General features: G+C 48.0%; 1 protein-coding gene and 2 non-coding genes across 4 annotated transcripts; 2 read left to right on the top strand and 1 right to left on the bottom strand.

The window, feature by feature from the left end:
- Window positions 1–17,935: 17,935 nt before the first annotated feature.
- SPTLC1 (serine palmitoyltransferase long chain base subunit 1) lies at window positions 17,936–71,915 on the top strand. Of its 2 annotated transcripts, XM_042912221.1 has the most exons (15): window positions 17,936–18,040; window positions 20,626–20,733; window positions 22,428–22,522; window positions 33,128–33,221; window positions 33,792–33,864; window positions 41,797–41,929; window positions 49,973–50,102; window positions 54,224–54,313; window positions 58,717–58,824; window positions 60,770–60,865; window positions 61,508–61,604; window positions 62,636–62,690; window positions 66,003–66,120; window positions 69,236–69,309; window positions 70,750–71,915. In XM_042912221.1, the coding sequence occupies exons 1-15, from the start codon at window positions 17,984–17,986 to the stop codon at window positions 70,841–70,843; spliced, it is 1,422 nt and encodes a 473-aa protein (XP_042768155.1). In that variant the 5' UTR covers window positions 17,936–17,983; the 3' UTR covers window positions 70,844–71,915. The 2 variants fall into 2 exon arrangements, with proteins under 2 accessions (XP_042768155.1, XP_042768156.1); XM_042912222.1 differs by lacking the exons at window positions 54,224–54,313; window positions 58,717–58,824; window positions 60,770–60,865; ... (3 more) ...; window positions 69,236–69,309; window positions 70,750–71,915 and adding an exon at window positions 50,480–51,360.
- LOC122205693 lies at window positions 46,211–46,317 on the top strand. The gene has a single exon (XR_006196201.1). It is a non-coding gene; the product is annotated as a U6 spliceosomal RNA (small nuclear RNA).
- Window positions 71,916–78,342: 6,427 nt separating the features above from the next.
- Window positions 78,343–78,445, bottom strand: LOC122205697. Its single transcript, XR_006196205.1, has one exon. It is a non-coding gene; the product is annotated as a U6 spliceosomal RNA (small nuclear RNA).
- Between the last annotated feature and the right edge of the window lie 40,937 nt (window positions 78,446–119,382).

Raw genomic sequence — 119,382 nt, 5'->3', positions numbered from 1 at the left:
ACAGCTTATCAGATTTCCCTTTTCCATGATGAAGGAAGGATTGTTATAACACAAATGGCGAGAAGTCTTGTCCCACAAAGTGGTATTTTCCAAGGGCCCACTGCCCACCCCCCAGGCAGGCTTGAGTTTCCTTAACAGAATCCCAAGCCGTTACCAGTGTGGCTGCGGCCACATGCACGATAGCCCTGGCCTCTGGCCTCCGGTCCCCAGCATCCCACAGGCCCCCGACGCACACGTCTGTCCAGTCTCCCCTCCTCCTGTGGCCTTGTCCCAGCCCACCCATTTGCCGGGGTCCGTCACCTTCCATTTTATTTGCCCCTTTTCGCACCCTAGTGTCTGTAGCCTTGCCCTACCCTGGCCCTCCAGTCCCTGCTGCTCCTCCCCATCCCCCCTGCTCCCTTTCCACGGAGTTCTCCATGGTCCTTTCCCCTCTCAACAATTCTTTTCTGTTCCCCTGGTCCCCCCGACTCACCCGTTTGCTGACAGAAGAGTATTTATTGAGAGAGATAATAACAAGTGTTGACAAGGATGTGGGGACATTGGGACACTCCTGTGCTGCCGGTGGGAGCGCACAAGGCTGCGGTTGCTGTAGAAAAAGGCCTGGCGGGAGAGGTCTCTGGGAAGGCCGTGGGGCAGGAAGCACCAGAAGTCTGTCTCCCCACCTGGACGACGGTTGCCCTGGCAGAGTCTGTCTGATGTAACGGGAATCTGGTGTCTATTGAAGGCTTGCAACTTCCAGGAGAAGGCTTGGATGGTAAATTGCATTCAATCACGAGCAATTTCTGCTCTTAGCACAGTAGCAGCTACCCACTCCCTTCCCCCAGCCATGTGGCAGGCAGCTGTGCGTGTATTTCTGAAGCAGCTCACACATGGCTTGCAGGACGTAGAGTAGGCAGGAAGGACGCTGTCCTCCAAATACTGGGTCTCTGTGCTGTGATCCGTGTTTGCTGCTTCTGATCACAGAGGCACAGACAAAGCAGTGGGTGGCCATTATGACTGCTCTTGCCCTAGTGTTGCAAACCGTTCCTCTCTGGCTCAAGGGACATCCAGGAGATTTCAAGGGCCAGTTCCATTTCATTCCCCCTTTGTGTTTTTGCTTTTCCCCTTCAGGAGTCAGACATTAAAGACTAGGATATTCAAAAGCAACAGCATATTCAGGGAACACTAGAAAGTGACAGTGCATTCCCGAGGAAAGACTTAGAAAACACATAAGAAGACATGTTTACCCTGCAAAGCTAATCCTTGGCACAGAGAGGCTACAATTTAAAAAAATAAAATAAAAATAGCAAGCCCTAGGGAAAGAGGAGACTCTAATTTCCACAGTTACCACATTATTAAATTCAAATGTCCTATGTTCAACAACAACAAAAAAATCCCAGGCATACAAAAAAACAGGAAATTATGGCCATTCTAGGGAAAAAAGAAATTCAACAGAATCTGTCCCTGAAAAGACTTAACAGAATAGACAAAGACTTCAAAATAATGCTTTTAATGTTGCTCAAAGAACTAAAAGGGGCATTCAGGAAGTCTAGGGAACTGTGTAAACAAAATGGAAACACCAATAAAGAGACAGAAAACATGCACAGAAACTATGTAGCTGAAAAGTACACTAACTGAAATGGAAACCGTGTGAGAAACATTCAAAGACAGTGCTAGGCAGGCAGAAGAAAGAATCCGTGAACTTGAAGACAACACTGGACACGATCAAGGCCGAGAAACAGAAGGAGAAGAGATTGAAGAAAAGCGAGCAGAGCCCAGAAGAACTTTGGCACCTTCAGAAGGACCAACACACACATCGTGGGATCCCAGAAACAGAAGAGAGAGAGAAAGGGGCAGAGAGAATCCTTGAAGAAATAATGGCTGAGAACTTCCTAAATTTGAAGAAAGACGTGAGTATAAACATCAGAGAAGCTCAGTGAACTCCAAGTAAGATGAACGCAAAGAAACCTGCACAAGACACGTTACATTCCAACTTTCAAGAGCCAGCGACAAAACGTGAATCTTCACAGCGGCAAGAAGGAAGTAATCAACACAGGGCAAGGGCTCACCAGTAAGATTGTAGGCAGATTTCTCATCGGAAACTTGGAAGACATTGGGCTGACATGTCCAAAGTGCTACAAGGAAACTGCCACCAAGAAATCCTGTATCTGGCTAAACAGTTCTCCGTAAGTAAGGGAGAAATCAAGATATTCTGAAAGAAACAAAAGCCGGGGCAGCTTGTGACAACGAGACCTGCCCTACAGAAAAGTAAAGGTCAAGGTAGTCCACAAGGCACAATGAAAGGTCAAAGACTAACTCAGAGCCACATGGAGAAATAAAGATTTCAATAAAGGTAAATACATGGACAATTCTACAAGCTGGTGAAGTTCATAATCTAGGGACATAAGCTCAGCAAAAGATTGGGACCTAGCCTCACAGGGCTGGAGAATGCCTCCCCTCCCCCACACCTCACCACCACATTCCTAAAAGCTGTTTCCAGGAGTTTCTTCCATCCCGGTGCATCATGCCTGGCTATCTAGAAAACAATCACAAGCCATACCAAAAGGCAAACCGTACAGTCTGAAGGGACAGAGCAGGCATCAGAACCAGACTCAGATATGGTGGTACTGTTGGGAATTATCAGACCAGGGAATTGAAAACAACCATGATTAATATGCTAAGGACTTTAATGGAAAAAGTAGACAATATGAGGATTGTAAGCGGAGAGATGGAAATTGTAAGAAAGGTTAAAAAGATCAAAAACAGAGGTCAAAAACATTTTAACGAAAATGAAGCATGCCTTTTGATGGGCTCAGGAGACTGGACATGGCTGAGGAAAGAATCTCTGAGCTGGGGAGATGACCATAGAAGTTCCAAAACTGAAAATCAAAGATAAAAAAGGCTGAAAAAAAAAATACAAAAGAATATCAAGGGGGGGCTAGCTGGCTCATTAGGTAGAACTTACAACTCTTGATCTTGGGGTAGTGAGTTCAAGTCCCGTGTTGGGCATGGAGCCTACTTTAAAAAAAATTACAAGGAAATAGTAGCATGTGCTGCTATACAAAAGAATATCCCAGGACTGGGACAAAGTTGTAACATATGTGTAATGGGAACACCAGGAGGAAAAGAAAGAGACAAAGGAACAGGCGCCATATTTGAAGCGATCATGACGGAAATTTCCCCACGTTAATGTCAGGCTCCAAACCACAGATCCAGGAAGCTCAGAAATCACCAGGAGGATAAGTGTCCAAAAAAACTACACTTAGGCATATCAAAATGAGGCAGAAATAAAGACTTTCTCAACAAAAATTGAGGGGGTTTATTGTAAGTAGACCTGCCTTGTAAGAAACGTTAAAGAAGTTTTTCAGGGAGAAGGAAAATGAAATAGGTCAGGAACTCAGATCCACATAAAGAAAGGAAGAGCATCAAAGAAGGAATAAGTGAAGGTAATATAAAAACCTTTATTTTTCTGGGGCACCTGGGTGGCTCAGTCGGTTAGGCACCTGACTTCAACCCATGTCATGATCTCAAGGTTCGTGAGTGGGAGCCCCACATCCGGCTCTCTGCTCTCAGCGCAGAGCCCGCGTGGGATTCTCCGTTCCCTCTCTCTCTGCCCCTCCCTAGCTTGTGCACTCTGTCTCTCTCTCAAAAATAAATAAACATTAAAAGAATTTGTTTTTACTTTTATTTTTCTTATCCTTAATTGATCTAACAGATAACAGTTCAAAATAATAATAGCCACAATGTATTTGATTATGTTGTTTATGTATGGGTGTATAATCGAGATATTCTTCCCATACAATCCAAGAATCCTGCTCCTTGATAGTCACTCAAATGAACTGAAAATTTATGACCACACAGAAACCTGCATATGGATGTTTATAGCAGTTTTATTCATAATTATTAAAACTTGGAGTCAACCAAGTTGGTGCATGGATGAATAAGCTACGGTCCATCCAAACAAGGGAATATTACTCAGCATTAAAGAGAAATGAGCTACTGAGCCATGAAAAGACATGCAGGAAACCTACATGCCTACCACTAAGTGAGAGAAGCCAGTCTGAAAGGTTACACACCGTATGATTCCAGCCCTATGACATTCTGGAAAAGGCAACACTAGGGAGACAGTAAAAAGATAGTGGTTGTCAGGAGGCGTCTTGGTGAGGGGGATGAAGAGCAGGGCACAGAGAATTTTTAGGGCAGTGAAACTATTCTGCACAGTACTACAGGGGCGGAAACCTGTCGTCATACATTTGTCCAAATTCATAGGTTGTATAATACTTCAGGTAAACTATGGACTTTGGGTGATTGTGATGTATCCGTGTAGATTCACCAGATGTAATGAATGTACCATCGTGATGGGAGAGGTGTAGAGTGGGGGAGGTTGGGGAACGCAGGGGTAGATGGGGAATATCTGTACATTCTGCCCAATTTCGCTGTGAACCTAAAACACAAAAAAATAGAGTTTATTAATTTAAAAATATACATGGGGCGCCTGGGTGACTCAGTTGAGCATCCGACTTCAGGTCAAGTCATGATCTCACGGCTCATGAGTTCGAGCCCTGCATTGGGCTCTGGGCTGACGGCTCAGAGCCTGGAGCCTGCTTCGGATTCTGTGTCTCCCTCTCTCTCTGCCCCTCCCCTGCTCATGCTCTGTCTCTCTCTCTCTCTCAAAAATAAATAAACATTCAAAAATTAAAAAGTATATATATACATAACGACGAGTAACAAAGACATGAGCAACATTGTTCTGTAATTATTGTTGTGGTGATTCCATTTTCAATTTTCTCTTCAGGGAGTGAGGAAATGTTTCAGGCAGGCTAGTCAGTAAATTCCTAACCACCTTCTCATTTCCTCCGGAATTCCGAGAGGTGTTAGAACTCGTGTGTTGACAACAATGGTTTAGATTGGGAAAACCAAATGCAGCTCCAGGATTTAAATCCACTTTTAATCAGAGGAATAACCAGGGAAGACAGCATTAAAACAGGTAGCCTTGTAAGCACTTTAAATGCTGTTATGCAAACCTGCTATTGAGAAATCCAGCTCAAAGGAATCTAACACATGGGGAACATGATCTTGTCAAACTTGTCTTGTTCCTGTGGATCCTGAATGTTCGACTCTAGAAATGCTGCACTTAATTCTAATCAAGATATTCAGGAAGACACAGGACACTCCCACCTTCCTTGGCTCCTTCACCCTTTCGCATCCAAGCAAGATGCATTCTGGACTCAGAATCGCATTGCCACACACCTGAACACACACATGTTTGGAATGAAGAGTGGTTATTAATTTCCTCCAGTCTGTGACATTAAAAAAAAATTTAACTCTGTGTGAGACCTTGAGGTTGCAGGAAAACACAATCGAGTTTTCACATGAAAAACCTAATTGAACCCAACTCAGTCCAGATTTTGGATGAAGGGGTGACTTCCAGGCTCCACCTGGAAGGGGCTGGGCCTCGAATTTGTAGGGCACTTTGTACAAGATGGAGAACAAGCCGAGTTTCCAAATCAAGCCAATGTGGGGAGTGGAGAGGGGTACTACCGATAGGGGCCATGAGGAGTTCAGAGCCCCCCTCGGACTCCCTGCAAGTATTGCCCTGGTTCCACCACCACTTCTTTGAGCTCCTCTCTCAGCTCATACATATGAATGCTTTCTTCACCCTAGATGAACTAGATGAAGCCACTGGCGTGTGTGTCTGATTTGATCTTGGCAGGAGATCCTATCAGGCCACCTGGTCTCTCCCTGAACTGGCTCTGGGCACGTCCTCCAGTGTCCTGATGAAGGCTCCCTGCCCTTTGTCCTCAGTGAATCTAGAACTTTTCTTTTTTTTTTTTTTAATTTTTTTTTTAACGTTTATTTATTTTTGAGACAGAGAGAGACAGAGAATGAATGGGGGAGGGGCAGAGAGAGAGGGAGACACAGAATCGGAAGCAGGCTCCAGGCTCTGAGCCATCAGCCCAGAGCCTGATGCGGGGCTCAAACCCACAGACCGCGAGATCGTGACCTGAGCTGAAGTCGGACGCTTAACTGACTGAGCCACCCAGGCGCCCCTAGAACTTTTCTAATGACAACAACTTCCAGTTACTACTGCCTATTACTATGCTATGTGCTTCATGTCTATTAAACCAGTCACGATAACCCAAGAGGGCATTCCCATTCCCATAGGACAGATGAGGAAAAGAAAAACGAGCAGGCAGAGGGATTTTTAAAAATCTGCTGAGAGGCGCCTGTGTGGCTCAGTCAGTTAAGCGTCCAACTTCAGCCCAGATCATGATCTCATGGTTCGTGAGTTCGAGCCCCGCGTCGGGCTCTGTGCTGACAGCTCAGAGTCTGGAGCCTGCCTCAGATTCTGTGTCTCCCTGTCTCTGCCCCTCCTCCACCCCTGCTCACACTCTGTCTCTCTCTCTCAAAAATAAACAAACAGACAAACAAACAAATAAATAAAAATCTGCTGAGAGGCGCCTGGGTGGCTCAGTCTGTTGAGTGTTCAACACTTGATATCTGCCCAAGTTGTGATCTCACAGCTGTGAGATGGTGCCCCACGTCAGGCTCCAAGCTAAGCTTGGAGACTGCTTAGGATTCTCTCTCTCTCCCTCTCTCTCTCCCTGTCTTTTTCTCTCTCAAAATAAATAAGTAAACATTCAAAATTATTTTAGGGGCACCTGGGTGGTGCAGTCGATCTTGACCTCAGCTCAGGTCCTGATCTCAGAGTTCATAAGTTCAAGGCCCACGTCGGGCTTCTCTCTCTCTCTCTCTCTCTCTCAAAATAAATAAATAAACTTAAAAAAAATTTTTTTTTAATTATTTTAAAAAATAAAAAATAAAAATCTACCGAGACCCTAAAAGCCAGGACTGGAGGTTAGACCCATCCAGGTGGACTTCTTCTGCTCTGGGAGGGAGAAAGATAGTGGGGCAAAACCTCTTTATATCAGGGTTACCGTTGTGTCTGTAGTAGTGTGTAATCGTGCGTCAGTACCCGCGCACACGCACGAATGTGTGAGCACACGCAGGGGTGTGTAGGCGTGTGAATGTATATGTAATGTGTACATTTCACTCTAATGTCTAAAAACTGGTGAGATTCCTGGGGAACCTGATTGGGTTGTTTTTTGTTTTTTTTTTTTTTTAATTTTTAATTGTAATTCCCGTTAGTTAACGCGCCAGGTGAGAGGAGTTTCAGGTGTACGATAGAGCGACTCAGCCCATCCGCACAGCACCCGGTGCTCCTCACGACAGGTGCACTCCTTGAGTGTGAGTCATTTTGAAATGGGTGGAAATGCTAAATTTCAAAAGCTGTTTTCTCAATGACAAATGCCAGTTGCCCATCTCAACCGGTGGAGCAGGACCGGTTGACACACGGGCCTCCGGTGATCTCCAGACATGTCCGTGTGACGGAAGCGTCCCCGGGGCTCCCCTCCAGAACAGTCTGCCTGCACAGGGACATAGCCCCGGACGGACGGACACACGCAATCCCCAGGCCTTTCTCTTGGGCTCGCTCACTGCAGCTGTTTTTTTTGCAGTGCATTTATGCAGTTTTCCGTGAGCAATTTCTTTATTCCCTTTGACTCCTCTGACCTCGTGTCAACTCTTCATTTTCAACTTTCCTAGGACATCGGATTCTGTCTTGTTTTGGAAATGCCACTGTGACTACATTCTGTCCCCTTTGGAAGAACCGAGCAGCGTCCACACTGGAAAAGCAGGTACGATTCTGTTCTTGCAGGAGGTGATGCCGGACCCGGGTCGGCCTGATTCAGAAGCAGCCCCCCTGGACCCCACTTCACATGCAGGAGGAGAATCCTAGTCCTGCCACCTCGGTGAGCCCCCCATCACCCCAGCTTGTCAGGGCCCAGCGCTCAGGCCTGGAGCTCCCTCCGATGCCATGGCCAGCGCATTCACAGGCCACACCGGGGTCACTCGGAACCCCATTTGGCTCAGGGAACCTTCGAGAGGGATTAGGCACTGGGATTCTTTTCCACATTCCAGATACTTATTTGATACAGCCTGGAGCCCTTTGTAGGTAACTCATTAGGCGCACAATGGCAGTATTTAAAGGTCACTGATTAAAAGAAGACTTTCAGTGAAAAGCAATGCTCTCATTTGAGGGAACAATTATATTCTGCCCATTGCAGGGAAGAGAGATAGAGATTTGCCAAGGACCCGGGACTTCTGGCCCGGGGACAGCACAGGGGTCTCGGAACCAGGCCGGCCTCCGCCCCAGGGTCCCCCAGAGCTGCCCTGTCCATCAGTCCCTCCTCTGCGGAGGACCGGAGAAAACCCATCGTCTGTGACAGGGCCCCCAGAGCAGTGACAGGGTAGGGGGGCTGGCTCACAGGGCTAATTTCTCACTGCTTCTCTGTGCCTCGCTGGGTCACAGCAGAACCTCAGGACCAGCAACCCCTAGAAGGAAAGGCGATTGCATAACAGCACCATGTAAACCCAGTGAAACAAAACCTCTCTTCGTAAAACCCAGAGCGGCACTCTCTCACAACAGGGTTGTGCTCTCTTTCTCTCTCTCCCTCTCTCCCCAGCTGGGTGACTTTCAGCAAGTCACTTTATCCCTGTCCTTCTGGGGCTGAGTTGTTTCTTCTGACAAATGACTGACCCGGAACTCGAATGCCCTTCACGCCCTGAAGTCTCAGGTGCAGTCGGGGCCCCGGGCGAGAGCAGTACCGTATGCTAGGTGCTTGTGGACACACTTGACCTAGTTCAACCCTATTTCGTGAGGTGGATATTAGGACCCCCATTACACAGATGAGAACACAGAGGTTTAGAGGGGTTACATAAGTTAACAAGGGTCCTAGAGCTGGTGAAGCGATGGGGCGTGGGTCCAAACCTTGAAACCCATGCTTTTGATGAGTCTATGCTGAGAGCCGGTGGCTGTGCCAGATGAGTAACAGGCATGGCTGGACAGTCCCTGTCGGGGCCTGGCCACCGTTGTCAGCACTTGGCGTGTGCCGGCCTGCCTGACTCTCACAACGGCTCGGCCCCTTTTGCAATTGAGGGAACTGGGGCCCAGAGTGGTTAAGCAACCCGCCCAAGGTCACAGAGCCAGTACGTGTAGGAGGGATATCCATAAGATATCCCTAGAGCCGTGTTTCCCCTTCTTTATGATAAACTATGAGCACAGAGCACTGCAGGTCAGGTTTATTAGTAAAACATGCTGGTTTCTAGAACTATCAGTTTAGGCCTTCTTTAAGGGGAGTCTCTTAGTCATGTTAATCTGGACTTTTTTTTAAATGTTTCCTTAGTTTTGAGAATGAGAGAGACATAGTGCAAATGGGGGAGGGGCAGAGAGAGAGGGAGACCCAGAATCCGAAGCAGGCTCCAGGCTCCGAGCCGTCAGCACAGAGCCCGACGCGGGGCTCGAACTCACGAACTGGGAGATCGTGACCTGAGCTGAAGTTGGACGCTCAACCGACTGAGCCCCCCAGGCCCCCCAACCCCTGGACTTTTTAAAAATGGGTAACTGCTGTTATCCCAAACTTCGAAAGATGAAAAGGATTCTGGGTCCTTATGAATGGCTTCTTTGTAGTATCCTGAGCTGAAACTTACAAAGTTCGCCGAGCATAAAATAAACTCCTGTTTAAGCAAAACAGAACTTACCGTATGGGCAATTTAAGATCACCCTGTTGAAGTTTTTCGGGATTGAGATACAGAATAACTTTTTAAAAATGCCTTCACTGTAGGCAGAGCACCAGCGTAAGGAGGTATGGGCGAAGTTGAGGGAGCAAACCCACCGTTTGGCTATTTACTAACTATTGAGTGTCTGTTATTAGATGCCTGTGGATATGGTGACAAAGGTCCTGTCCCAGCTCACCACTTTGGAGTGTGGAGGGGACAGACAGTGTCCCACACGTGCACACACAACACTGCAGTTTTACTACACGAAACCGAGAGGGGCCGAGTTCTAAGCATGTAACTCGGAGCGGGCAGCTCCCTGAGAAAACGGTGTCTGAGCTGATATCTGAAGTGTGCGTATTTCAGATGTCGGCTGGGAGAAGAGAGGATTCTGGATACAGAGTGTACCTCCCCAGTACATGTGCCAAGATGCACAGACAGGAGGAAAGGAGACGAGAGGCTGGTGGGGTTGGGGCTCAGGGCACAGGCGTAGTTAAGGACTTGGCCTGATCTCATGGGGCCGCAGACGCTACGGTGCATCCAATTCCAGCCCCGCCCCCTTTCCTGAAAACAGAACTCCAGCGAATTCAGGCAGTGGGCAGAGACCCCTTGATCACAGTGAGGACAGACCCAGCCCACAGGCCCACAAGATGAATGGTCATCGGTTGGCTAATTCTAGTAACTAGTAATTTCCTAGTAACGGGTCAGGGGTGGGCATATGGCCGGTGCTGGCCAGTAAAGTATAAAGGGAAGGATGTTGGAGAAGTCCCGGGAAAAAGCAGGTTTCCAGACAAAACCTCAGACCTCAAGAGAAGAGGACTTTTTGCCCTGCCTCGCTCGTCCGGACTGCACGTGATTGCGTGGCATTGTGGCCATCGGGAATTGGGGACGGTCCTCATGACGCAAGGCCACCGTGCTGAGGATGGCCTAGCGGAAACTAGAAAGAGTCTGGGTCCTAGACATGGCCGAGCCGCTGATCGAATTCCGGAACTGCCTCCGCCAGCTTCCTGGTGTGTGGGGTCACTGAGCACGTCCGTAGAAGTCACGTGTAGTCTCTTACAGCCGAGGCAAGCCAGACTGACTTACACGGGAAGGCTTTGTCCCGGCTCGCGTTGTGAACCCCCCGCACCCTCTCCACCGGCTCCCCCAGCTTCTCCGTGTTGCCCGATTTGGTAAGCTCCTTCTGAGTGTTTTCATGGCCAAATGACTTTCAATGTCGCTCACCGCTAAGCCAAACAATGATTTCTTTCTGTAACGTTTTGCTTCTGGGGTTAATTGCCTCTTTTTTCTTACTTTGCTTGGTGGTGGGCCCAACCCAGGCCCTTCCCCCTGATCCAGCGTGACCCGGTCACACAGCCGGCCTGTGTCCAGGCTGCTGCCCCGCACCTTCCCCTTCTTGCCCGAGGGAGCCGTCCCACGCCGGCCTCGTTCCTGTTTGCTCCTTCCTTGGGGGGCTGCGTGTCACCGGGAGCGTCTCGAGGACGCCTGCCTCAGCAGATCGGGGTGCTGCGGGGCACAGGCTTTGTACCCCTCCCCGCGTCTACACCCATTCCCTCCGGCTTTGGAATCTCTTCTGGCCACTAGACCGTCAGCTTTACATCTCTGTTCCCGGCCTCTCCTCCGAACATCCACCTGCCCCTGGCACATCTCCGCGTGGCTGTCCGACGTCCACCTCCCAGCTCGCTTTTTTTCCATCCTCCCCGTCATAGAAAACGGGATGCCATTCACTCCGTGGTTCGGGCGAAAGACCTCGGGGCGTCCCTGATCCCCCTTCTGTCCTCCCACAGCGGCGAACCCCGACAGCTCTACCTTCCAGTGGCGTGTCCGGCAGGGCGGCTCCCCTCCTCGCTGCCCCCCTGCTGCCTGGGGACGAGCAGCCGCCGCCCTCGCCCCACATCAGCCACACTCCGGGGTTTCCTGAACCCTCCAGGCATTTGCCCTCACTCTGTCCTCCCTTGGCCTCCCTCACTCACAAAACACTCACGGGTTTCATTCCCTGCCTTCATTGAGTTCTGTCCAAATGCTACATCTTCAGAGAGGCCTGCCCTGTCCACCCTCTCTAATGCATGATCTCCATTTCCCTCCATACTTCTCTTTTCTACATAGCGTTTCTGACATTAAGCCACATCTCTAGTTGTGTCCGTTCATTGTCTGTCCACCTGCTACAGCGAATGCTCTAGGAGGCCAGGGATGTCACTGTTGTTGGTAGTTCTGTATCTCCAGTGCCCGAGGGAGGGCTCAGTGAGTATCTGTTGATGAAGGGATGGATGGATGGATGGATGGATGGATGGATGGATGGATAGATGGATGGGGGGAATTCTACGTCTAGAATTTAAAATAATTAACGTTCCTAGACATGATCACTGAAATTCAAGTGGACACCACTGGTCTGATGGGCTGCATTAGCACAGATAAAATTAGCGGACTAGAACACCAACATCAGAAATTTTACCAAAAAACAGGGCGCCTGGGTGGCTCAGTCGGTTGGGCGTCTTACTTGATTTCGGTCATGATCCCATGGTGGTGAGATCGAGCCCCATGTCGGGCTCCGTGCTGAGTTGGAGCCTGCTTGGGATTCTCTTTAACTCCCTCCCCCTCTCTCTGCCTCTCCGCCCCGTCTCTTTCAAAATAAAGAAATACAGACTTTAAAACGAAAGAAATTTTACCAAAATGAATCATGAAAGAACAAAAATCAGAAATTTTGAAAACAATTTATATAAAAGAAAAATGTATACCTATAAAGAAAAAGCAGGGCTTTTTTTTTTTTTTACTGTGGTAAAACACACCTTCATAACAAAATTTACTATTTTAACCACATTTGAGTTTATGATTCAGATCCTTCCATGTGCTTTTGACTATTTGTGTATTTTCTTTGGAAAAATGTCTATTCAAATCCTTTGCCCATTTTTTATGTGGATTGTTTGGGCTTCTGTTATTGAGTTGCCGGATTTCTTTACGTATCCTGGATATTAAGTTCTTATCGGGTGTATAGTTTGCAAATATTTTCGACCAGAAATGGGAGCTTTTGAAAGAGAGATCATAAATAATGTGGAAGAAATAGTCGAAGAAATAATCAAGAAATTGTTCTAGGACTGAAGAAAGACACAATGCCTCAGCTCGAGAGGACCCACCTAGTGCCCGCAGAAGAATTGAAAAATGTTTCACGTTACTACATATAATACCTAAGTCTGTGTGCTGTGTCTGCTCCAGACTGTGGGTAGTGATGCCCTCAGCAGAGACTGCCTGGGATACTCACCTGAGCCCTCCCCCCAGACATTTCCCTGAGCAGAGCCAATGTTGTGGCTCGTGCTGCCCTTGTGGTTTTTATTATGATTGCAGGATGCCCCTCAGTGACATCCATCAGGAAACTTCAGGGAACAAGATTTATTACTCACAGGTCAGGAAGGGTAGAGATCACAAGTAGAGAGAGAGAGAGAGAGGACAGGGGTGGGGAGCAGAGAGAGAGAAAGAGAGAGAACCCCAAGCAGGCTCCATGCTGTCAGCACAGACCCCCACGCAGGGCTTGATCCCACAAACAGATCAGGACCTGAGCCGAAATCCAAAATCAGACACTCCACTGACTGAGCCACTCAGGCGCCCCTGGAATGGGTATCTTTTGAAATGGACGCCTCGGCAATCAAAAGCTTAATGTTAGGCACTTTCATGATACTATGTGCAGAGGTACATACTAGAGTATACAGCTATATAATATTGGGTATATAACTCTATTATACAATATCGGATACAATATTATACAATAATTATATAATATTATGCAATACTGATTTGGTAGTCGAATCAGGAAGGAAAGGTGGTGGTTGTGTAACGAAGGATCCCAAGACGAGATCATCCTGGATTATCCAGATGGGCCCTAAATCCAATGGCAAGTGTCCTTATAAGAAGCACGGAGGAGACACGTGGAAAGAGGAGAAGGTCACGTGAAAGTGGAGGCAGAGACTGGAGCAAAGCAGCCACCAGCCAAGGGACACAGGGAGCCACCAGAAGTAGCAGGAGCAAGGAAGGCTTCTCCCCTAGAGCTTTCCGAGGGAGTGCAGTCCTACCGACCCTTGACTTTGCACTTCTGACCTCCAGGACTGTAAGAGAATACGTTTCTCTCATTTTAAGCAGCCCAGTTTATGGTAATCTGTTACGGCCGTCCTAGAAAACTAATACAGATTTTGGTCCTGGGAAGCCGAGTGCTGCTGTGCCAAATACCTCCAAGTGTGGACGTGGCTTTGGAATTAGGCGAGGGTAGAAGTTGGAAGAATTTTGAGCTGCATGAGAGATACAGCCTAGACTCCCCTGAAGAGACCATTAGTAAAAATAGAGACTTTAAAGGCGATCGGGTGAGGGCTCCGAAGGAAATGAAGAGCGTGGGGAGAGAAGGTTTCTGTCACCTCCGAGAAGGCGTAGCTCGTCATTAGCAGAATGGTGGTAAACACGGACGTTACGGGCATGTCTGCTGAAGTCTCAGAAGGAAATGACGAGCATGGGATTGGAAGCTGGAGGAAAGGTGAGCCTCTCCTCGCGGTAGGCCGGCAAAGAACTTGGCTGACTCTTGTCCTGGAGTCGTGTGGAAAGCAGACCTTGTAAGTGACGCACCTGAACAATTAGCGGAGGTTTCTCAGCAAAGCGTTGAAGGTGCGGACTGGTCCCTCCTTGCCGATTATAAGAAAATGGGAGAGGAAAGAGGTAAGTCGAGGAAGGCACCGTTAAGCAAAAACAAAACCAGTGCCTGATGATTCAGGAGATTCTTGGCTTATCCACATTGCAAAGGATGAAAAATGAGTTGCTTCACTGTTTTTTGTCTTTCAATTTTTTTTAATGTTTATTTATTTTTTGGGGGGGGGGGAGAGAGAGAGAGAGAGACAGAGTGCGAGCAGGGGAGGGGCAGAGAGAGAGGGAGACACAGAATCCGGAGCAGGTTCCAGGCTCCGAACCGTCAGCACAGAGCCTGACGCGGGGCTCGAACGCATGAACCGCGAGATCGTAACCTGAGCCAAAGTTGGACACTTAACCAACTGAGCCACCCAGGCGCCCCAAGAGTAGCTTTCCTGTTGGGGAAGTGTGCTCAAGAGAGAGGGCCAGGGATGAGGCCGGACAACCTTTTGCTGAAGAGGTAAGCAGGGGACTCACGGATCCACTCAATCATCTCAGCAGAGCCAGGAACAGACGTGGGGTTTGCCAGAAGGATCTGTGGGGGACCCTCTTGCCTACTGGCATGAATCCTCATGACAGACCTGGGAGACCCACAAAGTTTTTGAGAACATGTCAGCGGGGCACTGCCAGCTTGGCCTGAGGGACAGAGATGGGACAAAGTAAAAGAGGGCTGTCAGATTTCCAGAATTCTGTAGCCAGAAAGTGGGCTGATCGAGCCACTCAGTTCTATGCTGCCTTTTCAGAGAAAGCAAGAATGACTCTGGGGGCAGAGCCGTGAAGCTGGAGGTAGGAGGGGGTGGGAGCAGAGGCTCAGCGAGCTGCCGGGGCACAGAGGCCGGAGCTGTGGGCCCAGACAGTGCAGCTTCAAGCCACGGAGACCGTTCTCAGACCTTGAAACCAAATGTAACTGGTTCTGCTGCAGCATTCTTAACCTGCTTGGGACTGGTGACCTCTTTGCTCCTTCCATTTTCTCCCTTTTGGAATGGGAATACCTATCCCACACCTGTCTCACCATTGCATTTTGTACGTGATCTTCGAGTTTCATTGGCCAATACATCGAGAAGAACTTTGTCCCTGGATGCATTGGCCCGGCACTCACCCATCTCTGATTCTGATGATTAAGATGATGATATTTGGGACTTTCTGAGATCGTGATATGTAAATGTGAGTTAAGGTTTTGAAACCGTTGGATGGGGTGAATGTATTTTGCATGTGGGACAGACGTGAATTGGGTGGCCAGAGGTTAGACTATAGTGGGTTGAGTGGTGCCCCCCACCCCGAAAAAGACATGTCCACATCCTAAATCCTGGGACCTGTGAGTATGGCCTTATTTAGAAAAAGTTTCCTTGCAGATGTGACTACGTTAAGACCCTTGAGATGAGATCATCGTGGGTCATCACGGTTGGTCCTTAGTCCAATGACAGATGTCTGTTACCAGGTACATGGAGGACAGACAGAGAAGAGAAGGCCATGCGAAGACAGAGGCAGATTGTGGTTATGCAGCCATGAGCTAAGGGAGAGCCACAGAAGCCGGATGAGACGGGGAAGGATTCTTCCTGTTGTAGCAGCTAACTCCCACATAACAAACACTCCCAAAGCAGCGGCTTGCAACCGAGGGGGTGGGAGAAGTTCGGGGTCCCTCGGCCGTCTCTTTCTATCTCTATGTGGTCCCCACGTGATCTCTCTACATGCCAGCTGAATCCCACTGTGGAAGCCACCACAAAGATCTGCCCAGCCTCACGGGAGGAATCGTAGACTCTCCCTCTTAATGGGTGTATCCAAGAATTTGCAAATGGCACTACCAACTCAATCCAGCAGAGACGGTGAAGTCGACCGCTCAGCGCTCAGCATTACCTTGCTACTGGGGACAAGGAAGCTGCAACGTGTACATCCCAGCCACCGCGAATCATCTACCCAGTTAAGGGCTGGCTGCCTGGGAAAATCTATGTTCCCGGATCCTTCCAGTTTTCCATGAGAGCAGGAAACCGGAGGACCTCCACATGTCAGCAGGGTTTCGGTAGCCTGAGGGTGCAGGTGCTGGCTGTTGGGAATAAAAGCCCCTGCGGAGGCAGCGGGCACATGTACAGTACTGGGTCCCAGGGGATGTTGGCAGAGCACCTCCATCATCAGGCACGTAGTGCCCATTCCACGTGGAAATGTGGTGCACGGGGCTGGTGCCAGCTCACGGTATTGGGGAGAGTCAGGATTACTCAAATAAGTGGCCTTGGGGAAATCTGCTATTCCTTTAGGAAAGAAGAATTACAAGACCCGTACCTCTCGTCATACAAAAATACAATTTTCAGAGGAATCAAAGAGCTAACTGCCAACAACAACAAACGGATGCAAGCATGGGAGGAAAGCATAGGTGTGGTGGAGATGGCCCTTCTAAGCGAGATCCAAAGCCAGAGGCAATAGAGGAACAGACTGCCACATTACATAAAACCTAAAATGTAGCTATAACAGAGGACAGCATAAACAGCTGGAAAGAAACGGGGCAAAAATGTCACATATGAAAGAGGAAGATAGAAGATGCTCAGAATGTAGAAAGAGCTCTTGTAAATCCGTAAGAACCTGAAAGATACCCTATAAAAAAAAAGTGGGCAAAGAATATGAATTGGTGACTGAGAGGCTACAAATGTCAATAAAAAGTTGTTCAACCTCATGAATAACCAGAAGCATAAACAATAAAACTCAGTGAGGTACCATTTTATCTCCATTAAATGGGCAAAAGTTTTAAAAAGATTGATTATAGCCATCATGAGCTAGAGTGTGACTACACTTGCAAACAGTTTAAATTGGTTGAGCCATCCCGGACAACAGCTTGGTGGTAGTCACCAGAGTTAATACTGTTGCGCACTCTAAAATTCCACTTTGAGAAAGCGCTTCAGGAATATTCCCACAGAAACAGGAAGATGTAGACTGCAGCATTGTTGGTAAGAGAGGGAAAAGTGGAAAACAACCTAAGTGCTTACCAACAGGAAAATATTTAAATAAAATGGAACAAGAAATATGTATATACAACACGTTATGCCAAGAGATAGTCTTCTTCATTAACAATATAAGATGTATAGACACATGGAAAAAACATTACAAGAAAAAAAGAAGAGAAAAAAAGCAACAGCAAGCTGTAGATCAATATTGTCCCCAGGGTCCCAGTGACGTTTAAGAAATCCAAACCGAGTAAGTATACGCACACCATGTTTGCAGGTGCCTACGAAGGTTCTAGATTTCACACCAAACTGCTGTAGGGCTTAATACACGCCAAGCGTTTCGTCTATGCAGGACACATGGTAAGGGCTGTGTTAGAGGTGGCCATTTGCATTTATATTTCTGTAAATATATAATAATGCATTCCTGGGTTACGTGTGTAATTTATAAGAGGACTTCTGTGATTGCCTAACACTGCCTGCCCAGGGCAAGACCATTTATTATTAATCCCTCCCTCCAGAGAGCCCCGGCACGGGGTGTGCCACCTCACAGCCACAGGGGAACACCTGTCACAAAAGCCATCCCGCTGTTCCCACCCGTCTAGGCCGCCAGGCGAGACCCCAAGGTCTCCACCCACCGCCTTAAGCCCCGACCTCTCTCTTTCCTGCAGTGCGCAAGCGCCAGGAGGCGGGCCCAGCGCTCGCCAGCCCCGCCCCCAGGAGCGAAACGTCACTGAGCTGCGCCGCGCTCTGTTTGACGTACCTGAGACCCGCCTTCCGGAAGGAGGCCCCAGCGGCTGACTATGGCGACCGCCGCGGAGCAGTGGGTACTGGTGGAGATGGTCCAGGCGCTCTACGAGGTGAGCTTGGCGGCCCGAGCGGCCCAGGACCACACCCGGCCCTGGAGGGGTGGGACGGCCCCTGTGGGTTTGTGGTCTGAGTCCCGGGCAGGGTTGGCTGGGTCACGCCCGGACCTTCGTCGTCCCTCGCTGGAGAGGCTCGCGGGGGAGGCACGGGCGGGAGCGGGAACCGAGGGTCTCCGTCCGGGCACGGGAAAGGAACAGGTGGGAGGGGGCGCAGGAGCGAGGCTGGTCCTCAGAAACCAGAGTTGGGACTGATGGTGAAACAGGGTGGTGAAAATGGAGTGGAAGATCTCAGCCTGGGAAGGTCGTAGGGGTTTCAAGTCCTCGGGACTGTGGATCAGGTAAGAGGGGAACGAATCGCAGTAGAAAAGAGTTCGTTTTTGTCGGGGCGAGGGTTTAGGAAAGCCGAATGATTTAGGAATGAGGAATATGAAATAGTTTGTCATTCTTCCACAGGCGTCTCATTTTCTGTCTTGTAAAGATAGAACACTTTTTAGAGATTTTTAAAGGCGGAACAATTACGAGTGCTTTCAAAGGCTGTCTGTTTCACGTGTGTCAGGTGACAGCTATGATAGCAGAACTTAAGTCTTAGAGAATGTTCATTCAGTTGACATGTGTTTAGTGAGCTTCGATACCCCATCCGGTAGAACTTTCTGCATGTCGTGTATCTGAGCTATTCAGTGTAGCAGCCACTAACCACAGGTGGCAGTTAGGCATTTGGAATGTGCCTAGTGCAAGTGAGGAACTAAGTATTTCATTTCATTTCATTTAGATGTATATTTACATAGTTACGTGGTGACTAGAGGCCAAGGTATTGGGACGGCACACATCTAGACACTAGGGATAGTGCAGTGAACAAACATGCAAAAATGCCTGTGCTTATAGAGCTCGTATTTGTTTAAAGCAAATACCAATTTTCTTTTGATGATTTGTTAAAAACTTAACATAGCTGCCTACTGCCAGGGGAGACCATGGTGTCTTCCCCAAAGAACTTACCAGGGCTTCCTGAAAAACAGTTGACAGAACAGGTGTGGCGTAAGTGATGGCTAATACTAAGCTAATTACGGTAACTAAGAGAAGAGCCACTGAAATTGAATTTTTTAAAAAATGAATAATTTTCTGTTGTATGTTGTTGCTTGTTTTTTGAAGGGTGCTTAACTGACCAAGACTCAGGTGTCCTCTTGGATGTAACATTTCCAGGAAAAGAAGCTGCATTTGTGATTTTGATTAATTCACTAGACAATTGGTATCTCAGTTTTTCTTAGGATGGTTTCTTTCTGGAGTGGGATGCTTCGTGATTTAGGCAGATGTTTGCCTACTGGAATATAATTATTGAGAAAAGCAAAAGAAAGAAGTAATCGTGTATGTAACCTTTGTACGTAGTCAGAAAGACATTTGCACATTGACTTAGGAGTTCATCTCTGAATCTGCAGTTTTCCTGTTTCCATATTCTGAATTTTTTTAAACTATGGTAAATCATCTTCACTTCCTTTCTGTCTGATGTTTCAAAATAGTTTGTATTTACATTTCTGACTGTCTCTTTTAAGTGGTTTTTCCAATGACGGCCTGTTGGAGTAGATCACTCTGTAACTGACTGAGGTTTAGTTGCTATCTGGAGTCTTCCACATGTACTTACCATGTCCAGTTGTGCAAAACACAAAAGTCAGCTGTACATCTTGGAAATGTGCGCTTGAAGACGTGGCATGGATAATTTCAGTAAGGTGTCTGTGTGCCTATTGACATGAAACACACTGCATACTTGTGGGGAACTACTGCAGAAAAAAGACCTGACGTTCCTTTATTCATTTATACAGTCTTGTTTTTGTTTGTTTTTTTCCCCAGCCATGTTCCCAGAAGGATTTAAGGAGGCTTATTAGAGGCTTATCAGATAGAATAGAGTGAGATGTGCAGAACTCTTAAGAATTGTGGAAACTGATTTCCACGTAACTCTTTTAACTGACCTGGGGTAGACGAGGGTGGTAGCAGGCGGGTGAAGCTATGAAGCGTTCATTACTGTCCTTTCCCACCAATAGGAAGGTACATCGTCTGACGGATCTGATAGTTGATATTGTTTGACCTGTTGGGATTCTGCATAAGCTTTTATTTTAAAAAGTAAATTCCTTTCCTACAGAGGTTTTAAAGCTGCACTATTAAAGATTTATCATGTGAAGGAGAAATTACCAACTGTTAGAAGTGGGGATGGGGTGCCTGGGTGGCTCAGTCGGTTGAGCGTCTGACTTCGGCTCAGGTCATGATCTCATAGTTTGTGGGTTCGAGCCCCATGTCAGGCTCTGTGCTGACAGCTCAGAGCCTGGAGCCTGCTTCAGATTCTGTGTTTCCTTCTCTCTCTGCCCCTCCCCCACTCACACTCTCTCTCTCAGTCTTAAAAAATAAAATAAAAGATTTAAAAAAAAAAAAAAAGAAATGGGGAAAGGAATGAGTGGAAATGAAAGGAGTTTGAAAATAACTCTTAAGAAATAATAGGTTAAAGGTCATGGGAGGTGATACATACAGGTGCATTACATTTTATGTGCAGATTTTGGAAGGGTTCACTTCTTTTTTGGTTTTTGACTCACTCTTAGGCTCCTGCTTACCATCTTATTTTGGAAGGAATTCTAATTCTCTGGATAATCAGACTTCTCTTCTCTAAAACTTACAAGTTGCAAGAACGATCTGATCTCACAGTCAAGGTAAGAAATTAAATTTCTTTTATTATTCACTGTATGATTACAGTGGCTACATCTTTCCAAAAAGTACTTGTGGCGACTGAACTAGGTATGTTAAAATGTTTTCTGTTATGTAAGCAAATCAAAGACAGTGAAACCTCAGGATACCAAAATACAGGGAAGCCAGGAACAAAGTCGACACCGAGAGGAATACCACGTCAGAGACCTCTGCACGTGGCTAGAGGCCAGCAGCAGTCTTAGGAATAGATGGTGGAAGGGAAGCTTCTGGATTTCGATTGTCGATGTGCAGGATTACATGAGTTGCTCAGGAAAACCACCATGGTTTCTGAAACCCGAATGAAAGTTTTCCCTGTGTTCTTCCTAAAGGAAATTCGGGGTTGAAAAGAATCTTCCCACCTCCCTACCCCAAACCCAGTTTTGATGCCTTCTCTGGTACGGGGCCCAGCCCAAGGCCTACCTGGGTGAACCTTAGGAAACAGAAGCGTCTAGAGGCCACGAGGAGTTCCGTGCGCCGGAGGGATGAGGGCGCTTGTGAACAGGAAGTGCATCCTGGTCACTCAGTAGGAGCACTCAGGAACTGTGCCCCAGTGCAAGAGGGAAGAGCGGTTGTGACTGTGGTGTGGTCTCTGTCGCTCCGACTGTTTCCCCGCCCGGCCCCTGTAGCACCGTGCCCGAATGCTTATAAAAAGCCCAACAGCTTGGGCTCACCCGGCAGCACTGAGTACAGCACGGAGACCGAGCCGTCCCAGGAACAAGTGCTGGGGAACAGAATGAACGCAGCGGCGTGGCCTTCGCTTCCCCGGTTGCACTCCCTGGCTGCGGTCGTCCTGGTCGTTAATATTAATCGTGGGGGAGGTGTCAGGCCGTGTCCCCCCGGGGACGTGCAGCAGATGGTCCCCGGGCCATCGGAACGTTTTGTTCTGAGGGCAAAAGCGTTTTGGAGGCCTGACTAAAGCAGAGTAGGAGAGATCTCATTGCGTGATTTTGCATAACCTTTTCCAGGCCAATGGATCTTTGAACCTGTGTTTGGAGACGTATGCTAACCTTGACCGGAGATGCCCGCCCTCCCCCCCTCTTATCCTGACTACCTGTGGGATTAGCATGCCAGGGAACGCTCTGGACAGCATTGCAGGAAGACTGGGCCATCCAGGGCAGAGGTCCTTGGCGTTTCAGAACTCCTCGAGAGTGATCGGGTGGCCGTGCAGCTGGTTTCTAGCTCGGCTTTTTAAGGAGTGGATCATTCCCAGTCTTTTGAGTTTTCATTTCTACACATGGCAATCCACGCACATAGACATTTTTTTAAAGAATGACCAACCGTGATTTTAGGGCGGTCCTCTGAAAGCCAAACTCAGCAAGATCCGGTAACCGTGGCCATCTTCCCCTGAAAGCCAGGGAAGAACACAAACTGTGACCATGGCAGTGGTGCTTGTAAAGCTTCCCTTCTGGCATCACAGACGCAGTGCCCGGGTCTGGGCTCTGTAGACCTGCAGTCTCTCGCACACGAGGGGATCGCTGGCCGCTTCTAACACCCGTCTCCATGGCCGCAGGTGGCCTCGGGGCCGCCGCTCTCTGCTGCGCGGTCGTCGGCAGAAGCAGATGAGGACTTTATTGGTTGATTTGTAGCAGAAATCTGGGGACAGAACTGTCGCCGTCCCGTGACTAGACCCTGCTGTATTTTAACTCCTTTCCTCCCGTAGGAAAAGGAGGAGCTGATTGAAGAGTGGCAGCCGGAACCTCTTGTCCCTCCCGTCTCCGGAGACCATCCTGCTCTCAACTACAACGTCGTTTCAGGGTAAGTTGGTTCACTCCTCCACGGACTTGCACTTGGTCTCCCGTGGGTATACTCGCCAAAGCACACACTGGTTTGTGTAGTGTTTCTTTTTTAACAGAAATAAAACATTCGGAAATTTCCGGAGATCGGAAACGCTCTGCTTTAGATCCCAGTATATAACTCTGTTCTAAGGACGGTGTGGCCGTTGTGTATAGTCTCCGATTTGGGCATTGCAGTTCGTCCTTTCTTCTGTTAAAAAAAAAAAAAAAAATGCTTTTTTGGGAACAATACATGCTCACAACAATACGTCCAATAGCGAGACACCCTTAAAATGAAAAGCAGCGCTCCTGCTTTCCTCACCGTGGTCGTTTCTGAGTCTAGATCTGCGTGGGTACCTTCGTGAGCGGGTGTTAGCGGCGTGCGCTCACTGCCGTTGACTCGTCAGCTGCGGGCGACGCCGACTCCCAATCCCAGCTCTGACCCTTGAGCCTGTTTGCGCCGCCTCCCTCCCCGCTTCCAGGGTCTTTTCCAGCTTTGACTCGGCTTCCCCTGTTGCGTATCTTTCTTGCCGTATCTGCTTTCTTCAGCTCAGAAGTGTTTTAAGTTTACGGAAAATACCTGACACAAGCGTACCCACCGCCCAGAATCAATAGGCGTGAACATTTTGCTGTCTTCGAATCCACCTTAAAAAAGAAAGAAAACGTTGCAGTTACTGCGAAAGAACCCCTTCCCATCTACCACTTTCTCGTAGCTCCCACACAGGATAACCGTTACCTTGAAGTTGGTGGATGCCTCTCCTTTGCTTATCTTTGTACTTTTGACACGTCTGCCTGACGCCAGGAGATGGTTCAGTACTTTGTCTATAAAACTGTGATGCAGGCTGTCTCCTGAGTGTGTATCCTTCCACTTCTGGTCTGATCTTAGGGAGTCTTGTATTCTTCACGTCGTGGTTTCTTTGGTCCTACGGAATTTTTACGTGTTCTCGCCTCGCACTTACTGGTCGTTAATGCTGTGGTGGAGTCCTTCCCCCACCCCAGAGGCCGAATTCGCCTGTTTCTGTATGGTGGTCAGCTATCCCAGCATTCCTAAGTTGAATTGTCCACTTTCTGCCGCTGAGTAGAGATTTCCCTTCTTTTGTGTCCACGTCCTTCTAGCAGGTCTGATTCTGGCTTTATTTCTATTCTTTTGGTATATTTGTCTCTCCTTATGCCAGAACTCCATATAAATAGCACAGCTTAAGAATAGGCTCTGGGACACCTGGGAGGCTCGGTTGGTTGAGCGTCTGACTCTTGATCTCAGCTCAGGTCCTGATCTCCTGGTTAGCGGGATCGAACCCCGCATCAGGCTCTGCACTGACAGCGTGGGGCCTGCTTGGCCTTCTGTCTCTTCCTCTCTCTGCTCCTCCCCTGCTCGTGTTTGTGCATGCACTCTCTCTCTCTTTCTCTCAAAATACACATTTTAAAAAAGAACAGGCCTTGACTAGAGTGAGTCCTGCACCTCCTTGTTCTTCAGAATTGCTTGGACTGCTCACAACTGTCTCCTTCGGTGTATCAGTGTGACTGATCACATTTGACCAAAAACGGAGCTTGGGTTTGCGGCCAGGCAGTGCACCGATTTGGATTAATTGGAATCTTGCTGATAATGAATCTTGTCACCACGTGCCCGGGGTGTCACTCATATACTTAGGTCTCTTATGTCCTGCAGTAAATTTACATAGCTTTCTTCATAAAGACTGCTTATCTTTTTTTTTTCTACTTTTTATTTTGAAATAAGAGATTCACATGCGGTTGTGAGAAATAACCCAGGGACATCCCGCGTGTACCCTTCATCGGTTTCCACCCATGGTAACGCCTGCTTAACAACCAGGACGTGGATGTTGTGTATCTTTTAATAGATTCGTCTCTAGGTACCAGAGCGTATTCATTTCTGTCGGGAGGAGCATCTTTTTCTTTCTGTTCCCGTGTTACTGCACACCTCCCAGTGCGGTGTCGGATGGGGGTGGTGACAGGGGCCTCAGTGTCTCGGTGGCTTCTCAGAGATCATCTGGATCAAGTTACGGTCTTCCTTTCTCTTCTCCAACTGCTAAGGGAACTTCTTCGTTAGTTTTTTAAAATCAGAATATTAACTGTTATCCCAAGTTTTCCTGTGTCTGTTGAGATGACAGATGGCTTTTCTGCCCCAAGCAGTTACCGTGTCAGATTATACCGATAGGGTCTTTAAGTTATGCACACGCGTAAGTTTGTGTGAGAAAAACTGCCATCCGCCGTGCCGTCCGTCCTCACGGATCATCCAGATCCCGACTGTCTAGAAGCGATCACGGTGTTTCTTTAGCCTCTCTTTTTTTCTTCTGCGATTTTCCTGTATTTTTCTAAGGAACTTGCTTATGCTGTTATTTCTTGATTATATTCGTTCTTTTCCGGTTTTCATTTTGTCCGTGAATTGCAGGAGGTAAAGGCCGGCTCTCCGAGAACACGCACACCCGCCCTCCCCAGGCCGCAGTCGCCCCTCTGCCACCTTTGTGTGGCCGAGAAAGGCGGCCGCAGAAGGTCGGCGGCCTGTGCGGCCCTGGCTGTGGTGCGGCCTCCTGGGCACCTGCCACGAGCACCCGCGGGCCTTTCCGCCCTCCTCCTGGCAGGTTTGTGGCCGCACCGCGTGTCCCTGGATTACTTGGTGCTTACAGTTTTGTGGCCGCGTCAGTATCATTCATTGGTGGAGCTCGGCATCCTTTGTTTTCGGCATCGGGGTTACGTTTTCCTCATTCGTTGGCCCGCTTGCTCGCTTCCCCACGTCGGTGCGACTCGTCCTGCCGTCTGCATTCCGAACGGTCACACGTACCCGCTGCCCGTAGCGGCCCGACTGCTGCCCAGAGCCGCCTTCCCTGGCCCCCCACCTGCAGTCAGGACGTCCGCAGAGCCTCCCGAGGAAGCTCTGTGGAACTCGTTTTTGGAGACCTTACGCATCCTAAAATGGCTTCGTATTCTCTTTGGCCCTGGTGTGCTCGTGTTACCGGTTCTTACTGGTCTGTCAGACACCTCAGCGTCTGGTGACCCACAGCATCCATATTTGTGTCACCGTGTGCAACATTTTCACTGTCGTCGCGAGCGGTGTGTAAACAGTCGTAAAAACCACAGAGAATCTTGAAGGCCGTTTTGCTGTGGTTGATGATCTTGGTTACTTTTCAATTCACGCAGGAGGGCTTTTCGTTCAGTGCCAAGTTGACGCAAGAGAAAGTGAAGTTACTTAGCCTGGAGAGATTTTTTTCTTTAAAACCCAGCCTTATTGGCGTATCATCCGCGGACCGTAAAAGCCACCCTTTTAATTCACCACAGTTAAGTGGGTTTTAGTATGTTGGCAGAGCTGTGCAGCCATGGACATCATCTTATGTCAGAATGTTTTTATCACCCCAGAAAGAAATCCTACAGCCACTCTTGTTCTGTCCCCTTCCCCCAGCCCCTGACGCCCCCTCATCTGCTTTCCCTGCATTTGACTCTTGTGGACATTTCGCCCCAAAGGAGTCCCGCAGTTTGCGGCCCTTCACTTAGCGGCATCTTTTCCAGGTTCGTCCTGTGTCATAGCTTGTGTCAGTGCTTTATTCAGCTTTATGGCGGAATAATAAAATAATTTCACTCTAAACACGTCACACTCTGGTTGTATATTTGTCAGCCGTTGGGCGTTTGGATTGTTTCCACTCGAAAGAAGAAAAAGTATGTCCGTATGTGAACTCCTATGAATGGCTGCGTGTGCGGGCACGGGTGTTTGTTTCTCCTGAGTGTGTACCTGAGAATGGGGTTCGTTGAGTTATACGGGAGCTTACTCTGAGGAACCACCAGTCCGTTTTACAAAGCGGCTGCATCGTTTTCCGTTCCCACCAGCAGGACGTGAGAGTTGTGATTCTCCACCTCTTGGCCTACGCTTACCGTCTTTCATCACAGCCCCCCGGGGGGCGGGAGGTGGGAGGTGGGACCCCACTGCATTTCCCTGATGACTGATGAAGATGAGCGTCTTTTCATGTGCTACTTGGCACTTATATATCTTCTCCGGAGAATTACCCGCTTAAGCCCTTTTGCGGGGGGGTGGGGGGGGGTGGCTGTCTTTTATCATTGAATCGTAAGAGTTCTTTATATTTTTTGGATGCCATTCCCTTATCAAATATATGACAGGCAGATATTTCCCCCATTCTGTTTGTCACTTCCCTGATCCTGTGCTTCGAAGCACAAATGTTTTTAATTTTAATGAAGTCCAGTCTGTCTCTTTTGTCCGTTTGTTTCTTGCGCTTTTGTGTTAGATCTTAAAATCTTCCTTCCTGTAATCCGGGATTACCAAGATTTACTCCTTTGTTTTCAAAGAGGAGGGCTCAGTGTCCCATTTTTCATTCTGTAGACTTATATCTGATTTCTGGTTTCAGCAGGGCCCCCTCCCTCCAGTTGTCCTTCGGACTTTGAGTTTATAGTCATGCCTTATCAGAGAGTCAGTCTCCTATCTTTCTACAGAGCGGGAAGGGGATCTGTGTGAATGACTGCTTCTCCTAAGAAGGTTTTCAGGCTGCCCTGTAGCCCGCCCGCCTGGCCCCACGTGCACAGGCAGCCTTGTCCCCAGCGTGGGAGCATTTTCCAGGAGTTGGGGCCCGGCTCCTCACTGCCCGCCCACACGCAGCTTTCTCTCTGCTTTGACCTCTCACACACAACGCGTCCTCTCTCCTTGGGTCCTGGTCTTCCGAGCATCAGATACACAGACCTTGGAGGCATTTTATGTGCCATCGAAGAGGCCACAGGTTGAAAGGGGTTTTTCCCTTCCTTCTGTTTTGTTTACCGGAAGTCACCGCTAGGTCTTTGCATTAATACGAAATCCTCCCGTTCCTGGAATAAACTCTATCTAAGCAGGGCCGTTTGGTTAGTTTGTGTACGTTGCTGCATTTGTTTCGCTGATGTTTGGGATTTTTAACACGTGTGTGGAAAAATGAGTTTCTTCTCTTGCTTTCCCTTCCCGTGCCTGGTCCGGTTCTGGTATCAGATGTAACGAGTCTTACCGCTTCCTTAGCCACAGTGCCGTGGCAGTGCTCACAACACTGGCACCATCTTCAGCCCGTGCAGTGTGCCCTCCCTCGGGGCTGCGTGTTCCGGGCCCGGGGACTTCACGTGTGCCCTGACCGCAGTGGGGAAGGCTGCTCCGATCTTCCTTGAAGAAGGCGCGCTTTAGGTAGCGGGTGGGGATCACGGGCGCACGGAAGGCTCTGGTTTGGAGAACTACCCTGTGACCTCACCACTGTGGCCCAGCTCCATAAAGCTGGGGATTAGGGTCGTCTGGCTTTGGGGGGGGGTGGGGCAGAGAGTGGCTGCATGCCGCCTGGACTGTCCACCGGCCTCAACCCCCGTCAGTAAGTTGCCCTGAGGAAACTCTGTCAGCAGTGTCATCATTTTTTGATCTTAAAGGCCTTCTCAGTCTGGAAGGTACTTTACTGACCCTCCTCCACCTTCTAACAAGTATGTATTTGTTGTGGTGTGTGTTCTGTTGATCCTAGGTTTTTAATCCTGGATTTAACGTCTTCAGTGAGTTTGTTGTTTGTTTTTTTTTTTTCTTCAATGTTTTTATTTATTTTTGAGACAGAGAGAGACAGAGCATGAGCAGGGGAGGGGCAGAGGGAGAGGGAGATGCAGAATCCAAAGCAGACTCCAGGCTCCGAGCTGGCAGCACAGAGCCCGACGCAGGGCTCGAACTCACAGACTGTGAGATCATGACCTGAGCCGAAGTCGGACGCTCAACCGACTGAGCCACCCAGGTGCCCCTTCAGTGAGTTTTTAAAGCTGTTTAAAGTTTTTAAAGGAAGTTTTGGCTACAGTCATTTAGTAATTGTCCGTTTCTTAATGTTTTCCAATGTATCGGCAGGAAGCAGTTGATAGGATTATGTTGAGCGTGCAGATGTAAAGCACACACAGTCCTTTGCATGCGGATGAGTACAGGGGCACATCTGTGGGGTCACGTTTCCCTTGTTTGTGTGCCTTTCTCAGCCAGATGTGCCAGGAGCTTGTCTTCTGGTTCATTTGAGGCCCTGTGTTATTTTTCTCCACGAGGGGCCTCTTGTAGACACAGGTGCTAACCCTCTCCTCTCCGGTCAGCGCCCACACAGGGCAGTTCTGTGCACCTCCTCTCTGGTTTCCTTCCGTCCCTTCTCCTCCCCACTGTAATACTTCCATTGAGCCGTCACTCGTCACTTGATGTTACGCATTGTATGTTATTAAAATGATGCATTTTATTATTATGCATGTATCGTTGATCTTAAAAATAGTTATTTTGCCAGTAAAAATGGGTTTGTTTGGGAATAAAAGAAGATTGCAATTTCGGACCAGCAAGCTATGGCTAAACCACAGGCAAGTGCAGCAAAGAAGGGAGAAGAATGTTATTTCTCGGAGGAGGAGGAAGTCGAGAGGGGTTGTTTTAATGAAAGTCCACTGGAGGAAAGCGAAAGTCCAGGGAGGGTCAGTTTTTTATAGGAGATGCTATGTCCATCTCTCCTGTTGGGGCCTGTAATTGGTGGTTTATTCTCTCAGGGTCTGTAGTCAACAGTCCTTCCCGTGATTGACATTGAGTGGTGCCGCTCCCCTCCCAGCCTCACCTCCTGGCATCCGGGGTCCACTTGGGGTTTGCCTTTGTTAATTTCACAGTGCCTTTGGAACCACATCTTAACGGTTTGTGAATGTATGTTTTTAATTTTGTGCTGCAGACTTCACTCTGATTTTTTATTCACACTTGCTTTTTGAACATGCATTTGAGTGCCTGCTATGTTCTAGGAATGTGCTGAGCACATGCGATAAATCAAAATCTTGCTTCTTTTGGGACAGACAGCCCAACAGTCAAGTAAAAAGGATGTTAGCTGGTGTTAAGTGACAACGGGGAAACCTCAGAGCAGGGCAGACAGACGCCGCGGGGACTCCCGATGTACTTCTTGTTCAGTTCCTCTGACTGCTGCGTGCCATTCGGTTGTGTATTCGCTGTTTCCGTCACGATGGGCATCTCAGCTCTCCCCACTCCCCACTGCCACAAAAAATCTGGCGATTATCCCTGTGTGGGGACTTTCTGGAACCAGGAGTGGGGGGCTGACACATGCCTGTCTCATTTCCCTGGGGGACTTCTCTACATGGTGATGCACCCATCCACTCCCCCGAGTTAGTCTATGGGGTCCAGTTTCCCCATAGCCCTGTTGGCTAACATTGTTTTATTTTGTATTTTTCTGATTATCGCAGCCTTTGAGTATCATTTCATCCACTGACTAGCTGCCGGGGTCTTCCCCTTGTGTGAGTGTCCCTTCATATGTCTCACCTCTTCTTTTACCACATTCTTCGCCTGTATTTGATTAGCACGAATCCCGTGTACCATGTAGACTTTAATCTGTGGTCACTTGTTGAGGTAGTATTCTATTACGTTGACTTCAAGACGCACGTTCTTTTTCCTTTTCCTGTTTCACAGCCTCTGAAGTGGGGATGAATCCTGCAGCTGAGAACCGTCGTCAGCAGTGACGGGGGCGGGGGGGGGGGTGTCCCCACCTGTGTATCGAGCACTTGCTCACGGCTGTGCCCACTGCCAGCACTTCGGTTGTTACAAACACTGCTGGCAGGTAAATCAGCGGTTGGCGGGGGAAGGGGCCCGACCCCTCCAAGCCGGAGACGAGAGACTGTACTGACGAAGGCTTTGAACGTCCCTTTGTCAGACTTCTGCCTGTGGGTGATCCCGGCTCGCTTTTAGAATTGTCATTCGGTCAGGGGAAAGATGAGTTGAGTCCAGTAGGGAAGTCCCGGCGTCAGAATTTGGAGCGTGGGGGACACTAACCTGCCAGGTAACCTCAGAGATGGTGGGGGGGCATCCTAGACAACACAGGGTCCTCCCGGTGGCGGGGGGAACGTGTTGTCTGAACACCCGTGAAATCCACGACTTAGGGGAGGACGAACAGTGGAGACTTGGGCGAAGAGGTTAGGACTGTGTTGATGGACTTACCCTGCTTATGTTTTCCTTTTCATAAGTACAGACGTACTGGGACAAATCTGTGTGGAAGCGCACCTAGTAGAACTGTTCATTAAACGTAGACTACAAAACTCTAACACGACAGAACATTACATTTTAGTTGGCACTGGTTTTCTTTCTTGGCGGTAGGTAAAAACCTACCATTGGCATTTTAGATTCACTGAAGCACAGTAAATCTCTTTATCACCGGCTGTTGACTGTGTGGTGTCTTCATCGAACCAAAATTCTTCATTTTGACTCAGATTCATCCATTTTGGTCTCACTGTGTTTGGGGACTTAACCAGCAACGGTTTCTACTCCAAGGTCACAAGGACATCCTTCTACATTTTCATCTGTTATGTCTTCCAAAACATCTTTTATGGTTTTAATATGTCTAGAATTAATCTGGGTACGTGTTTATCCGAGTTGATTTTTCTCCATGGGGAAGAGGGGTGTGTAATTTGGTAGTTTGTGGGGCAGCTGCTGTCACTCACAGGTATTTGTGTGCACAGTTCTCTTGAGTTCTAGTCTTTCCTCGCTCTGGGTGCCTGTTCTGGCACTGCTACCCGACCCATCGTTTTTGTTTGTTTGGTTTCTTTAATGTTTATTTCTTTTGAGAGACAGTGAGTGAGCAGGGGAGGAGCAGAGGGAGGCGGAGAACCCCAGGCAGGCTCCTCGCGATCAGCACGGAGCCCACAAACCGTGAGATCACGACCTGAGCCGAAATCAAGAGTCAGGGTGCTTAACCGACTGAGCCACCCGGGCGCCCCCTCAACCCATTGTTAATGGGGTTCTGGAATACTAGTTTCCTTCTGGTAAAGCATCATCCTGTTTCTAAATTCACTTGAAATTACCGACTCTCACTAATAGTGAGGTTGTGAGTTTGGATTGGAAAGGGTTTTATTTTTCCTGCAGCTAGTCCTCTGAGGCCTTGATTATGGAGATGTCTTTCTAGATTGGCTTTATTTGCTCCTGGGAGAGACCCCGAAGGCTCTCATACTCCCGCGTTCCTTGTTACGTGCCCAGCGTGACGTTCCTGCTAGCCTGCGTGGAGCACAGGCGTGAGCTTCCGTTTCTTGCTGGAGACTGGTTTCCCTCCCCGCTCCCAGTGCCGGACAGAAGCAAGATCCTCGCGTCCCTATGCCGCGGTGCCTCTCGGCGGCTTGCCGGCTGTGGTTAGGGGCTTTGGGCGTACTTCGTTTTGACGGTTTGATTTCTCTGCGTGTTAGTTTTTGTACAGCGGCCGTGACTTTTCCAGCAGCAGCCTTAGTACAGACTTGTCCACGCAGGTGTTTTGGTTTTCCATGTCTGTGTGAGCGCCAGCACCTCCACGCGGGGACCGTCGGGAAGCTCAAGGGCGAGAAGCAGGAGGCCGAATGGACGCTGGATTCAGAGGCAGAGTGGGTGGCTTGAAGGAGAAGCCCCTGAGGCCAAAGGGAAGAGGGAGGGAGATATTTAGAGAGCACCTTATCTAGCAATGGCCCCGGGAGGTGGGTTCCTTCCGTACTTTAGAGATGAAGAAGCCGACACCCCCAGCGGCCGAGGAGCGTCCCCGAGGAGCGTCCCCGAGCTCCTGGAGCCGCCGGGAGCCAAGAGGCAGAGGGCGTCTGTCTGGCTGACCGCAGCCCTTCCCTGCGTCCTCCTGCCTCTTGTACAGGTTCACCTACTTCTGTGAATTTACTTCGAGTGCCCGTTCTCTTCCTTCCCTGCGTTCCCACATCTTCTGTTTCTCGCATAAGAAACCGGTTCCGATCGCACGTCCCGAGAGCCGTGTTTCCAGTCTTTTCTGACGGCAGCGCGTCTTCCAGAGCACCGCGTGTGCACAGCGGTGCACGTGTACAACTGAGGCAGGCTCGCGCCGCAGTCCTTGTCCTGGGCCTGTGCTCTGACGGCCTCCGTCCAGCTCTGCTCGCGGCTTCCTTCGGCCCCGAGAGCCTGGTCGAGACCACGTTGGCTTCACTAGCTCGTGACCCCCGGTTTGGCCCCGTGTTTTTGAAGCGTGGCCTTGAGGAGTGTTGTCAGCAGGGGACGTGGCAGGTGGCCTCAGTAGCTGTCTCCTGTCCCGTCCCAACTCCGGTCCACACCCCCAGGCTGCTGGCCGCCCTGTCTGCCCCACACCCTACCTCTTGAGCAGTAATCCAGCACCAACTTCAGAACCCCTGCATACTTTTTTCGGTGGCTTTCCAGAGTTAACGTGTATTTTTGAGCCACTTAACTGCAAGGCCTGAGCTTGTTCTGCCTGTTCTTGCTTTTGATGGTGATGTTTTTAGATTTCCTTCCTATTTGTCTTATTCCAGAGTTTTTTCTGAGGTACTTCATGTACTTGTTTCTTCATGAGTTTTAAAATCAAAATGAAGATTTACCACTAATCTGTGTTGGAATTATCACTCACTTTTTTTTTTTACTTGAGTGGAACAAAGTAGCCTAATATGAATAGAGCTAATGGCCGATTTTTAACGTACCATTTGCTAACTGTACACGTTAGAACTAACGAAAAGAGCTGGAAGACGAGGATGCAGGTCGGGTAGAGTGACAACACTTGTGTGTCTCGTGAGCCACCAGGGCGGGTGGTGCCGCGTCCCTGTAACGTGAACGTCGTCTGGTCACACGTACCTCTCTCCTCTCTTTCCCCAGCCCTCCGAGCCACAACATTGTGGTGAATGGAAAAAAGTGTGTAAACTTCGCCTCGTTTAATTTTCTTGGATTGCTGGATGACCCTCGGGTCAAGGTAAGTGGCCCCCGCGCTGGAGGCAGCAGGATTCCCTGCGAAACTGGGCCTGAAATAGACAAACGGAGGGCGTCGGGAAGGGCTCTCTCTGCTGCTGGTTGCTGTCACAGTGTCGCCCGGCAGAGCCGGAACCTGGTCTCGACAGAGGGTGGGCGATACGGGCGTCTGACATGGCTCCGTGGCGGTGACACGCAGAGAGCCGCGGGAGGCGGCCCAGGTAGTCGTGGGAGGCACGTCTGGGAACCCAGTCCATCTCCCGTTGGGAGTACGGGCCAGGAAGCTGTTTGGAGGACAGACTTTTGCCCGGAAACGCCACGAAGTATAAAGGCATTGAGTTAACCAAGTTTGGATAGGTTAAAACACAACTCTTCCTCGTTTTAAGTTCTGTCCCTAAATCTTTACATGTGTCTGCTCTTTATATCCTGTTGTTAGAATGGCCACAGTTCTAAGAAAGGAAGCAAAGTTGGGGGGGGGGGGTTGGGTTGCCATGTGGGTTGAAGAACAGGATATGTCAGTTTTGAACTCTGAAAGATACGTTATTAAAACCTGATTTTTCTTACATGCACGAAGGCAGCGGCTTTGGTGTCCTTGAGGAAGTACGGCGTGGGGACCTGCGGGCCTAGAGGGTTTTACGGCACATTCGGTATGTTTCTGCCCTCTCTTCCAAACTACTGCTTTTTTTTTTTTTTTTTTTTTTTTTTTATGTTTATGTTTATTTTTGAGAGAGAGTGCATGTGAGCAGGGGAGGGGCAAAGAGAGAAGGAGACAGAAGATCTGAAGCAGGCTTTGTGCTGACAGAGAGCCTGACGCGGGGCTCGAACTCATGAACCGCGAGATCATGACCCGAGCAGAAGTTGGATGCTTAACCAACTGAGCCACCCAGGCACCTCCAAACTGCTGCTTTTAAGAATTGACTCGATCTGATTTCAAAGCTCCTTGGGAAAGATATCCTGGATTCGTTGTGACATTGGGTGGGTGAGTGCTGTCCGTGTTCGGCATCGTGGCGGGAGGGGCCCTGGTCTGAGACTGAGCGTCGCTCACCGAGAAAAGACACAGGTGCCTTAGGTGCACCGTCTCCCGGAGGGCGAGACCCACGCTGCTGCTGCTGCTGCTGCTGGGTGTGCCCCGAGAGACCCAGTTTGTGTCTGTGTGTGTGACATAGTCGTGCAGGAACCTGGTTCTTCCTCGTCGTCTTCTTCCAGTGCCAGGGGGCACCGAGCTCGTCCGCCTGGCTGAAGTCGCGCCACGGGTGTGGGGGACGGGGTGTGTGCAGCGGTCCCTTCGAGGCAGGTGGGGCGTCGCGTGTCACTGCCACACTCCAGTGTGGCACAGAACCTAGGTGAGGCCTCGCCGTGGAGGGGCTGGGACACGCCTCCAGCCGGGCAGCCTCCTCGTTACATAATTGTTCAAATGAAGATGTTACTGGAAATAATTTCCTGGCGTAGCAGCGTCAGCGTGTGGGGAAGACAGCCGGGAAATCTCTTCCGTCTTCTATTTGTACTTCCATTTCTAGGCCTTCGTGTGGTTTTTTTTCACTTAAACAATTAGGTGTTTTTATTTAAGGGAACACCTTTATTCCTTAGCTAGCTTAGAAGTTAAATGATTTTTATTGGAAACAGACAACAGAGCTGGTGTCCGAGCATCTGAAGCTGGAAAAGATCTGCAAAATCTTTTATTCCAGCATTGCGGCCATTTAGAAGCAGCACACAAAGTTCAGAGAGGCTGCCTGACTTCCTGACAGTCACACAGCTCGTTAATTTCAGCCTATGGCCAGAAACCCAAGTATCCTGACTACGAGTCCTTATGGGAAGATCAGAGACATCAAGAGCGCAGATCAGCCTCCCTCTTTGCCCCAGTCTAGTGCAAACACGGTTGGTTTGCTTGGTTTTTATTGGTAGGGAATTACTTCCTAGAGATATAGTATTAGAAAACTAGAAAAGGCATTTTTTATGGGGTTGTTTGCTGTTATCTGATCAACAGTATTTTCTATGATTTGCTTGCTGGGGTAAAAAAAAAAAATAGTTTTCTTACAAGCTTCTCTTTCTTGTGGATTTTATTTGCACGTGTGGCCTTGGCCCCTGCTTCGGAGTTCATTTCAGAGGATAGATAGCAGATTTAATGCCAAATCAAGTCACGAAAAAAAAATGTTTCAGCTTTTCCAAACCAGTTTTTCCAGAGCTGGTAGAATAGCCCAGTCAGCTTTCTGTTTGGATCACCTAGTAGGTTGTCACGTGCTCCCAAACGTGAGGTCTGTAGTGGATGGTTTGTAAGTTAATATTCTTGATTGAATAATTCAGCCCATGCTATAAACTTCAGAAGGTTTATGTAGAGAGTCAAAGGCTTCTCCCCGCCATTGTCTCTACCCCACAGAAGACAGCTGCTGTCAGTAGTTAGCTGCTTGTTCATTCTTCCAGAGACCTGTTTCGGCAAATGCAAACCCCTTCCGTACACACATTTCCCCAAACAAATGGTGGCATAACCCGCACGTGCTCCGTGCCTCGCAGTTGGAGTGATTTTGTTGGAACTTTAAACTGGATTTGGATTTTCAGGGGTCTGAGTGGGTCCCCAGGGGCAGAGTAATGAGCACATCTGTGTGTCACCCCCTCTGTACTGTGCGTCCTCGGCCGGGTCTCCCGGGTCGTAACTAGCGGAAGGTTTGGACGGACGGCGGCGTCAGTGCGGAGGCTGGAGGCGGGCTGGCAGGGCTTGCGGTGTGATGGCCTTGTGACAGGACCCGGGTCCTAGCACGCTGTCCTTCTGGTAAGCTGATGTCGTTCCTCCTTCACAGGCGCCCGCGCCTGTCACCTCTGTTCTTTCTCGTGTGGCTATTGTCCACGTTTTCACGTTCTGGTTTTCCGACAGGATAGTTTGTATGTCATTATTATTTTTTTAAATTTTATTTTAGAGAGAGAGCATGAGTGGGAGAGTGGGGGAGAGAGAGAGATTGAGAATCCCCAGCCACATGCTCAGCATGGAGCCCGACACGGGGCTTGATCCCATGGCCCTGGGATCGTGACCTAAGCCGAAATCAAGAGTTGGACACTTACCTGAATGAGCCACCCAGATGTCCCTGACAGTATGTTTTTTATATTTTTCCTTATTCTGGAAGGGGTTGCTTATATTACAGTTATATTAAATTACCTTGAAATTTCAGTGTTGGGTAAGATCAGAGAAGGTACTTAAGGTAAGTGAAGGCTAAATTTTAAATCTCTAGAATAAACCTCCACAATTAAGTTATTCTGAATATTTATGGTATATTTGCCCTTTGCTCTGACCAACAAAGCAAACTGAGGACCCCTTTCCTCTCATTTGAAGTTGCTTGTGCGCCCCTGCGGCCGAAGGCCTCTTTCCCTGGGCCCCCAGAAAGTTATTTTTAATTTCATCCTTTTTTTTCCCCCTGGAAATAACACATTCAGATGTCTGTTTTTAAAGATGAAAATACTTCTTTGTTGAGCTCTTTTCTCAGTTTTTCAAAAATAAACGTAAATCACTTGTAAATCTCCTTTATGTTATAAATTATAATTTTCTTTTTAATGTTATATTCTTTTTAATTATTATATCATAGTAACATATTAGATGATTAATACAGAAAAAAAATCAACAACAGAAAAAATCAAACATACAAATCAAACATCATCTAGTTTTTTAGGCTGGATGTTGTCCTGCCTCTGGCAAGTGGTACTCAGCAAGTTCTTATCATCCTAAGGACCAGTGATGACAAGCCTCCCCACCTTCCCCTTTATTGTTTGAATGTGTGTTTGAGAACAGAGCCAGTGGATTTGTCAGGTTGTAGAGTGTACATCCCTTCCTCTAGGGCTGATGAGGTCCCCTGCACTCTACTGCTTTCTCTTATCCAACTTCTCTGTTTGTTTTCTTTGAATAGGCTCAGATCTCATTGGCCTGAGGTTTATCGCTGGTTTCCCAGAATCTGCTTTGCATATACAATGCCTGCTTGGCTCTTTGCTCTTCAACTAAATCAAAACACAATTAGTGGCAGCGTTTCATGGCGAGGGATAATTGTGTTCTAGAGCCAATCGTAAACAAGTAAATCGTTCGTTTATTTTTCAAAATATTTTCTTGCTTTGTTTCAAAGCCGTCAGCTGAACCCTGACTGCATGTTTTATCGGGAAGAAGACTTGGTCATAAAATTCCTACATCTGCCACTTCTTTTTAGCAGCCGGTCTGGGATTGATTGTTTTTGCAGTGTAGGAGGGGAACAATCCTTGTTTGCACAGCTTAGAACATTTTGGTAAGAATCACAGAAGATACTGCATGTGAAAACATTGTGGAAAACGTTCAGCACTGTATTTATGTTGTAATGAGTGCATAACTGATATTATTTGTACTTTTAAGAAAAGTCCAAGTCTCGAGGGATTTAAAAAAAAAAACAAAACAGTGTGAAGCACAAAAGTATAGAAGCCTTAAGAAAAAATGTAGTTGTTTTTAAACTGTTCTAAAGTTGACTGTTTTATAGTCTTTCCTTTGGAAAACAACCCAGAAAGCTGTTCTAGCTCTTATTAGAATAAAACGGGATCCTGTATAATTGGAAAACAGAAAAGTGCCTGTAACGTGATAGTTCTTAAACATCCGGGGTTTGAACAACTCAAGTAGAAGAGTGTAACTGCTTTTTTCTTTTTAAAAGGAAACCTCTTTTTATTCTACGAATACTGGTTTACCTGTACAAGCGCTTAAACGGCTTATCGGTTTTTGCATGCCAGGCCTTCTCCTGAGTGTTCACGGGCCGTGACTCGTGGTTCTGGTAACGATCCTTTGAGGCAGGTCCGACTGTGACCTGTTTGACAGAGGAGGGCTGGAGAGGCACGGGGCAGTGTCAGGCCTGCCCTGGGTCCCCACCTGGGGAGAGGCGGGAGGCCAGAGCCGGAGCCCCCTGGGAGGACTGCTGCGGCCAGGCCCCACCCTGGGTGCCAGGCATCCTGTCCCGGCCCTGCGTCCCATCTCTAGGTTTCTGGTTCCAGGGCAGGTGCTAGAAAGGGCAGCAGACGCGGGGAGGGCCCACGGGCTCTCTGGGCACCCGCCTCCATGGTCTTCCCCACTGTGCTGGTTCCTAGCAGCGAAGCAGAGGATGTGCGCCTCGTCGCGCTCCGTGCAAACTGGTGGCACCAGCGGGTGGACTGGATCGTCCGCACGGAGGACAGACGTCGGGAGCGGGAGAGCACGGCCCTTTTCCTGTTTGCTGCCTCCCCTCCCTGTGTCTCACGGCGTAGCTGTCACACATCAAGGGCAGCTGTCCGTACCCACCTGTCACAAAACCTGCTTTGCAAGGCTGCCGGCGGCAAAAACCCAGTGTCTTTAGGTACCCAGAGGAAAAGGCCGGTCTTTTTCAAACTTTTGGGAAAGACGAGAATCAGTTAGTCATTGACTTCTTGTGGAAAATTTTCTTAACCACGTTACGGCAGTGACATAAAAACGGTCATGAGTATACACAGCGTTTTCTACCATACAGTTTTCATCAGCTGGGGTAACTAACTCTTAGAGCCCTGAAAGTAAGCCAAGATTGTTTTACTTTCTCGTCGCTAATCGGTGAAAAAAAATGAGCCATTAAAAGTGGAGTCTACAGAATGATTTATGGTCCTTTTTGTAGTTGGCAAAAACGTTTGTGTCCATAGCATGTTTTTTCCCTTTGAAATGGACCTGGTGGGTGAGAGCAGTTCACTGTGGCTCGGCTTATCCATCTGCTAAATGGGGACGATGTGGGGCAGACTTGGGATTCGTCGGAGGCCTCCTGCGGGGACCCGCCCTGTTCTGATCAGAAGTGGGGGTGGCGGGGACTTGCCTGCAGGGCAGGAGCCACAGCTCTAGGGATGAGGGAGGCGCCCACGCTCCGCGTGGGGGAGGGGGGGTTGGGGGCCTGTTCTCGAGCGTTTGGCCGCCTGCCTCTCTCTTGTCCGATTGAGAGATCCCACTGGCAGCGTCTTGTCGCGGGCGGTGCCAGGGTCAGGGTCGTGTCCTCGGACCCTGGTGTGGACGTCACAGACCTTGTGCTTGAAGAGCTCAGCACCCTGTCGATACCATTTCGATCAAATGGGAGGTGGTCTTCTTAATGTTACTGTAAGATTCCACGCTGACTGGCTGAACGTTCGTGTCGTGGAATGTCTGCTCTATCGAATGGCGGTAACCTTTTGGTAATGGAAACCAGACGGCCCTTCGTGTGCTTTTTGTGACAGGCCCTGTCACAAAAAGGGGGTACGTTTTACCTGCAAATAGGAAGAAGCGGGTTTCGTTTTTTTGTCATCACTTGAGTGGAGCAGGAGAGACCGTTCGTGTTCACAGTTCGGTAGCATCGTCTAAGAAGCACGTGCATCCGGGGGCTTCAATTTATTTTCTTCTCTGGGTACTGCTCCATTCTCGAATTCCTCACTCTGCGTCTCTGGCCGTCAAATTGGGGTTTGGTGGGGGGCACCTGTGTCCTGCCATCCCCTCACTCAGTAGCTGGCTCCCACCCCATCCCTCATCCCCAGCCCAGCGTTCTTGGTCTTCAGTCCGAAATCACGGCGCGTGTGTGGTACTGGTGAGTACAGAGGGGGCTGAGGGCACGAACCTTCTGCCCCGGGCGTGGAGCTCCCCTGTGCCAGCCGCACCCTGCCTCTCCTGGAGGTGTCGCTTTGTCAGGTGCCAGAAACCCTGTATTTCTCCCCGATCCTGTGCTCGTCAGACCACCTGTCTTTATGTGATAGTCACTGCATTTTTTTTTTTTAACGTTTATTTATTTTTGAGACAGAGAGAGACAGAGCATGAACAGGGGAGGGTCAGAGAGAGAGGGAGACACAGAAACAGAAGCAGGCTCCAGGCTCCAAGCTGTCAGCACAGAGCCTGACGCGGGGCTCGAACTCACAGACCGCGAGATCATGACCTGAGCCGAAGTCGGATGCTTAACCGACTGAGCCACCCAGGCGCCCCAGTCACTGCATGTTTGATAAACGAATGAGAAGATTATTGGACACCCCCCGTCTTTTAAAAATATAACCCGTTGTGAAGTTGAAACTTCTTTCATTCTTAATTTTCTTTGACTAATTAAAAAGCATCACAATAAGGTTAGTGTGTCCCTAATCGACCAGTGAGTGGGTTTACAGATTTGAGACACTTTATTCAGATGTGCCAAGAAGTTGATTCCGTATTTCTTATAGCTACACTAACTTAGCTCACTTATTCCTGTCTGGAAGGTGGTGGAAGCCTTACCCTGACCATTGACTGTGTGTCTTATCCCTTACGGTGGGAGTATTCAGTCCGGTCAGGCTTGAACCAGCTAGGGTAAATCCTGTCTGGCGGGTCTCAGTCGCTCAGGCTTCGTGTCTCCCTGCTTCTCACCTGTCTCTGTGGGGCACCCCTCCTACTCCCTGCTCTCCGGGAGACCCGTGGTCGGTGGAGGGCAGGCCCCTGGAGTGATGCTCCCCGCACGTGGCCTTGACATGGTCTGGGATAGCTCTGTCGGGCCATCCGCCCTCTGCGGCACCCTTGCCGGGACCCGTCTGGATCCCCTGCCACTGCCCGGAGTGCCAGGTCCCCTGAGCCATGTGCCAGTGTTCCCCTTCGTGGCCTCTCAGTCTGCCTTTACTACCTCCAATTTCCCTTTCTCCCCTGAAGCTCCGGGGCTGGCGGGCCTGGCCGCATGCTTCCTGTAGCACTCCTGTGCTTGCACGGGGCACGCGGCGGGACTGATTCCTTCTCCAGACCTGGGTCCTGCTGTAGTTAAAAGAGCTAAAGGAAGTTTGAAAAGTCCTCTTGTCTCCCAGCTAATGCCTCATTTGGGGGCCCCAGGGCAAAGCTGGTCAGTGCACTGTTGCTTCTAGACCTCGCTGGGCCCTCCACGCCGGGGCCTTCAGCCTCGTGGCAGGGCCAGGGAAGGTGAGCGGCCATAAGAAGCAGGGCAGGGAGGAGAGAGGTACCAGTGTAGCGAGCACAGTGTGTTCCCACCTTAACCAACATCTTCTCTAGCGGCTCCTATAGAACACCGCGTTTCTCTTTGTGCCATACGTTTGAAGTCCCCGGTCCGCTTAAATAGAAATCCAAACAGAAAAGTCAGTGCTGCGGAGTGATAGCAGGTGCACAGGGAAGTCCCAATAAGCTAGTAGACGAGGGGGCACCGCCTTGATTGGAGTACGTGGGTTCTTTGACGTTTCCTTTTTGAAGCTGGCTAACGCTTGTCCTGATGTCCGGCGTGTACCTTCTGCTAACATGCAAAAAAGGCTTTCGTAGATTCACGTGTCGCACATTGGTGAAGCCTCGGTGCGGTTGGCTGAGAGAAGTCAGAGCAGGTGGTCGCTGGGCCTCGAATCCCCGCGCTGGCTGACGCAGAAGCGAAACCCGGTGCCGGAGCTGCCCCCCAGCACGCTTCGGGGACAGAGGCGTAGCTGATCCCATTCCGATTTCAGAAATCGTTTCGGCCCAGAGTTATCTAAACGGATCTCCCATCATTTGTAACTCAGAAGCAGTTTCGTTTTGCCCGTAAGGTGACGGTATCGTTAACGAGACTTAATAAACTGAACTTACTTTCTCTCCCTTCTGCTTAAAGAAGAGGAATTAGAAGGTGTCTTAACCATTTAACGTCTTGCTGTAGATGTGCACTTGGACCTGGAAGACCGCCTGGCAAAGTTCATGCAGACGGAAGAAGCCATTATCTACTCGTACGGATTTGCCACCATCGCCAGTGCCATTCCTGCGTACTCCAAGAGAGGGGACATTGTGTTTGTGTGAGTAACTTTTTTTTTTTTTTAATTTTTTTTTTAAACGTTTTTATTTATTTTTGAGACAGAGAGAGACAGAGCATGAATGGGGGAGGGGCAGAGAGAGGGAGACACAGAATCGGAAGCAGGCTCCAGGCTCTGAGCCATCAGCCCAGAGCCCAACGCGGGGCTCGAACTCACAGACTGTGAGATCGTGACCTGAGCCAAAGTCGGACGCTTAACCGACTGAGCCACCCAGGCGCCCCTGTGTGAGTAACTTTTACCCACGTTTCTGGCAGACTTCCTTTGGGAATGACGGTGATCCTCCCGGAGGATGCCTTTGTTGGAGGTTTTCTGCCTGAGATAATCCTGACTTTTTATTGGGTAAAGAAATATATAGTAACTTCAGCGAGGTGATTGTACGCAATTGACGAGACTGTCCCTGTAAGGATGCCTAAAGCGTTTTTAATTATTGATTTTATTTATTGACGTCCACAAGGCCAAGCTTGCCACGGGTGAGGCCAGCGATCTCTCTTCTCTCTGCGGTTCGGTGACAGGACGGTAGTGTTCTTGAAGGGTCCGTGATCACCACCCACCTGGTTGCTCAAACTACTACTGCATTCAAGATTACCTTTCCAGGCTCATTTTGTACACTTTTCCTCAGGCATTCGTGCTGTAGCCTTGTCAGCCTCCCGTGCTAGTGTCCTCTCACCACGGGGCCTTTGCACACGCCAGTCCTGTGCCTAGAACGTTGCCGCTCCTCTCTGCTCCTGCTCACCCTGCACATGCCTCGCCTCTGCGGGGAAGCCCTCCCCAGCCTCTCAGACCAGGCCGAGGCCTCCCGCCGCATGGGAGAAGATCCTGGAGCCAGAGGAGTCTGGTGTTTGTGTGATCCATGATCACGTGGGTACTCACACCGCCCCTCAGAGTCCCTGTGCTTCTCCGGCCCCCCCCCGCACGCACACGTGGGCACCCGCACCGCGCCCCCCGCCCCTCTTCCCCGTGGCCCTTCCAGTGGGGTGTACGAGTGCGTCGCCTCCCCTGGCGTTTGCCGTTCGTCGTGCTCGGTGAGCACCAGCTCGGTAAGCGAACGAACAGAGGTCGGAGCTTAGAAGAGGGGTCCGAGTGACGAGGCTTCGGGGCCCAGCCTCCTGTGGCGCCCGCACCGCCCCGCGGCCGCTCCCTGGGGGGACTCACGCGGCGGCACTGGCCCTGCCCGGGCTCCCGGACAAGTGTGCCTTTCCTCCCCACAGCCTGCGGCAGCCGGGGCACCGGCCTGTGGCCGCGTCAGGGTGAGGGTTTCCCGACCTGACTGTGGAAGCAGGGGATTTATGAACGTCGTATCCGTAGTGAGAGAGTCAGACTCCTCACAACTTGAGAGCTGCCGATTTAAACCGTAGCCCTAGGTTTCTAGTAAAAGCCTAGGTGTGGCAAGGACGGTGTCATCCAGCCTCACTTTGAATCCTTTTGTGAATCCTAAGCCCCAAAAAAGCTGCAGCTGAACTTGTGGGATTCCTCCGTCAGGTCCCAAATCCTGTGCTTTTCACGGCCGCCAAACCCAGGCTGCGTTCACGTCCAGCTGCCCTGCCCAGTGGCTTAGAGCTTCAGTTTCTAGTCAGTGAGGCAACTTAATGATTCTCCCATACGTGAGGTCCAGTGTCTCTGTCTTCGAGTATTTCATAATTTCAAGTATTCTGCCCGGAATTCACTCGGAAGCAGGAACACTAGAGGCGGTGTTCAGTAAATTATTCGACAAATTGTTTTTGATAAATTCTTACGCGTAGATCGTATGTCCAGGGCTGTATTTCTTCTTTTTAGTAAACGCTAATAAAGCTTCACCGGTAGTAGGCTCAGCACGGTGGCTGTTCACGTACTTAGGTCTGTGCCCGTCACTCTGCTGAGTCTGTGTGCACATTACTTCGTGTATCCGTTTTTTGTATATCTAAATGTTTTATTTTAGACAGAGAGAGAGTGTGTGCACATGAGCAGGAGAGAGGGGCGGAGGGGGGGAGGGAGGGAGAGGGAGAGAGAGACAGAGACAGAGAGAGAGACAGAGAGAGAGAACCCCAAGCAGGCCGATGTGGGGCTCTATCCCTTGACCCTAGAGTCATGACCTGAGTTGAACTCTTCGAGTTGGACGCTCACTGACTGAGCCACCCAGGCTCCTCTCATGTACCCTGACGTAATCGTAGATTCACAGACACTTACGACAAATAATACGGAGATTCTGTGTGCCCTTTACTCGGTCTCCCCCAGTGGTTACTTCACAGCTGGGATGTTGGCATTGAAAAAGTCAAGATACAGAGCATTTCCACCACCACAAGGGTCCCTCATGTCACCACACCCCTGCCCCCCCACCCCTCACCCCCCACTTCTTGCCCCCTGGCAACCACTAATCTCTTCTCCCTTTCTGTAACGTTGTCTTTTCAAGACTGTTGTACAAGTGCGGTCATACGGTAGGTAGCGTTTGGGGATCGGCTTTTTTCACTCAGCGTTAATTCTCCAGAGACCCACCCACATCGCGTGGATCAGGAATTCATTCCTTTTGGTCACAGGGTCGTATCCTGTGGTACAGAGGCGCCGTAGTCGGCTGAACCACTCGCCTATTAGGACATCTCAGTTTCCAGTTTGGGGCTCTAACAGATAACGCTACTATGAACATTTCTGTACAGGTTTTTCTGGGAAAATAGGTTTCATTTCCCTGGGCTCTATGCCGCCCAGTTCAGCTGCTGGGTCACGTGGTATTGCAGATTTAGTTTTTTAGGAAATTGCCAAACTTGTTTTCCAGGGTGGCCGTACCATTTTACATTCCCATAGATAGTATATAAATGGTCAGGTTTCTCCACATCCTCAGAAGCATTTGGTATTGTCACTATTTTTTTTTTTTTTTATTTTAGCCATTCTGACAAGTGTGTAGAGATACCTTACTGTGGTTTTAGTTTACATTTCCTTCCTTGATGGCTAGTGATGTTTACTTTTTTCAGACTTTAGTCTTGGCATCAGGAGACCACTTCATAAAATCTATTGGGAAGTATTCCCTCTTGTATTTTCTGGAGGCATTATATAAGGTTGTTGTTAATTCCTTATTTGGTAGAATTCTCCAGTAAAACCAACTGGGCCCGGAGATTTAATTTTTGGAAGTATTTTAAATATGAAATCAATTGTTTAGTACTTACAAAGCTGGTCAAATTATCAGTGTCCCTTTGGTGAGTTGGGGTGGTTTGTGTTTTTCAAGGAATTGGTACATTTCTTCTCAGTCCTCAAACATATGTATGTTGCATTCTTCTTAATATATCCTTATTCTTCTAACGTCTGCAGAGCCTGAAGTGATGACCCATTTCATTCCTGTCTGGTCATCTGTCTACTCTCTTCCTAGGCAGTTTTGCTAGAGATGGTCCATTTTATTTATCTTTTCAAAGAATCAGCTCTTTGTCTTACTGACTTTTCTCTGTTGTGTTGTTCGTTTCAGCCCTATCGATTTCTTGCATTACTTCCTGCCTTCTGCTCTCTTGGTTTCCTTTGCTCATCATCTAGGTTCTTCAGTTGGGAATTTTGATTGTTGACTTGAATCTTCCCTCTTTTCTGATACATTAGTGCTCTGCATTTCCCTCTCCAGTACTACTCTGGTCTTGCCCCACACGTTTTGATGTGTTTATTTTCATTTTCATTGAGTTCAACGTATTTTATTTTACCTTAGACTCTCTGACCCACAAATTATTTAGAAGCTGTGTTTAGCTTCCAAGTGTTTGGAGATTTGAAATTGTTGCAGTTTGTGTTATGACTCGTGATGTGGTCTATATAGGAATATGTTCCCCGGTCACTTGAGAATATTCTGCCGTTGCTCGGTGGACTATTTTATAAATAAATGCCAGTTAGATCCCATTAGTTGACGACGTTGTTGAGATCGGATCTAACCTTACCCGTGGTTTTCTGTATGGTAGTTCTACGGTTTTTGTGGTTGTGATTTGTCTATTTTTCCTTTCACTTTTATCACTGTTTGCTTCTCATCTTTTGTAGCTGTCGTTCGGCACGTATTCAAGATAAGTTTTCTTGGGTAATTGATCCTGGTTATCATTGTATAATGTTCTTCTTGGTCTCTGATCATTTTCCTCGTTCCAAAGTCTGATTTGAAAGATATTAACATAGACACTTCTGCTTTCTCTGGTGAATGTTTGCGTGGTGTATTTATCGTATGTGATATGTATACTTTCACTACGACATTATTATTGTATATTCTTTTATAGGCGGGATATTGTTGGGTCATGTTTAATAACACCCTGCCAGTCTCTCTTTAAATTGTGTATTTTGGTGCTCGCTTCGGCAGCACATGTACTGAAGTTGGAACGATACAGAGAGGATTAGCCCGGCCCCTGTGCTCGGAGGACACACACAGTCGTGAAGCGTTCTGTGTTTTTTATTAACGAGGGCACTTGTGATGTGCACCAGGCGTTATATGTAAGTGATGGATCACAAAATTCTGTTCCTGAAGCCAATAGCACACTATATGTTAATTAACTTGAAGTTTTTTTAAATCTTGTAAAGAAAAAAAAATTGTGTATTTTGGCCATTTACATTTAAAATCATTATTGCATTTCTTATGGCGTTTTATTTTTTGTTTCTTATTTGTTATCTTTTTTTTTTGTCCGTTTTCTTTTTCCTTCTTTTCTGGGAGTTAAGTGAACGTGTTTTATTTAGAATTCCATTTTTACTTACCCATGGTGTTTTTGAGTGTTTCGCTCTGCATAGTTTTTGTTTGTTTGTTTTTAGTCATTGCTCTGAATATGACATTATGTACACACATAAGTTATCACATTGCCAGTCTCATCATTTTACCAGTTCAAGTAGAGAAACCGGTACCTTCCTTTACATTTCTCTGCTCCTTGTTTATAATATAATTGTTCTATTTTTTTAATGTTATTTTTTTACTTATTTAGGGATAGAAAAAGAGAGGCAGAATCCCAAGCAGGCTCCACACTGTCAGTGCAGAGCCCAGTGTGGGGCTCGAACTCACGAATTGTGAGATCATGACCTGAGCCGAAATCAGGAGTCGGATCCTTAACTGACTGAGCCACCCAGGCGTCCCTTTAATGTAATTGCTAAAGTATTTCTGGTATATACATTGAAAGCCATATCAGACAGTGTTGTAGTTTTTTTTATGTTTGTTTATTTATTTTGAGAGAGAGAGAGAAGGAGAGAACTCGTGGGAGAGGGGCAGAGAATGAGGGAGAGAGAGAATCCCAAGCAGGCTCCGCATTGTCAGCACAGAGCCCGACTTGGGGCTCCATCTCTCTGTCTGAGAAATCATAACCTGAGCTGAAGTCAGGAGCCAGACAGACACGCAACCCAACTGAGCCACCTAGGTGCCTCTGGACAGTGTTGTAATTTTTACTTAAATCATCCAAAATAATTTAGAAAACTTCAGGAGGGTGACAAAACCCTAGTGTGCTTGTTCATACTTTTTACTTAGTGTTCTTTCTTGCTTCCTGATAATCTAAGATTCTTCCTTTTGTTTTCTTTACTTATTTTTTCTAGGTAGAGAACTTGCGTTAGCCATTCCTTTAGGGGAGGTCCGCTGGGGGCAGATTCTCTTAGTTGTCCTTCAACTGAGAAAGCCTTGATTTCCCCTTCAGTCCTGAAGGATATCTGTGCTTGTTACAGAGTTCTTGGTTGACAGCTCTCTTCTTCCAAGTATTTGGAATATATTTTGGCACTTTTTTCTGGTCTCCATGGTTTCTGATGAGAAATCTGTCGCTCTGTTATTTTTCTCTTCTATGTAAAGTGTCATTTTAGGGGGCTGCGTTCAAGACTTTTTCTTGGTCATCAGTTTTCAGAAGCTTTACTATAATCTTGGCGTTTATTTCTTTGGGTTTACCCATATGAATTTCGCTCAGCTTTTTTTATTTTAAATTTTTTTTTCATGTTTATTCATTTTTGAGAGAGAGACAGAGCAGAGACAGGGCATGAGTGGGGGAGGGTCAGAGAGGGAGACACAGAATCCGAAGCAGGCTCCAGGCTCCGGCTGTCAGCACGGAGCCCGACGCGGGGCTCGAACTCCTGGACCGCGAGTTCATGACCTGAGCCGAAGTCGGACGCTTCACCGACTGAGCCCCCCAGGCGCCCCGCGCTCATCTTTTCCATAGGGTTCAGCTTCTTGCCAAATCTGCGTCCTTTGGGCCTCCCCTGACGCAGTGTGGCGTCTTTTGTCGTGGCCCCACGGGTCCCTGAGGCTTGCCCTCTCTCGTCCGTTTTCTCTGCGGGTAGGTTTACACGGCTAGCTTCGGTTGTTACATCTGTCAGTTCTCTGATTCTTTCCTCCACCCCCGCCGCCAGTCTGCGGCTGAGCCCACCCACTGTGCTCTTCTTGAGGTTGCCGTGTTTTTCAGTTCTAGTATCTCTGCAGGACTCCGCCTCCTGTTTCTTTGCTCAGGTTTCTGTTTTTCACTTGTTCCGAGCATGTTCGTGAGTGCTCATTGAAGCATTTTTGTCCTGACTGCTCTAAAATCGTCATCCCTGACATCTGTCCTCTCCGGATTGACGTTTGTTGATTGTTTTCTTTCGTTCTGTTTGAGATCTCCTGGTTCTTGGTACGGCAAGTGATACTTGAAACCAGGACGATTTCATATTATGCTGTTACAGCCTGTGCTTTATTTAAACCTCATGTTGTAACGGGCTTTCTCTTCGTCAGTCTTCCGGTCGGGGCAGGGGGGCACTGCTGCCTCATCGCTGCCGGGTCCAAGTCCACGGTCCCCTTTCTGCCTCCATGGATGCCACAGTGGGGGCGTTTTCGTTTCTGCTGGTGTTGGTGAGAGTCCTGCTTTCCCTCAGGCCTCCTCTGACACGGCCGCCACGGCAGGAGTCCCCACCCGCTCTCGCTTGGTACCACCTCGCAGGGATAAAAGTCCCGGCTCCCTTCTCCGATACCACCATGGCCATTGTTGGGGTGCCTTTTAGCTCCGTGAGGATCAGACTTTCGGGGCCCAGCTTTCCTGGGGTCCGGCTGCCGTCATTTCTACCTACCCGGCCGCCCCCTGTCCTGCCCTTTGGCTACAGAGCAGGCTTCTGTGAGCGCTTTTCGCCCGTGGCCCCGGCACCTGCGTGTGGCCGGCCTTGTCGGTTCCAGATGAGGGAGGGCCCCAGAGTCCTGTCGCGTCATCCTCGGGTCCTCGGCCTGTCTGCCATCTCTCTCCATCTTCCAGAGTCTCCTTGTGTTTGTTTTATACGTAATATCCGGTGTGGGGGTTGTACTTGGAAAGATAGGGAAGATAGGACTGTCCCATCTTGGCAGAACAAGTGTTATGTATATTTTTATTTTATTTATTTATTTTTTTTTTAATTTTATTTTTTTTTAACGTTTATTTATTTTTGAGACAGAGAGAGACAGAGCATGAACGGGGGAGGGTCAGAGAGAGGGAGACACAGAATCTGAAACAGGCTCCAGGCTCTGAGCTGTCAGCACAGAGCCCGACGCGGGGCTCCAACTCATGGACCTTGAGATCATCACCTGAGCCGAAGTCGGCTGCTTAACCGACTGAGCCACCCAGGCGCCCCTATATTTTTAAATACTATACCTTAATTTCAAAAGTGATTCCCTCCCTGATTAACTCCGTTTAGGAGATCTTACCGAAGTTTAATCTGCAGGACCCAGAGTTCTGCACTGAGTGGGATAGAGTCCACGATCCAGTATTACTTCTTGCAGCAGAGTCTGTGCCACTCAAACCAGAGACGCCACTGGGGTGGGGGGGACCACCAGTGTTTCCTGTGTTTCTCAGAAAGAGAAAATTGCTGAGTAAACTGACGTGCCCCCCACAGTGGGCCGCACAGGAGGCTGGTTCTGGAGCGGTTACAGTGTGGCCAGGGCGCACTTGGTGGAGTAGAGGTAGCGAGGCCGTTCCGAGAGAAGGACCCACGGAGATGGGCGCAGAGCGCGTGCGTCCAGGGCCCAGCGTGTTCTGTTCATCGGCCGTGCTCAGGCCGACGGGTAGGTGCTGGTCGGCCCAGAGCAGGCTCTCCTTTCCCGAGAATGGTGACGAGGCTGTTAAACCCCGGTTTGTGGGTCTCTCTTCCTTGCAGGGACAGAGCCGCGTGCTTTGCTATTCAGAAAGGATTACAGGCGTCACGTAGTGACATTCAGTTATTTAAGCATAACGACATGGCCGACCTGGAGCGACTACTGAAAGAACAAGAGATCGAAGATCAAAAGGTATGATTCTTTGCAAGAAAATTATACAGCTCTTTTGTGTTCGGTAACCGGCTAAATCATATATGAAACGGTAATTTGTCATGAAAACTTGCCTGCGGATCGCATTTGGATATGAAGTGAGGGCATTCCTGCTGATTAAATGTACTTCGTGTCGGAGAGCCGGGTCTGATTGTAATTGCCTCGTCGTTGCCGTAATTACAGCTGGCAAATTTGCGGGCAGGCAATCCAGGCAGCTTTCTAAAAGAGACGGAAACCGCGCGCCCTTGGCGGTGGGGGTGGGAGGGGCTCGCTCTCCACTCTGCAGAAATAACACCGGAGCTCATTAGGGTGGGAGCAGGGCGCACCTCGTGAATTCAGAATAGGTTTATTTATATCAGGATAAGTCACGTGTCCGGTAACTGGAAGAAACAGCGGCCCATCTTCATTTATGAAAGTGTGAACACAGTGACTCTCTCCCTCCCGCACCTTCGCCCTGGAGCTCCGAGCAGCTCCGCCTGTGCGAGCCACCTGCCCCGCGCGACTTCCTTCCGCACCGCAGCCCGTTTACACTGCCGCTTCGCAGGCACCTGCTTGTGCAGAGACCCTTGAGGGGTGGGGGGCCGGGGGCGGAACCGGCTCCTCGGCCTTCTGATCGGAGACGGCAACGCGGCGGACGTACGCTCAGAGCGTCTCTGGCGGGATTGTCACTCACGGCCCCGCGATGGCGTGGAGGGGGACGCTGGTGCTGTCTGTGGTTCCGCGGTAGGGACCATCGTGCGCAGACCGCACGGAAGCCGCATCCTTCCTCGCAAACACCACTTGAAGAGGACTTTCCCGGTCCACCTCGGTCATTCCCAGGGTGCCTGCTAAGGAGTGCTCCCGCGTTCCTCAATTCTGTGTTAACTTTCATCCTTCCAGATACACGCATTGTTCCTTTAAGGTTCTGGCCTCCTGGTTCAGGGGACAGCCTGAGGAGCGGCCCCTCGTGAATATGCACTTGTCACGATGAAAGCGCATAGGCTCTAGGCTCTCGCAGGTTTATGCTGGATTGCTGCAGGCCGGGGCTTCTTGGCTGCAGGATTTAGAAAAATCTGTCGGGAAAGTCTTCAAGTGGAGAGCATTCCACTGATGAGTTTCTTTTGACAAATTGTAAAAAGGTGTCCCTTATTCTGATTCGGCAGTAGAATGCTACCCCACTGAAGAACAGGCCTCGGCAGTGTGACCAGCGAGCAAGTCCCCTGCAGCGTTTATTTTCTTAAGTTTGTGCTAATTTGGAAAAGAGGTGGGGTGTGTGTGTGTGTGTGTGTGCACGCGTGTGCGTGTTTTGTTAGATTTATAATCCTTGGAACTTTTTCTTATGAATAACAAGAAATAAAATTATCTTGAAATGTGTTTCTATTTTATAGTTTTACCCTTTTACTAATTAATTTATACCACATTTTCCCGACATGGGCAGGCTTTCTAAGTCACTTTACATTTTGGTATTTAGAAAGAATTTTTTTTCAGTTTCATTTTCACATAAATAATAAATGCTCAATGTGTGAAAAATTTCTTAGATACTTGTCTTTTATTTGAAAGTGACTTAAAACGTTTCATCCAGGTTCTTTTTGTCAACTTTGCAAATAGTTCATAGATGTTTTTTCATTCACTTCCGTATAAGGTTCTCTTGTTCCATATTCATTCTTCTTTTAAAAAAGGACAGTAGGCAAAAACAGCAGTTCTCAGAAGTACAAATAGATGTGAGCAAGTGAAAATTACTCAAGCCTTACTAATAATTAGCAAAATTAGGCAAAGAGCCTTCACCTATCTGACCAGAGGACATTTTTCATGGTAATAATCTGTGTCAGCACTGGTCTGGGTGATCAAACAAAGGCCCTCCTATAACTCTGGGGAGAGTGCCCGTCAGGACACCTTTTCCAGAGGGTACATGGACAAAGATATTCCAGAATTCTTAAATGTCCGTACCTTTGGACCTGTATCTGGGGTGTTGTCTTTAGAAGAGAATCAGAAGTGGTGTTAAAGATTAAAGATACAACGTGATATAAAAAAGCAAAACGAGGGAAACAGCCTACATCCAGTGTTGGGGAAATCGTTAATTTATGGTGTATATACAGATAGAATAGTAGATCTCCATGGAAATCATGTTTAAAAATTTTTTTTAATATTTATTTCATTTTTGAGAGAGAGACAGAGCACAAGCGGGGGAGGAGCAGAGAGTGAGGGAGACACAGAATCCAAAGCAGGCTCCAGGCCCCGAGCTGTCAGCACAGAGCCCGACGTGGGGCTGGAACTCACGGACCGCGAGATCATGACCTGAGCCGAAGTCGGACACTCAACCGACTGAGCCACCCAGGCGCCCCATTAAGTAATTACTAATTAAAATAATTTTTTAAGCTCAGGTCCTTAAACTATTGCAGTAAAATCCTGATTTGAACAAAGTAATTTACAAAGGTACGTATTTGCAAGAGAGACAAAAATTATCAATGTGTACTGTGACTAGCTATATTGTTAAAAATTTTTTTTGTACTTTCCCATTTCCCAAGATTCCTACATTGAATATTTTTTAAGCCGTGTTAAAAATACTTTATTTTGGGGGCGCCTGGGTGGCTCAGTCGGTTAAGCGGCCGACTTCGGCTCAGGTCATGATCTTGCGGTCCGTGGGTTCGAGCCCCGCGTCGGGCTCTGTGCTGACAGCTCAGAGCCTGGAGCCTGTTTCAGATTCTGTGTCTCCCTCTCTCTGACCCTCCCCTGTTCATGCTCTGTCTCTCCCTGTCTCAAAAATAAATAAACGTTAAAAAAATAAATAAATAAATAAATAAAAATACTTTATTTTGGAAAGGTAGGGAGAGGCTCACCTCTCCTCATGTCCTCCCCCGTGACCCCCAGCAGACCGATGGTCACTGCGGTTTGAGTAAAAGCGGCCAAGCAGACTCTGCGACATGTCCTTCCGCATGCTTCAACAGACACTTTTCTGAGTGTTTGAGCTGTGGGTTCTGAAACGTCCTTGAAAGCCTAGCTCTGCTGTTTGGGTTTCTGGTTGTCCGTTAAAAGCTTAGAGGCAAGAAACCTTGGAGTAGGAAGACGGTGCCCCCTCCCTATGGATCTGGCTGTTGTTTCAGCCCGACACCCCCACGGCCTGTGCACATGTGCCGGGGAGTGCTTCATGAGTAGGCTTGCCATCGGTGGGGCGCAGGGAGGTGCGTGTCCTTTGAAAAGGCCCTTCGCCCGCTGCCTCAGACATGCCTGGATGAGGGCACAGTTGAGTTTTACTTGACCCAGTAGTAAGGAAGGAAAGGGTCTTGTCTGCATTTTGGTAGATGGAGAGCAGGGTTCGTCTGTTTAGGTTTTGATCATGAGAAATCTCCGGCGGGTTCAGAGGAAGCACGGGAGTATAGTGCAGCCCCTACCCTCCTCTCAGCTCTGGTAGCAACATCCTGCCATTCTCGTATCACCGGAGCCTCTGTGTCTCCCGACCCCAACTCTGGTGATGATTGCCTTCACCCACCTCAGTTCTTCCTAGTTTGTTTTTTTCCCGACATTTATTCATTTTTGAGAGAGCAGGGGAGGGTCAGAGAGAGAGGGAGACACAGAATCTGAAGCAGGCTCCGGGCTCCAAGCTGTCAGCACAGAGCCCCACACGGGGCTTGAACTCAGAAACCGCGAGATTGTGGCTCGAGTTGAATTCGGACGCTTAACTCACTGATCCACCCAGGCGCTCCAGTTCTTTCTAGTTTAGGTGAACTTCACAGACGTTGAAGTGAGCAGATCGTAGCCATACGTTTTGACCAGTGGATAACCCAGCCACGAGGGCTCCATTGTGACCTAAAACGCTGCCATCTCCCCAGGAAGTTCCCCTGGGCCCCTTCTCAGTCATTCTCAGAGTGCCTAAATCGTGTGCGTGTGTGCGTGCATGCGTGCGGTCACCTAGTGCATGGTGTGAACTGAAAAACAGAGAAGAGAGCACTTTCTTCATCTCAGAATAATCGGGTCCGAAACCTTGGGCTTGAAACGCATCCGGACTGTTTACTTCTTGAATCAGTCTTGTCAGATGGGAGTGCTAGGGAGCGTCTAACAGATTCTGCATTTGGAATTACTGAAATTTAAAATGTCATTGTTTGTTTGTTTGTTTTTGTCTTTTAAAGAATCCTCGCAAGGCTCGGGTCACACGACGTTTCATCGTGGTGGAGGGGCTGTACATGAACACAGGCACTATTTGTCCTCTCCCGGAGCTGGTGAGCAGCCGCGGTCACTCCAGATTCTAGAACTCGGGCTGTCGGGCGGTGCTGCCTCTTGTCCCTGAGCACTTGTGACGCCTCGCATCTGCACCGCTTTGCCTAACGGGTCTCAGGAGCACATTCAGGCCATACCGGGGAAGTACATTAACATTACGTGCCAGCCCGGTCTTTAAAGGGTAGTCAAGACTCAGCTTTTTAAAACCAGCTTTATTGAGGTGTAATTGACATGCTAATGAAATGCATTCACTGTCAGTACAGTTTGGTAAGTTTTGGCAGATTTGTACACCCTCATCTCTGCCGCTGCAGTCAAGTTACAGAACATTTCGATCTCCAGAAAGTTCACTCATAAGCCTTTGTAGTCAGTACCTCCAGCCCTGGCCCCAGACCACCGTTGATCTGCTCTCTGTGCCTGTAGTTTTGACTTTTGTGCAATTTCCTATAAATGAAATCATATAGGATGTGTTTTGTAAAACTCTTGCTTTTTTTTTTTTTTTTTTTTTAAATGTTTATTTTTGAGAGAGAGACAGAGACAGTGCAAGCCGGGCAGGGGCAGAGAGAGACAGGGAGACAAAGAATCTGAAGCAGGCTCCAGGCTCTGAGCTATTGGCACAGAGCCCGATGTGGGGCTCGAACTCACAGCCCGTGAGATTATGACCATTTCTGGACTCTCAGGGTTGTTCCACTTGTCTGTATGTCTGTCCTTATGCTGGTACCACACTGTCTCAGTTACTGTAGCCTTATAGTAAATCTTGAAGTCAAGACACGTGAGTTCTCCAATTTTGTTCTTTTGTAAGATTGTTATGGTTATTTGAGGTGCCTGGAGATTCCATTTGAAGTTTAGGATCAACTTTTCCATTTCTGTAAAAAAAAAAAAAACAACAACAGCCATTGAGATTTTGACAGATAATAGATATTCGATAGAGATTGGATTTTGATATTGAATCAGGATTATATTGAATCTGTAGATTGTATTGAATCTGTAGATTGCTGTGGAAAGTTTGTCCATCTTACTGATGTTAAGTCTTCAAATCCATGAACACGGGAGTATTTCCATTTATTTAGATCCTCTTTAATTTTCTCTGACAGTGTTTTGTGGTTTTCACTGTGCAGATCTTACATCTTTTTGGTTAAATTTATTCCTAAGTATTTTATTCTTTTTGATATTATTATCAATGGGATTTGGAGGGTGAGCGTTCACTGATAGTTTATAGAAATACAACTGATTTTGTGTTTTGATCTTATATCATGGAACTTTTACTGAACTTACTAGCTCCAATAGTATTTTTATGGGTCTTATTCTATATATCAATTCCTATAATCTGTGAATAGAGGTGGTTTTACTTCCTTTCCAATTTGGATGTCTTGTATTTCCTCTTCTTGCCTGTTGCTCTGGCTAGAACCTTCTGTACAGTGTAGACTGAGGTGAGAGGGGGAAGATTGTCAGGCTGTCACCACAGAGTATGATATTAGCTATGGTTTTCCATAAATGCCCTTTATCAGTTGAGGAAGTTCCTTCCTAGTCCTGATTTGTTGAGTGTTGGTACCATGAGAGATTTAGATTTTGTGAGACGCTTTCTCTGAATCAGGTGATGAGTTGATCATGTGATCTTCCATCATCCTATTAGTATAGTTGATTTTCCCGTGTTGAACCGCCCTTGAATTCAGCCATTGAAATTTGAGTCTGAGCCCATCAACTGAATGAGGATTCAGAATAAGGATTTCATACCTTGTTTTTAAAGTGTTTTACTGTTTCTTGAGGAAATCTAGACACATTCTAAATATCAGTGAAAGAGATGTGTTGTATTGGTTTTCCTTTCCTTGTTTTTGTGAGTGTCAAAAACTGATAGAATAATATGGGGGAGATAGTATAGTGGGCCAGAAGATACCAGAATTGCATATGTAGGGCTACGATAGTAAAGCAGTACTGATAGATATACAGCCAAGCCTTGAAACAAAATATAAAGCGTAAGGAACAGGTCAAGTATGTATTAGCATTGAATATGTAAAGATTACAGGATTATGACTTTGGGATTCCTGTTTGGTTTCACTGACTTGTCTATTTGTGTACCAGTACTGGCATAATATTCTTAAATATGTCCTAAAACATGATTTTTTAAAAATGTTTGTTTATTTTTGAGAGAAAGAGAGCACAAGCAGGGGAAGGACAGAGAGAGAGAGGGAGACACAGAATCCGAAGCAGGCTCCAGGCTCTGAGCCATCAGCACAGAGCCCGATGCGGGGCTCGAACTCACGAACCATGAAATCGTGACCTGAGCCGAAGTCAGACGCTCAACTGACTGAGCCACCCAGGCGCCCCCGAAGCATGATATTTAGAAATTGTCTCATTCATACAATATCTCATACATACTAATGGATGGAAAACAGTGTTGCAAAGGTATAATTCTCTCCAAATTAGCTGATTCATTGTTAATAAAAATCCATCTATATTTAGTGGTTGATAATCGCTGTATTTTAATTCAGTTGTGGAACTGATCACATTCATATCATTTAGGAGTAAATCAGTTAAACATTTGGGGGAGACACCTGGGTGGCTCAGTCGGTCGAGTGTCCGACTTCAGCCCGGGTTGTGATGACCTCACAGTTCGTGAGTTCCAGCCCCACATGAGGCTCTCTGCTGTCAGCACAGAGCCCGCTTCAGATCCTCTGTCCCCCTCTCTCTCTGTCCCTTCCCCGCTCACACTATCTCTCTCTCAAAAAATACATTAAAAAATAGGGGGCAAAAGCTATACAAACATACGTATGTTCAGCTTCCCAACATGTACATGGAAAAGTAACATGAAGTAATTAGAAGAACATTCAGAAAAGGATGCATCTAAACCTTCGAAGGGAAAGGACTGACTTACAAGCCTGAAAGCAAAGAGGGAAAACAGATTGAAAGGCATATTAATGAAAACTTTTTCTGAATTAAGAAAACAGTGCCATGAATTCAAATTAAAGCATAAGGCCACTGAGGGAAGAATATGTACATTTCCTCAGGAGTTTTATGTGTACTCAAACCAGTATTTAACACATGCTGTCTACATTCATAAGGTCTTACAGTTTTGTCTTTAAAAATTGGCCTTATACTGTCTATATTGTTGTTAAATTTAGAGCATCTAAAGTACAGTCTCTTGGGACGCCTAAGTGGCTCAGTCGGTTAAGCCTCAACTTCATTTCAGGTCTCGGCTCAGGTCACGATCTCACGGTTCGTGAGTTCGAGCCCCGCGTCGGGCTCTGTGCTGACAGCTCAGAGTCTGGAGCCTGCTTCCGATTCTGTGTCTCCCTCTCTCTCTGCCCTTCCCCTGTTCATGTTGTGTGTGTGTGTGTGTCTCTCTCTCAAAAATAAAGATTATTAAAAAAAAAACTTTTTAGTAAATAAAATATAATCTCTTCACCATCATGACACATTTGACCCTTGAACAATGCAGACCCCCATGCAGTTGAAAATCCACATACCTTTTGACTCCCCGAAAACTCAATACCGTACTATTGACTGGAAGCCTTACCCATAACGTAAACAGTTGATTAACACATGTTATGTATGTCATACGTATTATACACCGTATCCTTAAGGTAAGCTAGAAAAAAGAAAACGTTAAGAAAATCGTAAGGAAGACGAAATACATTTACAGTGCTGGACTGTATTTATTGAAAACACTTCACATCTAAACAGACCCGCGCAAGGGCCAGCTGTAGTTCTGAGAAACGTGCGTACGTGGCCGTGTTCTGAAGTGTAGTTCTGAGAAACGTGCGTAAGCGGGCCACAGGTACCGAGCTGCCGACCGCAGGACTGTGGCTCCTGGGGTAAGTGCCGTCCGCTTGCTGCGAGCGTCTGGTCGTGGCACTGCCCCCAGTTGCTCAGTATATGTGTTCTCTGTTTAGAAACGCCTTTGTTTAATACATACTGCTGAGTCGTTCACGTTGAGCTCAGGGCCGCCGGCGCTGTAACTCATGCCTGGACGAAGCTTCTCTCACACACGCGTTTCCTCCGTGAGACGCATCCCAGCCTTCTGGCGCTTCAGATCGCCAGCCCGCACTTCAGCGCTGTGCTGGGCCGTCCTAACCGGAACCACCGGCCAAAAGCACAAGATACACAAAACCACAGCGATAAATAGACGCTGAAAAGGACACGTGTTTCCAGTGTGAGCGGAGGCAGGAGTCAGCCTCGGCTGGGGACAGGCAGGTCGGGTGACTCCGTGCGTGCCGCTCCGCACTCTGCCTTGTGTGTTGATTCGGGGTTTCGGGACGCGCCCAGCAAGCGGGCAGGTGCACAGCTACAGGCCCACCAGTGTTGGGGACCAGATGTGCTTTTTCCCTCCTAGGTGTAACTGTTCTCCCCAGTATCTTCTTGACGGTGCTGGTCACCAGCACTGTAACGTGGCGTTCTGTTTACCACTCAGGTGAAGTTAAAGTACAAGTACAAAGCAAGAATCTTTCTGGAGGAAAGCCTCTCGTTCGGAGTCCTGGGAGAACACGGTCGAGGAGTCACCGAACATTTTGGAATCAGCGTAAGTGCCCCTTGCCCCTTTTCTGGGATGTGTCCTCATGCGGAAAACACGCGGTTCCGTCCTGCCGGCCACGTTCACGTACCACGGGCGCGAGGCGGTGCTCCCCGTCAGCGTGCGGGGTCGTGCCGCCCTGGGCTCCGTCCCTTCACTGAGCCCACAGGGCACCAGGTCCGCCAGACCAGGGCCTGTCGTCCCTCAGAGCCTGGAAACTCACGGCGGTGCCTCCTAGGATGCGGTCTGTGTAGCCTGTAGCGTTTGATCTTGGCTTTCCGTGTCTTTTCTCTAGAAACGGATAAACTTGCCTGCGTGTGTTTCTTAAAGTCAGTAAGACTTCCCTAACGTAGTCCCTTAGAAAGTACGATGGGGGCAGTGAAAGGATGTTCTCTCCGATATTTACAACTGTGTGTTCTCAGTGGGTTCCGTGTACGGGTGTCAGATGGCCGTGACTTCTCTACGGAGGGAGACACGGAGTCAGAAACACTGGCGGCAGACGCGCCACCAAGCCTCAGGTCCCAGAGAGCTGGAGGGAGTTGGTCACGTGTTCTGTTCAAATGAGCCCCACCTGCCCCAGTCTCGGCGGCTTGAGCCCCTGCAGCCTCGGGGAGGAGCAGCGTCTGCCCGCCCACAGAGCCTGTGTTCACCGACCCCTGTGTGCTGGAGCTGAGGGGAGCTTTTCTGCAGATCCTGTGCATCAAAGCTTTCCGATCTCTGGCAAGACGTTGAACTGAAGAACACGAAGTCACCTTAGGTTATCGGCGTCTCACTACCGATAACGAAGCAGAGCGAGTATCCCCAGTTAGAGTGACACATGCTCCTTCCCCAGAGGCAGACTGCTATTTGGTGATTAAATGCACTGAGCAAAAGTGCAGAGTAGATGGACCTCAATCGGATCCTGATTCCGGCAAATACTGCAGAAAACCAGCTTTGTGAGGCAGGTATTAGAACACTGAGTATTCGGCAACATTAAGAAATTTTTCATTTTTTAGGTGTGATAATGGTTTCGTGATTATGCTTTTGACAGGGTCCATGTCCTTTAGAAACGCACACTGAAATATTTACAGATGAAACTCTTAAGAAGTTGGGGGATTTGCTCTAAAGAAATGCTGAGAGCAGGAGGAGGCTGTACATGGAAGACTGTCCCATGAGCTGGTAGTGACTGAATCTGGTGATGAGAGTTGTTTATTCTGTCGTCTCTACCTTTGTGTGTGTTTGACGTTTTTCATAATAAAAGGTTTTTTTAGAAAGTAAGAGCCAACAGGTTTCCTTGTTGGGTCTGTGGACCACTGAGAAGCCCCAGGTGGGATTGGACCACTCACCATCGTGGCATCAGTGGGTGGCTTTGAACGGCCGCTGTGTGCCCAGGTGCACCTTGGTGCCGGGGCTGGAGCGGGAGGACGGAGTCGGGAGCACCGAGTTGAGGAGACGGTGGCGACTCAGAAGGCCACGTGGCACAGTGGGGTTTGTCCGTTGCCCGGTTCAGCGTGGCCAAAGAACCAGTTGCCATGTTTGGAAAAACTGCCCTTGCATTTTTGAAAAGGTGAACGTAGGGATAAAGTGTTCAAAACTCTGATAGATTTGTTCGTATTTATCTCAGGTACCTTCTGGGGGCATGGCCAACTAGACCCTCGTTGAAGCACGGAAATGACTGATTTTGAACCTCAGAATATATGTAGTACTAAGCAGCTTTGGGTTTCTTCTTTTAATTTCTTTCTGTCCTTCCACTGAGGGTAAATCGCCGAAGGGCCTCTTTAGAGGCACGCTTCGAAACCTTCCGTGCTTGTGACCATAGGTTTTGTGTGGCTTCTCCTTCATCGGCACAGAGGTGGTTCATTTGAACCAAGATGTTAACGTGATCAGTGCTGCAGTGTTGTCTGCAGGCTTGACGTCGGTCTTTACTTTTTCTTTAAATTGAGGAATAACTCCCACCGTCTTGCTTTTTTGGCAGATTGATGATATTGACCTTATCAGTGCCAACATGGAGAATTCTCTCGCTTCTATTGGAGGTTTCTGCTGTGGCAGATCTTTTGTAATTGACCATCAGGTGGGTTCTTTTAAAAAAAAAACAAAAAAAAACCAGTAGCTCCTGAAACTAATGCCCCCTGGTTGTGTTAGAAGTTACTCAGCTGTAACTTCCAGTCACACAGCTTCACTCTGACGTGGTTTGTCGCAATCTTTATTTAAAAGTCAATATGTCAGGGCGCCGGGGTGGCTCAGTCGGTTAAGGATCTGACTTCAGCTCAGGTCATGATCTCACGGTCCGTGGGTTCGAGCCCCGCGCCGGGCCCTGTGCTGACAGCTGGGAGCCTGGAGCCTGGTTTGGATTCGGTGTCTCCTCCTCTCTCTGCCCCTCCCCTGCTCACGCTCTCTCTGTCTCAAAAATAAAGATTAAAGAAACTTGTTTAATAAATAAATAAATAAATAAATAAATAAATAAATAAATAAAAAGTAAGTCAATTTGTCTGAGAATGACTCGACATGTTTGTATTTGGAAAATATCTTCTTAAAAAGGTCTCGTTTTTGTTACGCGTATCTTTTACACGTGCATGGCTCCTCCCACTTTACCATTTGTAGGCACCGTTAGCAGGTCATGCAGATTTGGTGCCTTTAGGGTTTTTAGCCCCCCCCCCCACCCCCCAAAAAAAAAAAGCGTATTCATGTCTTTACCTTGTTTGTTTCTTCTCAGCGACTCTCCGGCCAGGGTTACTGCTTTTCAGCCTCGCTGCCCCCGTTGTTGGCTGCCGCTGCGATCGAGGCTCTCAACATCATGGAGGAGAACCCAGGTACGGTCTTCTGCCCCCAGGACCCCGGGCCTCACGGCTCACGTCAGCCAGGCTGCTGGCGCGCTCTCGGAGGCATTCGCCGGAGGGGCGTGTGCACCAGACGCCGGTGCCTCCGGATGATGTTGCCTGGCGTTTGTGGGGAGAATCGTGGCTGGGATGTCGTCCGCTCAGGGGATTCTGTGTGGGCTTCTCTCCCGGCCGGAGGGCTGGGCCGGCTCCCAGGCTGGGCGGATGGGCCGAGACGCCAGGAGGAGGGGTCAGCTCCGGGCCTGTTGTCATTCGAGAAGTCAGCTGAAGTGTGCTGCTGCGGGTGCCCTTGCACATAATTTATAGCTTACCCAGTTTTTCCTTCAGCCTTTGACTCGTTATTTGGTACTGAAGCCAAATCCGGTTCACCGGCCGTTCAAGCTTCCTTATTAGGCCAGGTTGATTACATTTCAAACGTGGCCTTGGGTTGGGGTGGCACCTCCTCACAGAGCCTGAAACAAATGGAAAAGCAGGCCTTAACCCGGTATTTCTAAACTTAAGATTCTTTAACTCTCTAAATGTTTAACATTGGTTTTAATTCAGAGAATCAGGAAACGTGTCTGCGTGCACATCGATTGGCTTGCTTGTCAGAAGGCCCAGCACGAGTGCCTCTTGGTCACATGTTTTAGTTTTTTAATTTTCCGTGAATGAGGTGAAAACGTCCAAGAAAAGATAGCAAATGGTAGTATAGCGTCTTCTCTTTTATCAAATCGTTAAGGGTCCAGAAATAAGTACTATATCTGTACCCTTTTATTCTTAGATTATTTATAGACTCCTGATGGGAACGAGAGCCCTCGTTCTGTTGCGGGAAACCTCCCCCAGCTTGCGCTCAGAGTGGGCGAGGAGGTGAGGGCAGCACGCTGAGACCGGGCCGGGGCCTCCAGAGGCGCTCCTGTCTGGGGGGGTGGCCGCATTTTAAGTTGATGAGCTTGAACACTAAACATCTTTAGAGATACGTTTAGATTAGTAATATCACATCTTCCAAATATTTTTTTTTCACACAGGTATTTTTTCAGTGTTGAGGGAAAAGTGCAAACGAATCCATAAAGCTCTACAAGGGTAAGTTAACTATATTTTCAATGAACTGAAAGTCTGTACCACGTTTAAACAACTAGTGAAAAATTTTGAATGTCACCTCTTTGGTTTTGAGTGTATTTAATAGGCTTGGATCAGTTTGACTCGCGGCTAAGAAATGAGGAACTCGGTTCTTTCAAATTTGTGGGCCTGAAACCAGAGCATCGTTTTGTTGTTGTTTTATTTTATTACTTATAATTTGTTGAGAGAGAGCACGCACAAGCAGGGGGAGGGGCAGAGAGAAAGGGGAGAGAATCCCCAGCAGGCTCCACGCTTAGCGGCAGAGCCCAACGTGAGGTTTGATCTCACAGCCATGAGATCGTGACCTGGACCGAAATCGAGAGTCGGACACGAAACTGACTGAGCCACCCAGGTGCCCTGCTTTGTTGTTGCCTTAACGAACCGTGACTTTGTTTTTCTAAAGGGATACAAGCTAATTAATGCGATAGCAGTATATAAGGGACAGAGGTGAAGATAAGCACCAAACGCGCTGTCACCAGTAAGAACTCGGGTCAACATGGAGAATCTTTCCTCGTCTGTACGCATAAATGATATCATTATATGCTGCGTCATTAGATGACAGTGGGTGGGTTCATATCGTCCATACTTTTTAGAAAATTATTAAGGTTTATTTTAAGTGAAGAAAAACAAGTGAAATCGAAATGAACCATAGGAGTGTTGGCTTGTGTCTGTCTTAATGACACAAGAGTAGTTCTTTAAGGTTGCTCTGGCGTCAAGAAAAAATTCAGGTAGGTGACGCCTCCAGGCAGAGTTCTGGTCTTACCGAAAATGAGCTCAGTCGCCCAGGTGTTTCCTTTTGTCTTTCCCAAGGTGGAAACGTGTCTTTTCAGTCATGAAAGTCCCACTTACTGCCAGATGTGGGAACTAGAAGCTTCTCTAAAAGGAAAGGACAGTGAATGAATGAGCAGATCGCGGCTGTTGCAGATGAAGTAGGGGCAGAAATAATTACCGTTCTGGGTGTGTCTGCACGATAGTAACAGAAGTTCTTCTTGCATGATTTATGGTTGGGAGCCATTGTTCGTGTCGGTTCCAGTTACGTTGCCTTATGAAATGTTAATGTGCCAACACGGCACACTGGAGCCACTGTAGACTCAGGAACACCAACCGAAGTGCCCTTCATCCTGTCCGGTGGTAGCAGTGTGCCCCTTTTGTAAGCCCAGCCCTCCTCCGCCCTCCCGTCTTCTCCTCCGAAGCCCCCAGATCCCTGTCTGCCCTGCGCCCGGTGTTGGCAGACAGCCCGGCCTCACGCTGTCACTCAGACCTCCACATCTTCCCTCACAGACGTGCACGCACGCAGGCATCCACACCGCTCCTCCCTGGTGTGACAACCGGGGCGGGGGCGGGGGCGGGGGGTGGGCTGGGAGGCTTGCCTCCTGCAGTCATAGCTCTTCCTCCGTAAGGACTCGGCGCCTTCGGCCGTCCCCTTTCTGCCGTCACCCGCTCCGAGCGGTTTGATTAGCGTTCAAGCACGCTCTGTCCTCTCTTCTCTTAACTGCCTCTTTCCCGTGACCCCACCTTCCCGCCAGCTGGTAGCCAGTCTTCTCTGGCATTTGTGCTGTGTCCTCATGATCTGATCTCCAGCAGTCTTTCCAAGCTCTTATTTATTCTAGACGTTTGTATCATTCTGTGTGTGATGATGTGTGTAGAGGTCCTATGGTCTGCGGCAATTATTCTCTCTTCCTCCAAATTCTTAAACATCTTAGTTCTTTTTTTCTTTCATTGCGTTGCTCTAGGTCACTAGACATCTTCTGTAATAGTAGTGATAGACGTTTTCTGTCATTTCCAACCTAAAAGTCTTTCTTCATTAAGTGTGAAACATCACGGCCGCATGGGTAGCTCAGTTGGTTGTTTTAAAGTACGAAATGTTGCACTACGGGTTTTTTTGTAGGTGGTATTGATCAGATTATTCCTAGACTTGGAGACTTTTTTAAAAAATCATAGACTTGTCTCATGCTGAATTTCACTGTTAGAATTGTCTCCTGTTAGACCGTGCTTGCATTCTGGAGTAAACCCCTATTTGATGATGTATTTTTCTGCACTGTGCTGCTACCTGGTTTATTGAGAAGCCTAGTAGCACATATTACATTTAAGGAAAGGAGACCCAGATTACCGGTCTTGGTTGGTGGTCTGAAAGGCCAGCGAAGTTAGCTTCTCGCACCTCCCTTGATACTTGGCACACGGTCATTTCGGAAAGCTCATTGAGTCCTAAACATGTTGAAGGAATCCGTGTACTAGAAAGTGCTTCTTGCGCCCATTATATTCTGAGGGAAAAGCAGATCTTTCTAAGGGAAGCTGGGTAATGAAGGCAATTTAAAACGTGCAGCTCAGTTTCCGACAGTCATATGCCACCATTTGTAGTCAGTCTAGCAGGTGGGTCAAAAATCAAACCGTTATCATCACAGGATAAACACAGACTGTAAATGAACCTGATGTGCGGGTCTCATGACGTCTGTAATAATGATTTGAAAACACGAGATTTCACGCCTAAAGAAATCTCTCTCCCTCCCTGAGAAGCTGCAGATGTCCGTGCTATTAATCCTAAAATGAAGATAATCATAATCCAAGTAAAACTTAACAGTAAACATGCAAATAAGAAAGGAACTTCGTAATCTGATCATACTTCCGGTGGTCAAGATGCAGCGTCTTTAGTGTTAGAACTCATCTCTATCATTTATGAAAGACAAGATAAATGAGCAAGGAAACATTACCAGTCTCAGTAAGTAGTCGTGAAGGAGGCAGAGTAATAGAAAATGAATGTGTAGACGCTTCCCGAAAGGAGCGAATTGGGAGGGAGGCCGCAGGAGGTGATCCTGGGGCCGGACCCGGCTTACTAGCCAGCAGTGGAAGACAGAGCGAGGGACAGGCGAGGAGAGCGCGTGAGGGCCAGGCCTCGGGACCCAGCGGGTGTGTGAGGAGGGGCCGCCAGAGCTGGGGAGGCGGGGAGGCGGGAGCAGGGCCCACGGGCCTCCCCTCCCGGTGGAAGCCTGGGGATGACTCCTGTTTTCTGTGCTGTGTGAGCCAGTGACGTCCGCCAGGACAGGGAGGCTTCTTCCCGCCAACTCACAGCGGGCCCTGCAGGGGCAGGGGCGTCTACACCAGGGAGCACCGCCCGGAGCACGGATCCCTGCTGTCTCTGTGGGATCGGAGCCCCGCCGTGTGATGCCTCCTGGGAAAACCACAGGGTTCTGCTCCGCTCATGAATGCAGACTTCGTAGTTATTTTTCTGCGAGACACCGTTGCACCCGGAAGGGACTTACGCTGTGTGTTTCCTTTCAGCATTTCTGGGCTAAAAGTGGTGGGAGAGTCATTTTCTCCCGCATTTCACCTGCAGCTACAAGAGAGCACTGGGTCTCGAGAAGAAGATGTTAAACTTCTTCAGGAGATTGTGAATCACGTAAGTGTGTAGTTCTACCCCGAGCCCAAGCAGCGTCTTCTGTGTCCCGTCTTAGGAAAGATCTCTTTGCCCCGGGACGCAGCCCTCTTGTGGAACCGTTCTGGTCCCCGGGCCTTCGGGACACATCTGTGCTGACAGGCCGCACTGTATCTGCCCGGTCAGGTTCCGCTCGCGTTGAAGTTGTCGTGTTCTGTGCTCCGTTGTATCAAATACACTTTCCTTGCGCTCTACATAATTAGCCTTCCAGAAAACCCGTTCGCACGGCATTTTCAAAGCCAGGCTTTCATACCTGTGGGTGGGGATGGCATTATGAGTGCTGGTCACAGGCAGCACTGGACAGGCGTCTGGGGTGAACCCCCAACGCAGCTGAGACTGGAACTGGAAAGGAAGAAAGATCGCTTCTTCACCAGGCCTAGTTTGGAGGTTGATTTAAATATCTGTGTCTCCTGAAAGTGATTTTACTACTAATTGTAACTTCATTATTAACTAAGAAATGGCTCCCTGGGGAAGACCACCGGCCCCTTCCCTGGAGCCCTGCCCCCTCCGCCCCCCCCTCCCCCCGCATGCTGCTCGTGCTCACGCTCGGATGGAAGGGCCTGGGACCCCGCGAGCACCCGTGCTGGGACGGCCCTGCCTTTCCCCCGACTGCAGTGCGGCTAGCATGTGCCTGGGAATGGGGCAGGCTTCTTTCTGCCTTCTCGTCCTGCTTGTCCTGGCGGTCCCTTCCAGGGGCTCTGCCCCGAGGTCACCGGGACGTCAGGATGATGGCTGTTGTCTGTCGTGTGCCCTTGGCTGACCGTGGCCGGGAGGTCGGGTCTCTCCGTGGTGGTGTGGCTGGTCGGTATGGAGAACGGGGCTGAGGCCGATCTCGGCTTCTTAGCCGCCCTCCCTCCTCCAGTGTGTGAAGCTGCCATCAGAAAGGACAGGTCGGTGGGGGGCTTCATGCAGTTGGTGGCCTTCTGGAGTCCGTCAGCTTATAAAACGGAACCAGACCCAGAACGTGAGATCCCCAGCTCAGGGGATCTCAGGAACCGTGTGAGGTGATGAGCAGTCCGGCTGGCACAACGCCCCTTCCCCAGGGCCCAGGTGCCACAGGGGCCCCCCCGGGTGCGGCTCTGCGAACTCGACAAAGACAGACTCTCTTTCACGGGAACTGACCTCCCGCTGGCGCCTTTCACCCCGTCCGCGTTTTTACTGCGATGTCACGTACGTGTGTACCGGCCGAAGAGAAAGGACGGCATCCTCGAGTGCCCGCTGGTGTGATGGACGCAGCCCGGAGCAGCCTGTCGGGGCCTCGAGCCCCCGCGCGGATCCCCCCCCCCCCCCCCCCCCGCCTCCTCCGGCCCCCGCGGGACGGCTCTACACGGGCTTCACGCCGCAGGGCCAGGGCCGCACTCCTGCCACGGGAGCCCCCGTCCTCAGTCCTCTAGACGTCGTGGCCGTGGGGGCCTCCTTCTCCTTGAGTCAGAGACACTGCAGAGGGCAGGCGACGGAAGGGGGGCCCGTCCTCAGAACGGAGGAGAAGGCGACAGTCTGCACAGCTCACCGATGCCGGACCCCGTTTGAGGCCCCAGCCGGAGGACATCCTGGGGAGAGCTGAAGGAGAGCGGGCAGGGCTCGGGGGAGGGGCGCGCACACGGTCCGGAAGCCGCGTTTGTGCAGAAACGCGGGGTCTTGCGGTGTCTTTGCGTCCCCACGCTAAGCTCCGCTCCACGCTCCGTGTTCCGTATCTGAGAGGGATGGTTGTGGCGTTGGAACTCCCACTTAAGCTTTGCAGAACCCGGTTTCGCTAAGTTCTTGTGGAGTTGCCTGACGAGACACTGGTTTTATAAGGAGCGATGGTTTAGGACGTTTCTTAGCCAGGCCTAGGGTCAGAGCCGGTCCGGGTGTTCTCAGGCAGTTAACTTCTCCAAGTCCATTGAGACGGAGCATCCGTATCCGTCTGGCCGCGCTGCCCGCTGCCGTTTCCCGTCTTTCCCGCAGAGGGAGACCCGCCCGGCAGCGGTCGGGACGGCCCCTCTTCAAGCAGACTCCCTCACTGCCCAGCCTGGGAGCAGCGGTTCCTTCCTTGAGGCCACCCCTGCTCTGATTGTCCTGTTTTTGTTTTTTTCCTTAGTTTTCTTAATGCTCATTTACCTTTGAGAGAGAGAAACAGAGTGTGAGCGGGGGAGGGGCAGAGAGAGAGGGAGACACAGAATCGGAAGCAGCTCCAGGCTCTGAGCCGTCAGCACAGAGCCCGACGCGGGACTCGAACCCACGGACCGCGAGATCGTGACCTGAGCTGAAGCCAAGAGTCGGACATTTAACCGACTGAGCCACCCAGGTGCCCCTCTGACTGTTTGTAAATACAATTCGCATACCAGAAACTTCTCGCTTTTAGAAGATAGAGTTGAGGGGCCTTTAATGTACCACAAGGTTGTGCCCCTGCCTCAGCCCAAAATATTTTCATCCCCCAAAAAGAAACCCTGATGAACCATTACTTCGATAGGATTTTTATCCTTAATTTTGAAGGAGTATATCTTAGCTTTGTAAAAATATCAACAAGTGGTTAATGTGTGGAGACGCTGTGGAAAACGTGGGTGACACCAGACTCTGAAGCCTGGTAGCACCTGGGCAGAGGTGCCCACGGCCGTCAGAGGAGTTGCTGGTACCTGAAGTGTAGGCTGTTGGGCTGTGAAACCGTCCTCCGTTTACGACCAAGTTCAGCTTTGGTTAGTTTACGGGGCTTTGCTGGTACTGTTGCCCTTGTCCTGACTGTGCTTTGTTGAAAGTGGAAACCCCTAGTCCTCTGTGGCTATTTAAACGTAAATGAAGGAAAAGGAAAAGTCCCATCTGTCCGTGGCACTGGCTGCGTCTCACTCACAGTGCTTGACGGCCACACGGCCTGGGCCACTCACGGGGCCTCGCAGAGCGAACGCCCGGCAGGAGGTCTGGGCGGAGGCGCGGAAGGTGGTGGGGCCGCTGGGGGCACGTCTGTGGCGTTCCGCCTTCTCGCTGTTGTGACTGGGAAAATGAACTAACCTGCGGTTAAGGATGGCCTTGCAGAGTACCTCCCGTCGGGATGCCCGCCGTGTCTGCGGCCCAGCTCGCAAACGTGTCCCTTCTCTTCACGCAGTGCATGGACAGGAGCATCGCGTTAACTCAGGCACGCTACCTGGAGAAAGAGGAGAAGTGCCTCCCTCCGCCGAGGTGGGTGGACGTTCAAATGTGACGTGACTCTTGCTTTTGCTACTTGAAAAACTCTATAAAGCATATTTTGTTGCGAAAACGTCTGAAATGCTGCCACAGGATAAGGAAGTGTGTCGCTAAAATGTAGCTCATCCTCTTTCCTGTTCTTAAAGTAGCCATTTTCAGATTTTACCTGTAAAGCCCCCCCAGGACTCGCCGGACCCTCCCAGTTAACCTGAAGAGGTGTCCGCGATCCCAGGACTGGACGGGGGCGGCCGAGGTTCTGATGAGCAGATGTGCGTCTGTCACACCTCGAAGGTGACGGGCTGTGCCAGCCACGTCCACCGGGAGGACCATCCTGAGGGAGGGGCACATCCGGCCGCTGGCTGGAACGCCATGGGGTGCATTTGAGAGTGCAGACACTCCCAGACTGCCCAGGGAAAAAGAGCAACAGTGGGGAAAATCTAGAGAGTTTCAAGAAACCCTGCGTGGGGGGAGGACACCTTGACTCTTGATTTACAATCGGTGCTATTCAGTAGCACTTAAAATATAGTCAAAGGAGGTAGACACCCAGAGCATGAAGTGTCAGGGTCACAGCATGAGGTCCGTGAGGTCACAGGGGGAGGGCACGATTCGTTCTGGCCTGGAAGGGACTCGGGCTTCCGAGGGCAGGTGATACTTAAGCCAAGCCCAGAAGATCGAGTGTGTCAGTCATACTTGTCGACGCCGGCGTCCGGCAGGCTGTGCAGTGGTGTGGAGACCCTCAGGTGCATCTGGGGAGACAGAACACCGGCTTGAGGGAGACGAGAGAGACGCTGGAGAGCAGGGAAGGCCCAGGGAGGACCCGGGAGACTGGAGTCTGAGCCTGTGCGGACTTGGAGGGCCAGACCACGGGCAGCAGCCCTGAATGGCTTAACGAGCCTTCCCCGTTCTGATTGCGCCCAGGCAAGGTGCGGTCTTCTGTCTCAGGACAACAGGGTCCCTGCTTGCTTTGTTCCCTCAGTGCTCCCTGCCCAGCACAGTGCAGCTCAGTGCAAGTGCCCAGTGGACCGTCCGGATGTTTGCAGGGGGGGTGGGAGAGAAGAGGGAGGAGTGCCCAGGAGAGCTGATACTGTTTTGTGTTCAGTTTCCTGAAAACTTAAAAATGTCTGCCTTGCCTCCGAGTATTCTAGAACTTGCACACGACTCACGGAGTTGTAAATGTGAGCGTCAGCACGTAAACACTCCCTGATTTGAGAAACGTGAATTCCTGCCTTGGGCCCGGTGCTCCTCAGGCAGGGCCCCCGGCACCCAGAGCCCCCCACAAGGTTGCAGTCGGGCCTCAAGTGGCAGACTTCTGAAAATGGCCCGTCAGGGTTCGGGCTTGCGGGCGGAGGGTCCCCGCCACAGTCGCTCGGCTCTGCCGTGCCGTGACAGGTGGCACAGCCTCCTTTGACGATTTTCTGTGTCCTTCTTTCTCAGCATCAGGGTCGTGGTCACAGTGGAACAGACAGACGAAGAGCTGGAGAGAGCCGCACGCACAATCAAGGAGGTGGCCCAGGCCGTGCTGCTGTAGGCGGGTCCCAGGGCCAGGTGGGCAGTCGCCGTGCGGCACGCGCAGGCCTCCCAGTTGCCGCCGAGCAACCTGGAAGAGGCCTGCGGGTACCTGGCGGGGTGGCCACCGACCAATCACGTGGGTGTGGACTCGGCGGGCCGCCACGAGGAGGATGCTGGTTATTTAAACACACAGACACACACACACACCCCTAAAAGCCCAGGAACTGGTTTTTTAAGAAGAAAACTAATGACAGCATATAACCGATATTTAAATTGTGCGGTTTAGTACTATTTAAATGTTTTATTATACTAGTATTTTATATTCGTTTGTTGTTGCCGTTTAAAAATGGAGCTTCAGTTTATCTCTTCTCCCTCTAATAGTAATTGTGCGAGCACTCCTAACGTTTCCTAGCAAAGCATCTCTGCAGCATTAAAGCTTAGAGGAGCACTTCACCGTCTAGGACACAAAGCGTATCTGTGAGGATCTAATTCAGCCACGTCTTACGCGGTCTCCATCCTGTGAAGCCCAGTGGTGGCTAATGTGTAAGGAAGCACTCTTTGTGCTGTTGCGACAACCTTTTCATTATATTTGAATCCTAGAGTTTTTATATACGTTTCTAACAGCTTACCTTAGCATCCCTAACTGGAGAATGACTACTCATTGTATTTCCTAAGTGAGCAATAATTTAAATCAAATACTATTTTAGTTTAATATAATTGACCTTCACATTTATTGTGTGTTGACTTCTAATCTGTTTTAGGAGGAGGATTACTGTGACGATCCCAGAATAGAAATCATGTCCTTGATATTTTAGAATATCTTGAATGTATTCCTTTTTTGTAGAGTGGGTTTGCCTAAGGACATATAACTACTGTCTTTTTCTAAGCGAAGGAAAATTATTTTTATTTTCAGCTTATGAATTCCAAATATCTAAAAATGTGAATGCACTAAAAATAAAATTTTTAAGCTGGACTTTAGCTATCTGTTTTTTCTTGTGCCGTGTGCCACAAGGTAGTGTGTAAATATTACACCGTTGTTTCTTCTCTTAGTAAAGGTAAAGGAGTAAAATTGTTAAAAAAAAAAAAAAAAAGTAATAATGCCATTTTTATAATATGTGTTCATATTAACAAATGGTCTTCAACATCTTTTTAAATAACATATTTTTTAATGTTTAGTTTCTATTTTGCTTGAGGTATTTCGTACATATGTGCCTTGTGATTGCTGCTGCTTTAAAGGATACAGTACTGTCTTTGGGGGATGTATCTTTTCGTTATATTTTTTAATGAAATAAACCTACATTCCTGATAATCAGTCTATATGCATGTGTAATGTGTTCAACAGAATAGCCTCTGGATTTTCACTTTTCCACCTAGGTAGGGTAGTAGTCTTGGTGTCTGTGTTTAGAAAATATTAAGTACAGGGGTGCCTGGGTGGCTCAGTCGGTTAAGCTTCCAACTTTGGCTCAGGTCATGATCTCATGGTTTGAGAGTTCGAGCCCCACGTTGGGCTCTTTGCTGACAGCTCAGAGCCTGGAGTCTGCTTCCGATTCTGTGTCTCCCTCTCTCTCTGCCCCTCCCCTGCTCGTCCTCTGTTTCTCTCTCAGAAATAAATAAAAACATTTAAAAATCAAAAAAAACAAAAGAATATTAAGTACATTTCTTAGTGTCTTTCTTTAGTGTATGTTATCTGGAATTCCCTAGACTTCTATTGATGGGAGCCTAGGCCTCTATGACTACACGTATGCCAGAGCTGTGGGGTTTTTCTTTTAATAGAGAGGGAGAGTGCGAGCAGAGGGGAAGAGGAGCAGAGGGAGAGAGAATCTTAAGCAGGCTCCACGATCAGTGTGGAGCCCGACGCAGGGCTCAGTCCCATGATCCATTTTGACCTGAGCCACAATCAAGTTGGACACTCAACTCACTCAACTCTGGGCACCACCCAGGTGCCCCAGAGCTATCATTTTTATTAGCAGATGATGATAGCAACTTTTCAGCTACTTCTAAAATATTTTGTAAATCAATATCCAGATGTTCATTGCTACTTTTTAAAAATGATAGAAGTGCCTAGGAAAGATGGTGAAAACAACGCATGTTGTCTGACATCAGCCCTTGAAACATAGCAGCAGTTTGAACAAAAACTCAAAACCAAAGTCTTTCTGTTAAAACTGTACAATAACCAGCATCCAGGTACATGCACCACAAAAGAAACATATGCTAGGAACAGTAAACTTGCGTAAAACTGAGGCAGAATGCTGAGAGAAAACTCCCCTCAAACCTGAAGCAGGGCACATATTTGTCCCAAGAAACCACAAGAGGGCTCTGGAAGGCTCCATCGGCGGCTGGGGTGGGCAGCACGGAAACCATTCGGGGACCGTTTTCACTCGGCATCGTCATCCACAGGAGAGGAAGTACCCAAACGACTCCTCCCTTTGTGATGTCTACAGCTGGGTTCCAACTCAGGAAATGTGGGGCTCTGAGCAAGCTGGGACAGAAACGAGAGCGGTATTTCCAATCTAGAACTGCACCAACGGGACTGTATGCTTTTGTTTTATGTACCACTAGAACGGCTCTGTAATATGCCAGTTGTAAGATGCACTTCAGTAACAAGTATCGTCACATGGGTGGAAAAGGTGCATCTTAAAATCTGCAGGATAAGTCAGTGATCTGCTGCTGTGAGGGCTTGATGCCCTCTTTCCTTGTGGATGTAAAACCTTTGTGTCCCAGAACACAGTGTGTGAGGACGATTATGGCCACCTAGTCTTCCATTATCTCCACCCTTCCAAAACATTGTCCTTATGAGGACATCAAACAAAACCACCCATTACCCACACCCACAGTACAGATTCTGCTGTGGAGAATACGTAAACTTTATTTTCCTATCTAGTGCCTAGTAGAGAGGAAAACGGGGTAGGCGGCTAAATGATGACGGAACACACGTAAAGCAAAAAGTCGTCTTCCAGAAGCAACTTGCAAAGCAAAACAAAAGGGGAGCAGCAGCCTTTTCAAGAGATTCAAGGGAAAAAGAAATGTGAATCAAATATCCAGAAAAGCTGTCTTTCAAGTAAGAAGTTGGTAGAAAAACAATTTAAAATAAGAGCTCGGTACTATGTTCATAAGCCCTTCTGAGGAATCTGCCAGGGGGAAGCTCCAACAAGTCACGAAGTCGCTGGGGAAATGAGAAGAATTAAGATAGTAAACTAAGAACTATTCAACACAGAAGAAAGCAGTAAAGGACAGAGGTGCAAAAATGAATAGCAAAAACCCAACCATATAGAGAATTACGTTCAAAGGTAAATGGACAAAACATTCAAAAGGCTGAGGTTAGCAGGCAGACTAAATTTTTTTTAAAAAACCTGTGCTGTCTATAAGAAACTTCACATTCAAAGACACAAGTAATGATGAAAAGTATGCCATGCAAACAACCGTGAAAGAGCTGGCGTGGCCTGTATCAGTATCAGAAAGAACTTTCAAGAACTATCACTACAGACAAACAGAGACATTTCCGAATGATAAAAGTATCAATATGTAGTGAAACCCCAACAACTGTAAGTGTATATATGCTCCTAAACACAGAGTCCTCAAATACATGAAGCGAAACTGACATAATTGAAAGAATAATTTATCAGGAATAGTTGGGAGATTTGAAAAAGCCCACCCTAAATAACTGAGAACACGAAAGAAGATCATACGTAAAGAAGTCCTGAACAGTACGGTCAACTGACTGGAGCAGACCTATTTACGTTTGTAGAACATCCTACTCAGAAATTCCAGAATACATAGTCTTTTCAACTGCACGTGAAACAGTCTTCAGGGCAAATCACATGCTGGGCCATAAAACCAGGCTCAATAAATTTAAAAAGATTGAAATCATAAAACGTATGTTTTCTGTCCACAACACAATTAAATCAGATCTGCAATAGAAAACCGGAAGAAGGGCGCCTGGGTGGCTCAGTCAGTTAAGCGTCCAACTTCGGCTCAGGTCATGACCTCACGGTCCATGAGTTCGAGCCCCGCGTCGGGCTCTGTGCTGACAGCTCAGAGCCTGTAGCCTGTTTCAGATTCTGTGTCTCCCTCTCTCTCTGCCCCTCCCCTGCTCATGCTCTGTCTCTCTCTGTCTCAAAAATAAATAAACGTTAAAAAAAAAATTTTTTTTAAAAGAAAGAAAACCGGAAGAACCCCAAATATCTAAATAACTCATGGATCAAAGGAGAATCACAAAGGAAGCTTCTTAAATGTTCTGAACTGAATACATGTAACAGCAAAATTTATGTGACACAGCTAAAGCAGTGGTTAGAAGGAAATTTGTAGCTTTAAACTCCTGGATTAGAAAAGAAGAAAGGTTTCCAATTAATAACTTCAATTTCCACCTTGGGAAAGTGGGAAAAGAAGAGCAAACTGAGCCCGAAGGAAAGAAAGAAAGAGAAGAAATCAATGAATAGAAAACAGAAAAATAGAGAAAATTAATGAAACTATTGGCAAGTACTTGTTGGACTGGCCAAGAGAGTAACAGAAGACACAAGTTACCAAAATCAGAACTTAGAGGGGCAACATGGCTACCATTCCTACAGAAATCAGAAAGATTGTAAGAGAATATTACAAGCTTATGCCGACAAAGTAGACAACTTGAATGACATGAACAAATTCCAAGAAAGACACAAATTATCAAAACAAACTCATTCAGAAGTAGAAAATCTGAATAGAAATGTAATGTTGAATTAGTATTTTCAGATCTTCCCGCAAAAATGTCCAGATCCAGTAAATTCTATCAAACATTTAAAGAACAACTAATACCAATCAGTCACAAATTTCTTTCAGAAAGAAAGGAGGTGAGAGCACCTCTCAATTCATCCTGTTTGGTACCTATGCTACTAAAGCCAGACAAATTACATGAAGAGAAAACTACATATAGTTTTCCTCATGAACATGGACAGAAAAAGTCCTAAATTATATTTAACGATTTTCCTGGAGAATCTAGCCTGTGCAATAAGGGGGTAAAACATCAAATTGGAAAAAAAAAAAAAAAAAAAAAAAAAACATTTATTTGCAAATGACACTCTAGGAAATTCTAAGACATCCATTAAAAAACTGTAGCATTTAATTGTGTTTAGCAAGCAAGCAAGTCCTAATTCTTGGAACTTGGAAATGTTACCTTATCTGGAAGAAGAGATCTGTGCAGCTGTGATTAAGGATTTTAAGCTGAGATTACCATGAATTATAATCGTGGGCCCTAAAAGCCATCACAAGTGTCCTCTAAGAGGCGAAAGGAGATGACCCCTCCTGAGGAGAAGGCCATGTGAAGACAGGCAGAGGTTGCTGTGAGTAGTGATTTAAAAGATTTTCTCCTTTCTCCTAGAAGTTTTGTGGCTTAGCCACATATTTAGGCTTCTGGTCTATTATGAGTTGATTTTCATTTTTATACAGCATTTTTTGTCTGGGTGACTCCTGAGTGAGACATTTCCTTTAACTTTTTGAAAGATGTGGCTGAGGCTATTTGTCATTAATTCCTTTTCTTTTAAAATTTAAAAATATCAACAAAATGAAGCATGCACATGGTTAGAAGATCAAATTGTAGTGAAAAATGTCCACCCCAACTGTCCCCACGCTCAGCCACGCTCTCAAGAGCAACCACTTTTTAAAATGTTCCCCCTTTGTTCTTCTGGAATAAAACGTGTCTAAATAATATCATGCCCCTATTTCCTCATTTATCAACCTGAAACTGCAATTAGGATCTCCTATTTTGAAAATATTTCGTGTATATATTTCCCTGTTTTTCTATTTGAATTACCCACTTTCCCTGGGTTATTTTTCTAGGAGTTCCTGGTTTATGCTCAGCAATAACTCCATATAGTTTCATGCACCTGCATTGTTAATATCTGCCATTGGTATCTTAGCTCTCACTGAACAGAGCCTGAATTTTGATGTAATGAGAGCCATTGTTTTTGTTTGTTTGTTTTTTAATGGTTTGTGCTTTTGTTTGAGGACTTTTCGGCATTCTCTGCTCTCTGTTGATTTCCAGTCTCTTTCACATTGAAGTCTTTAATCTATTTAGAGTCTGCCCCCATGTCTGGGATTAGGTAGCGGTGCAATTTATCTTTCTTCTTCTGTATTCTGTAGTCCCATGTCATTCTCTAAGCAGTCTGTTGTTTACCCATTAATTCATTCATTAATTTTTGAAAAATACTTATTTTGAAAGAGAGAAAGGGGAGAGGGAGAGAGAGAGAGAATCCCAAGCATTCTCTGTGCTGTCAGGCGCAGAGCCCTATGCAGGGTTCGAATGCACGAACTGTGCGATCATGACCTGAGTGAGCTGAGCCAAGAGTCGCACACTTGACCGACTGAGCCACCTAGGCGCCTCCCCCCCGTTAATTTATTTTTATACTTTATCTTCTATTAAGTCTCATACAAACATGCCGGTCAGTCTCCAATTTGTCATTTTCCCTTGTCTGTCCTTCTGCCCTTGTGTTGGTTTCGGTATGGCTTTATTAAAACACCCTTGCGGCGCCTGGGTGGCTCAGTCGGTTGAGCATCCGACTTCAGCTCAGGTCATGATTTCACACTCCATGAGTTCGAGCCCCGCGTCGGGTTCCGTGCTGACAGCTCAGAGCCTGGAGCCTGATTCAGAGTCTGTGTCTCCCTCTCTCTCTGCCCCTCCCCCGCTCATGCTCTGTCTCTGTCTCAAAAATAAATAAAAAAACATTTTTAAAAAATTAAAAAAAAATAAAATAAAACACCCTTTACCACATCCCATTATCTGGCAGGACACACCCTCCCTTTGTTTTCTCTAAAATTGACTTCACTATTCATAGATCTGTCTCTCTATGTATTTTTCAATTACTTCTTTGAGTTCCTTTAAAAGAAATCCAGCTGGAATTTCAACTGATACTGCATTTCATTCATAGGTTAAACTAAAAAGAATCAACCATGTTATAATATCAAATGTTCCTATCTAAGAGCGTGGGATGTTTTTGTATTTAGTGAGATCTTCAGTCTCCTTTATTAGCGTTTTTGTTTCCACATAGAAGGATTTTGGATTCTTGGGCAATTCCTAGATATTTCATACTTGTAGTCATTGTAATTTGCGTCTTTTATTATATTTAATAGTTGGTTACTGCTGGCAGAGAAAAAGACCATTGATATTTTTTTTTCCTTTTTTTCCCCAAGTTTTTCTTTAAATTCCAGTTAGTTAACATACACTGTAATACTAGTTTCAAGTGTAGAATTTAGTGATTCAACACTTTCATACAACACCCAGCGCTCATTACAAGGGCCCTCCTTAATAAAAATATGTGGGGCGCCTGGGTGGCTCAGTCGGTTGAGCATCCGACTTCAGCTCAGGTCATGATCTCACTGTCCGTGAGTTCGAGCCCCCGTCGGGCTCTGGGCTGACAGCTCGGAGCCTGGAGCCTGCTTCGGATTCTATGTCTCCCTCTCTCTCTGCCCCTCCCCCCCTCATGCTCTGTCTCTGTCTCTCTCTCTCTCTCTCTCTCCGTCAAAAATACATAAACAGTAAAAAATTTTTTTAACAATATGATATACTTCACAAATTTTCATGTCATATCCTTGCACAGGGGCGATGCTAATCTTCTGTGTATCATTTCAATTTTAGTGTATGGTCTGGAAAACTTGCTGAAGTCCTGTATGTGTTCTAATACAGTTGCCCCTTGAACAACATGGGTTTGAACTACATGGGTCTGCTTGTATGTAGATTTTTTTCTTATGATTTTCCTAATAACGTTTTCTCTAGCTTACTTTATGGTCAAAATGCAGTATATGATACCCATAATATACAAAATATGTGTTCATCAACTACGTTATCAATAAGGTTTCTGGTCAGTGGTAAGCTATTAGTAGTTAAATTTCTGGGGAGTCCAAAGTTGTATGGGGATTTTGTACTACGTGGGTGTCAGTGTCTCTAACCCTCATGTTGTTCAAGAGTCAACTGTAGTTTGGGGCACGTGGGTGGCTCAGTCGGTTAAGCATCTGACTTTGGCTCAGATCATGATCTCACGGTTCATGGGTTCAAGCCCTGCATGGGTCTCTGTGCTGATGGCTCAGAGCCTGGAGCCTGCTTCGAAATCTGTGTCTCCCTCTCTCTCTGCCCCTCCTCTGCTCATGCTCTGTCTCTCTCAAAAATAAATAATCGTTAAAAAAAAAAGTCAACTGTAGTTTGATAGTTCTTCTGATTTTTCTAGGTAGATGTTCATTATACCTCTTATTTCCTTTTCTTTTGTTACGGCATTGTCTAGGATCTCCACAACAGTGCATTAAACAGTGGCAGTGCCACTGGGCGTCCTTACCTTGTAACTAATCGTAAAGAAAATCCATCTAAAGTGTCACTATTACATTTATCAACTTAAGTTGCTATGGGGTTTTGGTACATAGCCCTTAGCAAATGAATAAAGTTCAGGTCCTCTGGAAAGCAGACATCAAGACAAAGAAATAGACATGCAAGTGATTTGGCCCATTGATATGATGGGTTATATTGGTTGACTTTTTTTTATTATTATTAAATATAATTTATTGTCAAATTGGTTTCCATACAACACCCAGTGCTCATCCCAACAGGTGCCCTCCTCAATGCCCATCGCCCCCCCTCCCCCCTCCCGCCCCCTCATCAACCCTCAGTTTATTCTCAGTTTTTAAGAGTTTCTTATGGTTTGGCTCCCTCCCTCTCTTTTTTTTTTCTTTCCCCTCCCCCATGGTCTCCTGTTAAGTTTCTCAGGATCCACCTAAGAGTGAAAGCATATGGTATCTGTCTTTCTCTGTATGACTTATTTCACTTAGCACAACACTCTCCAGTTCCATCCGCGTTGCTACAAAAGGCCAGATTTCATTCTTTCTCATCGCCAAGTAGTATTCCATTGTATATATAAATCACATCTTCTTTATCCATTTGTCAGTTGATGGACATTTAGGCTCTTTCCATAATTTGGCTACTGTTGAAAGTGCTGCCATAAACATTGGGGTACAAATGCCCCTGTGCATCAGCACTCCTGTGTCCCTTGGGTAAATTCCTAGCAGTGCTATTGCTGGGTCATAGGGTAGATCTATTTTAATTTCTCGAGGAACCTCCACAGTGTTTTCCCAGAGCAGCTGCACCAGTTTGCATTCCCGCATTGGTTGATTTTGATGTTGAACTAGCCTTGCATCCTTGGAACAAACCCCAATTGCTCATGATGTACAATCGTTTTAAAACATCACTGGATTTAGTTTGCTAATATTTTCTTGAGGATTTATGCACCTAAGCTCCCGAAAGGTGTTGACGTACAGCTTTATTTTTATGTACTGTCTGTTGTACCTTGGTGTTAAGGTAATAGCGACCTCATAAAATGAGTTGGGACTCAAATGAGAGGACCTCCTTTCTTCACTGGCAGAGATTTTGTACGACTGGTGTTAATTCCGTGAATGCTGGAGAAATTCTCTATTTGAAAACATCTGGAACTTTTTCAGGAACTTTTAATTATAGACTCTTTTTTAACGGTTATGGGACTATTCGCGTATCTGTTTCATCCTGCTGAGTTTTGGTACTTTGTGGTTTTCAAGGAATTAGTCCATTTCTTCTCAGTTGTCAAATATCTGACATTTGTGACAAATTTATGATTTACAATGTCTGCAAGATCCTCTGTGATGCCCTTCTTTCATTCGACATTGATGGTTTGTCTCTTCTCTTTTTATCCTTGCCAGTTGAGCTAGAGGTTTGTCAGTGTTACTGACTTTTTTGACAAATAACATGTTTTTGTTTCGTTCTCTCATTTTCATGTCTTGATTTTCATTGATTTCTGCTCTTTTTTAAATTTCTTTCTGCTTGCTTTTAGTTGTTGTTTGTCTCCTTTCTCTTCTTTTTCTGGGCTCTTGAGCTAGGAACTTAGATTATTGATCAATAGTTTTTCTCTTTTCAAATGTCAACACAACACTATATTAGCTAAACCCCACAAACTGATATGTTTTATTTTTTTAATTTGTTTTTTTAATGTTTATTTATTTTTGAGAGAGAGACAGAGTGTGAGCAGGGGAGGGGCAAATAGAGAGGGAGACACAGAATGCAAAGCAGGTTCCAGGCTCTGAGCTGTCAGCACAGAGCCTGATGTGGGGCTCGAACTCACGAACCGCAAGATCATGACCTGAACAGAGAAGCTGGATGCTTAACCAACTGAGCCACCCAGGTGCCTCCATATGTTGTATTTTCAATTTCGTTTCAATTTTCATTCAACTTAATTCATTTATTTTTATTTTCAAATTTCCTTTGAGACTCCTGCTTCAACCCCCAGATTATTTAGAAGCGTGTTGTTGAATTTCCGAGAATTTGGGGATTGTTCTCTTGTCTTTCACTTACCGACTGCTAATCTGGTTCTGTTGTGGGTAGAAAACGTACTCGGTATAGTTCAAAATTCTCTTTGATTGGTTAAAGTTTGCTGTCTGACTGAGGATATGGCCTTCTCGGTGAGTGGTCCACGAAGCGGGATGTGTGGCCTGCCATGGGTGGGTGGACGGTTCTGTGATGTCAGGCAGACCCAGTGGGCCATGGCATTGTTGGTTCCTCTGCAGCCTTGTGGGTGTTATCTCTGGGAGTTCTAGCAAACGCTGTGAGCTGGCTCTTGAAATCCCTGTGCCTGTGTGTTTCTCCTTTCCTCTCCACCAGTTTTGTTTTCGTATAGTTTGAAACCTTGCGGTATGCTACACACAGACTTAGGATTGCTGGGTCATGCTGAGTTGACTGAGCCTTAATCGTTCTTTGATGCCTGCTTTTGTTGCTAGTAACTTTTCTTTGCTCTGAAGCTTACCTTCTTGGATGTTATGATAAACACTCTTGGTGTTTTTTGTCTTCCTAATTCGTATTTCTGTGATACAGCTTTCCCATCCTTTTCTTCCCTGCTTATCAGTGGCGTTATTTTGAAGTCATTTTTCCCAGACTGCATGGGAGCGGATCACGTGTCTTACCCACTCAATCTCTACCTTTTTTCATTTTTCATTTTTCCAACTTTACTGAAGAATAATTGATCTCTGTCTCTTTGTTAACAGTAGTTTCTTTTTTTCTTTTAAATTTATTTATTTTGAGAGAGAGCGAGATAGCACAAGCAGGGGAGGGACAGAGAGAGAGTAAAAGAGAGAGAGAATCCCAAGCAGGCCCTGCACTGCCAGCATGAAGCCCAACGTGGGGCTTGAACTCATGAACCATGAGACCATGACCTGGGCTGAAATCCAGAGTCAGAACTCAACCAACTGAGCCACCCGGATGCCCTAATCTCTGTGTTTTAGTTGGTATATTTATACCACTAATATTTAAAATAGTCATTGATACATTAGAGTTTAAGTCTGCCATTTTAAACACTTTTTTATTTTTTTCTGAGACAGAGACAGAGCACGAGGAGGGGAGGGGCAGAGAGAGAGGGAGACACAGAATCAGAAATAGGCTCCAGGCTCCGAGCTGTCAGCCCAGAGCCCGACGCGGGGCTCGAACTCATGGACCGCGAGATCATGACCTGAGCCGAAGTCGGCCACTCAACCGACTGAGCCACCCAAGTGCCCCAAGTCTGCCATTTTAATATTTTGTTTTATACGTATCTTCTTTTTTCATTCCTTTGGTTTTCTTTTTCTTTTTTTTTCCTGGGGTGGGGGGGCTTCCTTTCTTGTTAGTTACCTGAACAGTTTTTAGTACTGGATTCTTCTTTATATACAATATTTTTTTACATACCACTTGGCATAACTTTACTGTCGTCCCACCTGTGACCTGGTACCACTACCTGTGCTATTAGTGTTTTGCCCTCTGAGTGTAGACGCTTTACCTGCATTTAGATCCCCAACCCTCCCCACTTCTTAAACATAATCGTCTTAGGGGCGCCTGGGTGGCTCAGTCGGTTAGGCGTCCGACTTCGGCTCAGGTCACGATCTCGTGGTCCACGGGTTCCAGCCCCACGTCGGGCTCTGTGCTGACTGCTCAGAACCTGGAGCCTGTTTCAGATTCTGTGTCTCCCTCTCTCTCTGACCCTCCCCCATTCATGCTCTGTCTCTCTCTGTCTCAAAAATGAATAAACGTTAAAAAAAATTTAAAAAATAATAATAATCGTCTTAAGCGTTTCCACTACGTGCATTGAACACCACATCAGATCGTGTTATAATTTTGGCTTCAAACATAAAGTATAATTAAAGAAACTCAAGAGGGGAAGAACAGTCTGTTACGTTTGCCTCTGTATCTTCTCATTCCGTTGTCCTTGTCTTCCTCTCCGAAGGTCCCCTCCTCTGTCTGTTGTCATTTTTATGCCTTTGTCTGCTCAAGCTGCCATGACATGCACCACGATCTTGGGCACTTCATCAGCAGCCCGTCCCTCCCAGTCCCGGAGGCTGCAGGTCCAGGGCGAGGTGTTGGCAGGCGTAGTTTCTCCTGAGGCCCGTCTCCTTGGCTTGTAGGCTGTCACCTTCTGTGTCCTCACACGGTTTTCTACGTGCACACGCTCCTGGGGGCTCTTCCCCTTCTTATGAAGACCACCGATCCTATCAGAATAGGGCCCCATCCTTATAATCTTGCCTAACCTTAGCTACCTCCTTAACGGTCTTATCTCCAAATACAACCTCCTTGGGGGTTGGGTTTCAACGTATGAATTTGGGTGGGGGGACACAATTCAATCCATAACCTTTTTTTTTTTAAGGTTTAGGGTGCTTCCTGTAGCAATCTTTAGAGGTAGGTCTGCCCGCACCAAATCCTTTTAATTTTCCTTCATCTGAGAAGTCTATTTCCCCTCCATTCTTGAAGGATAGCTTTGCCAGATATAGGATTCGCGGCTGACAGATCTTTTCTTTTATCTCTTGAAAAGTGCGCCACTAACTTCTGGCTTGATGGTTCCAGATGACAAATCTGCATAATTAATTCAGTCTTCTGGTACAGGTAGAGCATCATCTCTCCCTGGTTGTTTCTAAGTTTTGTTTCATTTTGTTTTATTTTTGTGTTTAGTTTTTCAGAAGTTTAGCAGTGACGTGTCTTTGTTTGGATTTCTTTGGGTTTATGCTATTTGGATTTCTCCCAGCTTCTTGAATCTGTAGTTTTATGTCTCTTGCCAAATTTAGGAAGTTGTCAACCATTGTTTCTGTGAGTATCTTTTCAGCCACACCCTCCTTCTCTTTTTCTGGAACTCGGATGATAAATGTTGGCCATTTTGGATATTTAGTTAGACATCTGTTTCACAGATCCCCCACACTACTTTTTTTTTTTCCCAGTCTGTTTCTTTTTGGTTTTGTTCAGATTGAATGAATTCATTGATCTGTGTTCAGGTTCATGGATCCTATCCAAAGTCATCTCCATTCTACTACTCAGTCCATCCAGTGAGTTTTTATAACTTCTGTTTCTTTGCAGAAATTTTTTATTTTTTAATTTGTCTCAAGAGAATGTGTCATTGTTTATTGAACATTCTTAATTACGACTGTTTTCAAATCCTTGTCAAACACTTTCAACACTTTTTCACTTCAGTATTGACATCTGTTGATTTTTATTTCCCTTTTTTTAATTGTATTTTTTCATTTATATTTTTGGGAGAGAGAGAGAGCAGAGGAGGAGGAGCAGAGAGAGGGAGACACAGAAACCGAGGCAGGCTCCAAGCTCCGAGCTGCCGGCACAGAGCCCGACACGGGGCTTGAACGCACAAGCCGTGAGATCGTGATCTGAGCCAAAGTTGGATGCTAAACCGACTGAGACCCCCAGGTGCCCCTGGTTTTTCTTTCTCAAAGGGTAGTTTTCCTGGTTCTTGGTATGATGAGCGAAGTTTTATGGACATTTTGGCTACTTTGTTAGGGGGCCTCTTAATGCTACATAAATCTTCTATTTTAGCAGGCAAGTGACCCCTTTTACATTTACTGTTTGGTTCTGACCTGCTTTCGTGGGTTGTAGCCCCAGTGACCGGTGAGTTTCTAGAGCCCTTGTGGTGCTATACGGGTCGGCCTCATTCTTGTGGCATCTCTGGGGGCTCTGGGGGATCAGTCCCGGCCCCTCTGCAGCTGCCTGAAAGGGGAGGAGTTGCTTCTCTGGGCCATCTGTGCTGCTGGCCACCTTCCACCACGGGACTGGGTGGGAGGGGTGTCTCCTGCCACTGGGTGGAGAGCTCAGAGCTGCGATGCCGCCCCTCCCAAGGGGAGCAGTTCCCAGGTGCCGAGTGGGGGTTGGGCCAGCCCAGCAAGGCTTTGAAGGCAAATCCGCTCCCCTGCTAGGTCCCCTTGGGAAGCAGCCCCGGTTCGGCCCTGTTGGGCTCCTCCTTTCCGGTTCTTCCGCCCGGCCTTTCTTGTTTGTTTGTCTCCGCCAGGTTTCAGGCCACTTTGGCACCCCTGCGGGGCATCTGGGAGATCAAAGACCTCACCAGGTCACCACACCTGAAGACCTGAGGTCCCCGACCCTGTCCCCCTTCTTCTTTTCCATTTTCAGAGTCCTGTTGCCCGTTTCTGTCCAATTATTTCCAGGCTATTCGGTTGGAATGGGGGGGGGGGCAGGAGGTGGATAAATGAATTCAGTTACACTTGCTCGTTCTGAAGCCAGAGGTACCGTTTAAGATTCCGCACTTGGAAGTTGGAAAGAACCGCTTGAAATCCATGGCTGCGAGAGCCGCTGCTGGGCACCGTAGGGTGGGCGCACTCTAACGATCACTGCGTCTTCAGAGTCTAACTCAGTGTCCTGAGGCACTTCCCTCCATCCTTGGACAAGAATACTCAAGAGTACTTCTCCAGGCTGCGTGTGTCTGAGCCAAAACCACGTTGAACCGGGAGCCCGAACGTAGGACATCGCGATTTTCCAAAAGCTGATGACGCTACTCTCTGCTTATATTGTCTGCTCATCTGTCCTCTGTCCGTCCGTCTGCCTGCAGATAGGTGTTTCTCGTCTAATCACCTTGAGTATGTACCTCTTTTCTCTGCTCAAAAAAAAGAAAAAGAAAAGAAAAAACCTGCTTTATTCAGTATCCAGACGCACCTACAATAGTGAGTCAGAACTCAGAAACAACCCCTTAGTGGGAATCTTTCTTCAGGAAAGAGGCCAGCGCTCTAACGTACAGAAATGACAAGATTTGGTTTCAAGGTTTGCTCTTAATAGCCCTGGATCAACGCGACAGAACGTCAGCATTTTGCAAAGCCTTTAAATGTGGAGATTTCAACAGGATCTCCCTCCAGTGCTCGCACCCTCTTCTCTAAGTGCCTCCCAGATGTGGCTTTTAGACGAAAGCATCTTAACGAAGCGGCAAATAATTCCACGGCGAGATATCGGCTACACAGGGTGTGTGTCACAAAGGATCACGCCCGCGGTTTTGTTTCTGTAAATCCGAAATCTACTCCCCAGCGGACACCCCGCTTTTTCTGCATTCAAGAGATGAAATACATAAGGAATTCGTTAAGAAATCAGGCGCTTCGGTGGGACAGCTTTGATTTGACACTTTTGAAATATGATCCAGGCCACGGTGGTGAATGGTGCAAACCTCTTTTTTTGGCACCCGCATCTGGACCTGATTATTTTAAATTGGGTTGTGGGGCGCTGGCACCCCCCACCCCTCGTCGGAGCCGCTAACTGCAGACGGAACCGGGGCCCGAGATGCTGCGGGAGGCGGGCACGCGTTCCGAATGCCCGGAAGGAAGCGTGTCCCTTCGTCCTCAGCTTCTTGTTTCTGCGTCGCGTCTGTCAGCGCCCAGAACGTTTCATCCGCGATGGTGGCTTCCGTGCCAAGGATAGACTAACCCTGGAGCGTTTTATCCGCGTTGAACTTCTTCCCTCAGAAGCGCAAGTGACGCTAGCTGGGCTCTCCCGTCAGTATTTATTAAATGGGTAAAAACTGGCTCCAAGGTAACCTGCCACCGATAACGTGGCTGGCGTGCTCTGGGTTCCCCGCGGGCGGAGATGGGGCTCCCCACCGCCTTGTCCCCGTGGGACAAGCTTCACTGCCTTTGCGTCGCCTGTGGCCAGGAGTTCAAAACCGGCCCGCGTCCTGCATTCCACCGCTGTCTGCGGTCGCACAAGAGCGGGTAAAACTGGGCTGTCCCCTGCTCTCCGGCAGCTGATACGTTCCGTTTTCTGATTTGGGGCATGTCTGTATGTGCAAGTTTGTTTTTCAGGAGCAGGGTCTGGTCAAAAGAGAAGGAAAACAATCACTTTCACATCGAAAGAGCTGGCCGATGGGATCTCCTCCTTCCCGTGGTTTTGGAAACAGTCACACGGCCACGCCTCGGATGGTTTCACGGAAGCCGGGTGCTGAGCAGGCTCCTGCCTCCGGGATGAACGGCTTGTGTTGAGCCTCGCACAAAGCTCTACAAGTATCTCAGGAAGAGATTCTGCACCGGGAGGGTTCGGAATGCACAGCTCCTTTTCCACGCACACCAGGGCGGCCCCGATTGGGTCCCGCTCGCGTTTCTCCCCAAGACTCAGCCTAAAATCACCCGGGGAGGGGGCAGGATCTTGGCACCAGCAGGGGCCTGTCTCAAAGCTGCATCTCATGTAAACCTCCACAAAATCTACTCACAGAGGAGAAAACAGAGCCAGAGAAACTACCCCATGTCTGTTCCCACAGCCGGGGTGTCGCCCAGACCTGCCCGTGACACCTGTGTCCCACGCGCCCTGCACCTGTCGCGTGGCTGATCCAAAATGGACTACAAATCGCCCTTGAGGCACCTGGGGGGCTCAGTCGGTTAAGCGTCCGGCTTCGGCTCAGGTCATGATCTCACCGTTCATGAGTTCAAGCCCCGCGTCAGGCTCCATGCTGACAGCTCAGAGCCTGGAGCCTTCTTGGGATTCTGTGTCTCCCTCTCTCTCCACTCCTCCTCTGCTCACACACTGTCTCTCTCTCTCTCTCAACAATAAACTTTAAAAAATTTTTAAAGGAGGACAAAAAGGACTACAGATTGCCCTGACTCTCTCTCTCTCTCTCTCTCTCTCTCTCTCTCTCTCTCTCTCTCACACACACACACACACACACACACCTGCTGTTGGATACCATTAGAAACTGAAAATTCTGCATCATGGATTGAGAATCATCGCCAGAGGCCAGATAGAGCCTGCAATTAAATTTTTTACAAGTTCAGCAAGTAAGGGGAAAGATGAAGTGAAAGATGAAGATCGGGCTACGGGGGCTGGAGAAATGGAAAATACAGGAAGAAGTATAAGAAGAGTAGAGGTGCCTAGTCGCTGGGTTGGTTGAGCCTGGGACTCTTGATTTCTGCTCAGGCCACGATCTCATGAGTTCTTGAGTTCCAGTCCCCACCCCCTGTCAGGCTCTGCCCTGGAAGCTCAGAGCCTGCTTGGGATTTTCTTTCTCTGCCCCTCCCCCACCTGCACTCTCTCTGCCCCTCTCAAAATAAAGAAATAAACTTAAAAAAATTTTTTTTTAATATAAGAAAAGTAGTGAATCATTCTAGGAGGTAGAATATCTAATTAACGGAAGGCATAGAAAAAAAATAACAAACTTTTTTTAAGATTATTTTTAATTTTGGGGTGCCTGGGAGGCTCAGTCGGTTGAGCAGCCTACTTTGGCTCAGGTCATGATCTCACAGCTCGTGAGTTCGAGCCCCGTGTCGGGCCTGTGCTGACAGCTTAGGGGCTGGATCCTGCTTCGGATTCTGGGTCTCCCTCTCTGTCTGCCCCTAACCTACTCACATTCTGTCTCTGTCTCTCAAAAATAAACTTAAGGGGCGCCTGGGTGGCTCAGTCAGTTAAGCAGCCGACTTCAGCTCAGGTCATGATCTCACTCATGATCTCCGTGAGGGCTGTGAGTTCGAGCCCCACGTCGGGCTCTGTGCTGACAGCCCAGAGCCTGGAGCCTGTTTCAGATTCTGTGTCTCCCTCTCTCTGACCCTCCCCTGTTCATGCTCTGTCTCTCTCTGTCTCAAAAATAAATAAATGTTAAAAAAAAAAATAAACTTAAAAAAAGATTACTTTTAATTTTATTTTCAGTTTATTAGAGAGAGAGAGAGACAGACAGAGACAGAGCATGGGGGGGGGGGGAGGAACAGAGAAAGAGGGAGACACAGAATCTGAAGCAGGATCCAGGCTCTGAGCTGTCAGAACAGAGTCCGATGTGGGGCTCGAACTCATGAACTGTGAGATTATGACCTGAGCTGAAGTCAGTCTGGTAACCGGCTGAGCCACCCAGGCGCCCCTAAGATTTTATTTTTAAATAATCTCTACACCCAACATAGGGCTCAAATCCACAACCCCAGGATAAGAGTCACATGCCCCACCAACTGAGCCAGCCAGGCGCCACAGAAATATATTGTTAAATAAACAAAAAGCTTAACTATGAGTTAGATGTTGGACATTCTGCGATAATTGATGGGTAAATGGATGAATAACCCAGACCTCTCAATCCTCGAAAATTAATACACAGAAATTCTGCCCAACCAGGGACGTGAGTTGCCATATCGAAGAAGCCTGTTGAACACCTCCGAAAACGAGTTTCGGAGACCCATGGCAAAGCACATCGTCGTGAAACCTCACACATCGTAACAAACCGAGTTTCTGAATCGTGTTTCAGAGTTAAAATCTGTTAAATTTGTGTCATTTACTTATAAGTAGATATTCATAAAAGGCTGTGCCTCGAGCGATGGTTCCAGTTTTAAGAGGACCCACAGGGCACTTTACAGAGGCTGAGTTAATCACATGGAGTCACCACGGTTGTGAGTGAAGCCAGCCTCCGATCAGAAATGCAGTTTACAACTAGAAGCGAACCAACACGGCCGTCTGTATCGAATAGTCTAAACACTCGGCCAGTCTCGTGGCAAACGCACTCTGGCGCCCAGGCGACAGGAAAACAGCCGATGGAACAACACTATCAATATTCCGAGCATATGCTTATGCTTCTTAGCACAAAGACTTAGCCAGAGCTTAACTTTATGCCAGTGAGGTAAAGAGCGCGTGTAGATGAACAGGCTTGCTCGGTGAATCATCTTACTGTTCCAGCCGATTCCCACTTTCTCAGGGTTTTTCATTAAATGCTTCTGCTCGAGCCAAATGTTCCGGCCAAGGCTGGATTAAAGATGATGGGGCTCAGAGTTCTCTACTCCCACCCCAAACACGGGAGAGAACTGAGAGTCCTAAACCTTCACAGAGGAAAAAACACGGATCCTCTACAGTGACAGAGGCCCCAGATGTCTGCCAAGCAGCCCGTCCCCATTTCTGGGGAGCGCCTAGAACCCAGACTGGATGCCCGAAGTATGGCCCCTCCTGGGGGAGGGATCATGACGGGGCCAGGTGCTGGGGGTGGGGGTGGGGGTCCAGGATATTCTTCCCACTAAGAGGACAATCACTGTACTCATGTCGTTTTTAGACTGATATTATGTCCTGGCGGGGATTGGAACGTGGCCCCCCAAATACGCCACCCTGGCAGAAGGATTATTTTGAGCTGAAGGCCATTGAGAAGCAGCAGGTGTAGGAAAAGCCCCCCTCTCTTCCGAAAAATGGGGCGCAAATTTCCCTTTGTGAAGGTGTCCCCTCGACCACACCAGCGAGGGAGGAGCGACATTATGACCAGAGATGGAGGTCACCCACATGAGTGTGCAGCAATAGACCTTACTAAATAGCCCTTACGTCCCATTACGTTCCCCACAGCGTTACCTTCCCTTCATTACTGCCACCAGAAGCCCAGCCTGTTTCCTCTGTCCAGCTGCGTCCGTACCATTTATCACCCTTTGTTAACGCGTAAGGCTCCTGGTCTAGCCACCTCTCTAAGTGTTTACTTCTATGAAAACCTCCACGGACACGGGAAACATAAGATGAACATCAACTACAGTTGGTGTGCTTTTAGTCCTGTTAATTTGTCTTGGTTGATTTCATTTGCAAACCGCAGCCCAGGAACCTAAGAGGGTGCATGAAAAGTTTCTTCTCCCCTTCAGTTCCTTGCTACCCAAAGCGTCTTAGCTCATACACGTGCAAAGAATCAGAAATAATAGCAGCAGTAAGACTTGTCAGCAGGTGAATTTGCACTTGTCGATAACCCAGTAAGACCGAGCATTTATCACAGACTTATTGGCCGTGTGGGTTTCTTCTAGGAACTGTCCGTTCATGTTATGTACCTTCCCTCACGGATACGTAAGCTTTCTTTTGTATTCTGGTATCTCTCCCTTGTTCTCTGTGCTGCAAACACCTCCTCCCACTCTGTGATTGGGGCAGGTGAGGGTTTGCATTCTGTCTGTATGTCATCGAGTCACCCTGTCGTTTGATCTGAGGCACGTTACCCGAGTTTGGTCTCCCCTGTGTCTAATGGGGTGGTTTAGCCTGATTCACACGTCTGTCCAGGGCGTTAAGCGAAATAAACCATGAAGCATGTCAACAGGGTAATAGATTAACATCCAGAGATAACGTTGATGTTACTGTGACGCATGGATCCCGAGAGCAGGCGGGGGGTGGGGGTGGTGGCGGGGAAGCTTCGAGATCCCTGCGTTATTTACTTAGAGATCACTGAATTAACGCTACGTAGACAGCACTCACCACGTAGCGGGCAGTTTTCAGTCTTACGCGTTTTAGCTTATCTGCTCACAACAACAGTTCGCAAAAGTTGCTACTGTTACCCCAGTTTTGTGTGTGAGGAAACCAAGGAAGACACCGGGACAGTTGGCCAGATGTCTGGGGAATGGGTAAACAAGACAGAGCCGCAATTTCCGCTCGCGCATCTACCGGGAGGAGCTCTCGGAACCGTCCGGTTTAAAAACAAGAATGTTGTTTAGAGCAGGCTAAGCCTGGCTTGTAGGAGTTCTCCGGAAAGGGACCGGGAAGCCCTCCTCAGGGACCGCAAGGACACCTCACGTTTTGCAAGAACTGCCAGCTGGGACCCTCACCAAGGGGAGCGGAGCCATAGATCCACACCTGAGGCGTCGGCCTGGGTCCTCCCCACCCCGTGATGCCCTGGCCAGCATTCCTTGCCGCCCTCCCACGGGGTAGCAAGAAACACCTTCGGAGACCGTCAGGACGGATCACCCACTCTCATGACACCCGCCGACTTCCTTCCACGGCTTCCGTAAGATTCTCAAAGAGGCCCATCAGCTCAAAGGCTAATTTACGAAACATACCACCGGTCTACATCTCAAGCTCCCCCACCAAAACTGACAGAGGTAATTTTTTTTTTTTTTTAACTTCTGTAGTAAAGAGAGTCTTCGTTTTCCTGAGCTTCTGGGGCTCCTTGAGTTTTACTCGTGTGAATAAAAAAGAGTCCGTGGATGGTATCAGGGAAGGAAAAAAAAAAACAACAACACATTTTCCTGCACCCTCTTAGGTTCTGTACCTGGGGCTCTGCAAATTAAATGGACAAAAACAAAATCAGATTAATGGACAAACAGGTTTATTTCATATCCGTATGAGAGGCCCCTCAGAAATGAAATGAAAACCCCCAAGAAATGGTTAGGCCTGAGAACTTCTATACCACATTCAACGAAGGGCAACCAGTGGTGGAGACACGCTTCTAGAGGAGGCCAACTGTGGGAGACAAATACATGGGGAAACTAATGGGAGGCGAGGGTTGTCTGGGTCAGGTTTGTGCAGATCCATATCGGTGTTGACTCTCAGTCTCAGGGGATAAGAATGTTCTCTTCTCAGTACGGGGAGGGCCCTTTACCACAGGACGTTTTACGACCTGCTTTTAGGTGGAAAGGAGGTCAGAGAGCCCTTCCTGCCTCTGCTGTTCTCAAGTTCCTTCAGCTCCAAATAATCAAAATGCCAACGTGGCCCGACTGAGGGTGGCACGTCCCAATCCCTTCAGTGGGGAGGGTCCCACGATCTTCCCTTCACCCCGTCCTACCAGCCTGCTCCCAGGGCAGGGTCCTTACCTCTCATCCAGCAAGTAAACAGCCTCGAGATGTGCCCCGGGGTGTTCTGGATGCACTTAGATGAGCTTCGCTGCAGGCCCCGAATTGGTGAGGCCCTGGCCCTCTGCTCACAGCCCCTAGGGTCCTTCCATCTCCACGGAATCCGGGCTACGCGGCCTCATTCTGCATGTTTTCCTGAATGGCGGTGCTCTCAAGGTGTACTTCTGTAGGAAGAGTTTTCTGAATTAAGCCCACTTAGGTGAAAAATCCATTCAAGGTTTTAACATCGCCTGGTGAGCAAACGCTTTTCTAATGCAGCCCTTCTACTCCTATACAGTTACGCTTAGGTAGGAAAACCCGGCTTGTTTAATTCAATCCAGTGCCTGGCCCGCAGCGCGCCAAGGTCCGGCGGGAGTTCGCTTAAGCAATCCTGTTTCGCAAAGCCAAAACCTAAGTAAATTAAAATTCTTGACTGATTCGGGGAAATTTTAACAGATCACATTTTCCCGGTGGGACCATTTTCAAAAAGGCGAGCAATGAATCAAGTTGTGCGTATTTTACCAGCTAACAAAATAATCTCTCTAACGCCATTCTAACGTGGAAGCAAACAAGTGTGCGAGCCCACGGGGGCACCGGCCTCGCGTGTCAAAGTGAGGAGCAGGAAGAGGCATCGTGTCTTTGCAGCAAACTGGGATTTCTACTCCGTTTGGAACGGCGTTTAAGGGGAACAGTATAAAGTATTTTACTTATTTATTTTAACGTCTCTGTATTTTTGAGAGAGAGAGAGAGACAGAGCATGAGTGGGGCAGAGAGAGAGAGAGAGAGACACAGGATCTGAAGCAGGTTCCAGGCTCTGAGCTGTCAGCTCACAGCCCAACGTGGGGCTCGAACTCATGGACCGAGAGATGGTGACCTGAGCCGAAGTCGGACACTCAACCGACTGAGCCACCCAGGAGCCCCTATAAAATATTTTAAATAACATCTTATTGTCATCGAAGAAATGACACGTTCTTGTCTAAAAGCCTTTGAAGTGCAGGAAAGCGTCGAGTACAAAAATCATCCTTCATCCTGCCAGATGGAGGTAATTGACGAATTATTATTAAGATTTGAAAGTAGTAACCGACCTAGTGACGGAGTTAGTTCAGGGAGTAGAGGAGCACTCTTTAGTTTTTTTATTACCTTATGTATTTATTTGTTTGTTCATTTTTTTAAGTCGGCCTCGTGCCCAGCGGGGGGCTTGAACTCATGACCCTGCGATCGAGTCACCTGCTCCACCAACTGGGCGAGCCAGGCGCCCCGGAGGAGCAGTTTTCAAGAGACACCATTTGGGGGCGCCCAGGTGGCTCGGTTGGTAGAGCGTCCGCCTCTCGGTTTTGGCTCAAGTCACGATCTCGTGGTTTCATGGGTTCAAGCCCCGTGTCGGGCACTGTAGTGACGGCAGGAGGCCTGCTTGGAATTCTCTCTCTCCCTCGGGCGCTCCCTCACTTGCACCCTGTCATTCTCTCTCAAAATAAGTTAATTAATTTAATTTCTTTAAGAAACTTAAGGAAAGAGGCACTGTTTGGAAATGGTCCCCTCAACACGTAAAGACGAGGCAATAATATAATAATTTTATATAGATACTGATTTGTCTGAATTTCTGCATCTCTATAAAGTGTCCTATTTACAATTGCACTGTACCCTCCCCAGTGATACGAATAATAATAATAATAATAGTGATTAGAGTTGAATGAGCCCTTACAATTTGCCAGGCACGCGTTTGATTGACTCAAAGACCAGGCAGAACCTCCCATGAATGCCAAACTGCTTAGGACCAATGCATCTAATCATTAAATCAAGATAAGCGAGTAGAATGTTCTATTAAGTAAGATATTAGAAAAAGCCCAGGGGCTTCCGCAGGGGGCAGCCACGGGGAGGGTGACTGACGCACAACAGAGGCCGCCTCCGGTTCCCGAGGCATTTTCGGTCGGTTGCACACGCCAGGAGGGAGGCGGAGCCCCGGAGCGGGGACACAAGGGGACAATGAATGGAGCCACAGAAGGCGCGAGAGTGCTGCGGTCTAACCCTCGGGGTCAAAGGAATCCCTGTGATTCCAGGCTGTGGAAACACGGACTTGAATAAGTCAGGAGGTGCGGGAGGTCCCGGGTGACGGAGACCCAAGGAGAGAGGGACATCGAAAGCCAACCTCAGGCAGACACTGAAGTAACGATTGTTACAGGCAGGGTCCTCCGACGGGTGGGAAAGTTAGTGGTCGGGGGAGAGAGGTTGGAGGGGAAACAGGATATTTGTATCGTCTCACAATACCCGCCTCTACTACTGACCCTGCACAGTGGAGACCCCGACATACAACGTGACCCCGGGGACCCGGGGCGTCCTCTCCGAGGGTCGGACAGGCCCCCACGGTGACCCCGAGAGGCGCGCTGTGCGGAGAAAGGCTGTGTGGTGTCCTGGCTGCTCGTGATTGTGACGAGCGTCAGACAAGCCCGGCGTAGAGATGTTCTCTGGGAACAACCGGCCAGCGCTCTTCCCAAGTGGGTCAAGGCCGTGAGGGACCGGGATGACCCGGGAACTGCCCTCCGCACGGAGGAGACTCGGGAGCCCTGAAGGCTCAGTGCAAGGTGGGACCCGGAACAGAAAAAGGGCATTGCTGGGAAAACCGGAGAAAAATCCGCGGAGGGTCCGTAGTGTCGTCGACAGCGAGTTTCCCGGAGTCGGACGTGGTGCCTCGGACACTTGAGCCTAGAAGGAACCCGGTGAGGAAGCCTCGGTCCTGAGCCCCTTCCGTACGTCCAGAGTTATTTCAGACTCAAACAGTAATGAGGGAAGCAACGCCAGCAGGGAGGAGGAGGCCTTCTCCGACGTGAGCCCCAGATCGCGTCCCTGGTGGCGACTCCCCAGGGCCGGCAGCATTCCTGCCCGGTGACCGGGGCTCTGGGAGAATCGGGCCTGGGGTTTTGTTTCGTCTCCTGCAGAGTGGAAGGTTCCAGAAGCTGGTGATACGAGAGCGGGCTCCGTCTGGCTCACCAAGACGGGCCCGTGACCCAAGCGGGACGCAGAATTGAGGCGTCTCCAGAGACACGTGGGCAAGTCGTCGGAGACGTGTCCATAATTTGAAATGCGTCGTCGAGCTCGTGTTTGAGGTCTGGGGCGGGGGCCCACAAGGAACACCCCTTCTCTCTTCCCGAGTTCTGAGCCGATGGACGGATAAGACAGTCGGAGATCAAAATGCCAGCTTCACTAGTGTTAAAGGAAAGGGTTTTTTTCTTTCCGGGGGCTTTTTCTTCAGACCCTCCGTCCAGCCCCACCCGCAGGCAGATCTCAACGACCCCAGCCCCCGGGCAGCCAGGAAAACCCCACGACCAGATCTGGATTTCTGCAGAAGTTACGGATGAGCCAGGCACCCTCGGTGGGCCAGGCTCGGAAGGCTGGGGAAAGAGGGAGAACGGTCTCCCTGTGGCTTATACCTGTAAGACGAGCCAGCGTCGTGAATTAAGGTCGCCAGGGGCTGAGGGAGGAGGAGAGGGGGACAGCGTTTCAGTTTTGCAAGAGGAAGGGTTCTGTGGATGGATGATGTGACCGCACAGCCGTGTGAGTGCCCTTGGTGCCCAGAACGGTGTGCTTAATTAAACACGGCTGGGATCGATCGTGTACCGGGTGTCGTGTGCATTTGACCATAATTTTTAAAAAATTTAATTTAAAACAATGGAAGGAAGCGAAGGTACACGAATTAATGACATGGCCACAAGTCCATCATGACTTTTACTGTATCAGTGCTCTGCAAAGAGGCAAAACCAGAGGTGCCCGGGCGGCTCGGTCGGTTAAGCGTCTGACGTCGACTCGGGTCATGATATCGTGGTTGGTGGGTTCGAGCCCCGCGTCGGGCTCTGTGCTGACAGCTCGGAGCCTGGAGCCTGCTTCGGACTCTGTGTCTCCCTCTCTCTCTGCCCCTCCCCCACTTGCACTCTCTCTCTCTCTCTCTCTCTCTCTCTCAAAAATAAATCAACATTAAATTTTTTTTTTTTTTTTTTTTTAAAGCAAAGCCAAATGTCATCACTGTGTCTAGATTTATGTCTGCTCTGGAGAGAAGCGGAAAATGGTCTCAGAAACTTTTAGTCATTCCCTCTGCAAGGACTGCAGCATTGGGGGAGGGGCGCTGGGGACAAGAAAATACCCCTCGGAGCCTTCGTGCTTGCTCCAGGGACAAGTGGGAGGCTGCAGTGAGTCCCCCAGCGGTGATCAGGGCAGGAACGAATGCCCAGGAGGCAGCAAGGACCAAGTGTGTGGAGGCAGGAGACTGGAGAGTCGTTCGCGACAGACGGCGCGGACGGTGATCTGGGCCTAATGGAGGCCACGCGGGGCGGTGCAGAAGGCCGCGTGTCCCCCCGCAAGACCCATCTTGACCCCCTTAGATCCGGAGCGGCTCTGGGGCGGCTCCAGATGGGGACTGAACCCGTGACCTCCGCACGTAAGGACGTCCATGACCCCCACTGTGCCATCTGGGGCTCATAAAACCACATTCTCTATCTGTTCGTGGCTGCGGGCTATTCAAAAGCTGAAGGGCAATATTTGGGACCGCTCTGGTTTACTCGTGGGCTTTAATTCAGAACACATTTCCACAAAGAGAGAGAGAGAACAAAGAACAATGGCACCAAAGTTCAATTTACATTCTCAGTCAGTGAAACAAAATGGAAATAAAAACCAGTTGTGCGCGAGTCATTTATAACTACACCGCGGCTCCAAGAGCGCCTTCCCTATAATGTCACGGAAGAAAGGACATTTTTAAACCACCAGCAAAAGAGCTCCAGTGACCAAAAAAGGAGAGGTGAAGACTTTCTATTAAGAAAAAAAATGTTTTAAACGAGGGCCGTGATGACAGCAGTCTCTTCTCTCCCAATTTGGCGGCTGCAAACTTACTTGAATATTTCCTGACTTACAGTCTTTTCCTGCGGGGAGCGTCGTGTCTGGGGGCCGCTAGGCCCTGGGAAGGAAGCCCCGGGAAATGCCTGCTCGGGGGAGCGGGTTTGCTTCGTGGTTTGGCGAGGGACCTCCAGGACCATCACACCCCGACGAGTTCCAGGCACAAATTTGCCCCAGTAAGTTATGTCTGGCTTGTTCCAGGAAAAAAAAAATCTATATAGGTAGATAGAGATAGATACCGATATTGATATAGATACAGATATAGATGATATAGATATAGATACAGGTACAGATACAGATGCAGATATAGATACAGGTACAGGTATTTAGATACAGATAACAATATAGATATAGATGCAGATATAGACACATATAGATACAGATAGAGATACAGATACAGACATGTATATAGATATAGATACAGATACAGGTACAGATACAGATACAGATTTGATATAGATACAGATACAGGTATAAATACAGATATAGATACGGACGCAGATATAGACACAGATATAGATACAGATAGAGATACAGATGTAGATACAGATATTGATATAGATACAGAGACAGATGTAGATATAGCTACAGATGCAGATATAGATACAGGTACAGATAAAGGTACAGATATAGATACATATACAGATATAGATACAGATACAGGTATATATACAGATACAGATATAGATACAGATACAGATGTAGACACAGATATAGATACAGATATAGATACAGATGTAGATACAGATGTAGATACAGATACAGATATTGATATAGATACAGAGACAGATGTAGATACAGCTACACATGCAGATATAGATACAGGTACAGATACAGATGCAGATATAGATACAGGTACAGGTATTTAGATACAGATATCAATATAGATATAGATGCAGATATAGACACATAGAGATACAGATAGAGATACAGATACAGACATGTATATAGATATAGATACAGATACAGGTACAGATACAGATACAGATTTGATATAGATACAGATACAGGTATAAATACAGATACAGATATAGATATAGATACGGATGCAGATATAGACACAGATATAGATACAGATAGAGATACAGATAGAGATACAGATGTAGATACAGATATTGATATAGATACAGAGACAGATGTAGATATAGCTACAGATGCAGATATAGATACAGGTACAGATAAAGGTACAGATATAGATACATATACAGATATAGATACAGATACAGGTATATATACAGATACAGATATAGATACAGATACAGATGTAGACACAGATATAGATACAGATATAGATACAGATGTAGATATAGATATAGATACAGATGTAGATACAGATATAGATACAGATATAGATACAGATGTAGATACAGATACAGATATTGATATAGATACAGAGACAGATGTAGATACAGCTACACATGCAGATATAGATACAGGTACAGATACAGATGCAGATATAGATACAGGTACAGGTATTTAGATACAGATATCAATATAGATATAGATGCAGATATAGACACATATAGATACAGATAGAGATACAGATACAGACATATATATAGATATAGATACAGATACAGGTACAGATACAGATACAGATTTGATATAGATAGAGATACAGGTATAAATACAGATACAGATATAGATGCAGATGCAGATATAGACACAGATATAGATACAGATATAGATACAGATATAGATACAGATATTGATATAGATACAGAGACAGATGTAGATACAGCTGCAGATGCAGATATAGAGACAGGTACAGATACAGGTACAGATATAGATACATATACAGGTATAGATACAGATACAGGTATAGATACAGATACAGATACAGATGTAGATACACAAACAGACATAGACATAGGTATAGATATATATCAAGTGCTAATAGATGGCTCCACTTCCAACCCCCATGTGACAGACGCAGTGAAGAGGTAATGCACGGCACCCCTGTCCCCGCGGGACAGGACAGGTGCTAAGCTGCTGGCGGTAAGTGTGGGGCTCCCTGAGTTCAATGTCAGACTGGATCTCACACAGCCAAGCAGCGGCAGAAGCAGAAAGAGACTCCGGGACCCACGTCTTGCACATTTTCCGCACAGCTGAGAAATGGAAGCTCTTTGAGGGACCCTCATAACAGCAGTCACATCAGGCCGCTGGCACAGTGAGCTATCCTGGTCATCAGGCCTTCCCTTGGGCCGAATTTTCCCCTAAAGTGGGTCCCCTGGCTGGTTTATCTCCTCCCTGTTCAGAGTTTCTTTTATAGGATCTTTTCCACAAAGACACCCTAACCATTTATGTGCACGCACGTTCCCACTGTTGTATCACAGACTTTCTGGGTTTTTTTCTTCCCAGTGTTTATTTTTGGGAAAGGCAGAGCATGAGCCGGGGAGGGGCAGAGAGAGAGACAGAGACAGAATCCGAAGCAGGCTCCAGGCTCCGAGCTGTCGGCACAGAGCCCGACGCGGGGCTCAAACTCACGGACCACGAGATCGTGACCTGAGCCAAAGTCGGACGCCCAACTGACTGAGCCACGCAGGCGCCCCATACTGTGGACTTTCCAAGGCTAAGGAGCGTCTCTCGGGTTTCCAGCCCAACGCGTGCTGTGGAGTCGGGGGCTTGTTAAATGTTTGTGGAAAGAATTAATGTGCCATCCATACTGAGTCCAATCATTTTTCTAATTAAACTTTCAAAAGGGTTTTGTTTTCTTTTCGTTGTATACGAATACCTGCTGAAGAAATCTGCTTAGAAGATACATTCAGATATTGTAGGAAAGGTTGGATGGAAAATCTGTATGTTAAGGGCTCTGGGCCCCCATTCACAGCCGCTGCTCTTTTGTGGGCCCCCAGGAGAGGTTAGAAGGGCTCCGTCCTGGTTTCCCAGACTCCCTTCCGGCTCAATGTTCCACGGGGCCAGTTATGACCAAAGTGGAAACTGCCAGTCAAAGTCCATTGGGAGGTTTCCGTGATCAGGGCCACCCTGTTCTCCTCTTCTTCCACTGACGGCCACCGAGCCAGCGGGAGACTGGAGGCAGCAAATGTGAATCTGGGACCCACCGCACCAAGGGGGAAGGAGTGGGGCCATAGAAAGATCCAGGGTTCCGGAGGGCATCGTGGAGCAGCTGAGCCTGTGACACTAACTGCTGTCCCCAGGCCTCTCCTTCTGCAAGAAAAATTAAGCCCTTCTCTATTTGAGCCATTTTAGCCCCAAGGTGGCCTAGGGTCTTTTGAGTAATATCTCTGAATCAAGAGATCATGGAGTCGTTGCTCTGACAACACATCACAGAATGTACAGGAAAGCCAGTCAGTACCGTCACGGTCCCGGGTCTTAGCACATTTTGTTTTTCTCTGTTATGACCTGCCAGCATAAGGCTGTGTATATATTTTTTCTGAACCTTGATAAAATAGGTTACACTCTCATGACATCTGCCATGGAATATACCTTCCTACACTTCCCAAAACTAAGGACTTTCTCCTCTATGACCATGATAGCATGATCATATTTAATAATTCCCAAATATAAACCAATGCCCAAATCCATATCCAAATTTCCCCATTGCCCACCCCAAATGTCTCCTATAGTTGCATTTTCATTTTTTATGTTTTAATGTTTATTTATTTATGAGAGAGAGCGCGAGGGAGGGGTAGAAGGAGAGGGGACAGAGGACCCAGCAGGGTCCGCACTGAGGGAGCACGGGGCCCGACGTGGGGCTCGAACCGACGAACCACGAGATAATGACCTGAGCCAAGGTCAGACGCTCAAGTGACTGAGCCACGCACGCACCCCCCATAGTTGCTTTTTTAGAGCTGCGATCGAAGCGTTGCATTATGTTTTTATCCCTGTCCCCATATTTCTGTGTGACATTGTCCTGTTGGAGAGGCCAGGCTAGCTGTCATGAAAGCGTCCCGCTGTATCGATTCTGTCCGATTGTTTCCTGCTGGTGTCATTTCGTGGCTCCTCTCTCGCCAGATTTCCTGTAACTGGAGTGATGTGGAAAGGTTTGATGAGATTTGAGTCAAATTAAAGCGTTTTTGGCAAGGACACCGTAGAAGATCCACGTGGGTATTTTTCATGGTTCCTTCTCGTCCCACGGAGCCGTGGGCCGCCTCCCACACCCAGGCAAGCTTCTCGGCCATGACCCTTGTGCCTCCTGTCCCTGTCCAGCTGCACACTGTCCCCGTGTCTGGTCTGATGCATCTCCTCATGGTCCCGCGCCCCCATGCCTCTCCTTGCGCTCTCTACAGAGGTCATCTGCTCTCTCCTGTAGGCTGGGTCTACATGGCAGGCACAGTAGACATGGTCCTCGTGTGTGGGAAGAGCCTGGGACTCGATTCTGAGCAGTAGAACAGAGCACAGGTGAAGGGCTGCCTGATCAGTCTCCAAGGACCAGCCTGAAGGACACAGCATTCTTCGTACCCGAAGGCCAAGTCCCTGCTGATCCCTTGTTGTCAGAACCACGTAATTCGTGATCTCAAACAACAGCACCGCTAACATTATCCCCCCAACTGAACCATACATTCTTTTTTAAAATGTTTATTTTTAAGAGTGAGAGAGAGAGAGCGGTTGTGCAGGGGAGTGGCAGAGAGAGAGAGAGAGAGAGAGAGAGAGAGAGAGAATCCCAAGCAGGCTCTGTGCTATCAGTGCAGAGCCCGATGCGGGGCTCAAACTCACGAACCACCAGATCATGACCGGAGGCAAAACCAAGAGTCAGACTCAACCGACTGAGCCCCCCAAGCGCCCCTGAACCATGCATTCTTTGCAGGAGGGAGCCACATGTAAATGCCGTATCTCCCGCACTCTGAGGCATCATGTTGCATACGTAGGAGGTACTCCTAACTACTTCTTCTTAACAAAGGTAGCAATTATTATAGTCGACAGCTTGCAAGTAAAAACCACTACCATTGGGCTTTCCAAATACTGAGAGCTGTATCAGTACGTGTCTCTATACAGAACCAAATGTGTCTATAATAAGGAGAGAAGGATAATAATATTTGGCTCTACAAAAGAAAACATTGTTATTTGGAATTTCCTTTCATTTTTTTTTTTTGTACTTCTTGGAAACACACAATACAAATGGAGTGAGTTAGTGAAAATGTTTTCCAGATGTTCTCTAGATAAGGGAATGACAAATATAAACAAGAATCTTTTCTAATTTTTCCTGAGAAAATTCTAATGAAAGTTCAGTCTTTAACCAATTGTTCTTTGCCCAGACTCACATTTCCCCGCTTCGGCTTCAGATTCCCAGCACGAGAAGGACTTGACAAAGCTATGAGTTGGGATCAGGGCGCCATAGGATCCCCAGTTTAAGCCTGAGTCCTGAGCACAGTATTGCTTCCTTCCCAAATCCCACTGAAATGAGAGGAAAGTTATTTTTCAATGACAAATCCATGGGCTTGATTAAAAAAACAAAACAGCAAAGGGGCTTATAGGAGAATGGAAATATTTTGCCTAATCACAAGCAAGAAGGTGGCAGCCGACACAGAGGCTAATGTGAATGGCAATCACCATCCTTAGACCCCAGTGCATATTGCATCAATAAAACAAGAACGGGCTGCTATGAAAAAGGAGCAATTCAAGCCAAAGTCGCTAGAATCTTAACAAGTTATATATGGGGGTGCCTGGGTGGCTCGGTCAGTTAAGCGTCCAACTTCAGCTCAGGTCATGATCTCACAGTCCGTGAGTTCGAGCCTCGTGTCAGGCTCTGTGCTGACAGCAGAGCCTGGAGGCTGCTTTGGATTCTGTGGCTCCCTCTCTCTCTGCCCCTCCCCTGCTCATGCTCTGTCTCTCTCTGTCTCAAAAATAAATAAAAACATTAAAAAACATTTTTTAAGTTATATATGTTATATCTAAAAGTACATATGCAAATGATTATTGTAATTGAAGATTTCACTTGAAGTTTCAAATTATTGCTTTCACATGGGCAAAGGGAGTTATTTGTGACCTATATTGTAAAACCTAGGATTTTACAAATTAGAGAAAACTTAACAAATCTAAAAATACAAAGAGAAGTCAACAAATGCGCTGGATTCTCTGAAGAATAAAACAGGCAGGTAGGGAAAAATTAAGAAAGAATTCACGTAAGAAACTTTCCTAGAGATGAATATAAGCTCAGGCTTCGAGATATAAAGAACCCACCAAGCACCAAGCAGAGACGTTTAAAAGGCACACGTCTGGGTACGAGTAGCAGAAACTGCTGTTGTCAAGGATAAAAAGGAAACCCCAAAACTCTCCAAGAGGAAAACCAGGGTGTTTCATAAGCACTAAGAATTAGACTGAGCTGTGTCTGATGTTTGAGGACAAGGAAACAGCGCTTTCCTTCCCAGGGGAAGTGAATTCGAACCTAGACTCCTGTCCCCACCCCCCAAGTACCAGTGAAGTATGAGGGAAAATAAAGACACAGTTGGGTTTTGGACTGCAGGTGGCAGGTGGCAGGAGTGCCCCAAATAGGGTGAATTTTCCCATGGAGCTGCTTCAGGGCTAGATGATGCATCAGAGACCCCGTTCCCGTCTGTCCGTCTCTCCACTCCATCGTCATTGGCATCGGGCTTCATTCTGGGACTTGCTCTCGAGGGCACCAAGGTGCCTCGTTTTTGCGCATCAGAAGAAAAAGAGGGGAGACTTCACTTCCAGCAACAGGCTATTAGTTGTGCTCTTCGATCCGAGCCAGGCCGTGCGTGCCCTGCACCACGTGACACGTGCTGGTTGTCTTAGATTCATCCACCAACCGGGAGTGAACGGGGGGGTTCCTTACCGTGAGCTATGCGGTCCAAGCAGAAGAGGGGTAACCCCCCGAACAGAACAGGTTTGCTCAGAAGGAAAGAAGGGAAAATGGATCCCGGATTGCCAGACAGCAAAGTCTAGTACACATTCTTACACCCATTCTGAAAAAATTCCTTGAGGATCTACTCCAGTAAAATGGAGAGGAAGGTAGGAAGAGGGTGACACACAAGCCAAAGAAGAATGGGAAGCACATCATGACATTAGAGGCATGTCTGTGACACTGGCTAGAAATGAATGCATTTTGGGCATCTGGGTGGCTCAGTCGGCTAAGTGTCTGACTTCAGCTCAGGTCATGATCTTAACGGTGTGTGGGTTGGAGCCCCGCATCGGGCTCTGTGCTGATGGCTCGGAGCCTGGAGCCTGCTTTGGATTCTGTGTCTCCCTCTCTCTCTCTGCCCCTCCCCTGTTCATGCTCTGTCTCTCTCTGTCTCAAAAATAAATAAACGTTTAAAAAAAATTAAAAAAAAAAAAAAGCAGCAGCAAGCTGGATTGGACTACAGATTACCTGCCCTTTGTGTTAAGGACTTCATTTGATCCTCATGTGCTGATAGGGAAGTGTCTCCGTGATGCTTTAGTTAGAAAAACAAAGCTGGAAAGCAATCTATTATATGATGCAATTTTGCAAAATTAGGCGTGAAGGTACCTACACATACCGACAATTATCATTACTCAGAGCATCACCTTGCTCGACCTCAGCTGGGGACACGCAAGTCGGGCGACACGTTTTTTGCAGCTGCTCGAATGTCCCAAAATGATGCAGTAAGTGTCACAAGTATTGATGTTGGGGTAACAGCGAAGTTTTAGTTGTTAGATACATTTGCAAGTGTGGGCTCCACGAATGATGAGGATTGTGTGTATGTACGTGCTTGTAAATGTGGGGGGACAAGCTTTGGACAAAAACACCTGAACTGGGGGGGGGTTAATGTCTGGAGAAATGGGGTTTGGGGGAACATAGGGAGGCTTTCCGTTTCTCCCACCTGCTGTTCTGTGGTGTTTTCATTATTCATGGACCCGTATTACTTTTGTGGTCTTTAAAACCTTTTAAAGATTTTTCAAAATAGGGGTGCCTGGGTGGCTCAGTCAGTTAAGCATCCGACTTTGGCTCAGTTCATGAGCTCACGGTTCGTAGGTTCGAGCCCCAAATCTGGCTCTCTGCTTCGTATCCTCTGTCCCCTGCTCTCTCTCTGCCCTCCCCCACTCTCTCACACACACACACACACACACACTCTCTCTCTCTCTCTCTCTTAAAAATAAACTTCAAAAGAAAAGATTTTTTAAAATAATTGAGACTATAACTTGTTGGTCAAAATATTTAAAAAGGAGGGGCGCCTGGGTGGCTCAGTCGGTTGAGCGTCCAACTTCGGCTCAGGTCATGATCTCACGGTCTGTGAGTTTGAGCCCTGCATCGGGCTCTGTGCTGATGGCTCGGAGCCTGGAGCCTGCTTCAGATTCTGTGTCTTCCCCTCTCTCTGCCCCTCCCCTGCTCATGCTCAGTCTCTCTCTCTCTCTGTCAAAAATAAACATTAAAAAAGAAAAAAGGAGCTTAGAATTAATTTTAAAATTTCAGCAAGTACCCAAATGTCTGTCAGCTGATGGGTGGATAGACAAAATGCGGTATATCTGTAGAGTGGCAAATTAGTCAACAGTGACAAGAAATGAGGTGCTGATACGTGTCCCAGCACGTAGGACCTTGCAAACATTCCGCCAAGTGAAAGAAGCTGGTCGTAAATGACCACATATTGTATGATTTCAGTCATTTATATTTGAAATTCTAGAATAGATTAATCCATAGAGACAGAAAGTAGATTAGCACTTGCCTAGTGTTGGGAAGTTTGGGGGGAAATGGGGCTGGGAGGCTTTCTTTTAAGGGAGACAAATGTTTTAAAATTCCATTGGGGGGCGCCTGGGTGGCTCAGTCGGTTAAGCGTCTGACTTTGGCTCAGGCCATGATCTCACGGTCCATGGGTTTGAGCCCCACATCAGGCTCTGTGCCGACAGCTCAGAACCTGGAGCCTGCTTCGGGTTCTGTGTCTCCCTCTCTCTCTCTGCCCCTCCCCTGCTCACGGTCTGTCTCTGTCTCTTAAAAATAAATAAGCGTTAAAAAATTTTTGTTTCAAATTCCATTGGGATGCTGATATATTCACAACTCTGTGAATATACTAAAAAACATCGAGTCGTACACTTTAAATGAGTGAATTGTATGGCGTGTGAGTTGTATCCTAATAAAGCTATTAAAAAAATTTTTAGTGAGTTATTCACTAAATTCAAATTCAAATCCAATTAAAATTGAACTTCTTGCAGAGTTTCCTCAGAAGCCTCTGTGTTCTTTTTTTTTTTCTTTAAGAGCAGTTCTCCACTTTTTCTTAAGTTTATTTATTTTGAGAGAGAGAGAGAGAGAGAGCGTGCGCATGCGTGCATGAGCAGGGGAGGGGCAGAGAGAGAATCCGCAGTAGACTTTGCAGTCAGCGTAGAGCCTGATGTGGGGCTTGAACTCACGAACCCTGAGATCATGAGTTTCAGATCAGGAGCTGAAATCAAGAGTTGGACGCTTAACTGACTGAGCCACCCAGGTGCCCCTGTGTTCTTTTTTCTGACTTTTCCTTTTATTCACCTGATGAAGAGGGAGCGTTTAAAGGTTCTGGAAAGTCACACACTGGAACGTAAGAGGTACTGCAGGGGCTACGAGCGATAGTACGCCTTCCTGCTCCCAGAGTGAGTCATCGCGTTTCTGAACGGGGCGGACAAAAGCCCAGTCTTTTTTTTTTTTTTTTTTTTTTTTAAGTTTATTTATTTATTGAGAGAGAGAGAACCAGCAGGGGAAGGGCAGAGAGAAAGGGAGACAGAGGATTCGAAGCAGGCTCCGCGCTGACAGCAGAGAGCCCCAACACGCGGGGCTCAAACCCACGAACCGTGAGATCGTGACCTGAGCTGAAGTCTGCCACTTAACCGACTGAGCCACCCAGGCGCCCCACTGGTTTTTAAACTGTTTAAAATCAAATCGTTGGGGGCACCTTGCTGGCTCACTTGGTAGAGCATGGGACTCTTGATATCAGGGTCGTGAGTTCAAGCTCCACGTTGGGCGATAGTTTACCTTAAAAGTTAACAAATAAAAATTTTAAAAATCAGATGGTTGTCGTTGTTTTGTCTTGTTCATTTATTTTGAGGGAGGGGAGAGGGGCAGAATGAGAGGGAGAGAGAGAGAATCCCTAGCAGGCTCCACGCTGTCAGCACAGAGCCTGACTCGGGGCTCAATCTCACAAACTGTCAGCTCACGACCTGACCCAAAACCAAGAGCCAGATGCTTGGCCAACTGAGCCACCCACGCGTGCCCTCAAACGATTGTTTTAAACCACTAAGTTTTGGGGTGGTTTGTTCTGGAGCAGTAGGTAACTGGAGAACGTAACAGACCCTCAGGAAAACATGGCAGTGGATTTGGGTGGAAGACCGTGACATTCTATGGGAGGAGAGTAGCCAATGGCGCCTGTAACAAAACCTGTACTCCTGGGATAAACTCCAGTTGGTCATGATGTGTTATCTTTTTTATCTATTGTTAGATTTGATCTGTGAACATGTTACTTAGAGTATTTTACATCTAGTTCCTAAAAGATATGGGTCTACAGTTTTGTTCTCTTGTAATGTCTTTATATTGTTTTAGTATCATGATGATGCTGGTCTCATAAATTGAGCTGAGAATATTTCCTCCTTTTTAGTTGTAAGACTATGTACAGAAATGCGGTTATTTCCTCCTTAGACAATTTGCGGAATTCACCAAGGAAGTCATGTGGGTTGGGCATTTTCTTTGGGAGGAAGGTTTCAACTACAGTTTCAGTTTCTTTAATAAATATTGGGTCATTTGGCTTATCTATTTCCTTCCAAATGAGCTTTGGGAGTTTTGTCTTTCACGGAATCAGCCCGATATATGTAAGTCGCTGAAACTATTGGCTTAAAGTTGTTCAGGATAACCTTTTATTATTTATTATCCTTTTTAATGTCTGTATAATGTCAAATTTGTGTCACTGTAGCTAGAGATTCATAAATGCCATTGATGGTCTCGAAGGTTTGTTTTATTGTTTTTTCTGTTGTCTGCTTCAAATGAATTCCTCTCTGATCTATATTCTCCTTTTTTCTCTTTACTTTGGGTTTAATTTGCTCTCTTAGTTTCTTGAGGTCATCGATTTAAGACCTTTCTTCTTTTCTCATGTAGGCATCTACGCTATTAATTTCCCTCTATATCTTGCTTTAGCAGCATCTCCACACATTTGGATCACGTGGTGTATTTTTATTCGCATTCATTTCAAAATATTTTCTTATTTCTCTTTTTATGTCTTCTCCATCCCATGGGATATTTAAAAGTGTGTTATTTGGTTTCAAAATATTTGGGGCATTTTTAAGAGATATTTCTGTTATTGATTTCAAATTCAATCCATTGGGATCAGATAAATGCTTGGTATGACTTGAATCCTTTTAAGTTTGTTAAGACTTGTTTTATGGTACACAATGTAGTTTTATGTTCATAGTTCTCTTCTACACTTGAAAAGAATGTTGCATGGAATGTTCTATAAATACCAATCAGACCAAGTTAAAAGATAGTGTTGTTCAAATCTTCAGTGTCCTTACAGATTTTACGTCAATTTTTCTAACAATTTTTTTTTGGGTAGTCTCTACACCTAGTGTGGGGCTTGAACTTACAGCCCTGAGATCAAGAGTTGCATGCTCTACCGACTGAGCCAACCAGGTGCCCTTGTGTCTATTTCTTAAATCATTATTGAGAGGGGGTATTGAAACCTCTGACTGTCATGATCAATTTGTCTTTTTCTCCTTTCAGCTTTTGTGTCAATATTTTGGAACTCTTTTATTAGCTTCATAAACATTTATAATTTAGAAATGTTAGCATTATCATGTCTTCTTGATGAATTGACCCATTTATTATTATGAAATAGACTTCTTCATCCTTGGTAATAGTCTTTGCTATCAAATTTACTTTGTTGGATATTAATATTCCAGCTTTCTTTTGACTAATGTTGGCATGGCATCTTGTTCTCTGTCCTTTTACTTTTCACCTATTTGTGTCTTATTTTTTAAATTTAAAGTACATTTCTTGGGGTGCCTGGATGGCTCAGTCAGTTAAACATCCAACTCTTGATTTCAGCTCAGGTCATGATCCCACAGTTGTGGGACCAAGTCCCGTGTTGGGCTCCACACTGAGTGTGGAGCCTGCTTGAGAGTCTCTTTCTCTCTCCCTCTGCCCTTCTCCCCTGCTTGTGTGCTCTCTTTCTCTAAGATAAAAAAATAAATAAAATACAGTGCATTTCTTTTTTTTTAAAGTGCATTTCTTATAAGCAGCGTATAGTTGGGACTTGCTTTTCTGTCCAATCTGATGATCTCTGACTTTTAATAATCGTATTTAGCCATTCATATTTACTGTAATCATCAGGTGTCTTGCTCTTTGTTTTCCATTTGTCCCATCTGATCTTTGTTCCCTTTTCTTTTTCTGGGTCCTTTAGGATTAATTGAACAATTTTTATGATTCTATTTGATCTCTTTCATTGGCTAATGACCTACAACTCTTTGTTTCTTCATGTTAGTGGTTGCTTTAGGGTTTATAGTATTTGTCTGTAATTCATCATGATCGCTTTACATGTATTACACCACTTCATGTATAGTATGAGAACCTTATAACAATATACTTCCATTTTCCTTTCTTGTTTCTTCTATTATTCTATTTATTCTTTATTCAATTGTTGTCATATATATTTTACTTCTGCATATGTTATAAATCCCACAAACTGTTCTGTCACATAGTCTTAGTGCCTAGATTGGCTGATCCAAAGTCCATTCACCTAATCTACATGCTAACAAGAAAACAAGAAAACAAACAAAAGTGGGAGTGCCCAAATGGCTCAGTCAGTTAAGCATCTGACTCTTGATGTTGGCTCAGGTTGTGATCTCTTGGTCTTGGAACTGAGCTCCATGTCAGGCTCTGCACTGAGTGTGGAGCCTGCTTGGGATTCTCTCTCTCCCCCTCTCTCTGCCCCTTCCCTCTCTCCCTCCCTCTCTCTCTCTCTCTCAAAATAAATAAATAAACTCAAAAGAAAATGAAAACAAATAAAAATCCTCGGCTCAAATTAATCGTTGACAAGCTTCAAGTAGGAAAGATCATGCTGGTTAAATGTGAGGTGAATCCTGTCTAAAATGCAACATAATCAGGAAATTCATCAAATTATTAGTATAGATTCTTCATGGTTTCAACAGTGCATGTTCATTTAAGCCTCAAAAAGTTCTCAAATAGCTGCTGGGATAAAAGTGATAGATTTATAGGGTAATGTTGCTATAAACTATTTTTCCACGTAGAACGTAAAAATGCATACTGTAACACATAGCTTTGTGTTCTGGGATGAGTCATAATTGCTTCTACATATGGTGGTTACTCGACGCTGGGCACCATTCTGAGTGCTATCCGTATATTAATTTATTTAACCTTACTTCATGGTCAAGTAGTCCGTTTGCAACAGGGCAGCGAGAATTGCTATATATGGCAATTCAGAAAATGTTGAACTTGAGAGTGCAATCAATTTTAAGGATGATGTGCATCCTGTTACATTACTTTGCTACATTGGTTAGATCAAGATTTACCAAAAAGGATTCGGTTTCCATCCCATGTGAATACTAAATTTCCTTCCCTCTTTAAAAAGAAAAACACTCTGTGCTTTATTATTTCAACAAGTTCTCAGTCTTATTGTTTCAACTAGTCCCAATAAATTTGAGTTGTTACTGTTCATATCATTTTTACGATATGGCATCAGACTCTCAAACAGATACTGACAAGAGCAGGGCTGGAATTCGTGGCATACTACATTGTTTGTATAATCTACGCCCCCTAAGAGATGAATAAATCAGACATTCTTGTGTAACAGGGTAGACGGAGTTCCCACATGCTCCAACAAAGGAACTCTGAGCACATCTGTGGAATGTCAGAGCCTTGGTTCAGGAGGTAAAGACCAATTTGGGGACTGGGCGCCTGGGTGGCTCAGTCGGTTAAGTGTCCAACTCCGGCTCAGGTCATGATCTCTTGGTTCGTGGGTTTGAGCCCTGACAGCACAGAGCCCGCTTCGGATCCTTTGTCCCCTTCTCTCTGCCCCTACCCCATCCTCTCTTCTCTCAAAAATAAATACACATTCAAAAAATAAGACCAATTGGGGTGGCAGTCCCACAGCCGGAGACACGGAATCTCAGGGGAGGTGATGGCAAAGGCCAGATGAGACCAGGGAGTGGACCAGTCCAGCCATCCCACCCGTGAGGCTGCCGGGCTCCCTGCACGGACCTGGGGACAGTCGGGATGCAGTGAGCCTCGCCCGTGCTCACAGACGATGCCTTAAGGAAGAGAAGAAATGAAATCCGAAAATAAAAACAAAACCAGCGACATGTGGGTCAGCTCGCGTGGGCAGTTGAATATTAAGTAACTACATATTAAAAATAAGTAGATACGTAGGACATGCAGTATTATAAATAGTAATACTTGCAAAGGAGAAAATGTAGAACGGCTGAGGGACACGGGAAGGGTCAGCTTTGCGAACAGGGCATCGGGGAAGGCACCGAGAAGGGGACATTTGAGTCGAAGCTGGAGAGGGTGAAGAAGTGCGCTGGGCCATTGAGGAAGGCTAAGGAAGCCAGTGAGGAAGGACGGACGGGGGGTGTTGTAGGAGCAGAGGGTGCACGGACAGCAGATCACGCGGCGTCTGTGAACCAGCGGAGAGATGTTTGCTTTTCCTACAGACGGAGGCTGTGGCAGCGGAAGTCGGCGGGAGAGGAAGAAAAGACGCGAGTTGGATTCCAAGCAAGCCATCCTGGCTGCCACCTAGTAGCACTGGTTCAGCTTGGACTTGATGGAGGCTCAGACCACGGTAGAGGGCGTAAACATTGACTCATTGAAGGATACATTCTGAAGGTAGAGCCACTATGTCTTCTGATGGATTTGATGCGGGAGAACGTGAGGAGTCGAGGGTGACGTCAAGATCTCTGGCCTGGGTGATGTTCGCCGAGATGGGAAAGACCGGAGGGAGGAGGCCAGGGGGAACGGTCAACAGTTGTGTTTTAGCTAGTTCAAGTTGGAGATGCACCTGACGGATTCGAGGGGGAAATGTTGAGCGTGTTGCTGGACATATGACAGTGGCGTGTAAGGGGGGGGACCCAGCTGAGATGCTCGTTTAGGAGCGTCGGTCTATGGTGGGCCTTTACAGACGCGAGACTTGCCTGCCATCCCCGTGGGACGTTTCGAAGTAGGGGAGAGGAGAGCAAACAGGAGAGGAAGTGAAAAAAAAGAGTGGCCAGTGTGGGCAGAAGAAAACCGGGGGATGCTTTGGAAGCCGGATGAAGAAAGGGGTCCCAGAAGGTGAACGTCAAAAGCTACTACTAAATCGAATAAGAGTAGGACTGATAATTGACCCTTGAGATTAGAACCGTGGGCACCACTGAAGAGCTTGTCAAGGGGAGCTTCCGTAGAGGGGAAGAGGTGACATCCTGCTAGAAGTGACTTCAAGGTCAGAGAAAATGGTAGAGTAAGGGCATCTGAAAACTCTCTGCTCCGTAAAGGCAGTGACAAAACCGGTGAAATGATCAGAGTCAGCTTTCTAAGAACCCTGGAAACGAACTAAAAGCCTGTAACAATTCTAGATGGAGGAAACACTTACGCAAGACAAGCAGCCAAGTCTTGGTGAGAACAGAGTGACATTTGAGTAGAACAGGAGCCTTAACTTGTCCTATTCCTGTCTCTGTCTCTGCGGCTTTGCAAAGCCGTAAAGCCCAGCGGCCTGTCAGCCCCCAGGGAGGGCACAGTGGAGGTGCAGCTTCTCCAGGGCCCCACTGCCAGAGCAGTGTCGATACCTGACTCATCTGGGGCTCCCTGGGACACCCCACCTGCAAGGCTGCCTTGAACTTGGCCTTGAGCTTCTCCAGTGAGAAGACACGTATGTTGAGAACACATAGAAGTAATCGTCTAACTTCACAAGTGCGCAAAGCTGGCGTGAACAGTGGGCTAACGAGAAAGCTTGAGGGGGAAAGCTGGAGAATGAGCTATCCCCAGGGGCTTTGGAAAGCTCCGATCTTTGGGGCTCCGTGACCTGCTTTTGTCACTTAGCCTGTCTTAGATGCCTGTCTGTCAACATACACAGCTCTACCCGATCCTGTTACAAGCACAAGATCATGAGACAGACACACACGTCAATATCTATGTTGTATTAACATTAGTTGATATGACACACAGCGTTTATATTAATGTATTTATATGCTATATACGTGTGTGTTCATTTAGACGTTCTCCTATCGGTAGATATTTCGGTCATTTCAAATGTTTTGCTGTGAATAATAATGCTGTATGGAGTAGCATCCGGTCTACAAAGGCAGCTCCCAGGAAAGCTCACCTGCAGGTTTCCACGGCCTTACGGCGTCCCTCCCGCACCGGGTCTGGGCTTTCTGTAGTCGGCACCTTGCGGGGAACCGATGCTATCGGGGGGTTCCGGAACTGAGCCTGACCAAGGATGGCTGCCTCCACATCTGTGGTCTTTGGAGCTGGCTGCCACGTGAGTCCAATGTCCTTTCAAGAGAGAGGCCACCATGGGGCGCCTGGGGGGCTCAGCCGGTTGAGTGTCCTATTTCGGCTCAGGTCACGATCTCGCGGTCCGTGAGTTCGAGCCCCGTGTCGGGCTCTGGGCTGATGGCTCAGAGCCTGGAGCCTGCTTCCGATTCTGTGTCTCCCTCTCTCTCTGCCCCTCCCCTGTTCATGCTCTGTCTCTCTCTGTCTCAAAAATAAATAAACGTGAAAAAAAATTAAAAAAAAAAAAAAAAGAGAGAGAGGCCACCTGCCGAGGCCTTGGACGAGAGCCGGCCCCACGCTTTCCCCAGAGGTAGAGGCCACGGGGAGGGGCACCGAGATGCCGGACGCATGAGTGAAGAAGCCCTTCTGGGTGTTTCCACCCAGTGGAGCCTCAGACTTCTACTACCCAGGGGAAAACCGTCCAGCCGAGCCCAGTCAACCCACAGGACCTTGAGGGGTTATCGTGAGTTGTCGTGTTATGCTCTCAAGTGCTGGGGTCCACTCTGCGGCAGTGGGTAAGCAAAATTCTGCAGGAACCCACACAAGCTCCCTCCTGATCTCTCTGTACATGGAGAACTGAACGGCGAGGCCATGGGGCCCGCACATCAAATTGTAATAAATCCCGCCTAGTTCCTCTCCAGGAAACTGCGGAAAATGTGGAGCCTGCCTGGGATTCTCTCTCTCTCCCCCTCTCTGCCCCTCCCTGCCTCTGTCTCTCTCTCAAAATAAATAAATTTGATTTATTTAAAATTTTAAAATGTTTATTTATTTTTGAGAGAGAGAAACAGAGTGTGAGCGGGAGAGGGGCAGAGAGAGAGAGAGAGGGAGACACAGAATCTGAAACTCAGGCTCCAGGCTCCGAGCCATCGGCCCAGAGCCCCACGCGGGGCTCGAACTCACGAACCTCGAGATCGTGACCTGAGCCGAAACTGAGAGTCGGACGCTCAACCGACTGAGCCACCCCGGCACCCCTAAATAAATAAACTTAAAAAAAAAAATGAAAACACAGAAACCGGAGGACGGCCGCCTCCTCGCGGGGCGAGGAGAGAACGCACAGCGTGTACACCGCCCTGCACACGACTCTGTTACCGCTCTTGTGGCTCCAAGCCCGTTCTGACCGCAACACTCCCTCCGCGGACACGTGAGGACCCGTTCCCACCGCGGCTTCGCAGCGGCGGGGTCCCAGGGTGGCCTCGTCCGCGTCTCCGTTGGATGCGTGGCATCTGCGGGAGGGGCTGGGGGGGCTCGAACACCCGTCTGGGGCCGGCATGCCCGGCTTTGCTGAGGATGAAGCCACGGCTCCCTCCGTGAGGCCACGCCCTTCCCGGACGCTCTGGATCTCGCTGGGACGAGGGTCCGCCGAGTGAACCCGGTGACGCGGTCGCGGCGATCACTGCACCAGCCCTCAGTCCCTCCTGGAGCCGAAGGCCCCGAGGCCTTCCCATCACACGAGGGAACGTGCGTCTGCGTGGACGTCATCTGGGTTAGGCAGTTTTACACGGGGCCCTCTTGTGTTGTGTGTGATAATTTTACAGTCAACAGTAAGTAATCGGAAAGGGCGACCTCGGGCCTGCGTCCCTTTGTTGCATCGCGGGGATGTCCTGGGGCTGCCGGAGCAAAGCGCCCAGACCAGGAGGCCTCAACAACGAGCATTATGGCCTCGCAGATCCGGAGGCTGGAAATGTGTGATCAAGGCGTCCGCCGGACCGGGTTCCCTCCGAAAGCACAACACGCATCTGTTCCAGGCCTGGCGTCTCCTAGCTTCTGGTAGCTCTTTGTCTGGTGGCAACGTCCCTCCCATCTTCCCTGGTGCCTGCCCTCTCCACACGTCTGTCCGCGTCCAATATTTTCCTTTCTATAAGGATACAGTCATAGTGGGTTAGGGCCCCCCCTGATGACCTCATCTTAATACGCAGTATCTGAAAAGAACCTGTTTCCCGTTTCCAGGCTCCTGGCTCAGAGTTCCTAATGCCCTTGGCATCTCCCGAGTCATGAGTATCTTTTGTTTTTCAGAGCCAGCCTCTCTCAGCTGCACCTGAGTGCGTGCTACTGAGGTGACTGTTGGAGGGCCCCCGAACAGCTTTGTGCGAACCCTGGTTACGCGGCCAAGTGGGACAGACGCGGGCGCGCCCGGGGCCCCTGAGACTTGAGACTGGCTTCTGATGTGCAGGCGGGCGTCTTGTGGGACCTGAGCCCTTAACCCGTGGAGTCTGGTGCTAACTGTGGGTGGCCAGTGTCAGAAAAGGGTTAAGTCGAGGTTGCTCTTTGGGAAACTGACGTTGGAGGAGACGCCGTGTGCTCGCCTTTGGAGGAGAGGAGAGCGGTTCTCTTCGTCCTGGAGAGGTTAAGACGAGCCCCTCAGCCAGTCGTGGGGCCTCCTCGGGATGACCCCTGGCAGGGGGTGGGGGGTCCGCTTGGTGCAAAGTGGTGAACCGCACAGAAAGGTACTTCCTGCCAGCGCCTTTCTGCGGCCCCCATGTCTTGACGTAAAGATTGGAAATTGAAGACAACCTTTCTCTGTTATAAGGGTCGCGCTCCAGCTCTGTGAGCTTCGGAAGTTTGTAGTGTGGTGAAAACTGAACGCTTGGTTTCATTGTGTCTGGGTCTGCATTTGGAGGAACAAGAAAGGCGATTTCAACCGTCCGCAGACATGCGTGGTTTGAGACAAAACTGATCTCGCAAAACCACTGTCCTTTTGGGCGGGTGTGTAACTTGGGGGCAAGCCTATCAAAAATACACTCGGTCGCGCAGCATGAACTGGAAAACCTGCTGGCGTCGTGTCGTAAAGACTTGCCACCCGCGAGGGAAGGCGGTGGACCGGCAAATGAAAGAATGCGTTGGGTTCGTCCTAAATCTGAGCTGAACACGGCGTTTTCCGCTTCCCTCCCTCCATCCCCTCCGCGTGTGGCGTCACCGCACCCCGGGGGCTGGCGAGCGCACCCCGGCCCTTTTCTTAGGGCAGAGTCACTCAGGGCCGCTTCAGGTCAGTAGGGAAAAGGGACCTAGTTCAAGTACACTTGAAACACACGGGTTCGATCACCACTGTGATACCCGCCTCCGGGTGGGGTTCCGGACTCACTCTCCTGGGGTGACGGTGATCAGGGAGGTGTCCTTGAGGAAGAGACAGCAAAGGGTAGTTAGACCTGGGTTTGAAAGATCTTTTTATGGCGGTGGGGAGAGCCTGTTGGGACCTGGGTGATGGAGGAAGTGGGGAGACTGGGACAGAGGCTCTTAACTGGGCAAGCGATGATGTCATCCTGAGTTCGGACGATGGCACTGGGGACAGAGGACAGTAGGCAGGAGGCATCCGGGAGGTAAAAGCAACAGGACACGGCCATGGGGTGGACGTACAGGGAGAAGAAAGGGTCAAGGGTGGGGCCGGGTTTGTGTCTCGTGGGGCTCCATGGACGGTGGGTGACGGAGGGAAATTAGGAAAAAGATCAGGAAAAAGATTAGGTTTCAGGCAGGGTTCAGGGTGCAGCAGGGGGTGTAGATCAGGCGCTCAAGTTCGGGGGCACCAGGCTGGCTCATTGGGTTAAGCATCCGATTCTTGATCTCGGCTCAGGTCATGACCTCATGGTTCATGCGACCGAGCCTGGCATCGGGCTCTGTGCATGGAGCTTGCTTGGGATTCTCTCTCTCTGTCTCTCTGTCTCTCTCTCTTTCCCTCTGCCCCCCCCTCACCCCCGCCTGCTCGCTCGCTCTCGGTCTCTCAAAATAAATAGACATTAAAAAAAAAAAAGGAGTTCAAGTTTGGATCACTTGAGTTTGAGGCACCCCTGGGGCAGCCAAGTAGAGACGCCAAACATGGGTCTGGAGGTGAGGGCGACGGTTCAGTTTGCAGATGGACGTCAGCGGAGGCCACGGGCTCGGGGGAGACCGTGGCCAGCCTAACGGCCAAGTGCAGAACAAGGAGAAACATCTAAAGAAGCAGCATTGGAGCTGGGGGTCCTCGGTGTCAGGGAGCCGAGGGGAGGTGCGTGCTCTCAGGAAGGAGTGGTCTAGGACCACGTGCTGCAGAGGGGCCGAGCGAGAGACAGAGACCTCCTTGGTTTTCGTACTCGGGGGTCCCAGCTGACCTTGGCCAGGCTGTTTGTGCGGCTCGAGGCGGGGCGGGGGGGGTGGGCCTTGAAGCCGGGCTGGCCAGGAGGGTGGGGAAATGCAGCCGTCCCGTCCCTGCTTGGACTTCTGCGTTGCCGGCTACTGGTAGAGCACACAAACACAATTCACAGTTGTACAAGAATACAATTCGTGCGGCGATTTCCCAGCTGGCGTGGAAATGAGCACATGAGGACCACCCACCCACCCCCGGCACTGATCTGCCTGTATTCCCGCAAAAGCCCAGCAGGCAGAGGCCGTGAACAGGGCCCCCCACTTTTCACATCCGTGCAGCGACGTTTGCTATACTCTGACACCCCAGATCCCTCTTTTTTTTTTTTTTTGGTCTGATCTAGCATTTCCTGGTACTCAAAAAGCATTACTTGGAAAAGACAAAACTGGTAAATTGATTTCATCAACATGAGAAAGCACGGCTTATGAAAAGGCACTGTTAAAAACCACTAAAAGACAAACTGGAGGTTGGGGGAAAACGTTACCTGTATCTTTACTGGAACGAGCTTCTATCCAGAACACATAAAGAACTGTTAAAACTCAAAACTAAGAAGATCTATAACCCAGTTAGGCGATGAGCAAAAGATTGAAACAGACATTTCACACGAGAAGGTATCCAAATGGCCAACAGGCTGATACCCCAGGAGCCCTTTGCCTCAAAGCCTTCACACTGGCCCGTCACTGCACCTAAGTGTTTTCCTTCAGACACCTGCATGGCTCCCCACTCACGGTCTTGCAGGGGGGCCCGGTGGCTTCCTGCTGCTCTCGCTGGCACACCACGCGCATTTCCTCCTCCTCTTTCCCGCTGCCTGTCCTGAGGACAGCATGGCTGTGTTCCGTCTGGGAGGTGTGGCCGTCAGCCTCCTGGTGGACACACCCCCACGCGGTTTCCTCCTACAACGAAGAGGGCGGCCCATGACACCAATGCTGCGGACATGTCCGAGTGACTTCCGAGACTTAGAAGACGCTGCAGCTGCCGCCTGGCTCTTACTCCGGGGGAATAAGACAGCTGACCAGCTGCCACGCTGGGAGGGTGCTCAGGGAGCCCCGCAGAGATCCACGTGGCGAGGGATGGGGACCCCACCCACACGCAGCGCTAACTTGCCAGGCGCGTGAGCAAGCTGCCTTGGGAACACCCTCTGGTCTCAGGGAATCCGTCAGACGATGCAGCACTGACCGACCCTGACCCAGACCTGAATTCTTGACCCGTAGAAACCAGTGAAACCATAAAGGCTTCCTGTATCCGGCTGTTAGAGTCGGGGCTGATTACTCACGCAGCGACCAATAACTAGTAGAGGTTGGAGGGAACAATTTGGCTTGGGATCTAAGCCACGTTCTGCTGCTTAGAGAGCACACATTTTGACTCCCCCCCATTTATAAAGGTAGACTTATTGCATTTATTCCTGTAGGTG

This window comes from Panthera leo, chromosome D4 (assembly GCF_018350215.1).
Source record: "Panthera leo isolate Ple1 chromosome D4, P.leo_Ple1_pat1.1, whole genome shotgun sequence".
NCBI lineage: Eukaryota > Metazoa > Chordata > Mammalia > Carnivora > Felidae > Panthera > Panthera leo.
This window is presented reverse-complemented; position numbering and strand designations above follow the sequence as displayed.

Coding starts and splice junctions, on each gene's coding strand:
- SPTLC1 (XM_042912221.1), top strand. CDS start 17,984: ATGGCGACCGCCGCGGAGCAGTGGGTACTGGTGGAGATGGTCCAGGCG. Junction 61,605..62,635: donor CATCATGGAGGAGAACCCAG/GTACGGTCTTCT, acceptor TTTTTCACACAG/GTATTTTTTCAGTGTTGAGG. Junction 66,121..69,235: donor TTCAGGAGATTGTGAATCAC/GTAAGTGTGTAG, acceptor CTCTTCACGCAG/TGCATGGACAGGAGCATCGC.